The sequence below is a fragment of the Strigops habroptila genome, chromosome 11 (assembly GCF_004027225.2).
Source record: "Strigops habroptila isolate Jane chromosome 11, bStrHab1.2.pri, whole genome shotgun sequence".
Lineage (NCBI taxonomy): Eukaryota > Metazoa > Chordata > Aves > Psittaciformes > Psittacidae > Strigops > Strigops habroptila.
In genome coordinates this window covers 6,496,305-6,639,499 of record NC_046360.1, presented here as the reverse complement: position 1 = coordinate 6,639,499, position 143,195 = coordinate 6,496,305, and the positions used below count along the sequence as shown (strand labels likewise).

General features: G+C 41.7%; 4 protein-coding genes and 1 non-coding gene across 42 annotated transcripts; all 5 read right to left on the bottom strand.

Moving 5' to 3' along the window:
- Nucleotides 1-59,820: 59,820 nt before the first annotated feature.
- On the bottom strand, nucleotides 59,821-69,883 carry NOC4L (nucleolar complex associated 4 homolog). The gene is made up of 15 exons (XM_030501794.1): nucleotides 69,777-69,883; nucleotides 69,550-69,673; nucleotides 69,352-69,458; nucleotides 68,993-69,100; nucleotides 68,324-68,473; nucleotides 67,656-67,755; nucleotides 67,322-67,356; nucleotides 67,169-67,219; nucleotides 66,522-66,633; nucleotides 65,811-65,871; nucleotides 65,166-65,276; nucleotides 63,707-63,870; nucleotides 62,863-62,945; nucleotides 61,837-61,950; nucleotides 59,821-61,521 (listed from the first exon to the last, which is right to left on the bottom strand). The coding sequence occupies exons 1-15, from the start codon at nucleotides 69,870-69,872 to the stop codon at nucleotides 61,405-61,407; spliced, it is 1,533 nt and encodes a 510-aa protein (XP_030357654.1). The 5' UTR covers nucleotides 69,873-69,883; the 3' UTR covers nucleotides 59,821-61,404.
- A 146-nt stretch (nucleotides 69,884-70,029) lies between these two features.
- Nucleotides 70,030-120,113, bottom strand: LOC115614286 (E1A-binding protein p400-like). 24 transcript variants are annotated; one of them, XM_030500915.1, is made up of 55 exons: nucleotides 119,974-120,092; nucleotides 116,750-118,103; nucleotides 114,485-114,595; nucleotides 111,326-111,413; nucleotides 110,803-110,910; nucleotides 109,721-110,100; nucleotides 109,183-109,485; nucleotides 108,230-108,415; nucleotides 106,663-106,803; nucleotides 106,477-106,555; nucleotides 106,147-106,199; nucleotides 104,980-105,034; nucleotides 103,949-104,038; nucleotides 102,620-102,727; nucleotides 101,663-101,856; nucleotides 101,291-101,468; nucleotides 100,498-100,634; nucleotides 100,145-100,314; nucleotides 99,500-99,674; nucleotides 98,954-99,090; nucleotides 98,136-98,322; nucleotides 97,040-97,206; nucleotides 96,059-96,213; nucleotides 95,304-95,540; nucleotides 94,072-94,236; nucleotides 93,089-93,256; nucleotides 91,139-91,236; nucleotides 90,102-90,430; nucleotides 89,188-89,390; nucleotides 88,917-89,086; nucleotides 88,504-88,700; nucleotides 87,926-88,037; nucleotides 87,087-87,230; nucleotides 86,619-86,777; nucleotides 86,270-86,353; nucleotides 85,542-85,673; nucleotides 85,383-85,427; nucleotides 85,129-85,282; nucleotides 84,469-84,710; nucleotides 83,733-83,906; nucleotides 83,445-83,492; nucleotides 82,291-82,427; nucleotides 81,666-81,722; nucleotides 81,469-81,547; nucleotides 80,704-80,904; nucleotides 79,638-79,683; nucleotides 79,437-79,546; nucleotides 78,606-78,810; nucleotides 77,933-78,096; nucleotides 77,310-77,516; nucleotides 76,813-77,008; nucleotides 76,073-76,203; nucleotides 75,189-75,356; nucleotides 74,397-74,474; nucleotides 70,030-72,546 (listed from the first exon to the last, which is right to left on the bottom strand). In XM_030500915.1, exons 2-55 carry the CDS (start codon nucleotides 118,070-118,072, stop codon nucleotides 72,274-72,276), a joined length of 9,438 nt encoding a protein of 3,145 aa, XP_030356775.1. In that variant the 5' UTR covers nucleotides 118,073-118,103; nucleotides 119,974-120,092; the 3' UTR covers nucleotides 70,030-72,273. The 24 variants fall into 24 exon arrangements, with proteins under 24 accessions (XP_030356775.1, XP_030356777.1, XP_030356779.1 ...); XM_030500917.1 differs by having other exon boundaries at nucleotides 75,195-75,356; XM_030500919.1 differs by having other exon boundaries at nucleotides 76,813-76,987.
- Nucleotides 120,114-120,242: 129 nt separating this feature from the next.
- LOC115614687 (E1A-binding protein p400-like) lies at nucleotides 120,243-131,933 on the bottom strand. 11 transcript variants are annotated; one of them, XR_003993816.1, is made up of 11 exons: nucleotides 131,837-131,933; nucleotides 130,052-131,274; nucleotides 129,318-129,396; nucleotides 128,133-128,268; nucleotides 127,069-127,806; nucleotides 126,217-126,283; nucleotides 124,962-125,113; nucleotides 124,193-124,397; nucleotides 122,372-122,942; nucleotides 121,258-122,025; nucleotides 120,243-120,804 (listed from the first exon to the last, which is right to left on the bottom strand). XR_003993816.1 is itself a non-coding variant. In XM_030501895.1 (8 exons), exons 1-6 carry the CDS (start codon nucleotides 127,837-127,839, stop codon nucleotides 124,307-124,309), a joined length of 663 nt encoding a protein of 220 aa, XP_030357755.1. In that variant the 5' UTR covers nucleotides 127,840-128,124; the 3' UTR covers nucleotides 120,243-120,804; nucleotides 121,258-122,025; nucleotides 124,193-124,306. The 11 variants fall into 11 exon arrangements, 2 of the variants coding, with proteins under 2 accessions (XP_030357755.1, XP_030357756.1); XR_003993813.1 differs by having other exon boundaries at nucleotides 121,258-122,942; nucleotides 130,052-130,138; nucleotides 131,081-131,274; XR_003993818.1 differs by lacking the exon at nucleotides 122,372-122,942 and having other exon boundaries at nucleotides 127,069-127,205; nucleotides 127,294-128,268.
- On the bottom strand, nucleotides 123,634-123,772 carry LOC115614959. Its single transcript, XR_003993910.1, has one exon. It is a non-coding gene; the product is annotated as a small nucleolar RNA SNORA49 (small nucleolar RNA).
- Nucleotides 131,934-132,382: 449 nt separating the features above from the next.
- PUS1 (pseudouridine synthase 1) lies at nucleotides 132,383-140,629 on the bottom strand. Of its 5 annotated transcripts, none has more exons than XM_030501838.1 (6): nucleotides 140,552-140,629; nucleotides 139,876-140,100; nucleotides 138,381-138,518; nucleotides 137,563-137,665; nucleotides 136,603-137,300; nucleotides 132,383-134,248 (listed from the first exon to the last, which is right to left on the bottom strand). In XM_030501838.1, the coding sequence occupies exons 2-6, from the start codon at nucleotides 140,089-140,091 to the stop codon at nucleotides 134,198-134,200; spliced, it is 1,206 nt and encodes a 401-aa protein (XP_030357698.1). In that variant the 5' UTR covers nucleotides 140,092-140,100; nucleotides 140,552-140,629; the 3' UTR covers nucleotides 132,383-134,197. The 5 variants fall into 5 exon arrangements, with proteins under 5 accessions (XP_030357698.1, XP_030357696.1, XP_030357697.1 ...); XM_030501836.1 differs by having other exon boundaries at nucleotides 140,377-140,556; XM_030501837.1 differs by lacking the exon at nucleotides 140,552-140,629 and adding an exon at nucleotides 140,443-140,518.
- Nucleotides 140,630-143,195: the final 2,566 nt, after the last annotated feature.

The following is a 143,195-nucleotide window of genomic DNA, read 5'->3' as shown; positions in this document are numbered from 1 at the left end:
ATTTTAAAAGCACTTGCTAAAATTTTTAAGCCAGGAAAATAACAAGTAGATGATGGCTGACAGGAAGAACCAATGCCTTGATTTATTGAGGAAAAAGGAATTTAAGAACTTGGTGTGAAGAACTTCTTAGTTAAACTGACTGGTGATAGCTCTCTAACCGAATTGTTCATACTAGGTTATTGAATTTGAGAGTCTTTATAAAGGAGTTCCAGCCCAAGGTTGCAATCTGCGCCATCTGACCCTTGCAGATGTCATTCACTAGCAGAGAGGAGTCTAGAAAGGTTTGCAGGGCCGTCAGCAAGTTCACCCAAAATCAGCTTCTTGGCAAGAATGGATTAAGAGGATACTTTAATGTGCTAATGCTGCAACCTACCATCTCCTTCATTTTCTGCTGGGAGCGGAAGAGAGAAGTCAGGTTTCAGGCTAGTGAACTGTCAGGCTTCGAGTTCTCTATAAAAAAAGGAGTTCAGAACCTCTATTTCTGATTTACAGCTCTTCATTCACATGTGGGGTTTTATTTGTTTTCATTTCCTTTTTTTTTACAAGAAGGAGCCATCTGAAGGGCATCCTTACCCGGGAAGGAAAGAAAGAAGCAGCAAATGTACAGCTCTCATAAACAATCACTGTTTCTTGGCATTTGTGGGCTGCATAATTTTAACAGCTGGATATATGTTCCTTTATTTGCAGTTGATCTCTTAAAGTGGCAGTCGTTCTGTGACTTCTAGGAGCTTCAGACTTTAGATGTCTGTGCATATTTTGAACAAAAGGTGCAAGCTAATGAACTCTGACAGTCCTCCTTAGAAGTTTTCAAGCTTCCTAACTCTAAGTTTGTTTGCATTTCACAGCAGTAACTCCAAGGTTTTATTGGTGAAGGATGCTGTGGCTCTTCTGAAGGCATTGTGAAAAGAGCAGGTATTTTCTTCTGGTTTCTTATGCCATGTAGGCTAAACTAAGAGGTACACTAGTGATTTCTTGCCAGCAGTAGAGCTACTAATGAAGCTTGCTCTCGTTTCACCTTGCAACCCTAATGCTCACTGTGTGAGCACAGGGCACAGTTAACTCATTGCATCTGTGGCAGGGACTGAAAACCAATGAGACACAAATCTGAAACACTTCGCAAACTTAACTTTCCTCTTTGTACCCAGGGCAAGCTAGCAGATGCTATCTTAAAACAAACAAGTGCATTGAATCCTCCTGGGAGGGAAGGGTGTATCTGTTTGTCAGGAACCCTGAGGAGTAATCGGCTGGTTGGCTCTAAAACACTGGAACAGTTAGATTTAACCTACTCTTTACTGTTTAGCATCACATTGCAGCTGATGAGAAGGAGGTTTTAGTGCATTTGGGAATAATCCAGCAAAATTCAGGTCGGTTGTTTATGCTGCAATGTCAAGCTGCGTTTGGCATTGCATATGACATACATATGATCTTCCGTAGTCATATGTATTTGGAAGGAGAGAATAAATCAGATACGACATGGTATTTCTCAGGCAGCAGTTTTGTTTCTAATTGGCAAATTGTATTACCATGTGTTCACTTCAGGTACTTAGAAAAATCTCACTGTCAGGGTTATGAACAGTCCTCTTTTGCAGTGAGCCCCAGAAGTTGCTATGTTCATTACCCATTTCCCCATAAGGCATGCCTCCAGTAAACAAGCAAGTGGAGGAGCTCACGAAGCAAGAGCACACCACCTGAATGGTTTAATACTTGGGAGTTGTCAGCCCTGAATATCACTGGGTTTTCTTTTCAAGGGCACAACTGCACTAACCTTGCTGTGTCAGGAGACTGAGTCCAATCCTGTAATGCATAAAGATGTCCTGGCAGGTGAAAGGCAATGGAGTTTCTTTGCTGAACTCCAAGTACAGCCTGTCATTATTTATTAAAGAGCAAGTAGCTGAAAATTCACCCATTCTTGACAGTTCAACCTCTCCTAGCCTTATTTGTGCATGTGGTTAGCAGTCATTTGCAAAGAAAGACATCACCAGTCATTTCTGAGGGAGCTGAAATAATACCATTTTTCTGATTTAAGAAGCACATGTCTCTTTGTTCTTGTTTGGAAGGTGGGACAATGTGGTCAATTCCCCTAATGGTTGCGGGTCTCATTTCAGCATGCCTGAAAAGTGAGAGTCCCAGCAGAAATCTTGGGAGCAAGCTGTAATTAATTGAAGCAAGCAGATGGCTCTAACTTCTTGTGCCTTAGCAGTGTGACAGCATCTGATGGAGGAGCTGTGACAGCATAGGACGCCTGTAGGAGAGGGGGTGGGATGAAGGCTCTCGGTGTGCATCTGCAGCAGGCTCAAGCAGTGCCTTTATGCAAGCAAATGTTATCTCACCACTCATTAAATTATCTGTCTCAATTGGCCTTGGATAAGGGATAGTTGAAAGGGAAGGAGAAAGAGGTGAACCAATATTTACACTTACACTCAAGAAAGTGTAGAATAAGATGTGAAGTTTGAATGTCAAGCTATCTAACTGGTCCGAATTGGCCCTGTGGGTGGTTGCTCTTGTTTTGGAAGAGGAATTCCTTTTCTGAGTAAACGTCTCTTCTAAATGGATTAAGCAAATTCAATTAAAATTCTGAAAATGTTGTTAAAGGATGAGTGCAGTCACATATGGAATCCATGTCCAAAGCGACTTCTGGCATAAATATGACCTTACAAGAGCAAATGAGCAGTTGTTTCTCTGCTGTTTCACACAGTCATACCATTCCTGATATTAGAAGTCAAATCCTTTTGGTGATTTTGGTTACTCGTGTAGGAATTATTTCCTATTCTCTGAGAATTTTCCAGATCTTGAGATTGTCATGAAAAAAAATCAGAATTTTCTCATTTTTTCAAACAACCAAAATTAAGAGGGCAGGAAAGAGGAAGTTTGGGTCAACTAAAACATTTCTGTTTTTCATCTCTTGGTATAAAGTTCTTTTTAACAGACGTAATTTACACTTTGCTTTTAAATATAAAATCAGAATGTTTTTCACAACTTTGCAGCAGTGATACAGCAATGCCAGACCCTTCCTCATTACAAATTTGGTCTCTAAACAGCTACTTGTGTAATAAAATACAGCCAGGAAGTTGCCACTAAGTTCCACTCACACACCTGAAGTACCTAAAGCAGTGATTTGCTAAGTGTGGTTGTGCCTTAGGTTGACCGTCTGAACCTGTCAGCTTCCTTACTACAATACATTATTTATTTGTGAAAGACTGTCTGATTCCCCATATGAAACACCTTTCAGAAGCTTAAAGTCTTAGTCTCCTTTGAGACTAGAATGAGGTTAGAAATCACACTGAAATCCCTTGGGAAGTGCCTCTTCAGATAGCATCCTGCCTGAAGTGAATATTTAAAATACTGCACACACACACACACAAAAACCTGTTGAAAAATACAAAATTTTATTTTTAAGCTACAGGGTTTAATCAGTGGAAGAATAACATGAATTGGAGCCTCATCTGAAGGGTGTGTTGAGTATTTAAGTCAGGGCTAGCACTGTGGTTTTGAGCATAGAAATTCAAGAGTGTCTTTTCTTTAAGAGACTCTTTAAGGATACGTAAAGTGTGGCAGATGGAGAAACTTGCTGAATCTTGGATAAATTACTGAGACATTGCAGAGTTGCTGTAAATATTGTAGGACTTCATGACAGCCAAAGGAGAGGAAAAGAGACATCTACACAGAAGGCATGCAAAGTGTTTATAAACCTCCAGCTTTAAGAAGGAAAGAATATCTATCTGCCTACAGTTTTGAGTCCTTTGACCGCAGCTCTCTAAGGAGAGCCACAGTGAAATAGACCTACCCACACCTCATCAGTGTCTGCAGAAGGACACTCCAGTGGTTTATTATGTACAACATCATTTGCTGACTGTAGATTCATTGAAGCCATTTCCCAGGTGTTGTAAGTACCATGCTGTAAGTGTTTGCTTCTGAGGAAGAATCAAAGTCTGGCCTGATGTTACGACTGCAGGAGACAGTCATGGTTTGGTTTTCCCCTGCCTTATGTCCTCTGTTTGTTTCTTCTGTTTGTGCACGTCAAATTTGTGACATAAGCTTAGTGCAGTTTCTCACAAATAGTCTGAATCCACACTTAGGACAGACTTTTTAAGATCTCTATGCACTGCAGTCAGCAGAGTTCTCTTTAAATCCTAGTATCTTATTGAACCTTACTGGTTAAAAATATTTTATTCATTATCTTAAGTATTAATTATCTTATTATTTTATGATTAGGTACTCAAGAGTTTGATGTGCCAGCTTTTTTGCTGACATTTCAGGTTGTGAGGACAAGTTGTCACACGCGAAGACTATGCAGAGCAACTCCTTATTCTGGGTGGTTTTGAACAGCTTTCAGTCATGCAAACTCCCAAGATCAGACCTCCTATTCTGTGGATGCTGATTACTCCAGCTAGAGAATTCCATCAAAACTTTTTCCAAGTTCAGCATAAGCATAACTGATGTCAAAACCAGTTCCCTCCTAGTGCTAAATTCATCCTCGCCTTTTCTGACTTCAAAAAGATGGCTGGATGAACCTTTTATGTCCCTTGGTGCAAATATTTTCCTACTTTTCCTACGTATTTTCTATTTTTGTACATACATACACTTTTTAAGGAAAATCTTGCTTATGTGCCAAAAAGTCCTATTGCTGCTTTTCCTTTCTTCCGTGTTTTTGCCATGTAAATTGCCTCACAGCAGTTCCTTTTCATTCACATGTGTATCAACTTTTAACCATTTCCAGTTACCATATTCATCTCTAAAATTTGGAGAAGCAGTGCTACTGATAGAAATGTTCTATTTACTGCACTGCTTTGAGCCTACCTGAAAAAGAAAAACCCTGAAAACAAGTGTGCTACTTACAAAAATGTATTGCTTTGAGTCAACAGTGACCCAGACCCAATTGTTACACACTGACATCTTTGTGATCTGAAGGATTCTGAAGTGGTTTTCCCTTTGTAGACCTAAAGGTCGTTTCAGGGAAAGGTTAGTATCAAATACATGACAGAGCATATATTCTTAAGTGTGTTCTTAGCATCTCACCCATGTTCTGCATTCACAGTTATAAAACACAGTATCTCAAGCCATAGGAAATTATCTGAAATTGTAGAAAACTTGACCTGCATGTACTTTTCCTTTCAAACTCTCCTTTGATCTTAAAAAGGTCAAACTAGTTGGAACAGTAATTAGCAGAACAAACACTGTTGTCCTCAGAGGAGAGCTTGTCTGCCAAACTACTGACTCAAGAGAATGGTTACAGCTGAGTTACAGCCCAGACCTCCTTCCTGCTCTGAAAAACAGACCTGACTTAAACTGGGAAATGCTGACAGACCCTGAACTTCATGTGTGCAGGTGGGTATCACGCTATAATAAAGCACACCTCAGTCAAGCACATAAAACCAGGATTTAGTTCAGAATCTGATCCTTAACTCTGCATCATCAATCTTCCTTCTCTATATTAATTTACCAAAATACATACTGTTTGCATCTGTTAATACTCCAGAGCCTGTTTGACAACTGAATGCAGCTGAAAGCTCTTAATTCTTGATTTGTATTTTGGTTTTTGGGGGGTTTGGGCTTTTAACACAAGGCAGTTAACACAGCAAAGCTTGATGCTAAGTGCTGGCCTGTCTTGCACTGAAGTTTGCCCAAAACAGAAAACACATTTGGAAGAGCAGGCTCTGTTCAAGAGCTTATTAAATAGAATTTGAGTGGATTGACAATTATTTGAGGGTGGTGTCTATTAAAAAAAGTACCCTCAGTATTTAGGAAACACTAATTTTCAATGAACAAGGAAATTTGAAATATTACAGACATCCTAATGAATGGGACTTCAGCTCTGTCAGAATTAGTCCAATTCATCCCTTCTGTGTAATGCCTAATATCTTACAAAATAGTAACATCTTTGGAGCCTTCTGGATGAGAGATGAGTTGTGCAGAGCTCTGCAGCCCTGCTGGTTTTATTGGGGGTGTGCTGATTTACGTTGGCTCTGAGTCTTGTCCTGTCGTAATCCAGAAAGGGGAAGGTTGGTAGGAGGAAAAGTATGCAGTGAAGGTAGGGCTGAAGGTTCAAATCTGATCACAAAGCTAGGCAGCAAGTGCATGCGTTGGCCCAAAGCCAACCTTCGCATTGGTCTCCAGGTACCTTCATCCGGACTGTTATGTGCCAGGTCACCGAGAAACTGCAACCTTGTAAGCACTGTGGATGCTGACAGTGCAGTTCTGCTCTGTCTCCTTGTACCTTCTGCTTTTTTCTAGGCAGTGCTTGTCAAATGCCCCAGATTTTGCTAACATTGTAGAGCTCCAGGTGTCACGCTCTGCACTTCTCCGTGAATGGGCTCAGTGTTGCTGCAGCTGTGCTGGAGATGGGACTGCATCCTGAGATTTGAGCTGGGAGTGATGCTATAGGTCACCCAGCATGGCAAGCAGGGAATTTAGGAAGTGTCACCTGGGAAGAGAAACAAACTGAAGACACAGCAGGAAAGAGGGTTGGTTTGGCACAGCCACCACTGTAGCTGATTTCCATGGTTCTTCAGGCAAACGCAGAAACCCTTTGGACAATTAGGAAGCATGAGAGTGTTCTGTTTCCATAAAAAAAGATCTGACAGTTCTGCACAGCAGAGAAGGTTTTCTCAGCTGTAAAATTCCTTTGTTTCCCTTTCAGTTAGTTCCCTTCCAGCTGAATTCAATGGACAGACCAACCACTCTCCCTGTCTTTGGGGGTTCCTGTGCTTCACCTGATGCTAAATCGTAGCATTGTTTTTCAGACTGAAACACTGCAGCCTTCAGAAGAGAAGTGCTCATGGGTTGCTTCAGGAGGCATGACACCCGTCTAGACGGACTCATGGTGCAGCACAGGTCATCTCTTCCCTGGTAATGCCTACTCTGTTAAATGTAGCTGTAGCTGTGCCATTTGAGAACACAACTAGAGCATCTGTACACTGCAGGACCATGCAGTAGATGAGAAAATCTAGTTATGCTAAAATGTCTCTGTCTGTCTTTTGACCTTTTGCAGTATCTGCTAGCTCATTTGTCTTGCAGCACTAACAGAAAAATAAGTAAGGAAGCAAAAGAAAAGCTGAGCGCTCACAAAATTGAACATGGGTTCAGATGAGACTAGCAAACCTGCTTTTGCTGGTAAAGATGTCCCTTGTCACTTTTACTCAGTGAGGTAGGTCAAAACTTTGAAAAGTGGGAAAATGTTTTTTATTGTCTGTTGAACCCAATCAAGCCATGATTCAATTAGCTGGATTGAGAGAGATGCTAGTGAGTTGTTTGTGCACCTGGCAGTGTGTGCAGAATACTAATAGCCTGGGTAATGTTCTCCCAGTTCTTGATCAGCAGCTGCTGGAGCAGTTTTTTGCTTTGATGAGTAGGGGGAAAAAGAACAAATCTATTTCAGTGCAGCGACAGTAGTATATTTACATTACAAACACAGCAATTGCTAAGCATTTCTGGATTCAGCTGCCAGAATAAAGGCAGTGGCATTCATTTAGTTTCATTTCCAATTATAAGAGATCCTATTGGCTTTTTTTTTTCTCCAAAATAAAAGCATTGCAAACCTAGCTTAATTACAAAACTACATGGGACACTACCCGTCTTGTCTGACTGTGGATGTCATCATCTGTCATCCCAAGCATTTTGAACTCATTCAGCTTTGGGGAGAAGAAAAGCAGTCTTTGGTCCTCTGATTATTGTCAAACTTATTTTATTTCATAGCTGAGCATGGAAATGGGCAGCCTGGTGCTGTAAGGGATAGCTATCCATGGTAAATGGAGAACATCTCTCATCCTTTTGTTCATCATGGGAGCTGAATCTTTGGCAAGCAGCTCCTCTTACTGGAGTAAACAGTGATATTTGTTAAGTGCTTCCAAACTTGCACCTTGTGAATTTTTGATACATCTGCCTAGCTTCTGATCCAGTTGTCACTGAAGTCAGTGGGGTCTTTCTCCTAACTTCAGTGCCGCAAAGGAAGTCTCCTGCTGCATGGTTTGTACAAGCAGGGAAGGGTGCTTATATAATGTTCTGGTAGTTGGGGAATTGCTCACAGTGACAGCATTGCAGGGAAGGCTAATGAGGACAGAGGTTGTAAGACATCAGTGCCCTAAGACAGCAATTCAGTCTGGTCTGTACATTGCCTCCAGCTCTCATTTCAAGACAGGTGACCCAGTAATAAGCATTATTCAAGGAAGTTTCATGGGAACAGCTGTTTTAAAAAGTGCAGCATGTTGGAACAAATCCTGCTGTCAGCACAGGAGTGATTTTACTGAAAGAACAGGCTGGGCTGAATCCTTTAAAGTTCTGCTCCAGAATGGTTACTGAGTTTCTCCCTTTCCTTCCTCTCTGAGCAGCCATACCCCCAAACCCTGCCAGAGAGTCCAGCCCTTTGACCTACCTGTGGAGGTTTTGGGAAGCAAAAGAAACCCAGATTTGCATTAGGCAGTGTATAAAATCTCCTGCACAGGGCCTAAATAGCCTCTCCTCAGTTCGCAGCAGGAATCAAATGGAGCAATGCATGGATTTGGTCTGATTCATTAATAAACTTTTGTATGCAGTAACTCTGTTATTTCTTCAGGCTCTTTCTACCTACAGTGAAGTACATGATTAAAACCAGCAAATGTCAGCTCAGAATCAATGTGGTTTGAGTAGGTCCTTTTAAATACAAGTTACTTTAGTGGTGTTTTCAGTTGGAGTTGCCACTCGTTGAACATTTGGAGGGTATTGGTCATGTTACAATTCTCAGAAAGAAATAATTCTGTTTAGACCTAGTTCAAACAAATGTTATTGTGCATGCAGCTGCTCAAGATTAAGTAATTAAATGATGACCCTTTGGAGGCAATGAATTTTAGATGAAGCATGTACACATTTTTATTATGCATACATTTTTCTTGATCAGTTTTCTCTTCATTTGGTCACTCGTTTATGTGGAAGCAATGAACAAAATCTGCATATTTCACTCCTTAGAAAGAAAATTTCCATTTACATAGCTTTAATAATTTCAGCCCACACATCCTTCAGTGAATTTTCAAAACCCACTGATCTGTTACACTCCACAGAGCAACTTCAATAAACAGGTCATCTCAAAAAGACTAAGGTTAGACACTCAGCCGGGCTCGACACTTTTTCCTCTTTTGAGCGCTTTTCGAGCTCACCTAGAACCATTTCACCTTCAGTTGAGCAGGGGTGGATTGTAGGAGATCATGACCCAAGTCTCATCAGGGGATGTTCTACATGCTTTTTCATTGTTCAGAAAAGGTTACAAATCAAAAGTTCCTGCTTTTTATTTTGTTCTTTGCAGGCAGCTGAAAGTTCTCTCTGTTAAAACTGGTTTCTGAAAAACACCAAAAAAAAAAAACCAAAAGGGAAAAAAGCAATTCTGAAACAATGAGCAAAAGGGTATGTTTGTTTTCAAGAAGAGCAGCAAGGTGATTGTCTTTAAGGCTTTTAAATACTTCACAGTCCGTATTATCTAAAGAGATTCAACCTCTGCAAAGCCAGCAGCAACTTTGGGTTTTAGGCCAGATCCATTTTTAAGGGGGACACCATGATTTTGGCTCCAGATCATATAGAATAACTTTCTTGAGCACTCACTTGCCCCCCTGCTTAGACCAGAGGCTGCCCTGGGACAATATGTCCTGGAATTGTTCCAGCAAAGGCTGAAGACCTTATTCTCTGATCTTCCTACCAGATCCAGACACTTACCTCACCCTGAAGCTGTTTGGCTACATTGCTTGTAAGTCTATGTCTGAGAGCCATTTTCCTTCAAGCTGAGCTTCCGCAGCACAGTGCTATGATGTGGTACACAGAAATAGTTAGCACTGTCTATTAGTGCTAACTAATAGTGTAACTATTAGTTAGCTTGCTACATGAGGTGTGTAGCAAGAAAGAACAGTGTATCTTTATATAGGTATAGACAAGTACATATAGGTACAGGACCACAGATTAGAACCAAATGAGGCATGGACATGCAATTGTATCTCTAGTGAATTAGCCAAAACATAAGAAGCATATATTTGTTTTCTGGTAGCTGAGGATGGTATGGAATCTTAGAAAATGTTAAAGTGCTTCAGACAAATGGTACATGGTCCAGCATAAAACCTGCCAATAAAGTTAACCTGTCCATGTATTTTACTAACAAATCTGAATCAGCAGAGCAGATTTATACTGGATCAGTGCTTTGTGTCTCCCAGCTGCAGTAGATTTGATGTTTGATCTGAGATGGATTTATTACATCGTTGAACCATGGTGTGGGTGTGCAGAAGATGAGAATACAGCTGAGGGAACTGTATTTCTGTCAGGAAAACACGCCCTATGAGATACCTCACCCTGAAGCTGTTTGGCTACATTGCTTGTAAGTCTATGTCTGAGAGCCATTTTTCTTCAAGCTGAGCTTCCACAGCACAGTGCTGTGGTGTGGTACATAGAAATAGTTAGCACTGTCTATTAATAAGGTATGTGGCAAGAAAGAACAGTGTATCTTTATATAGGTATTTACAGACAAGTACATACAGGTACAAAGCTGTATAAAAGAGCTCTGCTGGTTTCTTTCACAATAGCCCACATGGTGCCAGCAACATCCAACTGTTGTGTTATACTAGCTGTCATTCCAAAGGGATACTCAGGACTTCAGGAACTGCCCACTTCTGTTTGTGTAAGTGCTTTTCTAATTGAAATTCCCTGGAAATTGGAGGGAGGGAGGAAATGGTAAGGTTACTTCCTTTATTTTAGCATTTACACACAACTTGGCTTGCAGCCTTACCCATTAACCAGAGTTGGCTCATTCACAAAAATAATAGTATGTGCTCTTTCATTTCAAGTATAGTTTTACTAGCCAAAGTCAATTCTAAAGCCGCTCTTCATGATGAAATCACATTTGTGAAGTTAGATAAGCAAATAGTAGCCCAGAGTTACCAGGATCACCTGAGCAGAAATCAGGTTACCTGACTCTGTTAGGGATAATTTGAAGAGCTGAAATCCCGGGAAGCCTTGTTAGGCATCTGGAATGGTACTGTTTCTTTGGTGTGGACTCTCACACATACAGAACATTACCTTGAATCATCAAATTATATGAAGGTTTGATCTTTACCCTCCCTGATTAAAGAGTAATAAAATGGATGCTGGCCCAGAAGCTGCATCTCTATTGTGGGATTAAAAACTGCTTTTCCGCTGTGTGTTTGGGCAAGGTGGAGCCGGGCTGCATGCAGTTCTTCTGCACACTCTGGTTTCAATGGGAAGGAAAGACTGGTGCCTGGGCTGGAAAGGAGTTGTAACACTGAGATTATCAGCAGACCAGTGCTGAGTGTGAGCTGCACTGAGCAGTTGCCCTGCTGCACAAAGTTGGCTTTGTTATCCCTTACTCCTGTCCGGTCAAATGCCAGAATATGCAATATGTTGCATAATAACATACAATAGGTGGCACATTTCAGCTTTACAAGGTCCAGCTGAAATTCAACCAGGGAGGATAAGTACTTTTTTGTAAATACCAGACAGGATTCCCATCACTGCAGGCCCTTTATCTGTTGGTGAATGAAGATGCCATAAACAGGTGCTGCCTAATGGTGTTATAAAGAAGTTCTGTGTGCTTAAAAGTACTTACCCATTTGTCAGGCAGGGATGAGGATGCTCCATAAGCACTTGCTATGAAGGAAAGGCCTGGTCTGCAGTGCAGGAGTTTCAACTCACTTTCTAGCTCCAATATGCTATATAGCAGAATACCAACAAGAAACAGGTGAGCACAATACATGCTACATTAATTTCATTGTAATGCTATTTTCTGTCAATAACTCCTAATAAAAAAGCTGATATTGTTCAAAACAAAGTTTATGGAAAGTGATGTGTCTTTGTGATCCCATGCACTTCAGTGTAGCATACTTGAAAAAGGATGGCTTTCTTTTAAGCTATATTTTATGTGACTTAGACTCTGTCTCGTCTATTCAAACCGATGCCTCTTGTTCTGTATTTTATCTAAATGTATGTTATAAACTGCCTCATATAAAGGCAAGAGCAGCAGTATGGTACCAAAGGAGCTTAGGAGCTTTGCTTAAATCAGTGCTTCATTGACTTTAGTGGAGTCAGGCATGACCGCCTTACAGGACTTTTGATAATACATCTACAGTCAGTATTTCTATTGCAGTTGCCGGTAAACGAAACCAGGAGATTCATTATCAAATGGACCTTCAGAAGTGAGATGAGGTTTGCCTGGATAAAGAGTGATGGAAAGAGAGGGTCCAAACTGTCCAAAGCTCAGCTGTACTCATTTTCTCTTGGTCTGTCACAGCCATGGGTAACAACTATTGCATCGCTTATTCCTCTTTCATGTGCATCAAAAACATCAATAGGTGGAGATGTATTTTTTTACTATTTGTAGCCATTGTAAAATGCGGAGGAGGGGGGGAGAGGAAAGGATGCTGGCTTTGTGAACGAGGATCATAAAAACTGAAACTGGAGAGAATGTCAGAAATCAAGACAAAAACATTTCACTTTAGCTTTTGTCATCTTGTAGAAAAACCTTTTAATGAAAAATCGTTCTGCATCAGGAAACAAACTATTGCAGTGAAATGTTTTGACTCCTTCTCATGGCTTTTTTAAATGGAGTTAAATAAAGTCCAAGAAGTTGTACAAAATAATACCATGGTGTCCCTATGTCAGTATTTCTCCTTCTGTGTGCTCCAAAAGCACAGGGAGGGTAGGGAGGGAATTATCTGGTGTTCCCCTGAGGTTTTCAAGTTCGGGACCAAATCACATGCTTCAGGTTTGTCTCAATTGCCTAGACTGGGGGGAGCTGCTGTTCTGTAGTCCTGACACACTGAATTTGTTCTCCCTAACACAGCCTTGAGCTGTGGGACAGTACTGACTGGCTGGATGCGTGGTATTTACAGAAATGCTGCTTTTCAGACCTAATGGTCAAGTGTGCTCATCAGCTACATGTGCAGCTGTAGTAGGGAAAGGCCATGTTTGCAGGGACTGGGGCAGTAAAAGTTTCAAGAGAGACATATCAAAGCTTTTGATTTATAATATTCAAACCTTCAATTTTTTTTCCAACAAAAACTCTGCTTTTGTCTATAAGGTGTGTGTGACAGAAAACTTTAGAACCATGAGTTTTATGGTATCTGCCAATATTTTCATTCTAGCTTAATGGGGGATTTAAATTATTATTGAGTCCTATTTTCTGAAAAGAGCAAATGCTCTCTTTAAGAAATCTGATTATATTGAGCCTCTAACTGCATAAACACAATACTAGCCCCAGTGGACTAATTTCATTAAGACTTGAACTATCCATCTTGGAAGTTGCTTATGAATACAAACTGCCAGAGCAGCTGCCATTGCTGGGTTTGCAAAATAACATGTACATTTTTGTGTCAGATAATAAAAGCCAGGTTTATTTAGGGAGATATTTAAATAAACAGGTTTAATAATGTATTTAAAAATTTCATTGTTACTCGTATGTTGTTTCTCTCTGCTTGAATAATATTCTTTATTACAGCTGCATATTACCTTCAATGCTTCTTGCTCTGAACCTTGCAAAGTGTTGAATCTGTAAATATATGATCTGTAGCATAGACAGGTGGAGAATGTTAATTCTTGCAGAAGAAAGGTCCATTTCAGTATTTTGTCTATCCAAACTGTGCTCTGGCTTGCCAGGTTTTTAATTCTACCTATCTTTCAGATGACTCTTTCCATCTAAATAACATATTACTGCTGAGCTTTGGGAGTCATTAGGGAAGATCTGCCCAATTAGCATGTTAATTAGGACCTACCCAATTCAGAGATGAGGAGGTGATTGTTTTATCAGCATTCTATGAGATGAAAGGAAGATTAATGGCTGTGCCTGCACCCCTTGAGGGGTAGAGAAGTAACACTTCGTATATGAGCTTATCGGCGTGTGAGAAGAGGTATTGGAAATGGCTGCGCTTACTGAGGGACTTGCCTGCTGATTAGTTATGCCTGGAGCAGAGAAAAGTATAATTGAGTTTGTTTCTTGATGAGAAGGAAATGATAGTACAAAGCAAACATAAAAGGGCAAGAACGTCTGCTGTTGTAAATAAGCGAAGTCCCGTTGATAGATTGATATCAACTGAAGCATGAATTGAGTGAGTTTTATCAGTGGGCTGGCAGGACAAGATTTGTGGCTGTTACATGTGCTTTGGCTATAAGTAAGTACTTAGGTGTCTCACTGCTCTGAATGGAAAAGGTTGGTTTATAACCAGCAAGATTGTACCTTTCTTCCAGGTGCTGCGCTTGCTCAGGGTCACATACTCCTGTACAGCCACAGAATCTGACCGTAGATATGTTGAACAGGTTGTGCTCTGGGCATTAAAATTCAAAGGGACTAAAATAAAGTCATCTGGGGAAGAAAGAATGAAATGTAGGCAGGAATCATATTGAAATGGAGAAAGAAATAATAATACTACTAAGCAAAAAAGAGCTCTGGGCAACATTATCTGAGACAAACCATGTAATCTTGCTCATAACTTTATGGTTGCTGTCCCTTCCCACAGCATTTCATGTTAAACTGATGAATTCTGCTACAAGAGAAAATACTATGTGCTTATAATATACTGAAGACAGAAGCAAAGGGGTGTCATCGTTGATCTTTCCATCAAACTGTTTAATCATTTGTCTTGTGCTTGATTTAAGACTTGTCCTCTCCGCTTTGGTCAGTGAGCTGAGTTCTGGAAGCCATATAGCAGTTGCATTCTGCCATTTGCACACTGCTTGGTGCTGCATGCAGAGGTAAGAGGGCTGAAAGCCCTGAAGAAAAACATGAGATCATGTAAACAGATGGGAAGAAGTGGTCTTTTTTCAATCCTGATAGTGTCTAATAATATCAGTGAATCCACAGGGAGAATTACTTCCCGGAATCTTATCTGGATAAATTGTTTTCCCTAGGTATGTACCACTAGTTGTGTTCGGTTATTGTTAAATCGGGAAAGTTTGGGGGTTTTTTAATTTAAAACAAAAAGTCAGATATTCTCTCACTGGATCCTATGGCTTGTAAGCTGAATCACCACCCATGAGGGAAGCCAATACCATGAAGCTGGACACCAGGAGCCTTGGAGGAGATGGTATCTTCTGAATGACAGTTGGTACCATACTGATTTGCTCGTCTTCTCCACATATGGCTATGAAACCAATGCATTCCAAGATTCTCTGGCAAACACAACTCATGTCTGTCATTTTGTTGCAAAACTCCAGTGCTAATTTATTCCAGGACTGTCAAATTCATGTACCCAAGGGAAACACCAGAATGTTGATTTCTTTGCTGCTTCTGAGTTCTTCATAGACGACAGCTATTTTGATATAGTTCGTTCTTGTATAAAGTCTTTGTTCCTCATTTCTTTTGTTAAATTCTTGAGTGAACAGTGTCAGCCTCTCAGACTTTAGAGGGTTGTCAATGTGGTCTTATCCACAAATGCACAGGAAGTTTTGTTCCTGGCATTGGGATTTGTGCAAATATTCCTGGTAAAGCAAATGATACCTCCTTCCCAAGATTATCCTCAACAGCATGGAGAAGACCAAGAAAGATCCCTGTGGACATTATTAGTTTACCATAGCTTGGTCTTGTTACAAATGCAGGCCATTCTTTAAACCTCTGTTCTGCAGTTTTGTCCAGTGCTCACACAGACATCTTGATTCATGTGTTACTCATGCCAGTCTTAAACTTTCTGTTATAAACTGAGGCAGTTCCGGGTAGACTTGCTAGAAATAATTCTATCATATTTCTCTACGTTGCTGTTGGCCCTGGATGTTTCTGTCATTAGATGACCATAAAGTACTGTTTGATACAGTAACTTCTTGATATGAGTTCCCATTGCACAAGCACAAACCTTATGCTTTCAGCAGTTTACTTTGCTTTAATGGTAGGATTTGTTCAATCAAGTAAATCTGTAAATTGCTTTATTCATAGATTTTTCTTTTGTGATGCTGTGTCATCCTTATCCATGTGAATGTTTCTGGGTCTGGATTGTAAATTAATCTCTTGCTGACTTTTAAATTGGAATACGAGCAGCTCATTCATCTCACTGAGAATGCAGAAAACTATGAGATACATGTCTCTGTGCCCATGTGAGTTACAGCAAGACTGGTCAATAAAAAGCTACATACAGCAAGAGCAAGCAATAGCAGTGGGGTTTTTTAAAGTCACCCTGAGATGGAGTTTGCTATTTGTCAAACAACAGCTTTTTGATACTGGCAAAACCTGCATACGTTATCTTTTGATACACCCAACAGGACCTGTGGGAGACCACAGTTCTGTATGAAACAATTGATTCTACCGATATAAGCAAATTAGGTTTTTGTGACACAGGGAGGAGTTTTCCTTTTAGTCTAAAATGCTCCCCATTGAGAACTCCCACCAGGTGTACTATGCTTTCTGAAGTCATTAATGTAGATCAAAGAATAATTAGGCTTTGGCAAGCATAAGGGGGTTTGATTAATCAGACTGAGCAGCATCCTTTTATCTCCTAATCCAAACTGCCTGTTGAACCGGCGTGCTGTGGCCAGGTTTTAAGAAAGTATTTTCATTATTTTCCTCTTGCACAAAAGCATGGCAAGCAGAATCATCCTTTTGTTTCTTACCTTTCCCAAAACTGAGGACTAGGAACAAGCGTTTATAGCAGATAGCAGATCCCGTGTGAAAACAGCAAAAGGCTGTCATGAATTTGAAGCTGGTTTTTACTGGTGGTTGACACATTGCTGTTCTTGAGGGGACAACAGGTTTTCTCTTTGTTTTGCAGAGGCTGGCAGCTGACTAGTGATAAAAGCTGAACAGTAGTGGAGTCACGTGCATGAATCTGGCAGGTGCCAAATCTTTGCACATACGGAATGGAATCACCAAGACTTTCACAATCATTATGTCCCCATTCCACACTGGGGTTCAGGTAACCAGAATATTTAAGAAGCTTTGTTTGGTTGGGTTTTTTTCATATAAACCAGTGCTTTAGGAGAAGGAAATCCAGTAAATCCTCTGAATTGTTCACTCCCTAGTGAGGTATTTCTTAGAATCTGCAGTTAGAGATCAGCTCCGTGACCTACCAGAAAAGAAATAGAGTAACGCGTGGGAGTTACCCTTCCATCAGATGAGTCGTATCAAATGTAAAAGTACCTGCATGCAAGGGATATTTTTGATGATTTTCTATGGTAAGATGTTAAAACATCTTGTGGAGCCCAAGTTGAACAATGATTCAGACACAGCACTGAACAGATACCAAACACCTAATTCTTTGTAAATGATAGAGACCATCCCACCACACAGATGTGGAAAATCCATGTAGTAGATTAGTTTCTTGAGGACAGTCCTGTGCAGAAGACTGGTTCTTACCCTGTATGTGTCAGAGAACAGACCAGCACTTTCTTGCTTGCTTACAGGAGTTTGCTTTATTTCTCGAAAGCTCTGTTTGCTATTCACAGTCCATTTTTTCCAAAGATTCCCATACTCCTTGCTGACACCTGTGCTTTGTAAAAAGGGCATGTCCTGCTACCTCTGCTTGCAGATGGCCTATCAGTTCCTGGGGTATAAAAGTTTATTTCAGATGGATGAAGAGGGGCAGAAAGTCAACGGTGTTAACATAATCTTGTGCCTGTAGAGCACTACTAAGACTGACTGGCATAAATCTGATCAGGGTTTGGCATACAGACACCTCCTCTGACTTAATCACCTGGCAAACCCCTGGAAAATTACTGTCAACATTTTAAAGTACATTGATTAAACCAGATTTTTTTAGAAGTGAGTTTGCATGCTTCTGTTAAATAAGAGCATACAGGGACAAGGCAGCTGCTGTGGTCTATTTTGTTGTTCAGCCCTGGAGAAAGAAGGGAAGAACAGGTTTTTTTGTTAAAATTTAAGTTGACTGTAATGGCCACTCTAAAGTTTCATTTGAAACAGGTCTCACAAGGAGTGGATAAGAAGTGAGTTTTGACAGAACAGCACTCTGTGTCCTGAGAACAGCCAACTGCCCAGGGTGCTTCTTTGCCCCTGTAAAGCATTTCTGCTTTACAGAAATTTTCCCTCTAAGACATTTCTGTTGTGCAGGTGTGTTATGGTGTCAGTGATCTCAAGAACAGCCAAATACCAGAGGGGAAAAGGGGGAGCAGAGCAGGGTTTCATGGATGGCATTTCAGTGGGTGCAGAAGCTGTGGCTGCTGGGTATAGTGAGGTAGAGCAGCTTTATGAGTTTTCAGCTTCTTCCCAGAAATTGTTCCCATCAGGTTGTAATATAAGAGTATGAAACACCAGTAATGGTCATTGCTGCATAAGAGCACATGCCTGGCAGGCGCCTGTAGCAGTTGCTGCACATGTCTAAGGTGTGCTAAGAAGAGTCCTGAGGAAATAATTTGATGAGAACACCCTGGGCCACATCCCTCACCAGGGATAAGGAATGCTGGCATGGCAAATGGGACTTGATAGAAGTCTGGTAATGAAATAATTAACTCTAGAGGTCAGACAGGAAATAGCACGGAAAGCTTCTCCATGTTATATTGCATTTCCATAGGAAATACAACTATGTTTTGCCTATTTGGGTGGGAAAACCAGAGAACTGTAAAATAAACTTTGCTGTTTTATGATGATGATACAATTTTCGGCTTCACTGGAAATGCGCTTTTCCCACTTTCTTTTTCCTCCAGTTGCCTTTTTGCAATTACATATAATGGAATTTACTTGAACTAAAAATTGTCAGATTATTTTTAAGGTTTGCAGAAGTTTCTAGTGGGTTTTGTGTCTGGTTTCCTTGGAAAAGGAAAGGATTTCCCATCAGCTGTGGAGTCCATGAGCTCAAGGAAGGTCAGAATTTGTACCCGGGCAAAGACTGACCTTACAGTACAGTCAGACGAAAAAAATACCAGAAATCTTTGTAAAGGGAATGTTCTTGGATTGGTCGCAGAAGAAAAACATCCACATTTGTTGCTTTCTCTACAAGGAGCCTCAATATTGTTTAATTTCCCACTGCTTTCCATCAGTCACAGTCCCCATGCAAGGCAAGTCAGTGTCACAGCACCCGTCCTACAGCGCACTGGCTTCCTACCAGCTCTTGGGGTTGTTTTGAGTTAAATGAAAGTGATAGGAATGATTCTTGCAAGTGTGAAGGTGCTTTACATAGGGAATAATGCCAAGTGATGTAGTTGGATGTGCACAGTTTGACTTGTTGGATGCGTCTGCAGGAATTCAGCTGCCTTCTGCAAAATGGAGGCTCTGGGCTGTTCTGGGGGGTATGCCTGGCCATGCACCCAGCAAGGAACAGAGCCAGGGGTGGGCAAGAGAGGCTCCTTTGGAAGTCTCTATCCCTTCTACATGCTAGGAGCAGAATTTGTCTTCAGAGACTGAACAAAGAGAAAAGGGAAAGATTCTTTTCTTTCTGCACTTTCTTCTGAAGTGGCTGCTACTGACAAAACAAGATCCAGGACTCGGGGACCGTGGAGCACCAGCTCCTGTACAGCACATCTCTGCCACCGCCGCTGTCAGAGCTCCTTCCTGAGATGCAAGAAAAGACAATGTTACAGCAAGTATGCAGCATTTTCCTAGCAATATTATATCGTTTGTCTTCTTCAGTTACATCAGTATTTCTGTGAGGAAACAACAAAGTGTTTCCTCCCACCAAAGAATGAAAGAGATCTCAAATAAAATAGGGGAAGTAATGCTTTTATTACCAAAGTATCTGTGGAACAAAGTGCTTCCCTTTTCCTATTTATTTCTAAATCATACTCACGTGAACTGTTGCATCCATTTTCAGCATCTCTGTCTGTGTGAAAGAAACTTGGGGAGAAATTACCTCAATAATGTCTTTCTAATCTTCCTTGTTTACAGCACACTTTTTATTCAAAGTCATTATGACAGTCATGGAAGATTCTGAGTGTGATGCAGTTATTGAATTTTAAATGAAAACTAAATTGGCTGTGGTAGAGGGGAAAAATATTTCATAACACAGTAATTTCTCCTCAGGGTACAGTTGCTACATTTTATTAGAAATAAGCAATTTTCACTGTGTCTCCAAAATGTATATTGCAGATAAACGTGAGAGATTAATCTAAGGAAAAAAGGCTTTTACAAGTATTTAACACCAAATGGTGGTTTAAAGTTTGCAAGTTTTCTACATCTTTTCTGCTGTGCTGGAGAAGCTATTTACTCATTTTGCTGAAGTAAAATATATCTTAGCTTTCTGCATTGGTCAAAAGCCTCCCATGGTGTCACTTAGGTGGGATTTAATTGAGCCATTTGAGGTGTTTTTCTGCTTGATTTGTGCATGTAGGGAGCGAGGAACATTACCTATATGTGAAAGGTACTAAGGTGCCCATGTGGCTGCTGAACAACACATTCTGTTGAATGGGCAGTGCTCAGCTCCTGTAGTGATCTCCAGGCATCTCCCACCTCTCTGTCCTCACAGCCCCACATGGAGAGGAACACCATGAGGTTGCCTCTGGGTGGTTCTGCTAGCAAGGCGAAGGGGAGGCATTATAGAAAATAAATATTGGGATAAAATGAATGCACCTTCATCCCAGTGTTGCAGTCAGCTGGCAGGCATTAATTTCATGGAATAGCTCTGTCAGCTGGCTGGTCTCCGCAGGGAATAGCACTCACGCACGGCACAGTTCAGAGGCTGCTGGGAGGGAGCCCAGAGCAGCCCCCTGAGCCCTGGCCATGGGGGCACCTCACCGGCAGGGCCTCTGGAGAACAGATTTCTGCAGCCGCTCAAGCTGCTCCAGCAGCATAATTCAGCCATTCCGTTCTAAGCAAGCAGCACTGATGGGCTGGTTTTATGTTCATTAGATCTGCTTCATTCCTTCAACAGCTCTCAAGCTCTGGTTAGGCTGCAAACGAGAGGAATATTCAAATCAGTGTTTAGTGAATTCTCATTAACCAGTATTAGTTCTTGTTCAGCTTCAGCTCCAATTACAGTTTGTCAAAATGGAAGTAGATATGAATTAATTGTAGCGGAGGAAGAGGTGTATTTGATGTATTTGCAAAGTATACAAATTACTATGGAAAATGCATCCACGGATGGTTAGTGGAGTCTGCAGGGTTATGGTTTCGCTCTGAGCTGGTTTCAGCTCAGAGCTGCAGCTGTTGCCAGCCTATAACATTGACATCCTTCCCATCCTTTGCATATGTATGCCTTTCGGCTACGGCTCTGCCACTGAAGAGCCAAACTCTGTGCATCCCTGTCATGTTAATGGACATGTAGGTTTTCTCTGGTAGCTCTTATCCACCAAAATACGGATGGGAAACAGCCTCTATACGCACTTACAGTCCTGAGCAACCCCACATAGTTCTGCCTTCCTGCTCCAAGCCATGGCATGTTTGTACATGTCCCTGTTGATGGCCTCCACTGGCTTTGGTGATGTTGGTCCCCTGCTTCTGTCTCTTGTTTGTTTCATGGCTGCATAACACATTGCAAATCTGAATGCCCAGGGTGCACAGAGTAGGATAAATGTGACAAGCAGGCAGGAAGAGGTTCAGTTTAAGCAAAGGCTGTAGGCTTGCAATGGGATGCAGTTGTGGAGATCTCATGGTTTACTTGGCCTGAGGTTGCTTTGTGCTTTGGGGAGTAAAACCTGCATATAAAATGCACATTAGAGGTACATTCAGAAAAGTGCTGCTTTTAGATCCTTACAAACTTTTAGATCCTTGCAAACAGGTGCCATTTTCAGAAAATCCGATCTGGGGTTGGATTTCTTATACTTTCACTAGGATGCCAAAATAGAAACTCGGGGGAGGTTTACAAACCATCTCCCAGCAAACCTCACGCTAAGTAAGCTAATTCAATTTATCAGTACTTACTGGATGCTGGGATGAGAGATCATTTAGAACTGAGTATGTTAATGTCTCTCCCCAGATTAATCACAAGCAGTTATATTTTTATGATTTAGCAGCATTGTTCATGACTAACATTTACATAAGATTACTAGTAGATTTTCAATAAAAGCTTTTCAGCTAAAACTAAGATTGTCACAGTTTTAGAGGTAATTGGGCAACCGTTGAATTCAAAAGCTGATAAATAGAGGAAATTTTGCAAAACTGTATAGTGCACGCTGGCATAATGGCAGGTTAGACTTCCAGATGCATTGCTATATGATGAATGTATAACTTGCTAAAAATAATGTTGTTTGTCAGTTGAAATATATTGCAGCCCATGAGCAAATGAAGGGGGTTCCCCCCCATTTCAAATTAAATCAGTTGTGACGAGCATTTTCTAGTTAGGAAGTCTCTTTATTTTAGAGCAAATAGCAGAATCCCTCAATAGTGTGTTTTTCCCCTCTTCTGTGTTTTTTGTCCTTGTAAATATGCCAGCATGTTGTTATCAGTTACTTTGCTTCCCCTGTAGTCTGTGTGGGCTTCCCAAACTGAAATGGGAGAGACACATGCATTAAGACAAATTAAGAAAACATGATTGCAAAGACTTGGAGTAAAACTTAAGATTCACATGTGATATCTGAAGATAACATTTGTTCCTTCTTTCATGCTAACATGTGATACACGGGTACTGGTGTCCCTTGGAGGCTTTGGACCCACAATTGGAAGTGATCAGATTATCTCAGCTAAATGAGTGGCTGGGTAGCAGCAAGGCTAAAGTAACCATGAGCTGGATTTACTCAACCATGTGGATAATTGTTTACCTCTTAGTGAATCTAGAGATGTGATCTGTGAGCTATCTACAAAGGCAGAAAAGAAAGGGAAGGTATAGTCATCACGCTTCCATAGTTTTACAGCAGTCTGCATCAGCCTTGAAAAAACTTTATAGGAAACAGGTAGAAAATCTCTAGTTTAGGGGAAAACTTTATCCCTTCTCCTTCCCAAACTGGAATTTTATGGTCTTTACATTTTGCTGTCAGATTTTGTGTAAAAGTGCTTGAATTTTAGTACAAGAGCTGTTCCCATTAACTTCACACAGAAACAACCTCTTCAGAATTTTTTACATGTATATGGGTGAATCTTTACTCAGCCAGTGTTGTGTAAGACTGTTCTCCATTTAATGATACTTTAATTAATTGTTTCCTGTTTTTCAGCTTTGTATTGGCTGCCACCCATTCAATCTTAGTTTTATATTTTGGACAAGCCATCCTGTAAATAGCATTTCAAAGTCTACACAAGGAATGTAAATGTTGTTCTAATTTCCAGCATCGTTCAAATGCCCACATAACAGTTATCCTTGTGAAAGCAAATTGAATCTGTCACGTCATCTTCTATGGAAGTCTAATTCTTGGTAACAAAAGATATTGCAGCTGACAGATGGAGCTGCACACTACATAATTAAGTCTCCAGAGTATGTCAACTGTAGCCTTTGAGACACAATTAGAGTCTGACCAGTTCACCCACTTAGGTACTTGAAAAAAAATATATCCCTTAGGTGGATGAGGAGGTTTCTGTGAAAAATGAACTCCAAAACATACTAAACAGAAGAAAATAGGATCACGTTCATTGCCAAAACGTCCACTGATAAAATTTGATACAGCTCTTTAAATCCTCGCTTTACCTCCTTTTCTTTTGCATTTATTATGTCCTGAGTGTAGCTAAGCATAAACTCTTCTCACTAGGGAGGCTTATGGAGGCAGTGGATGGAAAACACATTTTCTTTAGAAAACTAGCTTTGGGAACCCCCAACTGTGCAAGAGATACAATTGTGTTAGGTTTGTAACGGTAGATTGTAAAGCTTGGGGGAAACTACAAAACAACAGCAAATGTCAAGAAAAGAAAAAAGGTGCTTAGTGGCATGTGATGCATCCAGAATTAATGATGAGCCTGATGCACCACCCTGTGACCTGGGTCTCAGTATCTGCCATGCTCAGGGATCTCCGTGTTTTGGACTTCTCTTCATAGATCCACAAAGATCCACACAGAAGAGGTTTTAGGTAATCTGTTCCACTGCTCTCCTGATGGAGAGATGGAGACACATAAATGGTTAGACACCTCACAGTAATCACCTCTGAATACATGAGGTGATTACATGGTCTAGAAGAATACCTGCACAGTACCAGATCCCATGTTATTCCTGTTATAGCTGTGTTTTTAAGTTCCAAAGTTGATTCCATTATTTCTGATATACAGTCTTTTGTTCAGTCTTTCTTCCTTCACTAGAACACACACAGCAGTTGCCTAATAGTCATTATAACGCTGCACCAACAGCAGCAAAAGCAGCTCTCAGAATACAACTGTTTTTTCCGCATTCCTTTTCACTTTTTAGGTATGCTTTGTTTCATTAAAGACAAGTTTCATGCTGCTTTTATTACTGTGGCTACTAATGAAGGATAGGCTTATTAATTCAGGAGCTTTAATTAAATCACTTTCAGAGGGACCTGCTTGGCATGAAAATATATTCTGTGTCTGACTGTAAGGAGGCCCTGGTTGATACAGCTTTCCTTGCTGACCACTCACGTTGGAGACCTCTATTTCAAATCAGAAGGCAGGAGGCACCAGGACAGTGTGCACAGAGCAGCACTCCCCAAATGCAGGGCTGCAACCACCGAGCCTGTCTTTTAGCTGTCTGTAACTGTGTCAGCAGACATCTCAGGTATAAACACCCATTCAAAAATGGAACTGGACCGTGGCAAGCACTGCATATGTACTGCTGGTGCCTATCCCACAGCAGCGTGCAGGAGGTGAGGTGACCACATACATGGCAGCTTCCCTGGTCATGAGGGACAGTAGTCTGGAAGTCTGAACTAAATGGAGAAAAACAGGTTGCCAAGAAGCAAGTTTGTCAACTTTTTCTATATAACTAGCTTAAAATGGGAAGACGCTCATGGCTGACTTCATTGAATTATTAGTTCAGGCTGAGGAGTCACTTTTAGCAGTTTAACTTATGACTGGAGTGAGATTTATCCACTTTTCTTGAGAAAGAAATCTCCAGAAAGTATATATACTTCTGTAGCGGATCAGCATTTAGAGGAAAGGAAGCAAGGTCCCAGAACTTGGTTTAGCTCTATGGCTCATATCAGATTTGATTTTAAGGTTTTTAAGAAATAAACCTTTTCTTGAACAACAAAAAAAAAAAAGGAAAAAGGAATGAATCAGTCTAGTTCTGGGAGCTGTGTTTGATGGTGAATTTGCCCATTTGCCCTCTGACCTGCCTTGTTCATGCTGCCCACTCCAGTGTGGCATAGATCTCCGAAATTGATTTAAAGACTCAGCTTTCTCATCCCATTTCCCCATTTCCACGTTCTCCCCCAAGCTAACCAAGTTACAGTGCTTTCCTCAGGCAAAATGCATTATTGAGAATGCCATTACTCCCATTACTCAGTACACCACAGGTGGGGTCAGGCAGGAGATGTTTTTCCTTGCAGTCATCTAAAGAATAGGAAAAGATGGAGAAAGTGTCTTGATTTCATCTGCCAGGCTACAACCTCATCAGTCCCTTTCTAACCAGTGCCTCTCAGATCTGCACTTGCATCTGATGTGGTTTGAGCCACTAAAGTTCTGGGCCTGATGGGGCTGTAGTGCTGGGAAGGTCTGATTCAGATCTTTCTTACACACTGGTGTAAAGCAGGAGAAATCCCACAGACAAGACCTCACCACTGCGAATCCAACTAAAAGCCATAATAGCCATGATACATCAGGAAGAAGACCTACCTGAAGAGGGCAAATGCTTTTATCTCAAACACTGAATTTACAGTAATTAACAGTTGTAAATGCAATTGCAATATTTTAATAGGCTGGCCTTCCTATGACTGGAGAATGGAAGTTAATGGAAATACACGTGATAATGCTTGCTGGCTGAAGGGCTTACATTAGCTGATCTAGTACCTCCAAATGCACACTTAGGTAATAATACAGTAGATGGATCAGGGAGGAATGAGGTTATTTTTTCTGAGAGATAATAAACACGTTTCTCCCTAGGCTCAGCTGGAATATTACTGCTCTTCATATAGCCAAGTGTTTTGTTGGAGAGATGAAGTGCTGCGTATAAACTTGTTCATTACCAGAAATGTGACAAATACTGAGCTAATACCATGTCAACAATAAGATGGGGATAATGCATTTCCTCTCTTCCTAATAGATTTTTTCTTTACATATAATCATAAGCAGTACTAAAAAAATACAACAGGAAAAAAAAACGGCCACTGGAAGATGTGTGTTCTTTGGGATACGCTGTTCTTTCGATTTGAAGTATCAGGGGCAGAGAGGATGAAAATAATTTGTTCGGGGATTATCTACCTGCAGAAAGAAACTTGATAATCACTCAAGTGAGTAGCTGCTGCATTTGTTTGCTGCACTCTTGCCTAGTGATCATTGTTCAGTTCAGTGAAATTATTGTTTCCAGGGGTGGGGAGTGAAGGAGAGTTCGTTAAAGTGCCTTTGCTTCTCTGTCACAAAAGTGATAGCAGTCACTTAGCAGGGCTTGTACGCTGGAGGTGAGTTAGTTGGATCAACAATATTCACTGACCAATTAACTGTGGGTTTTTTTCCTTAGGGGAACACAAACACATTAACACAAACAGGAAGGTGTAGTACGCAGGTTAGCTTAGTCCTCAGAAAAGGCTTAGCAGATCTTCAGCACAACATAACTCTTAATAGCAAATGTATAATTGCATTTTATAAAGATTTTATAAGAATGGCCAGAATAATATTAATGATGTGTGAGCATAGGTGGCAAGACTAGATTTATGTTTCAGGCTATTACATTTTACAAGCTGGAGCAGAGAACAGAGGTAATTAACAAGAATAATGAAAGCACTACCTTGCCATAAATCACTGTTAAAAAAGAGTAAATAATAGAAGACAAAGGGATTATGAGTCAAGTTCAGTCGTTATTCATCAATTTTAGAGCAGGAGGGTGGGTTTAATTAGTGAGATGGCATAGCACTTGTTTGGTGCTCTTCTATCAGGGGGAACAAACATCTGATTGAATGCAAATGACAGTGATTGCCTTCCCCACGTTTCTAATCAGGGCAGGAAATTTCATTCTGCCCTCCTCTTAATGAAGCAAAGGGAGTGATTAGCAGGCATGCTGGACTGGGGTATTTTGCAGTCCTGATTGCAGATGAGGGTAGCAGTCTCCCTAATCTGTGAAGGAAAAAAGCACCCACTTCTGCAGCCGTCTCAGTTTTCTATGAATTGTTTAGTTCCAGTTTTTAATCTGCAGTGCTTTGTGGATCAGAAAGCAAATCAGCCTCCACTGGGAAGACCCTTATCTATTAATTACTTTTTCCTCTTATCCTAGGAGAAGACATTTCTCATGCTGAGCCACAGGAAGTTGATGCTGAATTTCAGTAACAGCAGATGTTACTAGGATGCTATCAAAATTCTGAGGCAAATGGGCTCTTCGTGACGAGCTCCCGGCAGAAGCCCAGCGTCTTCTCCATGTGTTTTCTTTGCATGTCTCAAGGCAGCAGCTCATCTTCAGCTGAGTTTACCCTTTCTCCTTGTTCTGCTTAATCTTGTGAGGGGAGTAGCTGTATCTCTGCCCTCCAGCTGGCTTTTACAGAGCAGAAATATTTGACCTTTGCAATGCACGAGATCACAGAGACAGCACATGCTTTAAGATACCCCTCTAGTCTGCTCTGCATGGGCTTGAATTCACTACTGCCCTTTGTGTGAATTGCCTAGTTCAGTCCTGGCAGCAGTGAATTCTGCAGGATCCTCAAAGGTTGCCAAAACCTAGGACTGGCTCTGTGCTGTGTTCCTGGCTCTCAGAGTTGTATCATGATAGTTTTTCTTCTTTCTTTATATATGGGATTCATCCTCAGCACCTGCAGGAGGGAGGTGTAAGGTTCTTCTTTTGCTGTTGTTTGTAGCTTATACTTGCATACAGTGTTCTTTGGACAGATCAGTGTTAACTTGCTATTAGAAGTCTCTGTTGTATGAAAATCTTGTGATTCACGCACTGCTGTGAGCTGCTGGCTGTGAACATGTGGGCACCAATGCGGATAAGCATGGTGGGACTACTCAGAAAGCAGGGCATTACAGCTGTCACAGGCTGGGAGTGGGGCCACCATTTAACACAGGCACACAGCATAAAGGGAGGGGCTCATCCATCCTGATAAGGGATAGATCATTCCCGAACTAGGATATGCTACTGACTTCTAATATCATCTACCCTGCTGAATAACAAAATTGTAAGGGGTGATGTCAGTCATCCCACAGAAAGTTCTCCTTCACCTCCAGTGTTACAGGAGAGACAAGGCACCACTTCCCTCTTAACCTTTATGGTATAGATGGTGGTGAAAAAAGGAAATAACATGGCAGATATTTGCTCAGCCTGGAGAGGATGGAGAGGACTATGTCTATCCCATCATCACCTGAGTCAAAAATTAACAGTGTGTTATTTGGGGCTAAACCCTCCTCTCCCTGAAATGTGAAGCTTAATAAAAAGATCCCAAATATGGGATCTCTTCACAATGTAAATATGTATTTTACCATGGATAAACAAAATATTTAGCAAAGTTTCTAAGCATCTTGTCTTAATACTTATTATTTTAGCTGATACAAGGACTTTTTCTTTGGAAGTTGTTTTGTAATCTGTCTATTCCTCTCAGGGATGAGCAAATATGGGCTGAAAACATGACTGACTGGAGAGAGGGCTCTTTCATCCTGATCGGCTTGGGCTGTGATTTTGACTGACTTTACAGACTAAGGGATAAGATAGTTACTACTTGTAGACAAATTTGATCTTTCATTGCCAAGAGGACGTGCTGCCATTCTGATAAGGAAAAGTAATGCCAAGTTACTTCGCCATTCACACAACACAAATCTGTTTCTGCAAGCAGTTTGCCAGATTGTGATATAAATCAATATAGCCTCTTTACTAATCCCTAGCTGAGGGCCGTTTCATTTGCACTTGGTGCCTCTGTAGTCTGAGGTGAGTGGGAGGTTTCTTTGCACGGCTGAAGATTTGCTACAAGGCATCATGAAAGATGGCTGTTGCACTGCTGGATAAAAAATCCTAAACATATGCAGTGTGTTGTAGAGCATTAAGGCATCCCTTGAAAAGCAATGAAAAATGGACTATTAATTATTATTCATTATTGCATATGCAAAGCTTGTGAGCCAAGTTTAATTAAATACAATGAAGAGTTGTCCAATTTCAATGACAGATATTTTTCCTTGATTGAAACACAATGTTTCAGTTGTCTGAAAATATTTGTAGCTTCAGGAGATATCTTCATAGGAAAAACACTCATGCAAAACTGATATTGCATTCCTATGTCTAAAGATCTGAATCTCTGGATATAAGTGCATTGACTACTTCGAGTTTCAGACCTAATGGATAAAGGCACAAGAACAGTTTTCCTAGAAATCCTTGAAGTTTTCAGTTTGTTGGGGGACTCTTCTTACTCTTTATGTTCATCTCCCTGTCTTTATATCTAGGTTTGGTGAGTAAAGCAGAACTACCTTTGAAGTATGCCATTGAAAATCAGAGGAGGAGAAAAGAATCTTCAGGGGCTAGTTGTGGGCGTGTGGAGGGAGGGGGGATTTTTAATGGGATTTAATGGAGCTGGGAGCTGGGTTATTTAAGACTGGTGCAAAGATCCTTTGTATTGACAATTCACTGTATAAGCCATAAACTCTTCACTCTGTGCGTATAAAAGATGAAAGGACCAATTACTTATTGAGGCATTAAACACCCAGGGGACATTAATGCCTGTCTAGCAATAGTAAACATATTGACTGAAAGCTATTTTGAATTTCAAATTGCCAAATGTCCCAATTTTTGAAAAGCTTCCTATGATAACCAAGGTCTGGAAAGTCAATTGAAACTTAATTCTCCTGGATATCTCATGGGGGGAAAGTACATGAATCCGGACAGATTCAATTATTTAATTTTAATGAAAAAAAGATAGCTGCTCTATCATTTCCTTATAGAGTAGTAGATGGGAATACAGCTGCTTTTTCTAAGATGTTATCCTAGGATAAATGACAATAGAGGTCTGTCTGCTAAACACAGGTTACCAAGAGATTGATGACCAAGGATTTTCTGCTTCCTCTTGTCCCTAGATCTTCTCTTTCCTCCAGCTGGGACCTGGTCTTTCTGACATGCCAGCCCGGTCCAGACTATCATTTTCTTCTCTGTCCACAAATAGTGCAGATGGTATTTATAAAGCAGTACATAGGGGATCTGTTAGGGGGTGCTTTACATCCACACATTGCAAAAGGACATGTTTACTGCCTCATCTATTAGAAAGATTTTTGCGGAGCAAATCACCCACAGGTCAGTGCTGCTGCTAACAGCATTGTGTCAGTAAGATATCCTCAGAGTGCTGAGAGGACAAAATGAGTCCTGAGATCAACTGGGGGAAAAAGCCACTCCAGTCTGCCCAGTACCTTCACTCTGACCATCTTTTGGGGATGTTTGAAATCCCCTCCGCGTCAGATGCTCCTGGGACAAGCCAGGGACCCGCCATGGTCTCAGGACCCATCAGTTGTTTGCTGATGTTTACAGAGCTCCAGTTGAATGAAAAGTTATAACTAACTCTCCCTGACTTGCACTACTCTCACCACATTCGTTAGTAGAAGAGTTCATTGTGATTAATGCCATTACTCTGAATACCAATGGAATTAATTACTTCCTTTGTCTTGAACACCATTGCCCAAAAGGTTGGCTCCACATAAAGCCACAAAAACAATTAGTGCAGTGTAATCATGGGTATTTATTGCTGAGTTCATTTTCTTTTTGTTTTTATTGTAATGTCATATATAGAGCAAAGGTACACAGCAGCAGCAGAGTTGTTATCAAAACCTCAGAGGAGTTTATCCTCCCCTTTATATGCTCTGCACACATGGAGTGAACATCCATAATCATAACAGTTGGCTGTGTGTGTCTTGCTGGGCGGAAGAGACACCTACTACTTACTGTATGACTGTCCTTGACCTTGGCATAGTAAGGCTTTTATCAGATACAGTAAACAAGAACACCACTCAGTGCTTCTGTCTGAGTGAAACTGATATTTGTTGTTGCTTTTGTTCTAATAGATCCTTGTTAAAGGAGGACAAGTTGCTGCATATCAGCTACATTCAGCTGATTATGAAAGAGATTTCATATCTCTGCCTTTGTTTCCGGTGGTTTCTGTTGGGATTCCCATCATGCAGTCACTTTTCTGTATTCCATTTTCTCTCTGTCTCGGTGTACAGTCGTAACTGAAGGCAAACATTTATCACCACAACAGCTTTAAATATCAAATGCTTGATGAATTTACTCTCAGCTGGCCGGAAGCAATACTGTGATTGCAGCATTTTATAATCATCAAGACTTGTTTCTTTAAGCTGAATTCATTTGCATGAGCAATGCGTTATTAGAAAAAGTTGCTGGTAACTAGCATGTACAAGCAAATTGTGGGAGAAGGCTCCTGCTGTTTGTGCTTTCCTTGGGGAAGCTCGACTTTGTGAGATGTTTTAAATGGATGAGTGAAGAATTGTATCCGAGAGCAAAGGGCTAAAGTAGGGGCAAGGAATATGACTCCATGATTCCCATGGTCTTACCTCGGGAGTACTTATCCCCAGCCATGGTCTTACAGTACAGTTAATTGAGAACGAGGGTTTGTAATGTCAAGTCAAAGATACAAAAAGAAATACTTTTCTTGTATAAACTCAACCCATCATTCAGGTGTGCTCAAGAATTCTTCATGAGTTAGCTGTGTACCAGCAGATCAGGTATCACTTTTCCTCCTTTATGCAGCTAGAATAAAGCTAACTGATGCTCTATGTCGTGCATGCTGGCTAAATCAACCATGTTTACCCTTCTCTAAACCTGGTATTAACAACTAGGTGGGCTGGTAGCATACGGATCTGGAGGTATGATTGGGATAGCATTCCCTCAGATGACTGCTTTTTAAGATGGTGGAATGTTTCTCTATCATGGCTGGGGATTAACTTTTGTGTCTGAAGCAGGAGCTTCAGCTGTTCAGCTGTTTCTTTCCGTGAAGCTTCTTAAATGCTTCTGACAATTGTTTTAAGTGGAACGCTGTGTTTACACTTCCCAACCTCAATGAGGTTTCTCCAGCTCATTGTGGTATTTATTGCTGTATTAATTGCTCAGGTACAAAAGCTTGTGGTGGTGTGCAAAATGCTAATAAGAGATTCTAATGACTGCAAACCTCCCTCTCCTTCTCCAGCCTGTGCTTTATTGATGTTTTCATTAGACTGTCCAAACAGCGAGGCTGGCGCACATACCAAAATATTTCCTTTTCATCAGAGAAAAAGACAGATCCTGAAAGAAATTGGTGCCAGACAAGCAGCTCTGAAGGAAGAACAAAAACATTCTGAATAATCATGTAAGAACTGACAGTTGACAGAGGGAGAGGCTGGGCCTCCACAGAGCTCACAGAAGGGCAGGTGATGGTAGGATGTTAAAAGGCAGTTTCTGCGTTTTTGAGAAACTTGCCTAAAAATGGGTCCTGATCTCACAGGAGGTATTCAGATGGCAATGGAGTATACAAGGCTTGGGAACGAATGCATATGGAAAAATTTAGGGGTTTAGATGCTTGCGTGCAATTGTAAAGGACTGAGATGCGCAGAAACTCATTTACCAACACTGAAGTACATCTCTTAGGAGAGTCCCCCGTTGCCTGGCGGTGGAGGCAATGGACAATGAGAGACACTACTAGAATTTCCACGAAATTCTTCCATACGTATGCTGGGAGGAAGGTAATGAGGAAGTCCTCTGGGCATCTTTTGGGTGCACCCTTGCAAGATAATGGGAAGACTTGTTAGATTGAAGGCTCTTGTAGCCTTTCTAAAATCATTTAGAAGTCCCATTTTGCCACATCCACTGCTGCAGGGATCTTAAATGATTTTGAAGAGGGGGAAAAAGCTCTGAGAGAGGGTGGGGGGGTCAAAGACCAGAAGCTTTTGTGGCAAGATAGAATCATACGAAAAGACATGTAGCATATGCATCTGAGACAGGTGAAACTTCCCACAGCCCCGACTGAGTTGCTTTTACTCCAGTATCTGATAGATGGCTTTCTGGTAACTACTGCTACTGCTTCTTCAGACGGGGGGGATGTTGCAAGAGGTTGGTGAGACCTTGATGTAGTCATGGCTGATGTACAAGGACTTTCAGCCTGTACGTGCTTGCAAATGGCAGAATTTTGTGGTTCCACATGGAGAAAGCTGATAGCTCAAGGGCTGATCGAGGCACACAAAGTAACTAGTGGAGAATGGAGATTTAAAGACGTTGAAGTCAGAAGTACAATCAACCTCATTATCTATCACAATGGGAAGAGCTTATGCCAATCATAGATCTGCTGACAATAGAGCAAAACCACTTTATTTCATCAGAGGATTAGACTAGGAATTGAATACCACTGAGAACAAAGCCAAGCCTTTCAGTGAGATGTAGAGAACTGGCTGCAGCTTCTCAAAGTCAAAGTTGCTAAAGTCTTAAATTGCAAACATAGAATAAAGCTATCTTAGGTCAATTTTAGTGGTTCCTAAAAGGCTTTTTTTTTTGCTAGCTCTCTGAATTTTTTTTTGTCTTGCCAAGGGAACTTGGCTCTATTGGTGGAAAGATATGAGAAATAGTGCCATTTGACCCTGATTTACATCTGAAGTATTCAGAATAGAGGGACAGTGTGGTGGACATGCATAACTTGCAATGCCTTCATCCAAAATTTGTGTTATTCTCACAGCTTTATCACATACCTATCATCTTCTCTTTCTCCTTCTGGGTAGATGTCTTCATTCATCTAGATGTTTGTATACATGTTCATTTATCTTTGGTTAATGCTTCCTTTTAGAAAATAGCATCGTTCCTTTGTCTCCTGAACAGAGGACTCCTCCATCCCAGTTTTTATTCCCTCTTGGAGCTCTGGGAATGGTGTATGTAAATGCTTTTCTCACCTTACGAATTTTGTCAGATACTAGCTCAGATGTGTCTCTTTTATTGAATTCATAAATTACATTCAACCTTTATTTGTCTGTTCATCAGATCACCCATTATTTTGTTACTCCTTTGAGAAGAATCCAGTGTGAATTTGAATATATGCACGGTGTCGCCCATGCTGACTGAATGTTCTAGGTGTTCATGCATTTAAGTATTTTCTGCAGTTTGATCTTGATGTAGTGATCAGAAATTGCTTCTTTCTTTCAGGCAGAGTATCTGAGATGTTTCTTTTGCAACTTGTCTGAAGTCTGTGTTACAAAGCCCCCTCGCTGGCTGTATGGGATTTCACCAAACCTGATGGAAATGCATGAGTAATAACTTGTCATTTTGTAGAGCTTTTCATCAGAGACATTTCAAAGCTCCTTACAATGCAAGGATCATAACCTCCATGTACCAAAGGAGAAATCAAGGCACAAAAGCTATTCAGGAGATGGGAAAACACATCCAGGCCTCCCCAGACTTCCCTTCAGTACTTTGTCAACCTATCTTCACGTTGACCTTAACCTGTGTCTTGCTGTTAATCCACCTTTCTCTCTTCAGTCTATGAGGTATTGGGAAGAAATAATGTCACATCTTCATCAGTGTCCTAAAACAAAGAGCAGACCAAACATTATAAAAGAACAGGGTTTTTTTCCTTAATTCCTAATATGAGTTTACATTAAAGCTCTGTAGAAATGATTAAGTTTCAATTTATACTCAGAATAATAACTGACATGGTAGTAAATGTGTTCATTGATATCTAATTTGGTGTGGCTAATTTCCTCAGTGCCAGCTAAATGCCTGGGTATTCCTTATCGCGTTAATGAATTAGCTGAATCTTGTTGCGCATTTGTTCGCTGCATGTGTAACTATGACTTAATTACATGGCAACTGAGTCTATACCCTGGTATGGAAGGATTCCTGCTCAGTTTCCCCGATAAACAATAGATAATTGCCATGTTCCTGCTTTAATTAATGTGCATTATAAGATCATTTGAATGATCTTGGGTCCAGCCTTGATAAGGCACAGATCACTTCTCAAGTCATGCTGAGCTCCCACACTGAGGTCAGTACTGTTCATCAGCACATGCTTTCATCAGCTGCACAGGAATTAAAACTTTTGCATATGAAAATCCTGTCTCTCAGTGTGAGAGAATGACACATACATAACAACATTCAAAGTTTTGCTTATAGTGGCAAGAATTGCCTACCCCACACCTCAGAGAAGGATGCGCAACATGTTCTCATGCTGTGTGACCTACTTAAAGCAAGTGGGAGTCAATATCTATTAACTTCTCTGTTATATCAGTCAATACTTTGTCCTTAAAGTAGTTGTTTTCCTCTCCCTGCTGCACAGTTCATGATGACAGAGAAAAAGAGACTTTTCTCATCTCCATTCCCCAGCACTTTTTCCTGTGAATACAGTCAAGTGAGTGCTGATTTCCAAACCACACTTGAAATGAGACAGACAAGTGCCGGAGGGGGACACTGCAGCTTCCTCTGTCCTCTCACCTGCTGGATGAACAACTCCAAGTTTCACAGGTTTCTTATCTCCTCCTCTTCTGGTAGGGTGGACAGGGAGTGCAGATAGGATCAGTGTCGGGATTTCAGTCTATAGGTGTGTAGTACAGCCTGTGAGCACCAAGAGGGATGGAAGGTGCCGCTGTGCAGCACAGACCCTGAAACAACAGAGGGAACGAATCGGAGATGCTGGGGAAAAAAACATGAGTGATCCTTCAAGGTACTTAAATAATGTTTCATGACTCAAGTGAAATGCTCTCGTTAGGCCCTCTGGAGGAGAATTTGACATTTTCTGTGCCACCTGCAAGATTAAAAGAAAATGCTGTTGGCTTCTGCATTGTCTCCTGAAAGGCACAGGGGCTGACAGAAATGTAATTAAATTACCTGCAGCATTCATCTGTTGTCATGGCAGCCCTTGCAATGAATATAACAATAATTTCATATACACCTTAGCTTAATGCAGCTTTGCCTACACCAGCCAGAAAGCAATTTTCTGTCCTGTATCTGACAGTGAGAGAGTTCATGAGTTCCCATTTCAGTTTCACCAACAGCAGTCTACAACAAGGTAAAATCACAGATTATGCCTTTGCTGCATTCCTCCAACATCAGGCAGCACCCGATACCTGTGGGTGATACCTGCGATTCAGGAGGACGGATCAGATGATTACATTTTCTTCTAGCTTTAAAAATCCCTGAATCACTGCATCAACTTACATACAGGTAATAAAGGCACAATGTAGTGGTTTCCCATCTAGATTAAGTCCAGTAAGAAGATCTGGCTGTGCTGTAAACATATGCCCTTCGTTTTCCTGGAGCTGTGTTTGAGTTTGGATGTGTACAGCACAGTAAGGACACAGCAGTTTTGGCACTGATAGAGGGCACAGCAGAGTGGGTAGAATTTGTCTGTCTTTTTTTTTCCACAGCTTGCCAAGTAGTATGTTTCAAACTTAGATGTTATTGATGGACCCAGGTGGCTCCAAGCATCTCATGACTGTCCTTTGGTAAATGTGGAATGAGCTCCCTGGCTCAGTTCAGTATCCCGGAGGTAAGTGGTACCTATCACTGTGCTTGGCAGAGGGGGGCCAGCAGACTCTCTCTGTGGAAAGGGTAAAGGATTGAATGATCCTGAACACCTGGATGGTGTCTAATACCTAAAGGTGGAACGTCCTTTAAGTCCAAGAAAGGGTAAGAGGCTACTTCTGATTTTCATGACTTACCCTTCTTTGGAGATGGAGGACATTGAGTTATTACTGTAAGAAATTTCAACAGAACTCATTTCACTTGCTGATATTCATTTTGTTTTTATGATTTATTTAATACTTGCTTCTAGAAATGACTGTTATTTACCATCTTTCCCAGCCACACAATTCAGGTATGTAGGAGTAACATTTCAAGAGAACAATTAAAAACTAGTCAAGAATAGAAGAATATGATAAATGAGACATACGGCATCTGCAAGAAATCTGTGGCTCCACCTAATGCAGCTGGGAAATACTTCCTTCTTTTTGCTTCTACCCACTCCATTCCTGTTTCAGAGCTTTAGGGAGCTGAGGTTCATCCTACAATTACTTGGTTTTATCTCACATATTCAGGAATTCACAAGTTGAAGAGTGTTTAAATACCATGTGAAGAAAGACTAACTTGTGCATAGCCAAGATAAGCAGATTTGTAAGCTGAGGCTTCCCTGAGCCTGATGTATGGAATATTCTTCCTTCGGGCATGCTCTGCTCAAAGCATTGAAGCTTTCTCTGGAGCAACTCCGCATAATGACCTTCCCAGGCTGAACAGTGCTAAAATGAATTGTTGCAAATTGCTTACATGTTGTCATTTTACTTTTCTTTGTATGAATAGACCTAAAAATATAGCCACATGCACAGTACCTTTCCTGTGATGCTCTCAAATGCTTTACAAGGTGCATGAATAGCATTTATTCCTATTTTACAAGTGAGGTAAGGGGGATGGCAGTAACAGAAGAGCAGAGCTGAGTCTTGAGCAGGGGTAGCAAGAATTAGATGTGCCTTTGCCATGCTGGATCACACCAAGCAGTATTTTCTTAGAGTTTGGTTAAGTGTCAAATAAGCATCAAAGGCAGGTCTTGTATCAGATTGTGTATCTGGACATGTATGTTCATCTCCAGATAGAGAACAGCCGTATTCCTTGAGTGGGAGAACAAGGGAGAAATGTTTTTCCCTACCTCTGCTGCACCCCCATGTCCCACTGAAAAAGGGCTGAAGTATCTTTAAGGAAGACATCAGGAGGTGAAGAATCCATCATTTTCCTTGGTGCTGCTCCTTCCTTCATTTCTTTCTGGTTTGAAATCTGGGGAGCACACAATCATCCAGTGTGGGGCTGCAACCCATTCGAGCATCACTCGCTGCCACATCAGGGATTGTGGGGAAAGGAAGGAGCCAGCCTCCCACATCTCCTTCCCGGTCCCCGGACTCCTTGGCTGTTTGGTTTATAATCTGTTAGGGAGCATCAGAAATGGACAGAGTGTTTTAGGATTTAATGAGAGGAGCCAGTGATGAAAATTGGGACCTGAAAAAGGATTGAATGGGACTGGTATTTCTGGTCTGACACAGAAACGAAGTCAGTTGTGAAGGAGTAAATTAAAGAAAGACAGAAGTTTAAAGATCCAACAGTAAATATGCTGAAGGTCATGGGACGTAACAAGTTAATAAACTCAACTGGGTAATTTAATTTGACAAAAAGAATGCATCTATGTGCACTGAATAGTAGGTAAGAATTTGACATGACAAGATGGGAAGGCTTTGTTATCCTCTTGTCTTGCCAGGATTTCCTTCAATTATGCCAAAGAATGTTACTTCATTCTTGCCCTAATAACACTGTAGAGGAAATTAAATTACTCATATATAACAAAAGTGAACTGATTTTGACATCTTTTCTAGGCAAACTTCCCACTGTATTAGTTCCTAAGTGCATTCTGCCTCGCTTAAGGTCTCATGCATATGTATGATTATCACTCATAGTAAATATAAGCACTTTACAAGAACACAAATTAACTGCAGGATGTAATGGAGGTTGCCAAGGGTATTTTTTTATTGTTGACTGTAACATGAAATCTACAATATGGGTACAATAATGAATGGATTGTGAGGCATGGAGAAATAATCCCATCAAAGGTTGCTCTGACATCAGAAACCACAAAAGCAAAACTGATGTCACTAGAACGTTGAGCTGCTTTTATTGTGCTTTTATTGCATTTCATTTTGAAAGCAGCTTTGATTTAGCCTGATATTTTTCTTTATATTTTTATACATTTTCAATTGGTGAAAACAGTTAAAGACTGCAGAGCTAAAAAAGAATTAATTTTATTTTTTTAAGGCTGACAGACCTTAGCCTTTGGTTTTAGCTCTGTTAATAATGGTGAGTTGTCTCTGATGCCATGGCTATTTCTTGAAGTTTGATTGCTTTTTCATTACATTAGCTAGGGTTTGGAAAGCTTTTATAGTAAATTTATCCTTCAGAAATAAACCTAACAACCTTGAAAGTACGGTTGAACCCTGCAAGGCACAGACTATTGCATCAGTGATCTGCTCTTGCAGGCTTTTATTAGGGGGAAACTAACACATTCCAAACAATGCTGCATTTAGAACAATGGAGCTTTATTTTTAAAACCCATTACGTTTCTCAGCCTATTCTAACCGCAGCTCTCAACCTTTGTTCTTTCAGTAAAACAGCCTTTTATTTGACCTCTTATTCAGCTCCATCCCCCAGCCCAGCAGTACCTCTGTACCTGCCTGTGCCAAGGGCTGTGCCAGGAGGGGTTTCTGCTGCAGCCAGGGTTTGGGGGTAGATGCACGTGGCTTTCATCACCCATAAATCGGTGTCCTGGAGAGTGAGAGCTGGTTTTGAGATGGACATTCCTGCAGCATTGTCTGTATTACCTTGAGCCCAGGGTTCTTCCTCTGAAGTGGGGATGGAGTTTTAGGAGCATTGCTGGGCTTTTTGCTTTAAACTCAGTAAAAGAAACGAGAAAGGCTATGAGAAGAGTGGGGGCAGGCGTGAAAGAGGCCAGTAATTACCTGCATGCAGCAGAGGGGAGTGGGAACAGCTCTGCCTGCCTTTCTCTAAGGATTGAAGCACTGCTGTCCTAGGGAGCAAGAGACAATTCGTCTTCTAGTCATCCCTGTGCACAGGGATATTCTGCCATTGTCAGGCATGTCATCGTTATAAAGGAACACATCAGAGAAAGGCAGGCAGCATATACATATTGCAGGCACAGGAAGAAGAGGAAGGGACTTGAACTTTCATTGAAAATGGCAACGTCCTTTCCATCCATGATTGAGTAGATGAGAAAAATGGATGAAGAATGGAGACAGATGTCCCTGGGTTAACTGTAACCTTGCTTTACTGTGGTTCAGCATCACGGGCTTCTCTGCAGAGCACATGGTGCGGGTCAGCTCTCTTGGCGCTGAGCAATTGCATGCAGAGCGAGGCACTGAGAGTGATCATCAGGCACGGGTCAGACTGCTGCACCTGGAGCATCACACATCCAAGAGCTAAATCGTTCTGATGCAGCCTTCAAAGAATAATTCCAAATGCCAAACATTCTGTAAGACATTTACAAAATAAATGAAATATAGAAGCTAATAGAGAATTAAATTTCTGCTTAATTTACCCGTCATCATTTTTGTTTCTAAGGCAAAATGAGTCTGGCACGCTGACAATGGGAAACACAGTGTTTTAATGACACTGCATCCCAGAGGACCATTCAAAGCAACAAAAAACCTGGTCGTGTCCTTAAAGACAGCAGATGGTTTCTTCAAGGTGAATAATTTTATTGTTTATTGCTGGCTCTGTATACTGCAAGTGATGACATTTAAAACTGCTCAAAGATGTTTTTTTTAAAGCACAAAGAAAACATTTAGGAGCCAAATTATCTATACCAGTGACTGTGTCATCACCAGAGCTTGGAGTCTTGATGAGAGGCACATAACAGATTTGGGACAGTGGATGTGCAGAAAACGTGGAATAAAGGTCAGGTTTTTGTCGACCAACTTCACCATCTTTGCAAGGACCTCCAGAATGGGCTCGAAATCTGGAGAGGAGGGGAATAGTACAATAGTTATATAGTTATATATATGTAATAGTTGTAATAGTTATATACAAAGAGCTATATATATGTATAAAATAGCATATATATAATAGTTATATATATAATAGTTATAACAGTTATATAGTTATATATAATAGTTGTATAATAGTTATCCTGCTGTAGTTCGGCTGCTGCAGTGCTGTCAGTCACTTTGGTGTCACCGTGCTGCAGCCATGGTGCTATTCTAAACAAGATGGCATGCAGCTTAGCCAAAGAAATAAAAAGCATGTTAAATACCACACACAAGGTCTCTTGTGTTTCATGGCTCATGAAACACAAGAGGTTTTTGTGACAATGTCTTTGTCAATGGAGGGGCTGGACTGATTTATATGTGACAGTGGCCTCTGTTGGGACACATGTAATGGGCTTATTGGGGAGGGATGCTGGAACATGGTGGAGTCCTCCAAAATGCAGCCAAGTCCTTCATGTGAATTTAGGTGGAAACAGGCTCTGAGGTTCTGGCAGTGATAAAAGAAGCCAAGGTTTCAGAGCTCAGAACTGGAATGCTTTTATATGACATAAGAAAATACAGCCTGTGAGAAAAAAGTGTTGTAAAAGCAGGTGATCTTACGAAGCTTTTATTATATAGCTTTTTCATTTTTCCAGGAGAATGAAATACCATTCAAAAGCTTTCCTTTTCCAAGATATTTCAAAGTTTCCAGGTCTGGGGAAAAAAAATAGCATATAGTGCAATAACACCTGGAAAGCATCCTTAAATCTCCTGTAAGCTTGTGTTCCAAATTTCATCTGTACTGAAGATTTTAATGCATTCATATTTGGCCAAACCTTCCACTTCAGGGTGGTTTCTTTTCATCTTTTCTTTTCATTTTCCCTATTCATATTCTCCCTTCAATTCCTGTCCCAACAGATACCTGTCACTTCTCCAGGGAAGTGTTAACTCCAAATAGAAATTCAAGTGTGACCTTTTCCACAGGTAGAAAACTTATTGCTCACTAGTGCAAACTGTTTTGAGACTGTACTTCCCGAATGCTCTGTCCAAAGCTGCCTGCTGCCAATGGCTTTGACCATTTTGCTCTTTCTGCAGTTGGGTTTGAAGCCTGTAAAGGAGGCACATGCTTTTGCACGTTAAAAAACACTCTCTGAAGGTAGAAGAAAGAAAGTATCTGTTTGTAACCTTTTTGTTTGGCTTTGTTTTGGTCTTTTTTTCTTTTTTTCAGAGTTGCTTCTGGAAGGATGGTGAAAAGGTCACAGCAGAACTACAGGAGAAAGCGTCCATAGGTCAGCCATTCAACCTGCTTCCAAAGCAGAACAAAAGATAAAACATAATCAAAGATAATAACTTTTTTTCCTTTTACATGAAAGGCCGTGTAGAATTCCAGCCTTGAGAAGGATGGAGGGAGAGAGATACAGCCTCTTAGACCAGAGCATCACTCACCAGCTGCCTGTGGCAACTCAGGCTCCACATGGCTCCATACTCCTCCTTTCTTATACAGTCAGGGTGATGCACCTCAGGAGAGCGAGTGTATTTATTACATTTGGATATATATTTTTATATTTTTATTATTAAATCCCTCAGGGAGCCCATCCCACATGGGTGTCAGGGGCTATTACAAGAATCTAGATCTGTCTTTTTGTTTTTCTGACACAAAGATAAAGCCTCTCTTGGAGCAGAAAGTCTGGGGCAAATTAATGGGGGTGTGCAGAGAGAAACCTGTGAGTTGTTAAATGGAAAAGGAGCAGCAGGAGGGCAGAGAAAACGTGGGCCTTGGGTTATTGCTTTCATTTTTCCTACTTCTGCAGTTGGCCCAGAGGAGGGGGTTAGCAACTGGAAATGAGTAAAGCAGAAGCCAGCCCTATACAGCTTGCTAGTGAGAATGAGATGGGGAAACACTCTCTTAAATCCTATAGGCATACACATGAAATCTGAACTAGAATATCTCACCTTAAGAGTTATGTGCAAATTAAATGATAGCGAAGAGAGGGAGCTTTGTACTCAAAGTCCAGAGACAGGGTTAGGAGTGGTGTGTGCTCTGCTGCAAGGGTGGGTTTGGCTCATGCTGCAGATGAATACTGTCCTGCTTTTGCATCTTAGCGGAGTGCGTGACCAAACCTGCACTGTTTTGTTATGTGATCGGGGGGGGGTTTTGTTTGTTTGGGGTTTTTTTCCCTCAAAATTATGAATTTTGTGGCTTTAGAAGTGAGAAAAAAAGTAGCTGGAAACACTGTTTAGAAATACTAAATGCCAAATGAGAGAAATATTGTTTAGAAATATTAAATGCCACAGAGAGAGAAAACTCTCTTTGCATGGTAAGAAGCTGTTATAACTAGGACTTGTGAGATAGCTAAGGATGAGAAGATTTTGGGTTGAGTATCTAACTGATGTCATTTTACAGGGTGCAGAAAAAGTAGCCATGGAAGATAGTAGAATCCCATTAGATTATAGTGGAATCCCATTGGATTATAGTGGAATCTCATTGGATTATAGTGGAATTGGGGTGATGGTATTGTCATCTCTCATCTGTCTCACAGGGGAGGGAAGGCAGCAGCTTTCTCTTGCAGGTCGTCTTTGAGATTTAGATGATGTTCCTTAGCAGACCTGCTAAACCAGAGCTTAATTGTGTGGCTCTGGTTTAGGTAGTAATAAAGAATAAAGAAAGGTGGTAAATAACAGTCATTTTGAGAAGCAAGTAATAAATAAATAGCAGCAAAAAATAAAATAAACTTGAATAGCAGCAAGTGAAGTGAGTTCTATTGAGATTTCTTACAGTGATAATCAATGACAAAGTCCTCCATAGCCAAAGAAAGGTAAGTCATGAAAATGAGAAGTGAGCCTGAACACGTGTAGTCTCGAAAAGCACAGATTGCCTTTACCTTCTTTAAACTGTGAAAGCCATTCTCCTAATTGACTTACAGCTGTTGTAATGTAAGAGTTTTAACGCTGTGAATAAAGATTACATACGATTACATAAGCAGATTAAAAGCTCAGCTGAATCGTTGCATTTATTGATGGTGGTCACTCATTTATCGTTGTGCTTTATTTATGATACAGTCCCTGAAACCTTAATAAAATTGAGTGTCAGAGAAAAACTCATTACTTTGAAAACAGAACACAGTGTGCATCACATTTTCAATAAGCTCAGTTTATGCGACCCTGAACAGAGGGCTCTTGCTCTAACTCAGGTGTGTGCACTGAAGACTGCAGGGTTGAGACCCTCTGTATGAAGCAGACCCGTCTTCTCCCTCTGACAGCTCTTCTCAGAGGGGATCACAGGTACAACTGGATAATTTAAACTGGTAATTTAAACCATTAAGTCTGATTGATTTATTTTTTAGACCAGATTCTAGTCTAAACCCACTAAAACCTACTAGTCTAAAGCAGGAGCACAGCAGTCTGCCTTTAAATGCAAGGCTAAATCTTAATGTCCTTCCTCTGTTTGAAGGGAAGGGTGAGGGTTTATGCTTTGTTTTGCTCCCTTGACTGAGAAGAAATCACACCAAGCTGTAAAGAAGGACTCAAGTTTTAGCCTTGTGTATACATTTATTTTAAACAAGTGGTAAATTAGAAGTAATGACTTGGGCATTGCGTGTTTGCACCCTCAGCTGGCCATAATAAATCTTTACACTGAACTGTCGGAAGTATTGAATCACTACAAAGGGGCTTGTCCTTGTTCTTCTCTGCAGAGACAATAGGATTTTAATAAACGATATCTTTGATTAGATTCAGCAGAAAAGCCAAGGATAACTGAGAATTTGTATCTGTCAGGGATTCAGCAAGAATCCTTGTAATTCACCTTGACTGCAAAAGCTCTTACAAACACACTTGAGACTTGGGCTTGGGTGTTAGGAAGAGCGAGTTTCTCTGAGTCTCCACACTTCTACTGCTGGAAACTTCCCTGTGTAATGACAAAGCCTTGTTTGATTTTCCCTCGAACATTGTAGAAGATACAGAAACATTTAATACCTCACCCAAAGTTTGTGATCTGTAAAATGAAAGTGTCTTTCTAAAAATAATGGCAGCCCAACATCAGCCCATTAAAGCAGAAGCAGTGTAAGTGATGCCCATAATTCACAGGGTCACCTAGAGAGCTGTTATCTGCCAGGGAAAGGCTGTTGGAGGACTCTGATTCCTTCCTTGCTGAACTCAAGGCCTCAGTGTTTGCTCCCACAACACAAACCCCACCAGGACCTCATGCTAATGTCATGTAATGACAAAGAGTTGGTGGATACACGACAGACGGCACCGAAGTCATTACCCTGCTTTCTAATACAGTAATGTTGTCCTGACCAGGGATGCAGAACAGCACTAATCCGCTGCCCAGGAGTTGCTGCTGCTGAAGCAGAAATGCCTCCTGACTTGCCCAAGCAAGTGCAAACATGACACTGCTGTTAAAAATTGGGACTATATGGGCCAGTTGCCACAGAGTTTGCTCGGTTTGAGGCTGGCTTCCCACTGGGTACTAAGATGGCAAAAGCCTCAAGTTGATGTATGTCCGTCTGCATCCTGTAAAGCATTCGGCTTGTGGGAGTGCAGGCTGGATTCAGGCTGTGGAGTTCTGTCCCAGCCATGTGAGAGAGCACACTATGCAACGCAGGGTGCTCACAACACACTGGTTTCCCTTGCCGGGCCAGCCCTGCCATGGCCCTGCTTGTTCCTCTGTACCCTCATACAAGTGTGGAAGTTAGCTGGGGATTTAAGCCATAGATGTCATGTGTTGTATTCAAAGCCTCTCTAGAGTCTGACTTCCAAGGCTTGTGCTCATGTGTTAAATACTGGAGAAGCCCTTGTACAGCAGTGCCATCCCCTTCTGAAAAAAGGAATCTCAAACTAAACACAATGGCATAAGCCTGGGTAGAGAATATGATGGTGATAAATGCTTATTATGATAAATGGAGTCAAGGTCCTCAAAGAAGAAGAAAAAGTAACTCATGAAAAACTAACCAAGGAGAATGAGACTTGACAGGCTGAACTGGTTTGATGACCAGTAATGATATATAGCCCCCAAAGCAGATCTGCAGAATGCACTTTGACTTTTAATTTTAAAGTTATTTAATATTCTCAAGATATCTGTAAAAGGTTCCAAGACTGCTTTAAACATATTATTATTTATGTCCTAGACACAAAGGGCTGGACTATGTGGCCAGTACTTAAAATGGAAGAAATGCTCCAAATGAAAGTGAACAAAGAAAACTGAGCGCTTTTGTTTCCAAATAATGACTGTCCCAATGGGATAATTAATTTCCCTTAGAGCAGCTTGTTATTTTACAAAGATATTATACTTACGCAGATTTAACTATAGCAACATTATATTGTTGTCGTTTCTCCAGCGTGATGCAGCTCTAATTACTCGCTGCTTAAAGCAGGAAAAGGAGCAAAAATATGGACAGCAAGTTGATTTTTGTTTTTAAAACAAGAAAAGTTTTAAAAGAAGAAAAACAGATCATTGTGTATCAGACTGGGAGCACGGATACATTTAATGGATAAAGGAGCTGCACTAATTCAGCTGTTCCCAGGAAGATGTTGCGAAAGATGAGCTACGATCTGGAAAGAGGGTTGCAGTTATTTATACCAGCTACAGCAGGATGAAAGAAGCACACCCTGAAGTACATGCCAGCATGTACAGCTAATGCCCTGTGCTGCTGTTAACCTTCCTTTGGATTTACCCTTAATCTGGCTGTATGTGCCAGTTTCGACAAATCTGCTCCAAAACTAAGGATGCTGTAGTGCCTATGGGGAGGTTTGGTCTAAGGCTGTGGATCAAATGTGCTCTCAGACCAACATCTCTCAGTCACCAGACAACAAACCCACGTTCACAGGCTGCTGTATCGATGTCTTGCACCTCTGCTTTGTGTTTAGGGCTTATGCTATAAGTACCTTTTAAGTAATCCAATAATCTTTCCCCAGCCATGAAACCCCTTTTCTGCCTCATTTTTGCTTGCCTTTCCAAGGCTTTACGATAAAGTGCAGAGCACTGTCAGTACCTGCGGACATACAGAGCTCCTGATCCCTCTGCAGGTTGGAGCAATAGTGCTCAGTACAAACAAATTCTTGAGAGCTTCAATACATCTGGTGATCAGCTCAGATGCTGCTTCCTGCCAAAAGCATCAGCCTTAATGAACATGTGTGAACATGGAGCAGCAACGAGAGCTCCATATCTTCCACATGATGCTGGAGCCAGTTTGCCGTGTGGTTTTTCCCGTGGGGATTGCTTGTGTCCCTACAGCAAACCCCAGGATAGTGGAAGGAGCAAATCCAGCACGTCTCACCCTGTGGAAAAGGCTTGCAATGACTGCAGTCTGACTCGGCTCTGAAGCATCCGTCACACATGGCAGTGCTGGCTGCTGCTGAGGTAGCAATTAAGGAGGGTAATTAGAGCACTAGCCATCAAGGTGCCACGGGACACTGACAGTTCCCTGCTTTTGATGGGAAGTTACAGCATCTGCTTGTCAGGATCTTGGAAATGAGGTGCACTTGGTGCCAGGGTTTCCAGACCTGCCAGATTGCTGTCACGTAATGGTCATCAAATGACTCTTTCTCTCTCAACCACACAGCCCTTAAAAAACACTCTTGGTGCCAGTGGAGCTTTGCTAGGAATTTGCACGTTTTCCCCTCCCTGTCTTCCTGTCTTCTCCTGCACGTAGATCTTGGGTGTAGGTATTGATGAAGTTGGACTGAATGACAACAGACCAGCAAGCTCTCCCACCCACTAACTTCATTTCTGACCAGTCACTGCTATGCCCTTCCACCACCAAAAAGGAAGATTTAATTGCTGCCCAGTTTCTCTTCCAGGTGTCTTACAATACCCACCACCAACCATCACAAGCCCCTGTTACTTCCATCACCTGCTTGAGCTTTAGAGTCAAACTCCTCCAACTCCGTGGAGCAGAAGAGGCAGCTTAGTCAAGAACAAGCATTGCCTGTGTCTGCAGAGAGCTGAAAGAGATTTCATTAAGCATTTTATGCACAATTTCAAGATTTAAGAGTTTGATTCAAAACGTTATTGTTTCCATAAATAAACCTCAGCTGCCACACGACAGGAAAAAGCCTTTATCAGAAACCCGAAAGCTGATAGCACACAAGCATCTTTTCCTTCTTCCTTCCTCTGGCAGATAGGTCATCTTTAGGAAAAACAATTCATTTTAATTAAGTTGAGAAATATACCTTTAAACTGGGCGTGAGAACTGAAACTTATTATTGCTGATGTGCAAGACATCAAGGTTATGGTCACACTGGAATTTAACTCATTGTTCATCCACATAACATACCATGAAGCAGGGGAAAAGCCTGTAAGAATACATAGATTTGACATTTAAAGCCACCAAAAAGCCCACATGGAAGTTGTTAATCACAGTGTAGAGTATCCCAGCTGTGCCTGATACAATCTGCAAGCCATGCTGGACGCAGCAGCCCTCTCCAGCAGCCCCAAATGATGCTCCACATTGCCCCACAGTGCTCGGTGGCCACCTCACTGTCACCAGTCATACAGCCCCACCGGGGTCCCGCGTGGTCTGCTGCTGCCTGGGTCAGGATTATGGAGCAATGAGTTTCCTGCAGCTCTGCTTGCTCAGCTCGTGGATTCAGAGGATGCAGCCAGGAGGAGGTGTGATTGCTGTGTGCCAGCTCTTCTGAATCAGCCAGTGCCTCTTGGGCCCCGAGTGCACAGCCACATTCAGGCTCTCACCGCCTGGCAAATGACTGAGCTATTGGCCAGAAGAGCCCTGCAGAGCTGAACCTGCCAATGCTGCGTGCTGTGAAAGGCAGGTTTCCCAGGGAACTGCTGCACAGAGCTTGTTTATTGAGGTGCCACAAACAGGTCAAGGATGTGGCCCCTGTGCAAAGGCAGCTAATTAAATGTACAAATCCAATACAAATAAATATGTCACTTTAATACGCAGGTCCTGCTGTTGCCAAAGATAATGGGATGTGAGTTGATTGCTGTAGCTACAACGCTAATGGCAAAGAAACCCAGGCTCGCCTGAGGAAGAAATAACATTGCCACCTAGTCCTGCTTCAACCCATGCTGCAAGGCGGCTTCCCCAGGCTGCTGCCTTGGCTCTGGGGTTATGGGTTCAGTGAGGACAGGCAGCACTTTCCTTGACCATTAGTTCCTTTGCCTTATTGCTTTGCCTTCGGTACCATTAAGTACTATTACTATTGCTCAAGGAAAAGAGCAAAAGCCTCATCCTGATGACAAAGCCAGGGATGCAGTAGCAAGGATCAGAGCTCTGACGAAGTGCATCCTCAATGACCAAAGCAACACGTGCTGCAAACACACGTCCTGCTTCTGGTCTCTGAATTCCAAGGTTGGGTGGATTGACACAAAACACTGCCCCCAGCTTTGTATTTCAAATAAACACAGTTTCTGTCAGTGACCTTTTGTTATTGGACAGCAAAGCCCGGACTCGCCAGGCAGCAGCCTAGGTGTCGTGCAGAGCTGGCAGTGCAGCTCCAGGTGCTCTGGCATTGATCATGGTCACTTGGACTCTTCTGAGCCAAGAATAGCCCCAGCACTTGTCAGCAGGCTCACAAAGGCTCCTCTGCCCTGTCAAATGGTCACAACGAAGCCTCAGACACAATTCAAATAAATAAATAAGCAAACACTTCTAAAAAGGAGTCAAGTACAGAGGTGCCCGTGGGAAATGATGATGCTACAGAGCATTAGTGCTGACTCACGGGCGTGTTGGCACAAACCAAAGGTCTCTGCCATTCCTCCTGAGTCAGCTCAGGCATCGTGCTTCCAGCTACAGGGTTAGTTGGCACAATTACAGCACCGTGACCTTGAACAAAGCCCCTCTGGAGAGCACCACAAGGTCATTTTGGCTTTGAGCTGCAGCCACACTCCTGCTCCAGCAACGTCTGTGTGATTTTCCCAGGCTGAATGAGTGCATGCCGGGGGACCAGGGTTATGTTACCATCAACCTTCTTAAATGCCAGGCACAGCCTGCACTTAATTCTGGCTCCTGGACAGACACCAACACTTCTGCCTGCTCTTTTCACAGTGTGACCTGCTCCTGCAGCATCCACGCTGCTGTCAGCACCCACCTTCATCACAACCCCCCAGAGATGATCACTCCCATGTGTATTTATTCACTTTTCCATAGCCAAAGCTGGTGCCGTGGGAGAGGGTGGGATGGCGCTGAGCTGATACATCAGTTGGGCACATCTGGGGGATATTGATGCTACAGACTGGTGGCCTCACCCCTCAGATCTTCTCTCTGCCTCTTGCATGTAATTAAACATAAAATAAAGCCACTGGAGTTTTTCACCCAAACTAACGCAAGTGGCCAATAAACACGTAAATGCCTGAGCAGTTTGTAAAACCCCTTCACGGGCTCCCTGCTCCAGCTGAACTGTAAATCAGCAGCGCTGCTGAGGCTGCTGTTGGCTGTGGGATCTCACGTACATAGTTTTGGGGCAGGGTTCACAGGGGATGCTGTACCCTGACCCTTCCCACAGCTCCAGCGGCACCCTTCGGCCCCACAGACAGAGCTGGCTGCAGTTGCTGTTTGAACCCCCTCACACATCAGGCGTGCTGCTGTTCTGCAGCTGGTGGTGGAAGGTGCATTAAAAGCTCATTTATGGTTCTCAAAATGAAGTACCTGAATCCACCAGTTGTTCCCTTTGTCATCACGGTGATGCCACCAAATCCAGCAGGAACAGGGAAAAACCCCACCAAAACCAACCAACCAAAGGCAAAATAATACAGACTGCCCTCCCAAACTGTTCGGAAAAACCTGGGAAGACACAATAAGATGCCAGGTATTCGTGTTTACAGCGACTGTATCAAGTGCAGGGCATGAAATCGAGCACATCCGCAGCACAGACAAGAATTAAACAGTAAATTGAATGCCGTGATTCAATTCTCACCCAACAGCACTGGTAACAAGGGCAGGAAATGGAATTCCTTGACTCAGTTGTCATGACAATACTCCTGAAAAGTATCTGCCACAGGATAAACTCTCAGTGCCTGCTGTGACTGGAGAGTGCTGGGTTCTGCTGCCTGTGCCCCATCAGTGCAGCACTTCCTTCCAGATCAGGTCCAGGACCCAACACTTGCTTACACTTCAGCTGCTGGATGCAAAGGCAGCAGATGCCAATGGTGCAGTTTGTAATGCAGTTGCTATAATGAGTTTTTGAAGCTAGCTCTGCGTCAGGAACTCCTCAAGCTGTATCATTACACATATAATGGGCTAATTGCAACGTGGCCACATCGTATTTCCATTTTACTCCCATTTTTCATTGCTAATGTGCTTGTTGAATAGTGACAAGTACAAATATTCATAGCAGAAAAATGGATGCAAATGCTATTGCCGTGGTAGAAAAGAGAAATAACAAACCCAACAACAACAAACCCCAACCTAGTGTATGGTTTTTTTTCCTGCTACCACCTACTTCTGTGCTGGTCATTGGAATTATACTTCTAGGATGAAAATGCAGCATATTCATAGAATCATAGAATAGGTGGGGTTGGAAAGGACCTTAAAATCATCTAGCTCCAACCCCCAATTCCTTGGAATTCATATTCATTGGAATATGACCTGTGATTAGAGTAAGACAATAGTTTTGGCCTTATTCTTTGAGCTTGTACTATACATTAGTATGTATAGTATATATTATATAAAATTATATATTATGTTATCTATAGATTTCATTTTAATATGTGTATAATAAAAGGAAGGGGAAAAGAAAGAAACTGGGTGTCTCTGCTGATCAGTGTCAGCTTTATTTTAGAGACATGTAGGAGGTAACTGGGCAGCAAGGCTAAAACATACACACTTTCATCCAGGAGCTATCCTGCTGATTTACTTCCCCTCACTCACTTAGTAGCAAAAATACATTAATAATATCTCTTCCAAAATACTGATAAATGTTACTGGGGTGTTATTTAGCAATTACTGCTATATTTATTCGTGAAAACAAACAGAGGGAGGGAAAAGGAGGAAAAAAGTGAACCAGAAACATGAGAAAGGGCCCCAGTGGGTGATGGACAGCTTGCCTCAGAAGAAAGAATAGGAATGAGGAGTTGCCAAGAGCAGAGTTTGTCCCAAAGCATGTAGAACAGGCACTGTATCTCCTTGAATCAGTGCTCCAAGGGCAAAATGAGGCAGAAGGCCTTGCTCAGTTCAGTTCTGCAGGCACAATTCAAATTAATCTGAGGCAAAACAGTGGCTTTAACATATAAATCTCCAAATTGTGCTCGCAATAGTCCATTACCCTCTGCAATAGGTGCCCTCGCCCCTTCCATAGGCCTTTATGAGGTGCTCTGCAAACGCCCAGCCCAGGGGCACCTCTGCTGTTGTAACCTCATGCAGCAAACAAACTGCTTTAGCAAAGAGGGGGCTGCACAGAGCCTGCGCAGAGGGGGCTGTGCTCAGCCTCTGCACAGAGCCTACGGGCTGCACAAAGCTTTATGCAGAGAACTTGTGCAATGGGCCCAGGATAAAGCAGGGCAAGGACCAGCCTGGCCAGGCACAACCCGGAGCATGACACAGCTCCAGTGGTGCTGGATGCAAAGAACACACAATAGGACAAATGGGCTCAGCTGGGACACCAGGCACGTGCGCCAGCATTGCCTTTGGTGAGTCCACTTTCAAGGTCACCAGCATCATGTTCAGACAGAGCATGAGCTGGCCCAGGACTCTTGCTGTTAAAAGGAAACAATCCATTAAATGTGCCTCTTGACGTCCTCTCATCGTCGCTGGTGACCCGAGCCCAGCGCAGGGAGTTAGTCATTGGAGTGGCCTAATGTGACCTACGAGTCATCAGCAGGGATAGCAGATACCTGCAAGCCTGCAATTTGCTAGCCATCAAATGGATGAGGATGGCCTGGCAGATCCAAAATTACAGTGCAAGCAGGAACTGAAGGCTTTACAGGGGAAATTATTATTTTCAGGGTTTTATGGAGAAAATAACCCCGTAGAATGTATTTTAAGGTAGTAGTTTAGACAGGAGCATGATAACATCATAAACCATGAGAGGAAAACTTGAGGCATTTAAAAACATCAGAGGAGAAACAAGAGTGAATTATTACTGTCTCATCTTTCCTAGTTATTTGTTGTCTTAAGTGATATGTGTGTGCCTGTGTGTGCATTTGTAAATATATTCCTTTAATTCCTGTTAGACAGGTTTTACAGATGGACGAGCTCACAGTGTTGCTGTATTAAAGCACAGAAATAGAAACCTGTGAGTGTTTACAAGCACCAGCTGGAGAGCTCAGGTAAGTAACCGCATCGCAACAGAAGATGAAGGTGCTATCACACAACAGCCCATCCATCTGATTGCACCCACCAGGGCAGCAGCATTCCCTTTGAAACCTCCCACGGCTCCTGCCTTGCGTTTCGGAAGCCACCAGAGCCCTTCCAGAGCACGCATGTGCCCCCATCAGTAGGTTTGATTTGTTACAGGACCTTCTCAATGGTCCTTTATGCATCAAACATATAAAAGCAGCGCCAGTGCTGGTTCAAGAGTGAGGTTCAGGCACCTGGTTACAGCTATGGGCATGTGGCGAGGTCAGGAGGATGCACCAGCGTGGTGGCCTTCTGCTATCCCCATGCAGCAATCAAAGTCCTCAGGGGTGCGTGTAGGCACAGCCTGAAATTCACCTTAAATTGCACTGCCCAGTGTCACCTGCATGGGGACGAGCCTTTGCTCCAACACAGCACTGCCTGTATCTCCTTCTCAGATCAGTTTTCCTAGAGAGTGGATGAGGCAATAACCAGGGCTGTAAGAAGACATTCTTCCATGTGCATTTCAGCACTGAGGCATCCATGTGCTCTACAGAGCTGATGTGGATTGCACTCCATAGGTCTTCCATGTATTGTAATTGAATGTCACAAACAAGTGCCCTCCAACCAACCTGGGAATGGAACTAAACCATCAGCGCTTCCTGAGCCTCCTTCACCAGACACTCACCCTGCGACAAGGACTCCTAAAGGAAAGCAGCAGGTCTAACAGCATGGGGAAAGACAATGGGAACCACTTCATCTTTTGGAGGTGGGAGGCTGAAGGTGGTTTATTTTGGGAGCTATCAGCTCAGCTCCCTGCTCTGCATCCTGGCACATCACCATAGTTGTGTCTGATAAAAGGAGACATGAATGAAAGTCTAAAATATATTTCAGTGATTTTTTTAGGAAGGGGTTTGAGTCGTTAGTCCAGCATCCTCACTGCAAATCACTAAGAGGGAAGCTGATGAAGGGAAGTGTCTGGTTGACAGAGAGAGGCAACTTCCCAAGGTTTCTGTCTCAAAGTCCAACTTTGTAAATAAATACAGCACAAGCACGCTGTAAGAACAGGCATTTCTAGGTGTAAGGGCAAAATAGTTGCTCCCCCAGTGAACAGACCGCTGGGTGGTGTAAACCAGCCAGGATGCGGATGTCAATGGGGCAATGCTGGTTTCTATCATATAAAGATCTGGACCAGCCTATTTAGAACCTAAGTCTCTGTTAGAGCAACTCCCAGGGTATCTCCATGGCAGAACATCCCCTTGCTAGGAAACTGTCAGCCTGTAGCATGAGTTATTTCAATGGCTACATCACTTCAGACAAACCCTCACCATCTGCTTCACCCTATAATTACAAATGCAGAAAACATAATTCACAATCAAATCACATAAAAAAAAGGAAAGAAAATGAGCAATTAAAATGCACATTCTGCCAGGCAAATCATCCTCCCCTTCCCAGCCACGCTGCACCCGCCACGGCTCTTGCCTGTTACAAACAGGAGCAGAATTAGTCCCAGGCCACTGGAGACTTCAGTCCTGCTGGTTTCTCTGACAGCAGCTTTCCAGGTTGGATCTTATGTACCAAGGACTCTTCAGCTCCATTCTGCTGTTGTATTTGCTGGTGACTTGCTAACCCTCAGGATCATGTTTTCTGAGGGAGCAATTTACCCTCCCATTGTACAGATGGATCTTGGCTATTTCCCACTCCCTGCCTCCCTTCTGGGGTCCTCCTGGCTCAGAAGCCAACAACAACTCGAGGGTTTGGGGGGGAATACACAGGGATTTGATGATGATGTGTTTCCCAGGAAACACCCCAGCCTGAATTCATCTTTGGTGCAATGTCACTGACTTAGTGAAGTTATCATCCACTCCATAATGCATGTGCTGAAAAGGTACATTAACATTGAGGCATCATTTATACTCTAAGTAATTCAAGCCTACAGGGGCAATTTCTTACATGTTCAACATTCAAAGTCTCCTTCTCTAACTGTCCATCACCTATGCAGAGGCTTTTGGGAGCAGCCCCAATGCCCATCAGGTTCATCCCAGAGGATCAGGGTCAGTGTTCTGCAGCGGTGCAGAGCAGGGAGGGGAAAACTCAGCTCTATTAATGTCACTCAAGGAATTCAAAGCTCTGCATCTGATGTGTCTGCAGAGCCCTTTCTCACGGCACATACACCAGCTCCCACACGGGTGGAGAAACCCCCTTTGTGAGCCAGGGGACAGCCTGACTGTCCTTCCCTCCCATCCCTGCAAAAGGCTCGTGCTCTTTCTTTGGCAATGCTCAGGTTTCCGTGCTGGGCCTCAAGGAATACATAGCAGATGGTCCCCACTGTCCCTTCAATGTGTCTATGTGCTCTATGGCACGGCCACAGGACAGGGAAGGGATCAGGCTTAGCACAAGGGACATGCTGCTGACATTGCCAACCCTGCTTTCAGGTGGGAGACCCCTATAACAATGGCACTCTGTCATTGCAGGAGCTTCACCTCACAGAGCAAGACCCCAGCAACAAGTGGGCTGCCACGGATCCAGGCCGAGGGAGTCCTTGGCTGGATCACGTTGCTAAATAACTTCTAATTCTCCCTTTGAAAACCTGCTTCAGTCACCTTCCTCCCCTGCCCACCTTCAGAGCTGCTCCTCAAGATGCTCATTGGCAAAGAGAGCACGAGGCTCTGATACCATTTCAGAAATGTCTCAAGGTTTCACAGCAGTTTTACAGTATCTTGCAGCAAAGCGGCAGATGGGATTATGGACTAATCAATACATTAAGCACAGCCAAGCACTGGATCACTGATCTGAACTGAAAGAATAAATAGTGAATCAAAAGAATACAGAGGTACCATCAGTTCCGTAAAGCGAGATCTGTAACTTGTTCTGTGAGCAACTCGGCTCCCGGCTTTGCAAGCCCATACCATGAGCTCAGCATGATAAAAGGAGAAAGCCTTTCTCTTCCTGCACTAGACACTGTGCCCAAGGAGGAAGCGCTGACTGCTGCTGCAGGTAATCACAGCTCTTGCTTAGTGCCTCCCCAGCCAATTCCCAGCTCTGTGATCCCCTTCCCTGGCCCAAATCAGCTCCTCATGAGCCAACACTATATGATGCTACATGAGAAGTGCTGGATGCAAGCAGCAACCCAAGGTCCCTGCAGCTGGCCAGCACATCACTTCATCGGCAGCTCCACAGCTTCCTCCCTCAGGAAGCAGCATTTGCCATCAGACTTCTCCAGCAATTAGCAAATGAGGCTGAGATGATTCACGGCTCTCAAGTGCCATCAGAGCCATGACAAGGCCTCAACCAAAAGCCAAGGGTCACGTCATTGCTGATGGCAGATGGGAACTGGTGGCCAGGAGGTTGATTGGGCCATCAGGCAGTTTGCCACCAAGGGATGAGTGACCAGCTGCCTGGCTGTAAGACCCATGGTATGCAGGGTCAACACCTATCACCTATTATCACACTTTCCTATTTGGAGATTATAAAAGCCAAAGAGAACACAGGCAACAAGTTATAAATTCAAAGGAGATCTCTTTAAGTGCCAAACTGCAGCTGAACTGTAGTTACGGTTATTACACAGAAATAGACATAAAGCTATAATGAGGATCAACACATTTAATCACAGTCATTCAGCAAAACACTGAGTCCATGCAGTTTAGCTATTACCTTTCCACAGCTCTGAAAGATTTACCATAATTTCAGCTTAATCTGGATTTTATTATGTAGTTATTTTAATTTCACTTTATTTTATCACTGCCTGGAGCCCTATTATCAAGGTAGGATCAGGTTTAGACACAGCAATGATGAATAGTTAGAAACAGCTAAAACAGAAACAGAATCCTGCTCTATTTTGCTATACACAGTAGAAAACCATCAAGAGAGCCTTTTTGATGTATTATGGAGTGTTAAAGAGGTGGTTCCTACTGGGTGGCTGGGATGAGGGTTTAATTGGATGCTCCCTCTCTTCATTATTTATCTGTATGAGCATCTCGCACCCATCGTCAGATAGAAAGCCAGAAGACACCATGATACTATCTTCTCTGAGCCCATGGCTGAGCATCAGGCCCGATTTTTACATGCCCTCACACATGTTTTGCTGAGGTAAAGTACTTGTTCAGGCAGAAGGACAGACCTGCACCAGCAGATGCCTCTCCTCTCATTTTCTCCCTAACACCAAGGTAAGGCTGAGACCCTGCACCTGCAGCCAGTGACTTTCACAAAGGACACAAGACCAACAGCGTGGCACATTAACCATACCCTGTGCTCAGGGCTGACCATGTAGGCAGGGTCCCAGAGGCCCAAAACCAGCCCGGTCCCCAGGGGCAGCACAGGGGGAGGAAGAGCTGGTCCACAAGAGCCTCCCTGCTGTGAGCAATGCAGGTTTCCTGCATGACTGCATCAAGTGCTCCGTCTGGCCATAAGGTTTTTGGAGATGGAATTGTTGCTTAGGTTGAAGGGGGCCCTGAGAGCAAGGCTGGCACTTGGGGCTGCAGTCTTTCCCCTGCTAGTATATGCTTTGCCACCCCAGGTCCTCAGTAAGGAACCTTGGGGATCATTAAAGACAGTCAAGTGCTCTAAAGCACAAATCTACATCTCATCTGCCATGACATTTAAAGCATATATTTAATGCTATCCTGAATCAGAATGTATTTCTAAATTGGGACTGAAAATCTTTAGGACATGCTTTAAAACCATAAGGATGAAATACCACATGTGGCTACTTTGGGAAGAACCAGGGGAAGGCTGTTCATGCAGAGCGATGAAGCATCAGCAAGCAAAGCACTCATTGACCCAGGCTCAGCCATTGCAACTGGTGACACACAAGTGCCATGGCACAACAGGGTCATGGCAAGGCAATTTCCTAGGCAGGTCCACCACACAGCTGGGATTTACACTTGCTGGGATTTACTCTCCTACGTGGTTACACATCAGCGATGCTGGCACTGATGCTCCAGCCCGGGTGGGTACGCCTGTTCCCATGGGAGCTGCAGGAATCAAGGCTTCGGTTTGATCCCTAGCAAACGGGCTGCTCGCTACCTTCCCTACACAGCCAGACGCGTGCTGCGGGAGCCGTTCTCCGAGCAGAGCCGCCTGGCCCGGTCTGCACCGTCCTCTAGCGGCCACCAGCCCCGACTCGCTGGCCCCGAGGGCAGGGGGAGCGGGCAGAGCCGCGGGGCAGCTCCGGCCTGCCTGCAGCCCCATCCCACAGCCTTGGCTTGCTCCATCCCTCATCCGTCTCTGCATCGAAGTGGTGTGACACGAAATTGACGTTACAAACAGGCTGTGTTTTTCCCTCTGATTCCTTTTAGTTTCAAACCAGAGGTTTTCAATAGCTGCTTTTCTCCATGATCATGCACGCTGACAGCTTCTAAAAGCAGAGTCTTGTAACAAGGAGATAAGCTACCAGCAGTGGATGAAACTCCCGAATAGCGATTGCCTGTTGCCCAGCTCTGTACAGAACCCCCAGGGCAGCATTTTCCTCCACACACGCAGGAGGGCAGCTTGGAGAACCCCCCCAGCTGCTCTCCATGGCCTGGGTACTGCAGAGGACCACGCAGGATGGCTCCCAGCTCCTCTGGCCTGTGGGGGACAGCCTGGCAGGCTCCACATCAGCAACTCAGACTAGCAAGACCAAAGCCCCCATGCAAAAGTTGCCAGTGACAGCAATGCCCGCCCCCCTCAGGAGGAAAACAGCCCCCCCCCAGGGGGCTCCAGCCTTCTTGGGCACAGAGAACAGGGAAGATTGCTGCTGGGAAAACAATCTCTGCTGCCAAGTATGAAATCAAGAGAAAGTTTGAAGTAAATAAGGCCATAAATCTCTGATAAGCTGGAAGAGAATAAAAGCTCTCATCAATATTTATACATAGCTCCTCAAAGATAACAGGAGTTCATTTACTAAATACCCTTGAAAAACTAAGCCTTCGGGCAGAAATGGTCCAGAGGAAACATTTCAGCCAGGCAGGATACTTCAGGACTCATTCTAACCAGGAAAAGCTTCACAGAAGAGGACCATATCTCTGGAAGCAGCCACACACTATAGCTTTAGACATGACGCACTGAGTGCAGAAAGCCAAGCCCTGGGACGGGATGCAAAAGTGGATCTGTTCCAGCTCCCTTTGGCTCCACTGAGGCATGGAGCCACCCGTGGGGTGCGTGAGGCTGGTGAGTTGTCACGCCCTCAGGCACACACCAAACAAGATCACCATGTGCTGGCCCACACAGGCCCAGCCAAGCTCTGGGCACACGCTGGGTAACAGCAGCAGCAGTGATGGTCACTGCAGACATCCCTGCTGCCAGCACACAGCCCCAAGGGCTGGCACAGCGGTGGGATCCCACTTTCTGCCTGCACCCCTTGCCCTGGCTTCCCCTTGTGGGACACAGCAGCAACTTTCACCTACAGCTTCTCTCAAGGCTTACTGAACGCCAGGAGCCATTGCTTAGGTTGCAGGAGGACCTTATCTGGGCAGAGCAGCACATCCAGCAGAGACCCATCTTCTCACTAGCAGGTGAGGCTGAAGGCCTTCCACTTAGGAACTGCGGCTCTTGGTCATGAAGCCTCTGTTTCCAATACCACACCACATGGTATCTCCAGCAGAGATAACTAGAATGTAAATCCTCAACCTCCCAATCTGCAGGAAACTGATATATGCAGAGATGTGATGATTCATTCGTCTCGTATCTGAGCCCAACACTCTTTCCCCAGGATCCATGGCTGGTGAAACACTGAAGATGCTGGTGCCTTCCTGGTCCTCCTCCTGGGAAAAAGCAAACCCCCCACTTCCAGTAGCAATCCCTTTTCAAGGTGTATTGATAAGATTTGGCCCCAGAGATACAGGGCTCTGTCCACAAGGCAGCAGCAGGCCATATCAGAAGGCAGAAGCTGCTACTTTCCACCATTCCCCTCCAACTCCATTTGCCCCATGTCTGGGGTATCCTTGTTTGGTGCCAGGAGACCCCAGGACAAAAGAGGGAGGCCCACACTTACACAGCCCTTTGGATGCCTTGTTGACAGACTGACTTTGCTGACTCTCTGTCCAGCTACAGGAACCCAACCAAACCCCCTCATTTTCAACACCACAAGACCTGGACTTGCCCCATGTGCAAATGGTTTAATATTCGTGCATTAAAAAAGAATCCTAACCATCCTGAGTGTCAATATTATGAGAGCTATGAATGACACTGCCCAGCAGTAACTTCAGACAGATATAACTGGGCCAACCTGGGTAAAATGAAAAGATGCAGAAAAAGGTATTCAAAATATATGCTCATTCTTTTCAATATTCAATATATTCATTCATTTCATCTGAAAGATGATACACTTACACACTTCTTTCAAAAGCAGCCTGGTGGTCCTCATTATTATAGCATCAGAGCACTTCAAAATGTTTACCAAACACATAGATACAACATACATATGACATAGGGAGATGATACATTTTAGAGCTGAAACACAAGGCTTGGGTGAACCTGAACAGAGGACTCTCAAGTTGTAAGTTACCATGTCAGCCATTCTGCCTTCTTACCACAAAAACCAGAAGTCAAAGGAAAAAGAAAAGCAGGCTGGCCAGGGAGGAGACAGGGCTGCAAGCTCTATACTCTGAGGACATGTCCACTGTCTGGAACGCATGAAGAAAACTGGATGAAGAAAACATAACACTTGGTATCTCCAGGACAGCTGCAGCTCTCCTTGACTTAAACAGACTTAGATTAGATTTCTTGGCCTCTGCTTTCTTGACTGTGTTTTTCTCCTCCACAAAATATGATTTCAAAATATGCAGAGTTAAAGCCTAACAAGAGAACATTGTTGAAAATAAGTAGACAAAAAAAACCAAAAAACCAAAACCCTGAGTTTATCTGCTCAAACTTAAAACCTTGGGGAAAAACCAAAACCAAAAACGCTATCAGAAAGAGTTTCTGCATGACTTATGGAACCATATGAGAAAACCAAATTAACAAAAGCACCTACTATCAATGGACTTGTTAAAACTTCATTAGCACCTGGATACACACTGGCAGGAGCTCCTACAACACTTGCAGGCTGCAAGCAAAACTACATCAAGCTGCTTATCAATCCAAAGCAAAAATCTAGGATTAGACACACCTCCCAGTGCACATCAGTTGGTCTCCCCGCTACAGGAGGCACCAGGATTTCCAAAGCTCATGAGCATTTTGAACTAAGCAACTTTACAGCATGAGATGGATGTACACGAAAGAACATCAGCAACACTCCAGTTGGAATTACTGATCATCATCCATGAGTTGTTTTTGACAAACCAGAGCTTTCAGTGCCTCAAACATGGGAGTGTTTGGACGAGTACAGAGGAAACTAAATATTTCTCTGAATACATGAGTTTTAAAGTGTATATAAAAAACATACTGTGTTTACAGCTGTATGTTGAAGTCTCTTGCTACAAACAGGTTGTCAGCGCTAGTATAAAAATAACACATCTGAAAAGTAAAAGGAGCAGTCAGAGACCTCAAATACCCTCAGTCCCATCAAATGGCAGCAAGATGGTCTGTTGGCGCAGTCACTGACCACAGCCAGCACCAGCAGCTCTGGAGTAAAGGGCTGGAATCCCAGCAATGGACAAGTCCAGAAAACCTTGCTCTGAGTTGAAATCCAAGTATCAGGTGGCAGTACAAAAGCATGTGAAACAAAGGGAAGTCCATCCATGGGTAGTGGCAAAGGTCTCTGAAGGAGGTTGCACCTTTCTCAAGCAGTCCAGCTCTCCTCACATGGAAATACTTCAAAGGCAGAATTGCTGCGCACAATGTGAGCTTTGTGCATGTCCCTACGATCCGTCAGCTGTGCAGATGTGTTTGTAAGAGATCGCATCAATCTAAAGAAAAGTGCTCTGCAAAAATATCATTCTTCTTCCCAAACAAGCCTCGTACTTGCTCAAACTCCAGGGGCACATCAGTCGCCTTTTTCTTTACTTCTTTATCAAAAAGCTACAAATTAAAAGTAGAAGATATTGGTAAAACTCAGTACAAGCTCTTCACCCTGACTGATAACATTGCTCACTCTAACCTCTTAGAAGATCCAGCAAATACACCTTTTATATAAAAGCCATCCCTGTCACCACTGCTGCTCATGCTCCGTTATTTAACAGACATTTTCCTGTTTGTCCCTGGCTCTAAGTAACCAAAAGTCAATCTAGCTCCCTCCCCAGCAGCAAGGTTGATGAACAGAACACGGCTACGGCATTCAGGAGCCAGTCTCCTTTCCTCTGGTTTCAATCATTCACAAAGGCACAGCAACACTACCTCATAAGCTGAGAGCTCCAGGAGTCCTGATATGTCATCCTCTATTTCAGACAGTGACTGGTTCAGGATAGCAGCTGCCTTGGCCACCTCTGGGTGATAATGGCTTTGTAGGGTCTGCAAAAGCAAGACAAACAGGAGATGGTCTAGTAAATAGAGGGTAACACACATCCATCTGGATTCCCACAAAGGTATCTGCCCCTTTGCTGGTCTGATCTTCAGTGAACATCAAATTCTGGCAGGGGCAAGTTTGCTGTACTGTGCTACTACAGAGCTTTGAGAAATCCTGATTTCAGCCATCTTTCAAACACACCAAAGGCTCCTCTCACCCCATCCAAATCCAGCTCAAGATAGATGGGACTCCTCCACGGGGTGTGCCTAAAATGCATAACCCAACTCTGCTACCTCCCATTGACCTGATGCCACATCCAAGCTCCAGCTCTCTGGACTTCCTGCTCCTGCACAACATTCTTGTTGCTGTTTCAGCCTCTTACACAAAACGTTTGTAGCATTTAAATGAAAGTGATAATCTTGGCATTAGGGTTTCAGAACCATCAGGAGTAATTTAACCAACTTCAACCTTCATACACCATCTTACAAACGATCCAGGTGAAAGGTGAACTTTACAATCTTCTCTAGCATTTTTAAACCCATTTCTACAGGATGACCTAGCTGTACCCAATTAATTTCCACCAGTGCTCAGCAAGTTCCTCTCTCCCCTCCACAGCAAATAAAAAGCCTCATAGATTTTCAGCTATTTAGTCTGTTTCAGCAGTTAACTGCACACTTTTTAGCTGCACAGTCAGCTGTGTGCTCACAAGTCCCTAATCGACACGTACATGAAATCCTCTGCCTCTTATGCTAGGGATAGAAAAGGGTGCAGAGTAAAAGATCAGCCAGAAGCTCATTGCATTTGCAGGACATACATCAGCAAGTTCATGTAAACGGGACTGCCAACATCTGTCAAGGAAGCAGCAAAGGTGGAAGAAACCCACATCAGATGCAGAAGTTCCTTTTTAGCTGACATACCTGAATCTCCCAGAGAGAGCTTTCCAAAGCCCTGCTTTTGGATGGCTCCTCCTCCTCCATAATATATGGATCTTCTGAAATATCTAAGGAAGTAGAGAGAGTAAATACCTCCTGCATGATGCGTGTAACCCCAAAGAGAACACAGAGACCCAGAGTGGTGCTGCAGCCAGAGTTGCTCCTTCCCAAGATATTTAGGGCCCAGGAACAAGCTGACAGATCCCAGCACAACCCAAGAGTCACTGTTTGGCAGCACTACAGAATCATATTACTTTTAAGGAGCAGAGGAAGTGGGACACAAAGAACTGGGGTAGTCTGATGCAAAGGGCATCCCAGGCAACTTTGAACAGTCACTACTGATGTTCAACACTGGTCAGCTGAATTACAGAGAGATGAAGTAAAAACTGAGGAGACTGCTGAGGCCCTAGTGGGGCCATCTACACAAAAACACTACAGACAAATTGAGTAGGTCTCTGTTTTCTGCATGTGGTTTCTTTTCTATTTTAGTCTTGTTCAGCTCAAGACAAGCTCAGTGTCTGGTACAGCTCCCCCAGTCCTTTAGCACTTGGAAGTAGCCTGGGTCAGTGTGCCAGGCTCAAAACAACCTTCACCCAGGAAACCACAACAGCAGGGAAACCAACTGTGAGGCCCGAGGTCAGAGGATCAATGCAGGCGGGTCTTCTCAGTCAGAGAACTGGCAGGAGCAGCCTGCTGGCTTTCCACAAACTCAAGGGACAGAAGGATCCTCTAAACCTCAGAACTGGGATCTCCCCTCCTCCTTCACAGGAATCCTGCTCTTTATGATGTCTCAAGGTATAAAATTCCCCTGCCCACCTCCCCTCATTACCTTCTGGCCCATTAGGTCTGTGTACTAGCACTTTGCATGAGGGGTGCCTCCGAAAGAGGTTACAGATGAAGGGAATGACCATGAGCAGAGCCTCAGGAGGAGCAGTGAGGGCCAGCCGGGAGAGGCGCTTTATAAACGCTGCCACCAGGTACGCTGGCAGGTGACTGTTGGAAAGGAGACAGAAGAAACCAGCATGTAAAAGTCCTATCAAGTGAGCCAGCATCCTCACCAATCCAAACAGCAGGTCAGGGTAAAGATCTATGGGGCTCTTCAGGTTTTTTGGGCTATGGAGTAAAGAGAAGCTATAAGAATCCTGTTTTCAAGCAGCAATATAGGGTCTTGCGTGTTCTCTTGAACAAATATGGGGGCATTTCCATTCAGTGCATGAATAATCTCAAATCAATTCAATCCAGATGCATGGCACCACTCCAGGCACTCGTCAAGCACAGCTCTGGTACATGGTCATTCACATGGCAGTCTTTATTCAGTCCTTTTACAAACTTCTGGGTTTATACATTTGGCCAGGCAAGCACTTCTCATGTCATTTTTTGGGTTTAATTAATACACAGGCCATGATGTTAAATTTACATAATACTTCCAGGACTAAAGCAAGCACTGCAGCTGTTAATGGGAACATTAGGCTGCTGTAATCTAAATGTGCAGGGTAAGGGGTTTTTTTAATGGTAAAAATGTAAATTTCTAACAGCAATCAGCTCATCCAGGCACTTTTTTCAGGTCAGAAGAACCAGGATGAAAAATGACAATTTTCAGCCACTCAGCCATCAGCCCTAGGGCTTGTTACACTTGCAAGGCTCAGCAGAGCCGCCCCACAGGACACCATCTGTCAGACCTTGTTACTCTCTCCAAGGTACACTATGAATACAAGCAGTTTGATATTAAATGCTCAGCGCTGAACTGTAAAGCGTTACTCTTGGTTTATTTTCTAACATATGATGGCAACTATATGACCAGCTGCTTATCTACTTTCTTCCCTGTGTACAATGATTTGACAGGATCAAGACAGACTGCCAAACACTTCATATTTCAATGTTGTATGTCTGCAAAAGGTCATCAATTTATCAACAGCTTTATCTTCTATAAAAAGCCTGTGAATGTTACTTTTCCATATTCATAAAGACTGACAGACAACATCATCACCTTCAGCCAAATGGAATACAGATCAAAATACATCCATAATCACTTGCAGATCAAACTCAGATCACTAACTGCATTTTCACTTCCTGAAACTAGATGGCTGTGTGGCAAATCCTCAAAAATAGCACATGAAAAATTACACAACACTACAATAACACCCTCAGATTCCGTTCTCTCAGTAAAAATGAGTCTAATCCAGTAGGCACACTGAATACATTATATCCAGACATGTGGGGGACTGCTCAGGAATAACAGAAAAGCAGGAGGAAAATATGTGAACATCTATAATAAACATGGTACTTACGATGAAGATAAAAACAGGTCAAGCAAATGGAAGAAGCGGGCTCGGTACTTCACGTGATACACAGAAGGGTCTAAAAGACTGTACAGCTTTTTGTAGAAGTCAGGATATTCCCTATTAAAAAACAGGAAAAATACAATACCCGTTATTGGTGTACAGTGGGACTACACTGTGTCTAAATGCTTCTGTGCTTTCATTACAGACCACTGCTGTGCTCTGTTTAGCTTTCTTAGGCTTCTCTCTACAGCCACCACTTGAAAACAAGCTGTAAGGTGAATTTATGGCTCTTGCAGTACCTAGCCATTTTCCAGGATGTGAAGCTATGTCCACTGACTGCAAATGGTACAGGATCCAGTGAAAGGCACACCAAAGACTATGGCTTCACTATGTAATCAGATCAATGGGAATTGATTTTCAAGTGCTGAGCAACCACAGTCTGCAGAAGAGGGTATTTAGGTGCAGCTGAAAAGAAAGTCAGACTACCAGAAGAGGTCAGCATCCAAACAGCTGAGCCTCTTGTGCAGAATTTGGCTTTCTCATGGGAGAATTTAAAGCCTGCAGGTGTGGAGAATCCATTTCCATTCTTTTACATAAAGATATAAACGCAAAACCCCATGTTCCTTTAAACAACATGCTCTTTTTACTTACAGATTATGCTGATGAATCAGAATAAATAATCCATTTAAGGCTAAAAGACTAATTGCTCCACCTGTAAGAAAGCAGGCAGGAATCAACACAGTAAAAATGAAACCAAAACCAAACCCAAAAACCAATCAGCTTCAACTTGTTTCTATTATTAAACCTCCCCAGAAGGAACACAAAACTAAGAGTACCTGAAATTAGAGCCAGCATGATGGCTGTAAGGTGACACAATTTCATCTAAAACCTTCCAGAGGGTTACAAGTTCCTTACAAAGATTAAACTGTAGTTTAAAGGAACAGACTCTGAAGGACAGAGACACAAAAACTTGATGCTCTAATCCCCCAAGGAAGCCACACTGGGCAGGAAAAGGTCTCAGAAAGGAAATGTCTGTAGGAACCTGTGTCCCGATGCAGCACAGGTATCAGCAGTGCTGGCTGAACTCTATTTAAAAGAAATCAATCCAGTATACTACTCTTCCTAAGGCCTTAAATATTATTTTCCTTACACACAAGGAGCAACAACACTGACAAACAGAGGTAAAAACATCTCATTTTTAGTGACACTGGAGTTCACCCTTGTTCCTTAGCTTCATCCCAGCCAAAAGCACATCTATTTCATCATCTATGCCATGGTGCTGCATCTAGCAGACCTTCCAAGTCCATATGTACCATGCTGCAGGTACGTATCACAAAGGATAAAGAGCCTGTTTTCACTCACCTATGCCATAGGCCAGTGTTAAGAAATCTATCATGAGAGTGGGTTCATTCATGTAAGGCAGGATGGAGTCATGCAGAATAACAAGAACTTTTTTGTAGAGGCCAGCGGGTAGCTGTGAAGGATGAAACCATATGGTCAAACAGACATTGTGAGAGAACTCGGAGAGAAACAGCAACCCATGGTTCAAAAAGACAAAGTACAAACAAAAGGGAATGTGCCAGGACAATACAGCTTGCAGCAACAGTTCCCAAATATGAGACCTTACAAGTGACATATGACCATCGAGTTCATTCAAAGTAGCAAGTGCTCACAACTAAAAGTGTCATCACAGATAGAGGGGAAAGTCACCAGCAATAAAGCTTGGTAACCTTTGACATGTGAACGGAGGTTGTTATTGCTGCAGGTCACTCCTTAGGGTCAGACTTGTTTAAGGTGGAGAAAAGGAGGCTGAGAGTAAGGGGAAGAAACAGACCATACAGGAGGTCATGTTTCTTGGCAGAACCATCCAGCAGAAGTGGTGACTGGGCTGTTCTCATCCAACACTGAAATAGTGGGGTCCTACCAGGAGCTCCATGCAAGGACAGCCACAGCCTCTGGAGATTAGCAGCTGAAGAGTGGTACAGATCAGTGGCAGAAGTAACACTCACCTTGTGCTTCAAGAAACTGAGCCACATTTTTTCAAAGGCCTGCTTGTGTGCCTTAAAACAGAATTGCAAACGCAAGTTAAACACACTGGCGTAGGTAAAGCTCTACTATAAGTAGGCAAAATTTCAACTCTGAAGCATCAAATGAACACTTACCTGCAGCTTTGACACTTTCAATTCCTCCCAGTTTTCTAAGAAGGGGAAACAGATGTTGAACTTGAAATGGATGTTTAAAGAAATTAAGATGACCCTTTTTTACTTAGTCCTTTGATACCCTGAAAATTTGGGCTGAATTCCTTGTCTTCATACACAAGCATGACAAACCGCACTGCAGACTGAGGAATGCGGATTTTGAACTACTGTTTAGAATCACTGTGATCACAGCAGCAGACATTTCTCATAAGCAAACAATAATGAAGTCTTTACACAATAGAAGTCTTAAACCTGATTTTCCTTTCCATACACAGTTCATCACATGGAGCTTACTAACCTTGCTTCACCATAAACTTGACCATGTCACACTCTTTGTTCGGCATGTTAATGGGTGAAATGAGGGAAAATACATTCTGCTGGTAAAATGGCAGCGGCCTCTGAGAAAAAAGCACATAATTAAACATGAAGCAAATTCCACAAGAGATAGCAAGATGCTGGCTTCAATATTGCCCTATCTCCCAGGCACTGAATATATCTAGGAAAGAAAAAGGAAAGGAAAAATGCTGATGGCTGAACTACATACTGGTATATTCTCCATTGCTGCCTTGTCCTGGAGCATTATTTGTTTGCACAACACAAAACCTATCTCTGAACTAATTCTGGTTTAACAAAATTGGTGGATCCAGTTAAAGAAAACAGACTCTTCTGCACCAGAGGGAACAGAGTAAAAGTTCTCTGTGTGCCACCCAAGCTGCAGAGACCTGAGTAAACCAGAGCCCAGGCCAGAAGCATTTGCAAGAACAACAGTGTGTCTTGAACTACTTTCAATTTGAGACTGAAGAGTCATTAAAGGAAAACCTAACTCCCAATGCCTTCAGGTAGACACACTCATTTCTCTTGCTTCCAAATCTTTCCATATACCACTAGTTGCTCCCTTCTTCACACACAAGACACACTGTTTCAGAGCAGTTTATCCAGATCCATCCCTACAATAACATTTGTTACCTCTTTTGTCTTCTGCATGACTTGTCCAATACTCTCGGTGACTGCCTTTATGACAAAGTACCGAATGTCATCATACTCCATGTATTCTTGAAAGCGAGAGATGAGCAGTGAAGCGTCCTCATCTAAGGGCAGTAAGCCATCAACAACTACCTAACGAAAGGTTTGTAAAGGAAAGCAACAAGTCACTCTCTTACATTACGGGAGCGGACAGCGAGCTGTGTTGGCTGAGGGCACCCTCCTGTCCTTCTGAAAGGCAGCTAGGACACAGTTAATTGCGTGCTGCTTGCCCCAGAGCAACAGTCACAAGCCATTCTGATAGGTCCTCCCCAAGCTCCACAACGGGCCCCTTCCATCAAAGACAATGTCATTTAGAAATGACACAGCGGCTGAACCAGGGGCAGCACCTTCCCTCTCATCTGCCAGTCCCTGCAAGTGAGGCCAGGGACTCCAAAAAAGCACTCCAGCACTGGTACTTCATAAACCCTCAGGAATCCTGCTCAAACCTGCCACCTCACTAGGGACAGAAGGTCTTAGTGTTCTCTCTAGACCACCACCTTCCCTTGGCACCAAGAACCTCCTAGAATGATGTTTTAGTCCTGGAGAAGGTGTGCCGTGAGGTCATGTGTGCCACCAGGTAAGTACCAAGAAGAACTTAGTTCTGCAGCTCACCTTAAGAAGGTCACGAGGAAAAGTTAAACTCCCCTTCCACTCTACTTTGATCAGTGGGTATCGTGCCTCCAACTCAACAAACTTCATAAGGGTGCAGAGTGACAATTCCTTTAAGAAAAACAAGACAAAACCCCATCTCAACAAGGACACGAGGGCTCAGACCCAAAGGAGGAAGAATGAATTATGTTCCTCACTAAGTAAGCTGCAAGCCTGGTGAGCAGGGGTGAGCCAGAGCACCAGCAACATCTCACAGCACTGCCGGCCCTCCCGCACTGAAATGTCAGAGCGGTAAATGCTTCTGCCCCGCAAGGGACCCCCACGATGTGAACTCGTGTCTCAGCAGCACGCTCGGGCCCTACCTTGACCTGGAAGGCATCGTGCCCCATCAGCTCCGCCAAGCAATCCACGCACTCCTTGTAGCGGTGCCTCATCCATATCTTGTACTTGTCCTCAGCGCTGTAGTTACCTGAGGGGTCAAACACACAAGTCTGAAAGCTCGGAGCGGCCGGGCGAGCCCCAGCCAGGCGCGACACAGCTCAGGGCCGCTCTCGACTCACCGGCCAGAGAAGCCTCCTCGGCGGGCAGCGGGCCCACGAACAGCTCCCTGCGCTCCAGCAGCGCCCCGAAGAGCCGGCTGCAGGTCCTGCCGGCGCACAGGATGTCCTCCTCCTCCTCCTGGCCCTGTGAAGAGCGCGTCCATGAGGGCAGGCCGGGCGAGCCGCGGCCCTCACCCCCCGCGCCGCCCCGCAGGCCGCCCGCTCCCGCCCCGCTCCCCGTCCCGCACCGCCAGCAGCTCCAGGATCTCGAAGACGCGGTTGGCATTGCTGCGGCTGCCCAGCACGGCCTCCAGGCAGGCGGCGAGCGCGGCGGACCGCGCCATGCTGCCGGCGGAAGGGCGGAGCAGGAGCCGCGGCCGCTCCGCCCAAAGGCGGGGCCGGTCCCGCAGCCGCCGCCGCACCGAGCCGGGCACCGCAGCGCTGAGGACGAGCCGCCCGGTCCCTCATCCCGCGCGTTACAGACGGCAGAGCACGGCGGCGTTATAAAAATGTACACTTTATTACACCTTCAGGTAGGATACATCGCTATTCCTTATAATCCTACGGCATCAAGTACAAATGCTTATGTTCATCAGCTATTTACAGGTTGACTTCCTAACACGCTCCTGGGAGAAAAGACACATCAAAAGGAAAAAAAGAAGAAATAATGAAAAAAGAAAAAAAAAGGTGATTTTTATCTTCATTAACTGACCTAAACAAGAAACAATCGCCTCTTTAGACACCAAATCAGACCAGCACAATGATGCAGCCAACAGCTTTCCCACTGTTGGAAGTGTGTTCCCCCCCCCCATGCACATAATAAGAGCTAAACACTTAAAAGTAAAACTGGGGCTAACTAAGCAGTATTTTTGGATGAGCAACACGATACTGTACACAGCGTCAGTTATCCGCTACCATCGCATTCGCTTTGTGTTTCCAACTATTCCACTGCCAACACCACCAGCTTTGCGGCTAGAAACGACATTTAAGTGATGGCACAAACCCCAAAGAGGGTCGAGGGAATGCTGCCACATGCACAAACAGCTTAAAAAAAACAACAACACTGCCCCTGTAATTGCAGAGCTGAGGGTCCAAGAGGCTGTGGGAGAAAAGAGGTACAAAATTAACACACATAAATTGGGAAGGCTGCCTGACCCGGTGTTTGCATTTGTGATCTTAACAGAATGGGCTGTCCTTATCCTACTTAGAACAGAGGAGCAGATGGGTATTCTTTCTTGTTTAAGCCATTTGGGTTGCTGGGTACCAATAGGTGTGTACATACAGAGGTTAAGAACAAAAGATACGCTTTCCTTGCCTTTAAACAGGCTCCCCTCCGAAGAGTAAAAAGATCACAGAATGGAAAAATAATCTTAAAACCATCTCAGAGAAGGAATGTGAGAATTTTGTCTGGATTTGACACGTCATGCAGTTTTATGGCCAAAGGAAAACAAATCCATTGAAGCCACCAAGAGCTTTTTGATTCCTCACTCAGTGCTGTTTGCAAACAGAGTCTGCTTTTCATTTTATGCAAGAAAAGTAAAGAAAACCCCCACAGTTCTATGCAGCTTTTTGCTAAGGTTTTTTTTTTCTTCATAACAATAAGGCAAACTGATTTGGAGGAAGAGGCCACGCTCTATTCACATCCAAAATACCCACCTGAAGATACATTCATCATTAGCTTTAGTAAAAGAATAGTACAAAAGTTAGATCTTATTCTTTACACAGTTGAAGAATTAAGTCTTAGATTTAATTTCACTATTCTCCCTTCCCTAGCCCCCCACCCGCCCCGAGCTGAAAGCTGAGTAGAAAGTACTGAACATTTAAACATGTTGCAAGAGCAGAATGAAACTGAGAGATTAAATTTTATCAGTTGGAGATTTTCCTTGATGGAAGTCCCATGAGGAACAGCTATGGATCATTTGTTTAGCTGTATCCACCAAACATCTTTTACCAAAAAAAGAAAGGGCTACACTTTAATACACATCTACTATCAACACAGTATTTACTCAGTTCATGCCTAAAATATCCATTATCTTAAAGTGAAATATGAGAATGAGGGCACAGATTGGGTGATTCAGTAAACTGTACACAAAACTACTAACAAACATTTTAAAAGACTTACAAAAATGGAGAGTGAATTTTTTCTTTCCTTTTTTAATTACATATACTTACAGGTTTTCACATTTATTGGCTAAACTTCGCAGGGAGCACTTCAAATATGTTAAGATCTTCCAGAGGTGTTTACCTCAAGCAAGAACAACACGCAGCTTTTATACAGATGGAAAATACTGTAACAGCCACACTTGGTTCTTTGAATAGCTTCACCGTGGATATTCAGCACACATCTGAACTATAGCAAAGAACTGCATATTCCCACGGGCATGTATTTGTGGTATACTACCACAGATGAATTTTATTGACATGTATGGCATATTACCATGTGACTTTTGTGAAGCTGGGCAGGATTTAAACGTAACTAATGTTTGCTTTATCTGGTCTGAATGAGCACAGAGAACACTGGTAGAATGCATTTTGTACAGATTTTGAGTGCTAAACAGTTGCTAATATGCTGAAGCTATATGAGAGTTTCCATGTTTAAATGTTCACCAGCAAAAAACCTTCTGCTAAAAAAAAAAGAGAAAATAGAGGTCGTTTGTCTTCATTTGGGTGTTTGGAGTAACTTCTCACTTGGCTTAGCAACTAAGAAACACTGTGTTTCCCTGTTATTGCATTTTAACCATTAGTTCAACTTGGTTTAGTAGGTGCCTTTAATCTGACAGTAGGCGTCCTCATTTGTACTTTTGCTTGCTGATTCTGGGCTTCAGATGTTGCTGGTGTCTGGGCTGGATTCTGTACACCCGGAGCCTGAATCTGGGGAGATGCTGTTGTCACGACTTGCTGTTGTATCAGTTTCTGCTGGACGACCTGAGCAGTAGCAGTTGTTGCAGGAATCACCTGAACCTGCTGTTGACCTGCTGTCGTCTGAGAAAGTGTCACAGTTTGGGGTTGAGCTTGTACCTAAACATCAGGATGACGAAGCAATTAGAGAAGAATAGTTTGGCACTAAACTGAGCATTCATTACATTTCTGCTCTACAGAAGGCATCTTTCTCGTATAGGCATTTGGTCTCTTGACTGACAAACATCTTGGACAAAGTAGGAAGACTGGAAAGGATTCTGGGAGCACAGGCTCTGCGGTTTCACTGAGAAACACCATTCTGTCACATCTTCCAGAGCCTTATAATTCAGAACTAAGAGCCGAGATGCCTTAACTTTCATCTCTGCAGTGCAAATCAAACAACATGCCCCCAGATCCTTTACAGAAGATAGATGAAAGGTATAGAAATCCCACTGGATAAACAGGAAGATTCCTGTACTGCTGAAGCAGAAGTGAAGGAACAGGGAAAAGAACAGAGGGATAGAGGGAGGATCAAAGAGATTCAAATGCCAACTCTGCAGCCATATTGTGACAATACAGCCACCAAAGCTTCCTATCAGTCTCTGACATTACCCTTTCAGACTACAGCTGCCAGTTTCTATTGCCAATTTAGGGTAGAATAGTTTGAACTCTACCCAGAAATCTAATTTTCGTATCTCTACCCAGAGCAAGGGAGAAGAAAATTCAGCATCTCTTTGTTCAGGTGACAAGGTAGTGAAAACTGAGCAGCTTCAACTGCCTTTGTCAGAGGCACAAGCCAAATGAAGCTGCAAGAGCCTCTCCAGGAGAAAGCTCTTGACCAATCCAAGAGGAATCCTCTGGCAAGCACTAAAAATTGAGGTAAAAAGAATACCACATACACATAAAGATTGCAGTTTTAAAAATACTTAGCATGGCCTGATCCTACTGCCACTGACATCGGTGACTTGTGTGGGAGGGGAGCTGGTTATCTGTCTTTTTACCATGGACTTCAGCATTCCTGGAGTTACGCCAACGTCAGTGACTTCTGGAAATCTAGCTTTTAATGTCCCTTGAAAAATTATCCAGGAACTCCTGCTGACTGCAGAGGACAACTCAACATGTGTTGACTGATGAGGTTTCTACGCCCTGCTGTCTACCTTGCCCTTGAACATTCACATCTGCAGTGGTTATCAGTCAGCTTACACCTCATCATCATCGTTTGGAGATAAAAAGTCACAGATTTTATTCTGCACTAAAACACCACACTATAAATTGTGACAGATCAAGAGCTGACCAGCTCAGATTTTTGTGCACCAAAGGCAGTAACTTCATCCACTGTTCAAAGTTAAATCATTCCTGCCAATCTACTGTGTAACTTATGCCTGTCGCTAATGGTCTGAATGACATTGTTCTAAACAGTCTTAAATAAACGGCCTGGTAGTTAGGGGAGGGGTAACCGAATCGTACCACCTTCTCTTGCCCTAGTCCTGTCCATACAACACTTAGAACAGATACCAAACCATTCTGACTTTTACAAAGTGCTTGGCACAGCTTTGTGAACTGGAACAAAACAACATGTAACCCTCAATTTGTCCTAATTCTTGTAGAACAAACTCAGCTGTACACACTCAGATGGTGCTCATTAGTTCAGTTATTTGCTATCTTGACAACACATCACAAGAAACCAATTTTTATAAATTCTTTCAGCTCTACAAAATATTTTTTTAAATCTGTTTTTCCACTTATCTACAATGATGGACAAACATTGGTCCATCTACCAAAGTTACAGACTACAGAATATATAGCAGCTGACTCAGTATTCACGTTTCATTTCTATAGAAGGCATTTGCTATATCCTTCAAAAATACCAGCTATGCCACACATGAGGTGAAAATCACACATATTCAAAACAAATGAGCTTTCACTAGGCTCATGTTTCTAGTGCTAAATTTGACAAGCACAAACCCTACCTGCTGGGAAACTGAAACCATCTGTTGAATGTTGGCAACAGTAGCCTGTTGCTGGACCACTTGTGGAAGTTTTGCAACCTGTAGTGAGATGAAATAAAGAAAGATTTGGTCAAAATAAAAAGCTGCTAATAGCAGCAAAACATTATACCTATCAACACTGCTACCAGGTGAAAACCTTTCCAAGATCCTGCTCACAGTAAGTTGCAGCTTGGTATTCTTAGTGATACTGAACTTTAGTAAAGCTTTTTAGATCAGCGTATTAAAGAACTTAGCTAGGAGAGGAAAAGTATTTTTCAATTTTAACTGCAACATACTTGTTTCCTCCTAACTATATATAAAATTGAAGGAAGCACGTAAGTTCTAATGGGCCACATTATCTTATATGTACTTGAAAGAGTAAGGCTTCCAATTCCTAACCCCCTTCTTTTTCCATGGTTAGACTGATCCAGTTATACAGAAAAGAAAATAACTGTCGCCTACTCTTGGCTGCCAGAGATAAGGCTGGCAGGCAGCACCAGACATTTTCCTTAGTACATACAAGTATGAAATCCCTTGCTTAATAAAAAGGACTGACTCAATTTGATTATTTCAGAGAGTAAAGGCAAACTTATAGCTCAGATAGTTCCTCTAACCTGCTATAAGGCCACATATTCAGCATCAGTGAATGTTATTATAAACTCCATTTAAAGAAATGTGTGACTAGAATATGAGTGGGTGCTAAAATGCTACCTCACCTCTCATCTTTACAATTCTCCAGTCACAGTAGAGTTTAAAGGTTTAAACCTGTGTTACCTGTACCTGAATCTGGGCCTGGACTTGCTGGGTTCCACCTGGTTTCTGGGTTTGGGAAATTGGAGTTGTTAAGAACTGTGTTTTAATGGCAGGCTGTGTAGTATAAGTTACTTTTTGTTGCTGTGAAGTCTGCTGTTGGGTTTGGACCGTAACCTGTTGAGCATTGATCTGCAGAAAAGAAAAAAAGCATCAATGACTACAAAATACATGTGTGTTTTAAAGAATAGGTATGTAGCTAATAAGATTAATTACATTTCATTATTGAAACAAAATCCTCCCAGGATTAGTAATAGCAAAATGAGCACCAGTGGAAAGCTTTCATGCACTTATACAAATATTCTGAATCACTCTAAGTATTTATTCCCTGCCTGTGGCAGGGGCTTGGAACTAGGAGATCTTTAAGGTCCCTTCCAGCCCAAACCATTCTGTGATTCTATTTACTGAAAAGGTTCTCTCTTGCACACAAATGCACATTTCATATGATAATGCACTTCCAAAAAAACCACACTGGTGGCTGACTGACAGCAAAGCCCATGAGAAGATGACATTTCAGGAAAAAAAGTGTATTTTGCACAAATTATATTGTAAAACAGTGAAAATCTTTGGGGATTTCCCACATTTGGCTATGTTAGAAATGACTAACGAGAATCTTTGCCACTTAAGAAAGAAAATCTAATCTGGGCCTGAGAAATCACATCAAACAGCCACATTATTGAAAAAATTACTGAGCATCTGAAAAGGCACATGAGAAACAGTTCTCTCTAGGTGCACTTAAGGTTCACACTAGAAGTACTGACTGACTCTCTAGGAGTGTCCTCGTAACTCAGAGCTGGAGCTTTACAATCACAAAAGCATAACTCAACAGGAGAGCAAACACCCAGTACCTTTTGCTGCACAGTAGCCTGACCCTGAGCAACCTGAGGCTGGATAGCTTTCTGTTGCTGTGCTGCTTGATGATGCTTGAGTTTTAGAAGCTGCTGGACATGCAGTGGCTGTGCAACTACCGTCTGGCCTCCTGAAAATTACAATAATAATTAGAACTGTAAGAGTCTTCATTTTATTGCTTTGTCCCAGTAATCACAGCTTGCAACCACAGATTGTGCTTTTTATAGACTTATACATCTGCATAGCTTTGAGCACTAACAGCCCACTGATTTTAATGGGAATAAGACATATGATTTTGACAGTGGAAGAAAAAAACATTCTAAGGGCATGAGTAAACTAACTATGTGCTAAAACAATAATCTTCCTACAAGAAAAATTCTGCCCATACTACAGGAGGCTGTTACAAAATACAAGTCTTCCTATGTCCATTTTGAATTTAAAAGAAATTATGAAATTATTATGTCTTTATTTGTAAAACTAAACCTGCTCACCTACTGTCATGCACAGGTTAAAAACCGAACAAATAAAACCCCACCACATCTGGCTAAAGAATGATGCAAACCTCTGGATTAGATGGAGTAAGTATAATTTACCTCATTTTTGAAACAAACAGGAATGCAACCTCTATCACTTCACCTTTTAAAAAGCGTGTCCCACAGAAGACATTACTTAATATGTTCTACCTTTAAAAAAGTGGGTTGTAAAATTTTATTATGTTTTAGCAAGTCTGTTGACATACCTGCTGCTTTCTGTGGCTGCCCAATGGCAACACTAATACCAGCCACAGTGACGGGGAGTGTAGTGACTCCTGCAGATGACACAACAGCAGCTGGAACAGACACCACTGGAGGCTTTGCCAAAGCAACCTGTGCTGCTTGTGGAGTTTGGGCCTGGATCTGTCCTTGTGCTTGAAGCTGGGAAGCAGGAACACGAGTCTAAGCAGTAAGGAATGAAGATTATTGTACTGGCACAAAAAATATTGCTGCATATAACAGGTTATTATAACGTGACAGTTGTAAATGTTTCTAAATATAATTGCTCTTTTACAGTAACACAGTTCAGAGATAGTATTGGTAGGTAAGTGCAATTTAAAGCTATTTACGTCCCAGTTATATCTTTCGTACTAAGTAATGCAAAGGGCACTTGCATGCACGAATGACCAGTATCCAGTTCATTTAAACCCACAAAAAGAATAACGTGTTTAAGGCTGTTTTTACAAAGTTAAAGACAACTTACAAGGCGAGCAACTTGCAGGTTTGTCACAGTAGTGCCTGTGAGAACTGCACCAGGACGAGGTGCTGTAACTGCAGTGAGCTGCTGAGTTTGCTGTTGCTGCTGTACTTGCACTTGCGCTGTTTGCTGTTGTGCCCCTTGCTGTGTCTGCTGCGCTGCCTGCTGCTGGGGAAGCTGCAGTTTCTGCTTCTGCAGCTTGATCAGCTGCTCCTGCAAAAATCAAACACTTCCATCAGGTTGGACTGGATGACCTCTGAAATTCCAAACTATTCTATGATTTTATGATAATTTCCAATCTTTTACATGACTACTGGAAAAAAATGGAGATGAATCTGGAGCTTTAAAGGAGAAACATTCTATGCCAGACTTTAGCCAAGATCAAAGAGCTAAGAATGCAACTCCTTTATGTAAGGGGTTGCCAGTGAGTAAGCAACAGTGAGTGCTTTACATCCTGACCTACTGCAGTAGTATCAGACTTGTCTTCACAAACTTTTAGTAGGACTGAATTACAGGAAGAGCTGCATTTCACTCTAGCCCAAGAAAACAGGATAAAACACACACTACTAATGATGCTTACAATAACAGTGAGAGTAACATGACACGTTACTTCAGAAGCATTTCCTCACCTGTGACAATTTCCCTACAGTTTTTATTTGAGCTGGAGACTGGGCTTGTGCCTGAGCCTGAATCTGTGGGACCTGCACCTGAGCAGCCTGCTGCTGCTGTTGCCTTAGAAGCTGGAAGTGAGCAGGGGTGATTGTTTTGCCAGAGAGCTGGACTGTTGGTGTAGCTGTGAATAAAGAAAAACCAAAATGCTCTGAAGAAAGATTTTCAACATTCAGTTTAATTCATTGATTTCACTTAAAAAATCAAGCTGTTAAGTGCCTATTTTTGTTCCAGCACAGTTTGCGGACTAACTACAAATAACACATAACTACAAATAACAACACATTAGCATAAACATGATGTAAAAGCAGAGTAAATAAAATATGTGCTTCTTTCTTCATAATAATTTTTAGTCCAAACAGTCAACTCTAATGTCTTACTGCTAGATTATTACTAATCTATTTTTAATTATAATGCCTAGAGGCCAAGCTGCTCTCTACTTCAACACTTTATCCAGAAATACTGAAGAAAAGTGTAATCTGAGCACCAACGATAAAGCAAGTTAAAAATCACACCACTGATTAATTGTGCTGCCAATGAACCCAGATTTTCAATACTGTGGGGCTACGGTGGTCAAGCAACCTATAGAAGTTCTGGGGCCCTTTATGTAATCCCTGAACACATGATTATTACCTGGTGTAACTTGAGTCACCAAAGATCTTGTCTGGGTCTGCACGGGTGTTAAGTTTGTAGTTACTACTGCTGATGCTGTCACTGATGTCACTGCACGGACTCCCTGGGTAGATGCAATGGTCACCAGCTCTGTGGAAGCAGCAGGCGCTGCCGCAGTTCGCTGCTGGGTATGGACCACTTGCGCAGTTGCAGTGCCTCCCGAAGTCTGAAAAGGAACACAGTCATTATTTCTCACAGTTTCCATATCTCATATAAAGCTATGGAACCTTCTGGAAGTGGACTGGACAGTTTTAGAAACAAACATGAAAAATGCAGAAGTATTGCAAAGGCAAAGCAGGTCCAAATCTTTCTAACACATCTGTCTGTTTGGATATGTTTCAATCAGCATCTGGTTAAATCTTTTTCAAACAGGCTGATCACCAAACCCTTAACTACATCATAGAAATTTGATTTCACTATCCTTCACTTATTTTGCTTTATCTCCCATAGTCTTAAACCAACAAAATAATAATAAAGATCATAATTAACAAAGCACAAAACAGTTACAGGCTGGAAATGACAGCGACATAATACATTGCCTATAACAGCACAGATTTACAAACTATTTTTAACAGTAGTATCTATTAGGCACTTTTGTCTGATAAATTGCTCCAGCGTGTTGTGATATTTTGGTAAAGGAGAGGGGTTTGATACAGAAGTATAATGCACGTGAAATTTGCAAGAAGCAGAGTTCCTGATAACATGGAAAGCTAAAGAAGGAAACAGATACACTGATAAAACATGCAGCCAAAGGTCAGTCCAGGGACACAACTAGTGATGTGATCTACTTACAGTCAACGTTCCAGGTATAACAGGAGAAGCCAGACGTTTATTGATGGGCTGAAAGGTAGCAGCAGGGACTCCAGCAACTGTATTCACTATGACATTTCCACTCACTGTGGCTGAAAGCAAGCCAGGATTAAATGTGAGATTCTAAAAGTGAAAATCTGAGTGTCCTATCATCTCCAATGCCCAATTATAAAGTCTTCTTACCAGTCTGTATACTTGTCCCCGTAACTGCTGTTTTGATTGTGCCAGCCTATTTAGAAGACAATTGAGGTAACAGTTCAGAAAAGCAATAAAAGAAAACTGAATACAGCTCTTTCTCCACTATGCTGTTTAACACAATGCTGCATTCCAGAAGTGACAAAATAAGAAAAATGCAATAAAATGCCCAGATACTTCTGCAAGTTGCTAATTCATGCTATATATCAACAACTGATGTATATATATCCGGATTCTGCCACTCTAATGAGCAAATGTTTGATAAATACTGGTCATTTGATATCCTTGTTAGCAGAAGAAGGGAGCAGTATCTTACTCTAGCACTCCACAGACAACCACTCACACATGAACATCACTGAGCAGTAGATATAGAGCAATACTTATGGGCCAGAACCCATCCCCTGTGTCTTTCTGTAAAAGCTGTAGTATTCTTGCCCTTCAACAAGCAAAATAAAATCACCACTGCTTGCAGACATTAGTATGCAAACTGGAGTGGCTCTGAAACCAAAAGCCTCAGACCTGTCATCAGGTTCATTAAAACAGACTCTAGATTTAAGGAAGCCATGAAAACTTTGCACAGTTTGCAGTAACACAACTGTGGTAGGTCCTGCAGGATGCAACGTTCCACTTGCTTTGCCAAGGTTAATAAAGCTTTGGGGCTTTAGCTACTAACAGAGTAGCTCTTATAGCTACATTCTCTTTATGCTCCAAATTCTCTGCATAAACACTGTTCACTGACTGTGAAAATGTACTTGCTCAGACTTGATTAAGTTAAAGTCTAAACTGAAAAAGGCAAAAAATCTTTGAAAAGGATATTGTACTTTTCCACCTCAAAATGCCAAGAGCTATTGCTATAATGGTATGAACAGTCTTAATAAATGAGGAAAAAAGAAGATACCCAGCATACTCAGGAAAAAAAAAGAAAAGAAAGAGCTTTTATCTCACTACACTGACCTAAAATTCTCACTTTCCAGAGAAAATAAAACACACAATATGGTACACACAGAAGAACTGAAGTTACTGCATCAAAGGCACCAAGCTCTCCCTTTCTTACCAATACTGCTGTGTTGGCCACAGTAGTTACTGCAGTCTGCACTACTGCCTGTGGCTGCTGAACTACCTGTGCCTGAGCCTGTGGCTGAGGTTGGGCTTGTGCTTGCTGTACAGCTGGTTGCTGAGCTTGCTGCTGGCCAGCTTGCTGCTGCTGAGGCTGTGGACCTGTCTGCTGCTGTGCCCTCTGCTGTTCAGCCAAAGCCTAGGAAATCAAAGTGTGAGCTTCATAGTCTTCAAAACAGTGCATGTAACAATCAGGATGTATTATTTAAAAACAAAACAACAAACAAAACCCCTTTAATTCAAAGTATGTACTATGTGTGTGCAGAGACAGCATACAAATCTGTCTTCATTGTAACTCTATAGCTCCCAGTTACCTGACCTAACCAGTTTCAAACTACAAGCTATATTCATGGTTATATGGCTTAGTGCATAGCACAACAAGCAATTTACCATAAACAAGCAAGGACAAGTATCTCTTTCTGAATAACGTAAGAAAGGAGGCTACAGAATGTTCAAGAATAAACCAAGATTTTTATGTTTTTAATCTATTTCCCTAAAGAATGCTTCTATACAAGTATGGGCGTGACATACAGGCCCAAGGAAAGGTCCCACTTTGGACCCTGGATATCTAAACCCTAGTACGTGAACAATGTGCAGCTGCTCATAACATCTACTGTAGCAAAGTTCTCCCAGGAGGCAGCTTTTCTCATACTTCCTCTGTTGTCTAATTTTTTAGCAGTCATATGTATAGCTGAGACCATACCTTTTTCTCTTTTGCAATACGTTCTGCTCGGAGGGATGCAACTTGAATTGGAGGAAGTGGCTTGTCATAGTTGATTCCACTAGAAACAATGATATGACAAAGCACATAATTGTTAAAAGTAAGAAACTGAAAGTTAAAAGAAGGAAAAAAAGCACTTTTATGCAATTCTTAACTCCTTTCAGACATAGAGTGCCCACCTTTCTGCAAGCACTGATGCATGCTTTGGATTCTTCTGGAAAGGATTCATGCCAAGTCTGCAATAGAGCAAAACTGTATTACTGGACACAGAAAAAACTTAAAACCAATACTTAATTTCACATGTTTTAGCAGATGACACTGCAGTTTTGGTGAAGTTTTCATGATATTCCCACCAGTACTGGAGCCTGTGTATCGACAGACATTTTAAGAAAGACTCAGAGTAAATAGTAAACAAATACAGAAGTTACTGCAGATATGTACATAGAAAACAATGTACTACTCATCAGCATAGACATAAAATGTTTACAGTTCAGGCAAATGGAAAGTGTAGTTTATAACATAAAATTGAAAAACCCAACTAAAAACAACTGAGTGCTCTTCTGCACTTAATCACACAAAACAAATTCATGCAGTGAGTAAAAGCTAACCCAAACACATGGAATATGAAGATGTTCCAATAACACAAGGCCAGAATGCAAGGGAAGAGATCATGAACACAGGAACAGAACAGCAGTTTGAAACAGAATATAAAATAACTCTTGGTCGTGAAAGCAATTCAAAACAGTTTCCAGGAGATCTGTGGTGACAGGGTGACTGGGATCAAATGATCCCAGTTAAACTTACAGAGGTTTGATAGGTGGACTTCTTTTCCCTGCAATCATTTTCATCATCTCAAAATGATTAGTATAAAGTTGCGTGTGGGTTGCACCCTCATCTTGAGCATAGATCTGATTGGTACGAAGTGGGCGACTGTTTTTAGTCTAAAAAATGAAAAGACACCAGCTTTCAATTGCAAACACACCCACATGGCTTTTTGTCTACGTATAAACACATGGTGCGCTTGTAGGTTATTTAAAAACGTACTCCAACATATCTATCACAGACTGGTTTCTGCCTCGTGTCACTGATAACTTACTGTTACACAAAACTATATGGGAAATATATAAAGAAAGAGCAAAATAAGGAGCAGTTCTCACGATCACACTGGCATCAGCACTTGGGGACATACAAAATGGCAAACTCTAATTTGAAAAAGAATCTGTGCTTTAGTTTAGATTTTGGAAGTTTAATTCAGTACCCAAACCAAGAGCCCATTAGTTTATAGTTACACATAGCGCACACATAATATAATAAAACCATCACTGCACTGCTCTCCCAACAAAGCTATGTTAACATCCAACACACCATGCCATTCTAACATTTGGCTTCTCCTAAGCAGAAACTGCCAGTCAGGGACAAACCTGCTTATTAGTCAGAGAATGGGACTACAGTCAGAAGTTCTGGGTTCTCTACCCAGTTCTGCCACTAAATTGCTGTATGGTTTGGAAGAAGTTGTTTACAATCATGGAATTTATTTCTGTTTCTGTAACATACTATCATCCTCATTTACTAAAAGGTGATTCGAGCATTAAATTCACTAGATATTTGTAATCCACTTAGACTCTAGCATGAAGTGCATTCTTACAGATCTTAAGTACAATCATAATAATCAGGATAAGTTACATGGTGGTTGTTAGGTGGAAAAATACCCACTACAGTTTAAGTGAAATCACAAACTTCTTGCATGATTTAAAATTTATCTATCAAATCCAAAAGCTGAAGGCTGGTGTCAATCCACTGTATCAACAAAGAAAGGAAAAATACATTTGGAATTTTAATTGATGTTTCAGCACTCAAGTAACACTCAACATGGATCTCATATGAATTATCTGCCCACCTCCATTGCTGCTAAATACCACAGTGTCTAGATTTGATTTGGAAAGAATACCAATGCACACCTTATAAATACTTTTTGTCTTCTTTTTAGGATTAGCTTCGTACATTAGCTGTAAAATAAGAAGGAAAGTTAGATGATCTTTTGTGGAAGATTTTGTTCAGGTGCTTTTTCTTTTCAAAGAAATCACATAAAATAAGTGGAAATCCTGATGAGGATAATTTTATAATCTTTTAAAAGTTATTTATTTACACTGTTGAAACGTTTAACAAAAAACGTGTTTATGGAGATAAGGAAAAAAAACTCTACAAACTTAAGGTAAAACAAGACGCATCATTCTATGTAAACTCACCTTTCCTTCTTCCCTTGGGATAATGACATTTTCGTATCTGTTTCGGCATTGTTTTGGTGAGCGATAGACTCTGCTGCAGGAGTTAACAACATCACTAACAAGGTCCCAATTGGGAGTGTGTGCTGGTGATACAACAGCAAGATTTAAAGGAAGCTCCAGCAGCTGCTTCACTGCCTACAATAGATAAAGGTACAAAAGCTTCAGATGACAAATCATTCCAGTCTTCCAAACCTACCCTTATCTGCATGTGTCCACACACTATTACTACAATGATACAGATAGCTTAGGGCTCAGGCTATGGGCTCACCTACGTTCACAGAGAATAAATAAGCATAAAATGCTATTATGCAGACTGACGTGCAAGAAAACACTTGGAGATTGCTAGAAGAGGAAAAGAGAGCTGCCATTCAAGTGCTGCTCTCTTCCCAAAGGTGGGGAGAACCTTAGCTCCATTATCCAATGTCCAGCCAGCACAACTAATCTTGAACATAACAGGAAGCAGTCTCTACAATAAAAGTAGGACTTAATCATACATTTTGCAGTTTAACCTTTAATTTAGCTTTAGAAGAACACAAAGGATAGGCAATCTGTTCTAAGTTATGTCAGCAAAATGCCAAACTAGCCATTAAGAATTAGAAATAACCTTGGAGAGATAAAGTGCACAAAGAGCCATTTCTGAAACCAGAAGCAAAAATACAATAAATAATAACAGCAGAAAGCGCAGGTATCATCTGACCTGCAGAAGTGCCCAGTCTTCACTGATCAACCACTCTGGATTATCCTGTCCAGCCTCAGCAGCTGGTTTGACAAGAGTTGGCAAAGGCTTTGCAAACTGTGTTTGTTGTTTCAACAAGATGTTTTTCTTTTGCTCTTTGCCCTCTCGGCGCATTTTCAACATTCCTGGAGTAGCTCGATCAAAAAGGGAACGAGGTGGAATAACTGTCTCTCCATGACGTTGCTTTTTCTTCCTACCTGCAGCTAAAACAAAAACCCCCCAACATTCTTGGTAAATAGTTATCACCATTCTTTGATTCCTCTGGTACTTAAGAGCTGCAAAATGCTCCTATACGTGTAGACAGTAATCCCCACTGCCTTTGAAAAGCATACTGTAAGTAAGTAAACAGAGCCTGGTATAACGTAAGGTCAGCCTTGTCCTAACTCATATAATAGAATGCCTATTTTTTCTTCTATGTCTAAATAGAAAGACACACTGTAAGAACTGGGGTTTTCAGTAATTTTATTGTTTCAAAACCACGGTGAGACAAGAATTTTCACCTCTTCAAACCTGTAAATTTGATCTTTTCTGGACCAAATGTGTAGGAGGTATGAAAAATGCCCTGATTTTTTTTTTAGCTTTCAGCAATAAATCTCAGAACAGCTTTAACCAAATACTTACCAGATGGATCTGTTTTGTGTCGTTTACGTTCCTTCCTGACATACACTGGAGGCAACTTCGATTCTGGAATAGGGGTAGTATCATACATCAGGCACATAACAGAATCTATGTAGATATCATTGTCATCCTGAGGTGGAGTGGGAGGAGTCCAAAGCTACAGAACAAAATGAGTAGTTACTGCAATGTTAACACTGATCATTACGTTTCAAAAACCAAAAAGCCTGTTTAGGCTGCCTGGTGTTACTTTTACTTACTGGCATTATTTCAGTTTGTCCATCTGGACCTTCATAGACATATTCCTACAAAGCAAAAAGAGAATACAATTCAAATGATCCAACTGAACCCTGAAGGAAAAGGTATTCTCAGAATAACTGCTAAGAAATACACTATTAACAAGACTAATCAGGACTTACTTTGTTGTACGCATCCTCCCGAGTATAGGTTAGAAGTTCCTCTTCATCCTCCCAAAGCATTTTTTGCTCTTTTTCCTTTAACTCCTTCATATGTTGGACTTCCCATGCTTTCTTTGCAGTTTTCAATTCCATCTGCATGAAAGTCAGACATCTTATAAACTTTATGCAGTAACGGGCACTGACTAAAATTTACCAGTTTGTATTTTTATGGACAAACTCCTTCAACTTTGACATTTTCAGTCACAGAAATCTTACAGAAATTTCTTAATACTTTCACAATCATTTAGAAGAGACTGGTTTTGGTCTCTGTTGAAGGTCTTTAAACCCTCAAAATAAAGCACTAAGAATTTCAGTTGAACAACTGCAAAAACCAGAACACAGCTCCCTTTACCCAAATAAGCAGGTTCACTGAAGTTAATTAAACTCTCTGTCCCCCACAGCTATCAATGGAGTACAACAAATATTTGCTGAGCTGTGCTGAAGCATATTGTTCTCATTCTATAGAAAAGAAATTAAGAATTGACACCCTCTTAAACCAAGAGAATCTCAAAATAATTAGCTCTCTGTAAGGCTTTCCAGTGTTCATAAAGTATAGCAAGAGAAGATCACAGAAGCGCCTACAATATATTCCACATCACTGGAGTAACTTCCACTTCACATAGAAAATATAACCCTGCTTGTACCTACTGTGACAGAACAATATGGAAAAGAAAGATGTGTTGTTTTACCTCATTCAGACGTGGCTCATTCTCATCAACTGAAACATGGAAGAGCTCTAAATAATTCAAAGCATACTTCTCAATTGGAGTCAGCTGAGAGAACGTATCAAGGAAAAAGAAAAGTTAGTATTGAGGATAATAAAAGGAATGTTAACTGAAGGAGAGTGTATCAAAGCTCTCTTTAAAACTAATCTCCCTCTCTGATGGCTTAACATCTTCAGTCAGTAGGAGATGTTCCATCCATTTAATGGGAGTATCAATCCCATAGACAAGTTGCTTTAAGCCAGACTGCAAAGAAATTGAAATACTCAAACTAAACATTACTTTTTAACCAAATATTTGTGGAAAGTCATGGTACCTGATCCACAACAGCAACTAACTCCTGCAGCTGTGAGGGCTCTTCATTGTATTTTGTCTCACAGAGCTCTGAGATTAACGGTTCAATGCTTGAGCCACGTCCTATTTCTTGTACACGATCATTTGACTCCTCATCCTCTTGTTCGATACTGTTGAGGGCCTTTCAAAAAGACATATTTTAAAAATAATTAAGACTTAAAAAATATGTAGAGAAACTCCATAAGAAATTCACTGAAATCCAACATAAGTTTGTGGGATAGGTCTCTGCTGAGGCAAGAGACACAGTCCCCAGGATGTACACAACTTAACTGTGGGCTTTTGGAAGTTTTGTTACAAGGAAAATGACAAAACAACATAAAACTACCGGAGAAAGAGATTGGCAGAATTTACCCAAATAAAAAAAAGATAAGGCAACTGTTTAATACTAATGTTGCACAGCTGTATTTTTAATGTATGTGTTCATAATTACCTCTATGAATGGTCTTGCAACTTTAGGTGAAATATTTTCTGCTGGAGATGGCTCTTGAGAAAGCACTACAAATTCTTCTGCTTTCACTCTAAATCCAGAATCCTCCATAGGAGAATGAACCTCAAACAATTCCTGAATTGTTTGCTTTGTAAGTAGAAGGAAAGAAAAAAGAAAAGAAGTAAATCACCTGTCAGGACCACTCTATGTTTTTATATAACTTTGAATTAGCTCAGGTTCAAGTGACCTTATAAACTATGGACTAACTAAAGAAAAAAAAAAAACTTCTATCTACTATTTCTGGAAAATTGGCTGTTTTCTCTTCTGTAACTTTCTCCTGTAGGGCTACAGAGTAGAATAAAGTGTTAAGTTTGTTTATAGGGAAGTCATAAACACAGTGTTTCATCCTACACCACTGTATTGGGAATGCCAGGAGGGGATGGCCTAGCTTCATCACTGCACTCATTGTTTTCTGCATCTTCAGAGCAGCAACTGACAGCCTATCTCACTAAATACCCGAACTTTGTAGGTCACATTTTTAAAGTTGTTGAAACCTTCATCCTTACAAACTCTGCAGAGTTTTGCAGCAGGGCACAAGAAACCAGAATATATTATCACAGACGTGATACCTGCGCATCACTATGCAAGTAACGGGACAAAAGCAGATGAATGGTATTTGAGAGAACCTAGAGTTCAAGCAATCATGAAATCTAATATGATTACCTATCCATTCTAGCCCAAACAGATTTCTACTGAACTGTTACTGAACACTCCAAACAGATGCTTGAATTTGTTACACACTGCAACACAGGTGTTTCAATGTATTTTGAATATTAACTTACCTGTGTTAAAAAGGCCATTGAATAGTCATTTCCCTGAGCAGCTACTTCTCTGATCAAGTCCTTTGTGCCATTTTTCAAAAGCTTTTCTTCTACTGAATTACCACTGACAAGCCTAAATTAAAAGGAAAAAGAAATCTAATTAGTCATTTCCAAAACAGCTTTCAGAAACAAAAAGAGAAACTTCCCTTAGAGAATAACACCAAACTCTAAGCATGTGGTGGTTTGTGGGGTTTTTGTAGTTCTGGTACATGCCCAGAACAAAACTACCACCTCTGCTTTAAAGCCTTCTTTTAACAACTAGTGTAATTAAAAAAAAATCAAGAAAAAAGATCAAAGAACACCTCATTTGAAAAACTCCATGTAAACTAACTGTCAAAAAACAAGTATGGAAGATTCATTCATTACACTTGGTGTTAAGACCGACCGCATTTTCATGATACCTGGCATCTTTTTTTTTGAAGTGAGATGAAGTTTTCAGCACTGTTTCCACTTTATTTCAGATCACACAGAGCAGCACTGTCTGAATTAACCTTACATTAAAGCATGCTAAAAAGTGGTCGTTGATCTGTAACCATCACCTGTATATATGGATATCTTTACATCTCCCAATTCTGTCACACCATTCCTGAGCTTTTGCATCCATCACGGGGTTTAGATCATTGTCATAGAACACAACTGTGTCTGCCTCAACAAGATTGACTCCAGTGGAACGACTGTGAGAGGAAAGGATGGCACAGAAAATGCGCTTGTCTCTGTTGAAAATTTTCATCAGCTCCTACACAAATAGAGTAAAAGCAAGGAGCAAATAAACCATACACAGAAATAAAATACCAAACCAAATTCACTATAGCATAATAAAAACACAGATAAAATAAGTCAAGTGTTTCAAAATGAGTAAGAAACAAGGGCAATTTCCCTCCCTGCTGTAGCATATAAAAGCCTGAGCAGCACATACTGCTGTTCCAGTGGACAGCTATTAAGGCAAACTTACCTGCCGTTGTTCATGGTTAGCATATTCATCAATCCTCACAAACGTGAGGAAATGGAAATTCAGGAACAGTTCCAGTATGTCCAACATCAGAATCATCTGTGATAAGATCAGCACACGGCGCCCTTCAGATTTCAACTTTTGAAGCAGGACAGCAAGAGCTTCTAATTTTCCTATATTTCAAACAAGAAAACCAATAATGGTTTTATATAGAAATTCTGTTCCAGTGAGACAGGAAATTATTGAAACATTATCACCAAGTGCCATCATTTACCTGAGTCATACTGCACCAGCCGGAGGTCAGGGAACTGCAGCAAGTGAGGGGTGGTAATCCGTTGCAACTGATGCAAGTGTGGAGCTGCCTTCTGCTTAAGACTGTGCTTAAGGAGTTTCAGTCTATGACTATATGAAGGGGGAGGATTTGCTACATACATACATGGGGGAGCAGCAACTGCAGCTGGCAAGACGAGGAGAGCCCTGTGAGAAGCATCAAAACAAGGGAATACCAGTTTAAAAATTTATATACAAAATGATCATCAGCAATAATTTTCAGCCTGTCAACCATGTAATTTTACACTATTATCTAACCACTTTGTTAAAGTGACTTAGCAAGTGCTGCATACCTTCAAAGTGTTAATATTCTCTCTTTATACTTTTGTTTTGTCTGCTTTGATGATAGCTTCTGTTGAGGCGTTTGCACTGTGACCACTGTATTCAGTCACTGGAGCTCAAACGCAAGAAACACCCGTCATACCAAACTTACTAAAAGCAATTAAAAAAAGTCTGAGTTCTTCTAATTGTGTTTCATGTTTCTAAAAAACTGCAGCTATTGCTCTGCATGCAATCCACTAAATGTCAGCTTCTGCCTACGTCTCTGCATCTCAGCTCTTGTTGGTTGACTCAGAACTAGCCAGAAATAAATGCAAAGCATAACGATGTAAGCTGAGGTAGAGTCAGCTGAATTTGAGCTTGAAATCAGGAATGAGGAATGAAAACTCTTACTATAAAGATGCTAAAGGAAACAGAAGTGACTGTTATTTTTATGTTCATACTGCACATCATTTATTGCTAAATATATCAGTCCAAACCAAACATGAACGGAAACAAGGTTTTACAGCTTTTTTGAAAAGGAGTGTTTAAGAAATAACTAAATGTGGTAAAGGCTTACAAGGCAGAGTCACATCTTACCTGTTAACAACATCCTTTAGAGATTCTTGTTGCTGACCCAAAGTCAGGATCATTTCTTGCAGTGGGCTGCTTGGGCCTCCAGAGGCACTTGAAGAAAGGCAACAGTTCACAAAGCCAGCCCACCTCCAGCTGTTGTCTTGACTGGAAGGCTGAGGGGGCTTTCTTTCACCAGCCAAAGAACAAACACTCAGCAAGTCTCTGCCATACATTGGGGCCCGTGAACAACGGCGCTCATTCCCAGAAAATATTCTGTCCAGACGCTCCTTCAAAAGCCGGTTCTTCTCTTCATATGTTTCCTTTGCCAAGGAAAGTTGAAAAAGAACCATTTGCTGCTCATCATAAACACACAGGAATTTGAGTTTCTTTAGAATGCAGCTATCAGGATCAGAGTACTGTGTGCTTTATACCACCAACATCCTAGATTGTAAGAACTACGTAAACCAATCACTAAAGGTGTAAATTTTGGATAAAATTTGAATTCATATTAAATTCAATTCATATTAAAAGAGTCTATGATATCTTATTTTAATATGTACTTGCTTTTTTTAAAGTACATTTTCATAGTTTTGTAAATAAACCAAAACTATTAATTTATATTTGGGACATTTCAATTAACACATTAATATTTATAAGGTAGCAGGTTCTTGCACAGTTTAACATATACTTGATGTTTCCCTATGGTTTACAGGTTGCTTGAGTATCTTTTCTAAAAACTTGTGAAAATCTTATGATTCCTTTATTTATGCATTACTACATAATTACAATATATTACAGTGACAAGAACCTGCCTGCTACCACAGCACAAGAAAGCTGATAGCTGCTTTTATACACCAGAATTTATTTTAAACTATGGATTACAGATGAAAATGCATCAGATCTGTCAACCTGAAACACTGACAGAAGTTGGTTTACCTACTCTGTAGCCATCAAAGTTCCTAATTAACCCCAGCTTTGTAAATTAAGGCTTCCAACTATTGCATGGACTTAGTATCAATCCTGAAAAGTTTTGTTTCCTGAAGAAAACAAAAATTAAGTACCTGCAATTGTCCATGTGTTAAACCAGGTGCTGGTTTTAACGCTGCTCCCATGTCACCAGATGACAAATTAGTAATTGCAGTTCTACCTGGAATACAAACTGAGGATAAACGTTGTGTTTATACGTTTATTCTTCTTAAGATCGGTTTCATTTATTATTTTCAATAAACAGACATTTCAGAGCTGTAACACATCATTACTGCAGACAAATTTTTACTCTACATGTCCACTGGGTATTGCAAATTTGTACTTGGTTACATATCACATACCTGACAGATGTTTACACCAAATGTTTTTACAAAAGTCCAAGACAGATCAATGGAATTTTACTTTGCTTTGCGCAAAGACGTGCTGCATTCGTAGCTTATTCAAAATGTCATGTGAAGTGCAATAGGTATTAAAATTTAGAAGTTACACTCTAAATCAGGAAAAGATTGTTCTGATTCATCTTAAACCAGTCATCTACGATTTTTCAGAAAACACATGAATTCAGTATATCTACAAACTGATGAAACTATGTGATGGAATTTCATGGTGGCGTTCTTGTGAATTCAACTGCTAGCAAATGTTTTCCCGGACAGCTAACTAAACTATAAGAACATTACACGCAAGTAAACTAATCGAAACTACTGATCATGTACTAGCAGACTACAGATGCTGTGTAGCAGTTATTTTCTTGATAGGATATATAGGTTTCTATCTCAGCCAGAATACATTGCTCATCAGCACTGATTATTTGTACTAGAAAAGCAGCACAACCGTCCACTGGTCACTGTGAGTCTGTATTTAGTGGTGAGTCAATACACCCACGAAGAACTGCATTCAAGTTAACAAGCAGATGCTAGCCCTTACATTAAGAATAATAGACTCCGAGGAGTATGCAGAGGTTTAAGCTTTGCCTTTCCAACAAACAAGCAAACAGAGATAGCCAATATAAACCAAATTTTACTACACAGCTACATGTGAGCCCAGCAATTACAGTTTCCAACCACCCAAAGCAATGGAATTTATTTAGCATTTTATCCAAACTTCAGAAAGTCAAAGTAAGTATTTTCAATAGGCTTCTACATCTTCCTCCAATGATGAACAGCAATAATAACAATGTTTTCTTTTATCAATTGGAAATAGTACTTCAGTTATTATTGCTTTTAACAGAGGCCTCTTTTTACCATCATGAGAGTAGTAAGATGCGTGAGTTTTTGTAAAACTCTTACATCAATGCTCATTCTGAACTGTGGCCGTTATCAGGAGTACCTGTAGTGTATTCAGAGCTGGAGGGTGAAACATTTGAGCCACAGATCTTCCAAACTATAACAGAAATCCTTTACCTCCCAACAACAGGGAGGCTGTTGAAGCTTCCTCTCCCCTTTTTATGATGACATGTTTACTTTTCAGAAAGTCAAAATATGAACTTCAATGGCACATTAATACATCAAAAAGGAGCAGTAAACAGTCTGCTTTGAGGGAATGGTTTATATCCGGAGAAAATCATAGCAGACGGCCACTTCTAGGGAACAAACTCCTAGCATTGCATTTATCATCATTTAACAATCTGATGTTTTGTTGTAAATGCATCCTAGACAGCAATTTCTCTATTGTTTTTCAATCAATATCTTGATCCGTGTTTTTAAGCAATGAACGGATCACATTTGCAGCAAGGCACCAAACACCTAAGCAGTATCTGCAGAGGGAAAACAGTAGCTTGATTAGATGGAGAAGCAAAGAAAATTAGACAAAAGCAAAAACAATGTGGAAGAATGAAGAGAATTGCTGGACATTCTCTGTCAGTACAAAAAAATAATCACCCTGATCTTTCCTTGATGTGCCTCATAATTTACCTGCTTCTGAACTCATCTTACAGAACTGTCATCTATAACAATTGGGAGTTATCTGTCAATGAGATTTTAGGAATTGAATGTTTAGACACAGACATTTTAGACTAGAAAACCTACCTTGCTGTGCCACTGCTGTGGAAGTTGCGACTCCAGCTTGATGCTGGTTTCCTAAAGCATTCAGAGCGTTCTGAACAGCTCCTGCTTGGGAAACCGTCTGCATGACAACCGGGCCCTGAGGTCTCAAATACTGCTGACCAGGTGCTGAAACAATCTGAAGAACACTTCCTGCAATGGAGGATTTGAAAAAAATTAGGCTGGATAGAGTGGAAAAGAATAAATAGTGTTCTCTGGCAAAAGATACTACTGTTACAAACTGATCATTACTGCTTCAAACTGTTAAATTTTGCCAGACAAGTTCATTACACCAATTTGATTTAAAGTACCATAATATCTGGTAAGAGGGAAATGCCTATATCTTCATAGTCGAAGAAGAGTTTCACATTGTAGGGGTATCACTCTAAATCTAGGTATTTTATATTGAATTCAGACAAAACCAAATCAACAAAGAAATCCTCAGTGTTCCTTCTATCTATTTTGTTGGCCACAGAGAATCAGGATTTCCAGGTTCTCCTGAATTTCGCAACACACATACCACCAGCAAGGGAAATTTGAGGGCAAAATAATTAAGAGCATTCAGGTCAAGGTAATAGCTGGGTCAAAATCCAGAGGCACAACAATCCTCAATTATTATTTACACCATTTCAGAACAAAGAACATCCTCAGTTTTGTCTGTTTCTGCTCATCAGGGAGTTCATCTGAAATAATGCCTCACCTGACTTTACCTGTATTGCATACATGTGCAAACAAATTCAATAATAAAATCTTGAAATACATTACAGAACAAGAAAGTAACCATGTCTTTTACTTGACAGGCATTTAGTTTTCAAAGCAGAGCTACCTTGTCTCATAGAAAACAGGTAGAGCAGAACAGTGTAAGCAGTGGGGATGGAAAAACCTCTTCAACATACAGCAACAAGGAATGTCCTGCCCATAACAAAGCATTCTGAATAATGGAAAACTCCCTGTTTTGAAATAAGTACCTTGTAACTGCAAGGGTTGCCCTGCAGTGAGCTGGCGAAGTTGACTATGTGATAAAGTGAACTTGTTCCCTTGGAACTGCAGTGTTACAGGGGTCTCTGGCTGAGCGATCCTGCCTTGAGCTCCTGCTATAGAAGCCAGCTGGGCTATTTTTACTACCTCACCACCTGTTAAAGAGGGAAACAGGCATTAAAAAAGACCGAAGTGGGAGGCAGGTTGTTCAATATTCACAATTCTAAGTTTTGGTTAGTAAACTGGTGCTGAAGCGCCTTCCATGCATAATTATACTTAAGAGTGCATCAAAAGTGTCATATAAAAGTTAAGCAGGTATCACTTTCTATATTTGTTGGGCAAACTGGAAAAAAGCTGATTGTTTAAAGGGTAAGAACATCAACATTTTAGGAGTTATCACTTTCATTAGCAAAAAAGTTAAGAGCTACCTGAAAACTCATGTGACACTTTGTAACAGGACGAGTAGAGACATTAAAGTGATTTTCACTGCCTTTTCAAGAGCACAAAGGAAGGTTTAAGGAAGAGACAAAAATATTTATACATGTGGTAATGCAAATACACATTAGAAATGGCTTGAAATTTGCTGATGAAACATGATTTATATTAAGCGATCTGCACTTACACAAATCAAAAAGCTTTAAAAGTGACAAGGACCAAGCTTTTTGTAATTTAAATGCAGAAAGGTTAGAGGCATTTAAGCATTAAGTTTTATGGTATCGAGAAAATACTGGCGTGAAAATTTAGCTTTTGTAAAGGCAGTGCGTTACCCCAGAGATAAAATTAATACATCAGTGCTCAGTACTCTATACACATGCTAATAGGCAGTGCACATACAACCTTAAAGCAAAGCCTCATCGCTTTTCTCTGCCTAACAGTTGCGACGTTCCTCTCTGTGAGAGGCCTTTAGCAGACGGATTAGTGTTTAATATGAAAGGAATAATTAGGACAGAGCTAAAACATTTGGTCTGAAGGAAGTCTTGCCAGCAGAAGAAACATGCAGAAATAGGAGATTAAGTTGACACCGCTAATGTATGTCCACAGCAATTCTATTGTTTCTTATCCAATTTTCGATTTTCCTTGGTCATAAAGCAACATACTGAGCAAGGCTAATCAGAAGAGTGAAAAAAAAACAACGATTCTGTACACATTTTTAGGGTGCCTAGTAACTTAACCTCATTGTAGTACAAAGGTGGGAGAAACCTGGAAAGGGGAGGCCACTTACTAGGCAACCGTGCCTGGGCCTGAGAGGTCAGTACCAGCCTCTGAGGCAGCACACTCTGTTGGATGGTGTGCGAGGGGGCCTGTGGCTGGGCCTGGCCTAGCTGAGAGGCCGGCGCAGAGGTCTGGCCCCGCGGTTTCACAGGGTTGGCTGTGCTAGTTGCTGTGGTGAAGGTCGCTGCGGGCTGGTGTCTTGGAGCACTGGTGGAAGCCTGAGTTGTCTGAAACTGTGCTGCTGCGGCTGCAATCAATAAGGGTTGTTTGGGCAAGCTGTTAGAGGTTTTAACTCCGCTCTTTTAAACAACCTGCATTAAAAAGAAACCTTCCAACAGGATATTAAAATGGCTACAGGAACGGCTTGTCCTTACAGAAGGGGATTTCTAGCCACACCTTCTACTCCATCCTCTTTTTACAACATTATGTATTTGGAAAGCATTGTTTAAAGCTTAAATAAATACACGAACGCACTGTAAATTCCCATCTTTGACAGAACATTACAGATGATCAGGGTTTAAATACCAACTGTGCCATATTTATTTCATACACTAACAGTTAGATTACACGAAGCTTAGTTTTGCATTATATTGGCAGATCATACTGTAGAAACTAGTGGGGAAATTTACTGGCAATTAGTCTGTTGGTATTTTTAAGCCATTAGTATTCTAGACCATTAAGCTAGAGGGGAAAGGAGTTCTATGAACAGACTTTTATCTGACTACGCAGAGGCTCAGGTAACCAACCTAGCACTAAGTTTCCTACCTTGATTTGAAGACACCGTAGCTATGGGTGATCTTCCTCGTACTTGTGCCTGTTGAGTTACAGTTGCTGTGGTCACTGTGCGTTGTACTTGAGTGCTTGGGAAGACTACAGTCCTGCCCTCGGGTTTCTGACCATACTGAACTGGTTGAAACAACCTGAAAAGAATATAAAAATTCAAAGTCTATAGGAAGATCACAGTTCAGCCTTTAAAGATTAGCTCTACAGTCCAGAAAAGTATAAACCAATCATATCAGATGCTCATGTCTTTCTTGCAGATGACTGAAACTGGCATGACTCATCACTTCAGCAAATGTGAAGTGTGGACATCTTATAAAGTCATTTTGCTAAGACCAAGAAGAAAGAAGAAACCTTTCATTGCCATGCATCCAGTTTAATGCGGGATGCATCAGAATTACAGCAAACAGCTTAAAAGAGCCTAGCCCGATACCTGGAAAAAGAATGGGGATCTCATATCATTTCCAGAGAGACATCAGCATGCCAACAGGTCATCAGGCAGCTCTTTTGCATGAGAAAAAACAGGTCCATCTTACTTTGAGATCACTGCTTCACTAGCGGAGAAATACGCTTAAAAATTCACTGCTGTAAAACTTCATGTGTCTCTTATAACACTGCAAGCACAGCTAACACTGTAGGTCCAATATAGTCTTCTAGTTGCAAAACACCCCCCACTTGCCATAAACAAGGACCCCAAGAAGAAAATCCACCTGCTGCTGAAGTAAAAACTATGGGAAATCCATAAACAAACTTCAAATGGAACCGCATGCCTCAAAAAACTATTAAAATAGAATCCCTGTTTTCAAGGGTAAACAAGAAAGCAACAGAACAATAAAATGCAAAGTCGAGTCTGAGGTTTTATGTGAATCACATTACTAGAGATGCAGACAGAACTCTGCAAACATAGCAACAGAACTACATTTCCCTCCTGTAATTCTAGCTTAAAAAGAGGGTGGTTGTACATACCTGCTTGGTTTGAGCTTCACTGGGTTGGGCCTAGCTGGTGGTGGAGGGGAGCTGTAGATTTCTTCAATTAACTTTCTAGTAATCTTTTGTTTTGGCAACATTTGTGCTTCATAATGAGTCATTTTGTTTTCCATTCCAATGAGATCAAAAAGAGACAGGTCTGATTCCTGTCAGGGATATTGTAAAATGAAGTTTATTTTATGTGATAACCCAAACTGTTAAGTCCTCTCCATGTTCTATGCTGAATTCGCTTCCTACATTTTTAGAAATAAATGCTGTAAATTAAAAAAGTAAACTATTAATTATTAGCCAAAACTGTTTAGAAACCTTGGAAATATATCTTAAACTGATAATCCCATTTTAAGCATCAGCATTGGAAGAAAAAGAACTTAAATCATTAGCTAGTTATGGAAATCAAAGCAAGACACATTTAACAATTCTTCATACACCACAATTTCCAAAGAACTAAGTAGAATTCCTAGAAGGTGTATATTAACTCTCAAGTTAAAATGCCAAACTACAAAGGCACACATATAATTTAGGAGTAGAAAAATGTGAAGGATGGAAATAAGGTTAATCAAAAAGATCACCTCATCTACTCATACTTCTCTATAATGCAATTATTTCCTTTGATTATCCTGAAGAGGGAATCACTTCTGTAAGGATAACACAAACAGTGGTACTTCAAATGGATTGACAGAAGTGTAGTAATTTAGTCACTGAATCAGTGTTTACTCTTAGGTGAAAAAGAGTAAGTCTTGCTCTCCTTTAGCTACTGAAAGCAGAAGGAAAATTAAAGAATGCCATCAGACATTTTCTGACACATTTTAGTGCCAGAAAATTCCTGCAAACATGAGTACAATGAAAGCAAAGTTTATTTCTCTTCGACCAAGTAGCTCATGAAAAATTACTGATTACAAACTACTTGAAAAGCTCTAACTACAAAGAAGAGAGGCAATAAGTATGCACTTTGTAGGCACAGCTATGGAATTGTGAATTCCTTCTTTTTATAAACTTCAGGTAGACTTAAGATGTATAAGAAGACAATATTAAGTACTTAAATTCTACAAGAGGACTCAGAGAGGAAAAACCTCACCTTCCAAATATCCTTTTCCAGGGCACTCAGTACCAGAGACGCAGTTCTGTATTCCAGTGTTTCTGATACATAAGAGGTACTTGAAAGCCGAGGGTTTATCAGATCAGGGTGATTACAAATCCGCTGCAGCCGCATCAGGACATGCAGGACACTGATGAAGTGTCCGCTTTTGAGTGCTTCTTGGGTTCTACCAAATAATTTATACAGAAATACATTAATTCAAGTACAGCTTTTATGGAGATGTCCCTAAATCAGCAAGGTGAGAATGTAAAACAGCAGCTAGTTACGCAGAAGTCTTAAAACCCACTTAACTTATACCTAGGTTTTTCTAGAGCATTTTAAGTAGCACTGAACCAAATGTAAATGTGGAAACATGAAACTTAAGGAGCAGTGCTACCTTACAGTAAAGTACAACCTAACTACCTGCCTAAGCTCTACGCGCTTTGCTTCTGTTTCATCCCTGTGCCTATCAATAACCACTTAATATCACAGCACAGGTAAATGGGTGGGTACGAGGAGAAACACTTTGACTTCAAGAAATAATGAACCACTCATTAGAGACAAATCTTAAAGCACAAGAGCAGCAAACCTGACCACTACAACTTGATTTTTAGGTTCCTGAGGTTAGATGCGTGTTTTTCATTAGGCCCAGAGCATCATTTGCCTGTAATTTTAGTTTACAATGTAATCACATTCAATCCACTGGTCATAATGGAAAATATCAGAAAATCACTAAAACACTTCCAACCATGACAATGAATTATCATCTTGCTTAAGCACCAAAAATGACAGCATTATTTACTGTTTTAACTCCTTACCCTGGTTGTAAAATGACATCTTCATACATAGCTTTTTGTCGACTAGAAAGGCGACACTTTAGCACATGTTCATATTTCTTTGTTAGCTGCTTTTCAACATCTCTCTTTGATCTTCGCAAAATAAATGGCTGAATCATCTGAAACATTTCAGAATTGAGGGGAAAAAAGTCTCACTTCAAACATTCAGTTTTACAACAGGAAACTAAACCTATTCACACCTAGCACATCTGATATGATAAGCCTCATATGCCATATATATATCATATTGCTATGCACACAGTTGTACAGGCTTTAATTTGTTCTTTAATTTCTGCATGTTATGCTTCAAATCGGACTCTTACATTATTTTCTTAAGAAATCTCCATACTACTCTGGTAGCAGAAACTTCTGCTTTCAACAGGACTGTGTCTGAACTGAACAAAGTGTTAAAAAAGGTCAGAAATTTCAAGCTGAACCCCATCTTTTCATTTCTTCTTTCTTCCCCCTTTTTTTGTCCCCAACATCTAACTACTGTAGTAGGATAGATGAGAAAAAATGAAAACATACTCTGTGTAACCTGATGACCAGTTTATGGCAATAATCCTGGTTCTCCTCATTAGGTGCTTTTACTGGAAAATCTAGGTAAGGTCTGGAAATTCCCGGAATCAGAAAATGTACCATGGTCCACAACTCCATCAATGTGTTATGCAAAGGAGTGTCTATCAGAAGTAAACGATGCTGGCTGTGAACAGTAAAAGAAGATTTTAAAACAATACAGCATTTAGCTAGTATCATTATGGAAAGGACACCAATATCTGAACACTGTTTACTGTAGTTTAGGTTTGTCAGATACATGGAAGAACTAAGCAGTGCTCATAAAAGTAAATCTAGGATAAATTATCTTTTTACTCTTGAATATATCACTGAAATAAATTCTTCATTGCAGAGTATCAGAACATACAGGGGGGTCTGTTTGGGAGCATGGAGTATCAGTGAAGAAGAATTATAGTTATGATAGTGGCAACAGAAAGATCCTGAGCATGTCTCTGAATCCTGACTTTTTCACTGGAGACACCTCTGTAGGCACATGTTGCACAGGAAATTGGACAGATCAAACCAAGAGGGTTTTCATCAGTTTTCTGTTAAGAGAACTGTGTAACATGAAGAGACAAAAACCCACTGCCAGCAGGAGAACAATTCCCTGCTCCATACCTGCGGAGACTGAAAAGTGCCTCCCAGTGCTTCTCAGTCATGTTCTTTATCTGTTGCATCTCATCTACTATTAAGTATTTCCATCGCATTTTCATAAATGCTGGGTGGCCTTTGAACAGCTGTTTGTAGGAAGTGATACACACATTGAAGCTGTTGGGTTCTGTCCATTCCTACAGAAAAGGAGAGGATGCGACAAAAAAGTTAAGACAGAACCCTCAAGTATCTTACAACCAGCTATTTCTTTGCTAAGAACAGAAAGATGCTATGACCCAAATAAATGCATAAGCGCAGGTTAAAGGTCTTGCCATCTAAAATGCTAAATACAAGAGTGTAAGAGTCGCAAAACACAGTACCTGTCTTTTTGCCCTCAGCTCCCTCTGGCTGCCAAAGTAGAGGAGTATTTTCAACCCCGGGCACCAGCGTTTCAATTCCAGCTCCCATTTCAGTATGTTACAGCTCCGTACAACAACAAGGTGAGGGCCCCAATTACCTATGGAAGGAAAAACAGCAGTTAACTATAGAGACTCCTGAGAACTCATGTGTCTTATATTCTCCCCTGACTTTTTAAGTGCAGTGCACTAAATTCATCATTAAAAGTGAGATCCAATAACAACAGAGGTATTTTAATGACTAATCTATTCTTTATTGTTTTTTAGACTTGGAAGTACCCTTTGTGCACTTATTATCTATTTTTCCCTCAACTACATCAACTGCTTGAATAAGAGATACTACCTCCACAAGCTTTGCCTTACTAATATTCTTCAACCATCCTCAGTACGACAGCACTATTAGTAATATCTGAGATGATATACAAGATACTCGTTCAATGGTTCGTACTTACTCCTTCAATTTAACTATCAGGGGCCATTTGGTCATTACACAACTTTTAAGGCTTTTTTATACTAATGAACTAGGCTTCAGAAGAATTTTGTCACCTAGAAGGTAACAGCAGATCGATCAAACAATATACTTGATAAGACACCCCTATGTCACACAATCTAAGAAAGTTTTTCTGATATAATCTTACTCTGTGCATTAGCTAAAGTCTGATATGCTTTAGCAGAAAAAAATGTGACCCTAGGCTACAATTCACAAAGATAATGTTGGCCCAGCAACTCTCTAAAATTGTTGGACAAATGAACTTACCTTCATTACAAGCCAAGTGGGCAAAAAAGGCAATAATTTGTACTGTTTTTCCAAGACCAGCTTCATCTGCTAGAATGCCGTTGAGATTCTTCCTGTACAGCTTTGCTAGCCAGTCCAGCCCAATCTTTTGATATTCTCTGAGAGGCCCATACAGCAGCGATGGAGTATTGTATTTTATCTGTAATGTGAATAATTTCATACTTTTTTCACCAAGTTAAATTCACAGAGCATGTCATAAAACATAACCATTCTATAGTTCAATAACTAGAAAATATTTAACGTAATTTGTTGCTAAAATCTGCAAAATCATTAAAAAAAACATTCTTTATGTAAAAGTGAGCATACACAGTAGCAGAAAATAGGGAGTCTTACTGCTGTAGTTATCCGGGAGCTGCCTTTAGGTAACAGCATTTCTGCTGCAGCAGCAACTTCTGCTATGTCTCGCATATGCTTCTTTGGAGGACTTGATCTGTCTATACCCTTGTACTGGTCAATGCTGAGGAGGGAGTCGATGAGGACAACTTCTTTCTGAGGACTTTCCCTATCAGAGATATGGTCTTCCATTTCTATGAGAGAGAATAATTACATTAGCATTTAAAATAAACTTCAGTAGCAGATACACAAATGAACTGAGATGGCTAGAACTCAGACAGGCGTGTAAAAGGAGGCAGCTAACTTAAAAACAACTCTATGATTTCCAGGATATTTAAGCTAAAATGAAAACAGCCTAAGCTCCGGATCATGTACATGTTCTGAACATTCACACTACCTAGGCTAACATGACCATTAGCTTTTCACAACTTCTAGGGAGGTCCTCTCATAGTACTTAAAACCTATCCTCAAACATGTAATTCTATCATCATGTGAGTACAGAACAGATGGCAACTGCATAATAACAGCTAGCTATGAAAGCGAACTGTTTAATTCAGTGTAGGGAGGTTCTTCTATGGCTTGCTATTGTTCCTGAGCATCTCACACATCTTGATTTAAGACAGGCAAATGCTACCCTCTTTTCCTAAACTGAGAAATCAAAAAAAAAGGAAGACATTCTTCAAAGAGCATTATCCAAAAATATTTAGTAATAAAAGGAACAAATATAATTTTCCTAATGACCATTCCAAATGCTTAGCAAGTAAGCCACTGTACTTTCCATTCATTCTTGTAGATAACATTCTTCCTCACTCAAAAATAAAAAACATTTTAAATGTGATTCATTCAATATTTGTTTTCCCCTAGTGCAAAATGTCTTTTAACAGAGACCTGAAGAGCCAATTAACCTACTTCACCTTGTAAGTTAGCACAACTTCTTCTAAACAAAAAGTAACTTACCTTCCTCACTGCTATCCTCTTCACTGTCAGGCTTTGGCTGGGGCCAGTGAAAACTTTCTGCAAAGGCACCTTCATACATCTTTAGTAAATCTTCCAAAGGCAATTCAGCTGAAGGTCATTAAAAGATTAAGTTTAAAAATACGAAATCTTGAACAATCAGTACCATTGTCTTTAATCTCTTTACATTCTTCACAACCGTATAAAGCCAGTCCTCTAATCAGAAGTTAATGGAAGAGGTAATTATTAGGTGGATGATGGCAATATTTATTTAATGACCTTGATTACAGAGAACACTTGGCAATACACCAAGCAGTCTGCTCACCCAGCTTGCTTTTTACTATATTATAAACACACCATACAAACTGACAGTAAACCACTGGTTGGGGAAGTAGGGGCACCAAATCCAGCCAAGTGGCTGGAAGACAACTCAGGACTTCCAAGTTCCAAAATTGAGCTGTACCTCAACCCTGCTAAACAGTATCTCCATGATTCCTTGCCTGATGTGTTGAAGCAAGAATGTGCTTCATTGATTGGCAGTGGCAAATCAATCAGGAAACATCCTCATTAGGAACTTGGCTGACAAGCCAAGAGTTATAATACCTCCAACTGGCCAGCTGGCTGCAGCCACTAAGCTGCCAAACAGACCAAACAAGCTGATTTGGAAACTGCATATTAATCACCAGACAGACTTTGCTTAATAGGAAGCTTGCCTCTAAAAATCAGCAAGGTTTTTACCATGGTAAGTGAAGTGATCCCCATGGGATACTTTGCATATATCAAGCTCAGCATAGCAGTTGCTACATTGTTAATGAAAGTGAGCTGCTAGCCAGAGCATTGTTCCTAAAAGGCCCTTATCTCCAAGTATTTATACCCCCACACCCGAGGTTGGCACTACAGAGCCCTTTCGGATCTAGCAGGTGGGTCACAAAACCCTTCTGAGATACTCAAGACAGTTGATGATAAAATGGTCATGTTTAATCCAATACACTTCTGGTTTTACTTATTTATCATCCTCTCTTAGAACTTAGGTTGAGAGCTTGAGGTGTGAGTTTTTAAACAAATGCAGTGCTTCAATAGAGAATACCTTTTCTCAAGCCACCTTGTTTGATAACTAGGTAAGCACACGGACTGCTTTATAAAGTACATCCTATATGTCCATCATCATCCCACAAACTAACTGCTACAGCTTTCGAAACAGGAAAAAATATGACTGAACATCTGAATGCATTCAACTTCTCATCTATAACCCTATTTACAAATATAACAGCTGTGTGTTCTCACTTGTTCTTTCAGGGCCTACCACAGAGAAGAATCAAGCTACATGCCTACCTTCTTTGGCTAGATTAGACAATTCGGTTTGATGGTTTATGTTTCCCTCTTTAGCTTCTTGTTCTTCAATTGTTTCTTCTTCATCTTCAACTAAAATAAAAACAAATGCTAACTTTGGCATTCAAATTACACAATAACTCAGGAAGCTTGTAATTATATACCCCTGAAGTGTACTGGCACAGAATATTATATATAAGTTATCAGGATTCAAAAAGAATGAGATGTGTATGGAAAACATGAAAATCTGAAAGCAACTATATGTAGAACTTATAAGTGAAAAGGAGAGGAGCACTTCTGCCTCAGGACAGAAGGCAGCCTTGAACTGTGAAAAGTTGGCCGACAATGGTCACCAGAGAGATGTCATTCTGTAGCTTTGAAATCGAAATTTTTTTGTTGGAATCATGACACAGATGTCATCACAAGAAAGGAACTAAAATAGATCGGTAAAGGGCAGGTAGCAATAAGAAAAGGTGGAATGGCTTTAAAGTGAAAGAGAGTAGATTTAGATTAACTATTAGGAAGAACTTTGCTTTGAGAGTGCTGAGGCGCTGGCACAGCGTGCCCAGAGAATCTGTGGCTGCCCCATCCCTGGCAGTGTTCAAGGCCAGGTTGGACACAGGGGCTTGGAGCAACATGCTCTAGTGGAAGGTGTCCCTGCCCGTGGCAGGGGGTTGGAACAGGATGAGCTTTAAGGTCCTTTCAACCCAAACCATTCTACAATTCAGTCTCAAATTCTCAAAAGAACTTTAAGACCACTTTAAGTAAGGTTTGATAAACAAATGAATAAGGACAGAAAGAATTACAATCCACCAACAATGATGGCAATGTGCTTTCAGGGAAAATTTTATTTTCAAACTTTCACTGAAGCTCTTTTAAGGAAAACTGACTGTCTAATTGACTAATCAAAGAAATGGATGAAGGTTGTTGTTTGGTTTGTGAAGAGCTAACAGACCAAAAACCTGTGGGTTTAGGGTTTTGATATACAACTTACGTACTACACTATAGGTGCACAGTTTTGAAAAGTGACTTACCTTCCTCATCAGTCAAAGACGTGCTTGCCTTTCTTTTCCTTCCAGATGATGAACCCTAGCATTAAATAATGAGAATATTTAAAATCATAGAAAACAAATTTAGAGAGGCTTTTTGTTTGGGTTTTTTTTTTTTTTTTTTTTTTTTTAAGAAAGCAAAAAGTGCCTTGCAATCACAACAGCACTTGCTAATAGCCACTTAACACCTATTAGTACTTTCGTGGTCATACAAAAACAGATACCCTGCTTCTGCACTTCTGGTGTTTGTGATTCAAATTACTCAGGTGCAGCTGTGGCACAAAGCCATAGTACGCTCCTTCCCTTAGAGACATTATTGAGGCACAAAACTTTTTGCTCAGGTTGGAATTGAGGACTGAATTTTCACTAGTCAATAAAAAAGGGATATGGCACAGGCCTACAATTGTTCAGTCTCAGCTGTCCAGCCATGGTTTAGCCTGTGCAAATTAACACTCGCAGACAGTGCTAGGCCACAGTTTGGCTGATAACACATGGTAAAGCTTGTTCCTAACAAGAAATTCAGATGCAAGCATTCTGCTTGGTGAAAGGGGAGCATTTCAGCACGTGGGCACCAGCTGTGCCATGCCAGATGGCTCAGGGCCTCAAAACAATCCCTCATCCGTTTTTTTCCAATTGCACAGATGTAGCCAAGGAGTCCTCGCATGCATTTTGCCCAGGACAAAAGATATTTAAGGTTCATTCAGTTTCACCAATTCTGTAACATATACCTACATCTCCCAGCAGATAAATCACCACTGAACAGATGAAAACATGCTTTCATAACCCACGAAGTTTAACCCTGATTACAGTAGATGAAACTCCTGCCCAAAATGAAGTCTGGCAATTAATTTGTACATCTTTTTGGACTTGCAACCTTAAAATGAATGATTCAAAGCCACCGAGTAGGTATGAATTCTTCCTTTAAAAGACATGTATCAATCGTAATCCACCTACCCATTAAAAGTTGTGGTTTGTAACCAGAAAAAAAATGGTATTTGTTCTTATGACTATATGACCAACTGTCAGCAACTACACAGAAATCTGCCTGTCATCACCATGTATTTAAGGAAAACATTTCATGTTTATCAAGATTTTTCACACAATTAATCATATTTCAATGAATTTGATGATTTTAAGGAACAGAAGACTTACCATTTCACTTTCTTTTTCCAATAAAAGGTCTTCTGCAGTTCTTGTATCCCTACCTGGAAAATTATTATACTTGATGTATGCATTAGTCGCTTAGCAATTTTATGTTTCTTATGTGAACTTTTAAATGCATTCAACATAAAAACATAAGAAATATTAACAAAATCTAGCAGAAAACCATAAAAACCCCCTCATAGTTCAGATCTGTTCACAACCTGTTATTAGCATCTCGCAATTCTATCACCAACAAGATGAAACTCCACTGAGTGAAATTCTCTAAAGCAATAGCAACAGAATTAATACAGGATTTCTTATGAAATGGAATACAATTACCTTTCCTTGAAATTCTCTTTAAATTCAAAGCTTTTTTCCTTTTCTCTTGAAATTCAATTTGCAGTTTTATTTCAACCACCTGAAATATAAATCAAGTCTAATAAACCACTTACATTTTATAAATTAATTACTGAAGGTGGAAAAAAACCCCCATAAGACTTGCACAACTATTAATATTAATTTTACCTGTTCAATGTTAGACCAGAAGTATTCTATTTCTCTAGCAATCGATGCAGCGATTCGCCTTAGTTTGTTTTGTTCTTCCCTCTTAGCTCGCTCTTCATTAAGTTTCTTTTCTTCATGATACCGAGCTACAGTTCTTACCATCTGAAATATCATGAGAGATACTGAATTAGATTACCTCAGAATACACATAATTGTGTTTCTTGAGGTTATAATGGTTAGCAGCAGCCAGATTTTGACTATAGCTTTACACACCTAGCACTTACCTCCAATATTTCTAATTCCTACCACGCCAGTAAAACAACAGACATGAAACTCAATGGAAAAAAGAAAACACAAGAACTGTAACTAAACAATCTAGTAGGAAACTCTTAATTCACTACTTTCAACAGGAATTAGAAAAAATCTACTGAAATTAGCAGCAAACATGCAAAAGAAAACCTTTTTTCAGACAGCACATATGAAGTCATAGAAATCACACCACAAAATGTCAGAGACCAAAGGTAAAATGTGTTCAAAAAGAGTGTACATACATGAATGAAAGATTAGTCAATGGCTGTTAAAGACTGACTTGATTGCAACCTCAGGAGGTTGCTCTGGAAGTCCCTAAAACATGGACTTCCAGATGTTTGAAGCATCCTGCCAGTGGAAGGATCACTTCAGATTTGCCCTTCCTGTTTCTCCTGCTCTTAAAAAGCTAACATTGGACACAAATGGAACAAGTGCTTCAAAACCAGATTTAAATTATATTCAAAACAAGTATATTCATTTTACAAAATGATATACTTATTTCAATACTTTGCTTCTAAGGAAGAGAATTCTGAGTTTCCACTATTTCAGAATACATACAACAAAAACCAGCATGGCAATCTGAACTTCAGTTTAACCTTCAGCTGCTCTCTTCCTTATACCAAACCGGTCATAAACGTATCAAAAGAAGATGCAACATTGCAAGAATCCATAGAAAACTCTTGCTTATTGTAAATAAATTGATTTTACATATTATCTCACACCACCCCAATTTTCATTCCATCACTGACATAATTATCTCCTCTGTGCTGCTCTCTAGCGAAAGTGTTACGGAAACAGTTCTCTACCATGTTTCCACTGCTGTCCTTAGAACACCAGGGTTTCTGCACCTTTTTCTGAGATTAAGAAAGAAGGATTACAACAGACAACCGCACCCAATAGAAGTTACTTACAAAATTCTGTATTTACTCTTCGTGGAGAGGGAATAACTGATTTGTCAGACACGCACAATAGCTGTACTTTTAATATGACACAGTCAACACATTGACTGGGTCCCCTAAACATGCTGTTTGATTTCCAGAGGAATAAAATCCACAAAATCCAAAACTATTCATTCCATCCACAACCAATAAAATTATCTAGTCTGTTTCAAATGCTAGAATATCCAAAGCTGACACACGACTTCTCATTTAATTTAAAAATCAGTGCCTTGTATTTCTGTCACTTCTATCTGTAGAAAAAGATGGTTTAAATAGCTTTGCTACCAAGCTGAGTGATACCAAGACTGATTGTTCTGAGTCAAAAAATGTTTTTCATGTACCTTCTTAGCAGTTGCCATCTTCCACTTTCTCTCTTGGGCAAAATCAGTCGCCATCCACTGCATTTCTTCCAGCAAATAATCCCAGTGAGATTTTGGTCTTGGAGCCTCTTGGAGTTTAGGCAGTCGCCTCGGGGACCATAAACCTTCCTTTCTCAGTTCTGCTATTCGCTGATGGATTTGATTTTCCTTAGAAAGAAGTACATATAGTTACAATGAAGCTGTAGAATGCACTTAAAACAGTAGCTGAACAAATAATTGCTTCCACTTCACCAAAATAAGTGACAGCAAAAAAAGGTGTAACAGCATGAACAGCATGACACATGCATTACAAACATCAAGTCTGAACACTGCGTCAAGATAAAAAGTACTGGACTAAATTCAACCTAAATGTAAAGAGAATCACAGTACTTCAACCTGTATTGTAAGAGGTACTTTGTTAAATAACAGGATAACAAAGGTTCACTGACAGCACACAAAAAACCCAAGTTACAAGACAGATGCAAACTGCAATCAAATAATCCCTTTTTTCATAAAATGAAATTGCAGATGCATTTATCCACAGAAGACAAATATATCTTCATTATTAATACTGCTGGATTTTGTGAAAACGGAAGTTCTCTATGATGTTCGTGTTAAATAAGCAAAACAACACCTCTAGTTAGCTACAAAAAAAAGTAAGGTTGCAGTTACCTCGAGTGAGTAGACAGAATCAACATAACAGAAATAGAAAGAATGCAACAATAGTATGAGGACCAGTGAGTCTTCTTCAACTTCTCTGACTGCCCACAAAAGCAAAACTCAGTATGTGAAGCAGACTGAAAAAAAAACCCCAAAACCAAACACCCCATGCCTCCAAAACCCAGCCCATTTTCATAACTCAAACACATTGCTCATGTTAATAGTTATCTGTGTGTTAACTGTTCACAAGTTTGAGGAAAAACCAAAAATCTTACCAGCTTTACTTGCTCAGCAAGCTTGTCTTGAGAGTTGTCCTGTGGTAATACTGCTGCATTCTGAGCTGGACTTTGTGTTTTTGGTGCTGATGCTACTGCTAAGCCTGGGGGTTTTGACGCAATAGGAGACAGGGACTTGTTAGTTGCTGGAGAGCTCCTGTTTGTTTGTACTGGATATGTAGAAGGCGGTGTTGTGCCTGAGATAGTTGCTGGCGCAACAGATGAGGTAGGTGGTAGTGTGTTTGCTGTAAGACGCTGAGAAGTCTGAGCAGGATCTACAGATGGTCGTGTCAGAGTCACAGTCTGCCCAAGAAACACATTCGTTAGTGCTAAGTTCAGGCTTCAGTACAGTCTACACTACAGCAAACATAACGAGGTCTTTAACAAAAAACATACCCCGGTATTTTTATAAGGAAAGAATTAAAGTGTCCAGTGGAATTAAAACCCCTTAGTTTTTAATATATTTCCAGGAAGATAACATTCTTGGATTTTACTGGGCATTGAAACAAACATTTTCGCCCCAATAAAGTTCACATACCTGTTGCTGTATTGTAGCTTGTGGCTGTGACACTTGGTTTGGTGTCTGTCCTTGCACATGGATTGCTGGTGGCACCTGCTGTTGAAGTGGTGCTGGAAGTGGAGCGGAAGTCAGGGGTACACTTTGAGGCTGGATCTTCACCTGAATCTGAGGCTGAGCTGGAGATTCCACTATCTGTGGCTGCTGCTGTGACAACTGCAGAGCAGCTGGAAGAGATGTCATGGGGACGTTTGCAGGTTGCAGTCTCCCTGGCAGCTGTGGTGGAGGTGTATGCAGACTGGCTGCGTTCTGCACAGGAGGGCCTTTAGATGGGTCATACTGCTGTTGACTCTGTTTCTGTCCAGTCAGCTGTACAGTTTGAGGAGTGGGAGGCATTCCACCTACAAAGGAAGAAGAAGCACAGCACAAATGAAATCAAAACGTCCAATGCTCTTAAGTGATATAAAGAGGAAACCAACTGCAAATGGACTAATTTGTTACTTACTTTGCCACAAGACACCATCACTTGAAAATACCACATCACAATCACAAAATAAATGACCATTACGATAAACAACAAAGTATTTCATGCATAGGACTGCAACTAAAATATGGAGCATGGCAACTATAAAAAAACATGTCATTATGTGTCTTCTGAATTTCTTACATTAAAAAAAAGGAAAGGACTGGTGAGCTACTGGAATTTAACCTAAAAAACTAGTTTTCAGACTAAAGAACACTTAGTTCTCAGCACATTCACTCTAACACATACTCTAAAGCTTGGCACGACTAATGAATCAAGATTTGTCATGATGCTGCAAATTAGGAGGTTTCTTTTTCATAAATCATTGGCTCAGTTCCAGAATTCTCAAACTAACCATTTTGCATCAGCACCTGTGACGTTCTTCCATGCCCACATGCACCTTTGGAGCCCGTCACTCAGCTCCTTAAACAAACCAGGCATTGCATACCAAGTATTAATTTACATGGAGAAGTGTGTGGTGGGACTAGGATCTTGGCAGGCCAGAAGCCCAAGTTTCTAGTCCCATCACTAACATCTCCTTGTTAAATTAATGTGCAATTGGCATGTGGTGACACAGTACCTTGTGCCGTTGGCATTAGCTGTTGAAGAGGAACTCCTGAAGCCACACCCGGGTGCTGAAAAACCATCCCATGACGGCCCACTTCAATTCGTGGTCTCTTAGACGAATCTGTGATATTCAAATTCCATTTATGGCATGGTATAATGGAATGGGTTCAGTTTTACACAGCAAACTACTACACATGATTCCAACATCAGCTCAGAAAGCTACGACTACTATACATGTGTAGCATTTATGAAGAACATGCTCCAAGGGCAGAGTCCCTCTAACTTCAAGTTGGCCATCTCCAATCTTCTTAGCCAGAACAATCAACCTAACAATGTCTCCATGCCTGCCAAATCCAGTCCTATATATTGTGAGTGGAGCACACTCTTCACACAGCACCATTCACAATAGATAGTCCTAAGGATTTGGCAATTCCCGAGGTGAGGCAAAACTGTATTTCAAGGGTTACAGAACAGTGAGCTCCATTCACTGTTTGGGAAAAAGAGAACCAAAGTGAAATTCTGTCTGCAGAACATACCTGCTGGTGCAAGTGCCTGCTGTCTCTTAAAAGCTTCAATTTCTATGGTGTTCACAGTCCCCGTTACTGGAGTCCCTGTATGCGTTTGCTATTGGAAAAAGAAAACAAATCACAAAAGTTCAATCTGTAGACAGTCTAACACCAAGATGTAATTTACAGAGCTAGAGGCCAGCACAGAACAAGTCCTTCAGAACAGCTGTATGACAAAGAAAACAAGACTCATTCAATACCTGCTCTAAAGTTCCAGGTGTCCATAATGCACAGATACTCTTCGTTGAGTTTAAATTTTAAAACAATAATTAATTTGATGATGATATTGAGATGCAACAGAAATCACCAAGTTGATTCATTAAGTTGGAGTTTAGGTTCAGTAAGATTACACAGGGCATGAAAACTTCATAATGACTACATTTAATATTTAATCCTTTCAGCATCAAACTCTGGTGGCAGACTCATGTATAGGATTATTGAAGCAAACAAGTTTGGGTATATAACAATTCCCATGCTCTTTGGGCCCTCAGCACAACCGGCAAGTACTTACTAACATCCATCAGTGTCTGTGCAAGCCCAATTTCTTTCAGTGAGTTTCCAAGTCATAATTTTAAATTCTCTTTGATATTTGGCCACATTATACCCAATATTCTACTATGAAACTTAATACAAAAGAAATAAGGGCTATCCCAAGAATGGTCTTAAGAGATTATATCCAAAAGTGCAAACAGGGACTTTATGTATGGCACCCTCTATGTCCTAAAAAATGAGCTAATTTAGCACTCAAGTTCTCAAAGTGTCATTTTCTTGGTGACAGCAATATACATACATATTGATGTACTGCATGGGCTTGCAAATGTTGTGAAAATTTATTATGACAACATAGCAGAGACAGCAATTTCCCAAAAGAATCTTCTAGTTTATTCACAGGTCTTCTCTGATTTTTAACAGAAATTCTACCATGTAAATTAAACACCAGTCTCTGTTGAAATAAACCACAGCGGTCACAACCCTGCATCTTCAGTGCTTCATCGGATGGTATTAATAAATGTAGCCAATGTCACCTTAAAATGACTGGGTTTCAAACACTCCTTTTTGAGCTGAATATATCTCATGCCACTCAGATTCTATCAATAGCTACGAATTAATAACATCTAATCTCTTTGCTGCTGGGAAGGCGTTTGTGGCCACTCCAGTGGTACAGCTATAGCCTTAAGACGTGAATTTTGCACTTAAGAATGACTCGTATTCATCCCTAATGGTCATGGGATGCCATTTCACACCCATTTCACACCCAATATGGATTAAGTTTTCAAGTGTTTTTCTTCTCACAAGGCAGACATGCAGCATGCTTCAAATCCAACAGCCAGTGTCTGACTGAGCATCGTACATACTGAATTTTCAGTATTAGTCACAAAAACTTACTTTGTACAATGCTGTTGAGTTAGTTAACAAATTCAGCCTGTGTCCTGTTTGCATGAAATACTTCCTGGGACATGAGTTTAAGAAAATATTTCCTCCAAACTCTGTTTCAAATGCCATTTATTTGCACTCCTAGCCTGGATGATCACATACAGCTTCAGGCTGCATCTCTACTGTAGGACTTCTGACTGACATTTCCTTAAGAGTATGCCTCCCAGCTGTCTGCATTATCACCGTGTAATTTAGGCCAGACACTTCAAAGAGCAAAGATGTTATGTCTTTATAATTTGCAGCCACATACCACTAATGTTAGACTAAAACTGTCCTAACTTTAATTAAAATAATGTTCTCTGGAGGTCATGATTATTATGCAGCACACCCACAATAATCATTCTGAGTGCTGCACTTACGCACTAAAATTTGAATGATGATGCTGATCAGGACACATTATTTCTCTATAAACAGTCACAAAGAAAAAGACTGATGGAAAGAGATGCTAATTTCTGTTAACAGAGCTAAAAGGTATTATCACTGTTATACAGTTTTGTAGGTTTTTAGCATGTACCTGCTAGTTTCTCTGAAATGGGTCTGAAATGGTATAATACTTTCAAAAGCATTTCATCACAGCTGTAGCTTGATGATAATCCTAATCACTATAATAAATAACTTGATATAATATTACATATTTTAAACTGCTTAGATGAAGCCTGACTACCTATGGAGACTTCCAAGATACATCAGTACTGACCATAGCGAAGAGCTCTCAGTGCAAGCCCCTTTACTATGCAACTTGTTTGTAAAGTACCACAGTGAGCATCCCATTTGTTACACATGGAATACAATCCATTTTGCATCTCATTTAACTCTCTCTTTTCCAAAACTTAAATAAAGGCAGTACAGACTGTACAGATTCCACGGTGCAGCAGAATAATTCACCCTGTAACACCTGTTAATTTACATATAATTGAGCTAAAAGGTAAATCTTTTAGTTGCAGAGGATTTGGCATATATTACTTCTCAGGGTGTCTGCTAACAAAGAGTCGAAGGTAGCTGCATAAACCCATGCTACCCTCAATTTAAAAGTTGCATCACCGTTGATCTACAAAAATTTTAACTGATTATCACATTTATTTCTTTATTTTGTTCAGTATTCCCTCATTAAAAAAAAAAGGAAAGGAAAAAACTGTTTAAAAGTACTTATATAACAAAAATAAGCACTTTAGTGTCTTCTTCCCAACATTTATGGTAGAGCTACTGGAGAGCTGTTAGGTATTAAAAGAAAAAGTGCCAGAGGGTTATTATTATTGTTTAAAACATTTCAGGGAAGGCAAATCCAAAACCTTCTGTAGCCATACTCAAAACTTTTAACAGATAAGGAAAAAAAATAGAAAAGAAATTAAGAAGAAATCCACAATTACAATGCCACAGATAAAAGAATCAGTATTACCACTACACAGAATGCACAAATGAACCAAATGCATTAGGGAAACAAAAGACAAACAAACCAAAGTGAAAACATTCAAGCTGAAAGTTAATGAAATAAGCCAGCAACCTGGAGACAAAGATTTAACTTCCTCAAGGCTTCATTAGTACTGATGCATTTAAAGATTGCAAAGGTTTCTTTGTTTTCTTTAGATGATACAGGATGGGCTCTTGGGAAAATTCTAATTCATCTAAGAAATATCAAATCTGAATGAAGAAAAAAAATCTGGGATGAAACTACATTTTAGAACCATTGAAAAGTACCTGAAATGGTTGCTGCTGGGATGAAAAAGCAGCAGAAACATTTGGAGGAAGCTGGGTTGCTATAGCGACAGGAGTACCAGTCTGCCCATCCTTTCCTGTCACAACCTTTACCTGAGAGAAATATTTGGGGAAAACAAAAAAACAAAAGAAGGGAGAATCATTTTCTTTTTAAAAGTTTTTCTTCTTTTTTTCCAACACACTCATTTTGAACTGATGGCACCTCACTGAAGAGGGGTTTATAACTACACCACCATCAGTGCAGCTTGGTTTGAGCACAGACCGTTTTTAAGGGTTCTGTCTCACTTTTAGTAGCAGAACAGAGTACAGCCTTGACTATTCACAGTGACTTCTCACCACTGGAAATGTTTTCTTAAATCCAGTTAACATAAAAGTGTGTTTTGAATTTAGTGATTGCTGCTCCTAACAGACAACAAATTAGCATGACAGACAGTTTGAACTAAAGAGAGCTCCAACATTTATTTAAGCAATGAGCACAGGCACCATTCGCTTGCCCCTTGAATTCCCAAAGCGCTCAACCTTTCCAGGCAAGGGATGAAGTGCATTGCTTTAGCGGAAAGTGATAAAGAGGGGGGAAGGGGAAATAAAAGAGAAGACAACAAAAAATACAAAGAAAGAACATACGCAGAAGATGTCTTAATCTTTCAACAGGATTCATCATTTGAAAACACATAAAGACTTTTGCTGTTGCACTTGGCAATGTTCTCCAACAGCCAGACGGACAAGCAGCTTTCACAAACAAAAAACCCATCACAAGAAGGCAGTGAAGTACAAAAACTCCAAACCCAGAAGACCAAAGGTAAAGCCTCAACTGATGTAAATCATAGTAGCGCTGCTGACTTCAATGAACCTAGACAATATACACCCGCTAAAGAGCTCTCAGTTAAAAATACCTGGTATTTCAGCTGACAAACATGCAACCCAACAAGAACACCTGAACAATTAGACGAAATACAAACCAGGTGAAACAAAAAAATTACTATCCGTTGCCAATAAATCACACTAACAGGCTGTTATGTTACTACAGAGAGAAACAATTCCTTCAAAATTATCAATACCTATCACAAGCAGAAATTTCCTAGTCAAGTAGCTTAGACCACGAAGCTATGAACAAATTAAACTTCACCTGTTATACTGTTAAAATTTCCCACAAGTTCCAACTGAAGGTATGATCACTAATGATTCACACCTAAGAGAGTCATCAATTTCCCCTGAAGACACTCATTTCTATCAAGTCTCTCCAAGCAGCATGAGTTTCTCTACATAACAGGTTTGGTTCTTTACAAACTGACATCTATATATCCATACATATTTTTACAGATCTTAAAAGGTATTTATGAGTGCCAAGTGATGCCGAGGCATCAGTTATATTCACCCTGTTGCAACCACTTGCCATATAGGCTTGCAGGTAGGCTCTGCACAAGACAGGCACCTCTCCAGCACCCACGGGGTGCTGCAAGTCAAGAGCTACACGAATGGGTACAAACGTGCAGGAAAAGTTGCACAGCATGTGTCTGTGGCAAGCTTATTTCAAGTCCTTTGCTATTAATAAACAGTGAATTCAAGTTAATAATTTTAAACCTCTGCATAAATAACAAAGTTAACTTGTTAATGTCCAGTCCAGTCTATAAATGCTGTTTAATCATTTAGACAGCAATACATGCACAGAGCTCTAAGACAGCCAAAGCAACCTGATTCATCACTACGAATCTATATACATCATGATTCACATGTTCTCTCTGTGTAATTAGATTAATTCAGGTCTTTATTGGCTATAGCAACACTGAACTTCAGTAACATCTATGGTTACAAGTCACACGACTCAAAGGTTAACCTCTTACAAGACTTCTTTGCTCATTCTTTTTTGGTTTATGCAAGTCAAGTAAGTAAAATTCAATCTATGACTCCTACTCATATTCATTCTGATCGCTTGAAACAGCTTCCACACCAATGTCATATTTATTTATGTGGTAGTTTACCTACTAACTAGGAGAGTGAAAGCTCCTTTCACCTCTCTCTTCTTTTCTTTTAAATACATGCATCTAACAGCACACTCAAACCGACCCGTTGATTCACACTACCCAGCAGAACTGCATCCTCTCACACCAACTATTTAAAGAAAAACTGCCGTACTTCTTCAAGTACAAATGACTTTTCAGGTACTGACACGTTCTCTAGAACTTCACAATCCTGGTGCACAACTTCATCTATCATTTTATTCCAAAAAATGAACAACAGATTTCTTACCTCATCATTGATGACCTCAGATTGTTCTTCCTCTTCTTCCTCCTCCAGATCCAAGTCATTTTGCCTCAGGTATGCTTGCAGTGGAACACAATGTTTCTTCTTAAAGGCCAAAAAGTCCATCATATTCCCTTGAAGATGTTGCAGGAAAAACAGTTCAATCAAACATTCCTTAAAAGTTTCCTTAAGAATTTCCATCTGCTTGTGGTGATGATCCAAACATTGTTTTCTCATTTGAGCAGTCTCTTGGTTGGCAGGAGGAATCTCCTCTAATTTTTTGGGTTGTTTTTTCACTGCCGTATTAACTGTAGGAGTAAGAGGAAGACTTGACAGCCCCTGTGGTACAGTGGCCCGTGAAGGACTTGTGGGAGGAGGTGGTGATGTCATTCCAAATGCACTAGGTCCTCCAACCCCTGCTATTAATCCGCTAGAAGTCCTGTCATATCCAATGGGTCTACCCAGCTGCTGTCCTTGAAGCACTTGCTGCTGCTGCTGCATCAGTTGCCCTTGGATAATATTGCTGATTTGGGGTGGCAAGCTGGTCGTCGTAATATGGCCTGGGCTAGTCAAAGATTGCATATTTGTTCCGCTAGCTACAGGGCTTTGAGGACCCAGATGATGGATGGTGCCACCAGACTGCGAATGAGGCTGCGAAAGCCTTCGTTCCCTTACCGTAGCGGGTGTCCCAGAAGATGGAAGCTGTACTTGTGCAGCAGCTCCTTGAGCAATCTGTGCAATTCCTGGTCCTTCTTGATACACAAAGTGTCCACCATTTGAAGGACTCAAGCTGATTTGTCTCACGAGCACACTAGCATCCACAAATCCTCTCGTGGGGCTCTGGCTGCACATTCCCAAGCCAGGGCCTGGAGTGCCTGCCCGAACACTTGGTAAGGTTTGCACTGGCACAGGGTTAGGCTGTGTAGGGCTTTGAGACTGAACTTGTTGAGGCAGCGGTGAAGTAACTTGAATGTAGGAGGGGGACCCATGCTCAAACCGCCTCTGCTGAGGGCTGAACTGGAAACTGGGCGACGTTGGGTTTGGAATTGGCAATGGGGTGAGCGTTATCTGCTGGTTTCCTGAAGCCACTGGTCCAACGTTCTGCAGCGTGATGTTCACATTCTGCCCAGCCACTGGACTTCGACTCATTATAAACTGCTGTATTTGGTAACTGGGGGACTGGGGTGCAGATGGACTTGCAGAAGGTGCAAAAGAAGCTGCAGGGGACTGGGGTAGGTTTGCCTGCTGCTCTTCTCCCTCACTGCCTGTGAAGGACCGGGACCTCTGGAGCTGGCGCTGGGCATTCTGAGGGCCATTACCATGGTGCATTCTCACTGCTCTAGCTTTTCTACAGTATACTCTAAAGAAATACAACAAAAACAGAAATTTAGGGAAGGTAAAAATATTTCTGCAGCTGAAACCATGTAGTTACTATTTAAAGACTACCTTATTGTAAGAATTTGGTTATCTTATCATGACAGTTGCTTAAGTACATACTCCTCCAAAACCCTCAGCACCACAAAAGCTCCCTTAAATCCCTCAGACGTATCTTTAGCTAACAAAGAGCTATTGAAGAGTTTTATAAATTATATGTTCTGTGGAACTTGAAAAAGCGACAGTCTCCAGCATCAAAAGTATCTTTTTATGTTTATTACTCCCAATGTTTCAATGCTTTTAACACGTAATACAATGTTTCTGAAAACACAACAGTTGCTTAAAATGTACAACACGTGTCTTCAACAATAACTAAAAATATGATTAAAATGGACATAGACTATTCAACTTTACTGCTTTAGCTACTGAAGAAAAAATGCATCATGAAAAATTTCCCAAACCATCTAGATGTTTGAAAAAGTATTGTACTTGATATTTAAATCAGCCTTCTCTTTTCTTCAGATCACTAACTCCTTAAACAGATGAAAATTAATGCAAATCTGCATTTCATTTAGAACACTGTTTATTAATCAGAATATTAATAAACAGAATACTGTTTATTATCCACAAATCAAAAAACGTTCTGTTTTCTTATTTCAATCGTTGACAAACAAAAACTCCACTGACACGAGCTGACAGGTAGATTCAGTGCTGGGTGTCACGCAGCAGGGGCAGCAAAGGGAAAATGAAACCTGATTTTTGTTTGTTCAAAATCTCTCGTATTTTGAAAACAAGGGTTTCACTTTCGGTACTTCAGGCCGCACACACACACAAGTACGCTGCCATTCGTCTGTGCTCCTAACTCCAAGTCGGTTACAAGTGGCAACAGGCAGCAGCAGCAGGGCTGGGAAGGGACGCGGTGCAGCAGTGACTGCCCCACTCCTCGGCTGCTGCTGCGGCAGCGAACACACGCAACTCCTCCGCTTCCCTGTCCAGGGCTATACGCAGGACTCAAGCCCTAAGGATGGAGAGATTCCCTTCCTTGCCCACGGAAAAGAGTGGAAGCGGAGCAGCGCTGTCATACACGTGCTAGCGAAGAGGGAAGCCCCCACACGGGTACCAGGGAGCGCAGCCTGCACCGGGACGAACACATAGCTCCGGGCGGGCTTTGCCGCTCCCGCTCCTCGGAGCTCCAACCTGAGCGAGATCCCTCTGCAGAGCGGGATGGGAAAAAGAGATTCCGCTCCTCACAGGCACCTTTTCCAAGAGATTTAATAACACTGCAATACTTCGTGGTATTGTGACTCTTTCACGGCACTAATACCAAATAATTAAGATTCAAACGATACCAGCTATCACCGGTAACAAGGTCTTATTATTTTAATTACCTATACCTCGCTAACGTTTACTGCCCGGGTGAAAACACTTAATTAATTACACGCCGATAAGGAAGCTCCACCAGCGCGCTGCCAGCCCAGGGAGCAGGGATCGCCTTTTGTGTGCCACAACCGAACTAAGCGAACGGCCCGGGGCCCGGCCGGGCCCAGCGCAGCGCAGCCCGGCCCAGCGCACACGGCCCCGCTCCCCAAGTTGGCTCGGGGCTTCTCCCGCCGAGCGAGGCCCCCCTCAGCGCCCCGGGCGGCACCACCGCCCCCCCGCCAGGACGCGGCCGGCCCTGCCCGCTCACCCCAGCGGCGGCGCGGGGAAGGCCCGTTCCTCCGCGGCCGCCCCCCCGCCGCCGGGACCGGTGCCCGCCGGGCCTCGGCCCGAGGCCTGTGCGGGGCCGGGGTGTGTGTGAGAGCAGCGGGGCCTGGCCGCCCCCCCCTGCCCCTCCGCGCCCGGCGGGCCCCACTTACCGCGGGCGCCGGGGCCAGACTTTCCATTCGCTCCTGGCAGGAAGCGGGGGCGGGGGGCGGCCGGAGCCGCAGCCGCTACCAGCGCCGGCAGGAGACAAACCGCGCCTCCTGCGCCCCGCTCCCGCACGGCGCCTGCGCCGCCTCCCGCCCGCCGCGCTCCGCGCCTGCGCCGAGCACAGCGCCTGCGCGCAGCGGGACACCGGTGGTTGTGTCGGCGACGGGGTATGTCGCGACATACCTCAGCGGGAACGCAGGAAGGAGGCTTGGGGACGAGGGCGGAAAGCAAAGTTTTATTGCGGTGCGGATACGGGAGTGTAATGACCGTTCAGAGACTCAGGTAACAATGCTAAGTCTTCAAGTAACTAAATCTTCAAGATTTAGTGTAAAAAAATACACAAAGAAAATCTGCCTACTTAAAAGATGAAGGATAGGCTGCTCACCTGGAGCACGGGCAGTGAAATCCTCATACTGTGCAAAGGGAGGAAGGCAGAAAGGAGAAAAAAGTAGCTTAGAGTTGATCGTGATTACAATAAAATACTAGAAAAACCCCATAACCAAATAATTATGGAGTAGTTCACCAATAAAGAAAACACAACTTCCACCTGCTCAGTAGTGACACTCCGCTCTCATTTAGAAGCAGACATCTCACTGTTCTTAACACCACAACTGGTGTAGGCTGAATCCAGGCTGTACACAAGCTTTGCTTTCCAGGTGTTGACATACACCAGCAGCCGGGCACCAGGGTAACTTCTGCATTGAGTTCATCCATGCCAAAGAAGCCGCTGTGGTCTGAGGATCAGGACTGGTCCCTGGAACTGGTGGTGACTAAATCTAAAATGAAATTTTAGGTGAATATTCGTTACTAGCTCAAAGGACAGAGATCAAACTAGAATAAAACTGAAAGTAGGTGACAGTATACAGGGATGAGAGTGTTTATAATTTTATGTAATTAAAATCAATTACACTTAAATAATACAGCATCTAGGTATATACTATAAGTGTAATCTAGGTATATACTATTTATATATGTATATAGGATCTAGGTATATACTATATATATAAGTGTAATATATATAAAAATGTAATTTTAATTACATAAAATTATAAGCACTTATATATATATATACACTATATATAAGAGTAAAGGACTTAGTGAAAGACTATTTCCCCATCGTTTTCACTTATTGTCAATAAATTTTAAAGTAAGCAATACTATTTAATAAAGATTAGAGGATTTATTTTCAATAGCAAAATGTGAACAGAAAACTACAAGTAAAATGTTACCTGATCTAAGTGGAGTCACCAGAAGCATCTGCACAGTTGTCCTCGGATCAATGGTTACAAGTGGTGCTGTCAACTGCTGCTGCTTGAAGAAACAGGCCAGGGGTTGCAGGCTGCAGCTGTGCTGGAACCAGAGACAGTAGTGGTAAAACAGGTACGGCTGGAGACACTGTATGTCCCAAGGCCTGGAAGTGTCATAAAATATATTGTATTTTTAACATTTACGTGTGTTCCAAAGTGCTCACAAAAGAGGGTGTGAAGTTTTAAAAAATTCTTCCAATGAGTGAGATAAACACACTGAAAAAGTACCATTATATTAGTACCATAAAATTACATTTGTTCCAGTCTATATATGGAATGCCTTTTTCAGCATCATTAAATCCACTCTGGGATGAAGCCCAAAATCCTATATCCGTAAGAAAGAGCTTGTCTGTAATTAACTTCTGAGTAGTATTCTTCTATCCATGAACAAGAGTCTATTTTTTAAGTAACATTTAATTCCATCACCTCAGCTCAGATAAAAGAAAATGCTCCCGATACTCAGTGTCCCAGTTCTCCAGATTTGCTGAGAGTCGTACACACAGCCTCAGCAAAGTCAAAACAGATGCTGTAAGTGCACATGAATCCAGGCTTACAGATTCATTTAGCTGTGAGGAACATATTTCTCTGCCTACTGTGTTTTCCCCTGTGGTTGACACTGGGTTGGGATTTGCTCCACTGTTCCTCTTGCTTCTGACCAGGCTGTTGCTCCAGTTTTTCTTCAGTCAATGCCTATGACAACAGAAACAGATGGAAGGCGGGCTAAATAGGCTTATTTCGAATTATTTTAATTCGGAGTACATAAAAAATACGACCATGAAGTCACGTAAAGATCCATTCCTGAAATTTTTTCCTAATTATCTGTACCAATAATTGTGACAGAAAAGTCCGACTTGACAAAAAATTGTTACGTATCAGGGTTGCTTCTGACATTGCTAAAATGCCAAAAAATGAGACAACCACAGAAGTGTCATTACTAAACACTAACAGCAATGAGGAATTTAAAATAAAGGAAATAAACCCCAAAACAAACAGAAACGCCCAAGTCTTCACAATGTAATGCACATCTCAAATTCACCTTTCCTCCTGGACCTGCAAGTGCTTTTATGTAACGATTTTGGCATTGCTTTGGGGAGTGATAAACAGTTCCAAGAGTTAAGGACATCGCTGACCAAGTCCCAGTTTGCTGTCTGTGCCCGTGACACAATAGCAAGGTTTAAAGGAAGCGTCTGTAACTGTTTTCACAGCCTAGGAGGCAGAGAGAAAGCAAACCCGTGTAATGTTTCAATTAAATGCTTTTCTTGTGTGCAAGAGCATGTGTAATCCTTAATTGAGGTCTAACCATGCTGTAATAAACTTCGAAGTGAAAAGTTTTTGAAGTCAATAAAAACAAAGCGCCATCCTACTTTGAACAGTGCCAAGTCTTCAGCAATTAGCCATGCTGACTCTCTTGGCCAGTGTCAGCAGCTGACTTGATGACAGCTGACAAAGGTCTCAAAATACATTTTCTGTTTTACCCGGAGGAGTGTCTTCTGAGCTTTGCTCTTCTGTCTTGTTTTCAATATTCCTGGAGTCATCTGGCCAAGAAGGGAAGGTGGAAGAACAATTCTCCTTGTATGGCAATGGTGCTTTCTCTCAACTGAAGCTAACTGGCAGGACAAAGTTATTATGTCTGTCATAAAAGCAAGGACTTGGAGATCCCTTATGTTACTGTGTTACAGACAAGCATCTTGTCTGGTATATGTTAAGAGTTCCTCTTTCACTTCCTTCTGAAGCCTTTTGCAGCTAGCTCCTTGGCATGCTGATATTCCCATTTTATATTTGTGGGGTTTAACTCCTTTTAGGAAGAAAACTTGTACACTTAAAATATTAGTACTTTTCACAATAAATATGCTAACAGTACATTGCCACTGATTTGAGTCCCACCTTTTACAGGCTAACAGGCATAGTAAAGTTAGTTAAACTGAGTTTGAATTTCTTTTGGTGGCAAATAATGGCACGATAATTAAGACATAAAAGAGATCTAAGGACCAAAAATCTGACATTCCACTCATGTCACACCAATATCACTGAGAATAGGCTCCAACTGTTGCCTTCCATTTTCCTAACTGGAAAACAAGAGAATCCCATTGCAGTTACTATGCACACTGACTCGGTTATTATGCTCTGTGTGCTTCGTCATTTTTCTTGTCTATTGACTAAATTGAATCCCTTCTATTGTGCTGCCTTGTGTTGCTTTAAGGCATAGTATTCCATCATGTTTTATACTCCATCTGGCAGAAATTGTAACAATGCAGTTGGAAATAAAAAATAGAAAAAGAATGACTTAACTATATTGTTAATGTTTGCTCAAATTGTAGGCCCCAGAGGATACTGAGAATCTTACTGGGGAGGGAAATAAGCATGCTTTCAATTTATCCTCAGGCAATGCCAGGGCACTCTACAAAAAGCAAAAGCCCCTGGAGTAAGGCTGAGGAAGTGCCAACATAAAAACAGCAACTGCACTTAAAGTACTAACAATGTAGATAGTTACAGATAATGAAAGCCAAAGCAATTATGAAATTGTGAAATATTGTGAAATAAAACATCTGTATTTCAAGCACCAACTACTCATAAATGGAGGACAACTAGTGGCATGCCTCTTGGAAACACCCCGGGTGTCTCATCAAATAGTAATATGACTGACATATTTCATATATAATTACATATTTGTGTGACAGCTACATACATAATTTGCTTAAATAACTAAAAAATTATGCAAATTAATTTTGCAAATATATTAGACTTCCCTTTACCATTTTCCCTCCCGCTATGAGCATACATTAACTATTAGCTTGAGCAAGAGGTCCTCTTACCAGATAATGCCAACTGTGAGCACCACTCATTAGCTCTTACATACCTGAGAAAATGGATGTTCAAGAAAAGCTCCAGTATAGTCCCTGCCCATGGCAGGGGGGTTGGAACTAGGTGATCTTAAGGTCCTTGCCAACCCTAACTATTCTATGATTCTATATCAAGCATTGGAATCATCTGCATCAAAATTAACACACGATGTCCTCTTGCTTTCAGCTTCCAAAGCAGGGCAGCCAGAGCTTCCATTTTGCCTGTTTATGAAATAAGAACTTAAAGGTTCTGCAGATAGATAGCATTCGACAATCAGAGAAAGCACATTCACACAGTTACAGCAGGTGGTGGGGTTTTTTATACCTGAATTTGCAGGTATAAAATAATCAGGTATAAAAACACTGCACCAATCAGGGATCTGGAAACTGTAGAAAATGAGGCCTGGCTAGCTGTTGCATTGAATGGAGTAGGGAAGTATCTGTTCCTTTAGGTTAAACTTCAAGACCTTTTCCTTCAAGACTTTTACATATAACCATTTCATGGGTATATGTACAAGGAGGATTTGCTACATACAAATATGGAGGAGCAACAGCCACTGCTGGCAATACTCACAGATCTCTATAAAACAAACCAAAACTTTAATATATTAATTTTTAACAGCTTGGGCTATTAGCTACTCAAAAACAGAAATAAAGAAGATCTCTGCATGGAAGCATAAAGGACCTGGTTAAAGGTAATTGAAAGTAAACCAGTAGATGAAGTTTACAAATATTACTTGCTCTCACCTGTTACTTAAAAAAATCAATCACTGGAACATTGCATACCTGTTTGGTTTGAGCTTCACTGGGGTTGAAGGAGAACAGTCGGTCTCTTCAATAAGCTTCCTAGTTATCTTCAGTTTTGGCAGAATTTGTGCTTCATAAGAAGTAGTTTGGTGTTCCATCCCGATCACATCAAAGAGAGACCAGTCTGCATGCTTAAGTTATAAAAAACAAACAAACAAACAAACCCCTCAACCTAAACAAATATTCTCCTACCATTCAGTTGCAGTAAAAAGAGGTAACAATACCACATTATCTGAGAATGATTAAAAAGCTCACAGTTGATGCCAGAATCAAACCAAAACATGGAAGAGCGTTGTGAAGTGTCAGTGATTTTGCAGAGAGCAGCTGCCGTTACTTTAAAAGGTTTCAGCAACCTACACCATGAAATTAGAGCATTATGCTCAGGTTACCAAGAGAGTCTGCGCCTCAAGTTACAAGCTGTGCAGTTAATTCAATGTTTGTAATTGAAGTATTTGTCTTTGTAGAACAGGCATTCCAACTCTTCCATTTCCACCTTGATACATCATCATTACTTCCTTCACAAGCCTTGGACACTCACCCTGTCCACCCACCCCCAAATGATTTTTCCAACTGGCTCAAAGGGGTAACTATTTGAAGTTCCCAGGACATGCAATGCTACTGTTAAAGCTTTGTCCAGTTTTTCTTAAACATGTAGTATTGCTGAAATCACTAGGAAAAAACGGATTAAATCCCTTGCAATGTAACTTTAATAGGCTATAGTTGAAACTGAATTGTGGAATCTGACACAGCTCCTCATCTCCAGAGCTGTACACAGCAGTAAGTGCCCTTACTACTCCTCAGGACAGGACAAGAATGACATCTGTCCCTTGCTTTCAAGACCCATCAGTTTAGGTTAATTGGGAACTGAAAGCAAAACCAGAAAATGTTGCAAAACAGTCTGACCTTGTTTGAGAAGTATAGCAAATTCCCAGCATACCTACTAAATTCAGTGCTACCAGAAAGTCAATAGTTATACATAATCTTAGCAGTTGCTTCTAAAAATACATGAATTGGCATTTCAGAGTTTGAAATTTAATTAGAATCTGAATTATGTGTAAGAAATTTTATGTCCTAAACCCCCCACTCTCCCAGTCAATTCAAGTCAAGCACAAGAGAATTACTCCCTTACTCCTAATGTGTTCAGCACTAGAGAAGCAGTTGTAAACTCCAGCGTGTCTAACGCACAGGAAGAACTTGGAAAGCAAGGACTTAACGGATCAAGATGATTACATACCCTGAGCACCTGCGTCAGAACAGGGAGGATGCTGACAAAGTGCCCACTTCTGAGACATTCTTGAATTCTGTTATTTAAAATGAAAATATAATTTATCTTTAAAAAAAAAACAGTGGTTTTTTAGGTATTTCTGCACACTCAGTTTGTTTTTCTGAATAAATCTGGTAACACCAAGCTAACAACATAGAAAAGTATGTTTAAAAATGCAGTTTTCCACTCCTCCAGCTTCTCTCACATTCACACAAACATTTCATAATTTATAGAATATATTCTGATTTTAAATCTCACATTTCTCAAGTAGCTCTATTTCAAATGGAAATTACATCAGATGGTATATGAAACACATATTGACAATATTAAGGTCTTTTTCAAAATGCCTGAATAAATACCTCCTTAAAATATCAATTTCACTGGAAAATACAAACTAGACATATCAGAAAAGCAATGTAACCATACAACCTGGGATATTCAGTTCCTAAATAACTGAAGAACTAAATTTAGACAAAAACTGTGACGCATGGTCAATTGCCCAAGTTATAAATACTTTGTCCCATATATAGCCCATAATCTCCAATTGCTGTTTATTTATGCTTCTTTTCACCTTGTAAAACAACTAGATACAAATAAACAAACACAAGATGAAGAAATTGCTGAATGCAATAGCCACTTAGTGTAGAACACGATTAGCCTGCACAGCACTATGATTATGCCAATGAGCTTTAATGTGGGCTTTAGGAGTGCCCATGACTCACTTTGAAATAACACACGAGCAAACAAGCTCTCTTAATGGAACTGGAACAGTTCCCAACTTTAACGAAAAATGACCAATTAGGAACTACTCAACAGATGGACCTTGGTTGAGACAAGATGTCTTCATACATTGACTTCTGCTCATTAGAAAGAGTACATGTAAGCGTGTGGTCGTATTTCCTTGGTAACTGCTTCTCAACGTGAATTTTGGACCCCCGCAAAAGGAATGACTGCACTACCTGAAAGAATACAAAGCAATGATTTCCTAGTTGTATTTCCTCAAAGAAAGATACTAAAGTTAAGACACTATCCTCAAGGAAGACGTACTCTCTGCAGTTTTACTGCAACTCTCTGGTGATGACCTTTATTCCCCTCCACAGATGCTACTTTCATATATCCAGATAAATTTGGGAAATCCCTGGAATGAGGAAACAGGCAATGGCCCACAGATCTTTTAAGGCAGTAGGCAGAAGCATATCCATCAAGAGTAAACAGTGATGACTGCAGACAAGGAAGATAATAATTAAGATCTATTTCATAAATTAATTAGATCACAGCAAAAAAAAAATTAAACCCTGCAGTTTTAACCACTGAAGTTAGTTCAGAAAGTAACTGATGGACAAAAGCAACAAGAAAAATTGGAATGAATGCTTCAGACCTCTGGAGATTGAATATTGCATTGAATATTGCATCCCAGTGCTTCTGTGTCAGATTATTACCATTCTGCCTCTCCTCTAAAACTAGGTACCTCCATTGTACTTTCATGAGCGCTTCATAATCTTTAACGAATTGCTTGCAGAAGGAAATATATACATTAAAGATGTTAGGGTCAGTCCATTCCTGCAATGTAAAACCACAAAATCCTGAAGGCATTTTGGATGGCTTTAATAGCAAAGATTATTAAGCGTTTCCTTCTCTAGGATTAAACTGGTAATTGCTGGTCAGCAAAGCAAACTTTATTGGTAAATATCAAACTTTGCTAATGAACTAGTATTCATGAAATGAGAAAATAGCTTAATTCTTTCAGTATGTTCAGAACAAAAGAGAAAAGAACCAGGTTGTGATATGAACTATACTGAAGTTTTTAACCACAATGGTATAACCATAACTCTGATACTTTCCTTCTGTGTAATACTAACGTTACCCAGTACAACATTCCACAATACCTGTCTTTTTTAAAAAGGTTCTCGTTGGTTTCCAAGATACCGAAGAATTTTTCAAAGCAGGACACGAGCATTTCAGTTCATATCTCCCACTTCACATTCAAGTCTTGTGAAACAACAAGAATAGGACCCCAGTTACCTACAGAGATAAAAGGTACAGCATGATGGGAAATGACTGCACAACACTTCAAAGCTTACGATAAAAGGCAATTGTGTGTATCTCAACAACATGCACTAACAATGAAAGGAATTGCTTATCCGTTTTTATAAAATTAATTCCAGATATATTTCTTTAAATTATACATGTTAAAAGCAATTATTTTTTTCCTGTTACAGAAAACACATTCACTAATGAACTGTTAAAAATATAGATTTATAAAAGAGCTACACTATTTCATAGCTTCATTACATGCAAGGTGTGCAAAAAAAAAGCAACAACCTGCACTATTTTTCCAAGTCCAGGTTCATCAGCCAGAATGCCATTGAGATTCATCTTACACGGCTTTGCCAACCACTCCAGTCCACTCTTTTCATAGTCTCTTAAGACTGCCACACAATAAGGATGGAGTATCACTATTTACTACTGGTGTGATTTGAGCACTGCTTTTGGGTAACAAAGCTTCTGCAGCAGCAGCAGCAACATCTGCTAAATCTGGCATGTTTTTCTCTATAGTAATGTGAGAAGTTCTGGAAGTACCACTTCCTTCTGAAGGCTCTCTTTCTTAATCAAAGGGTCTCTTATTTCTGCACAAAACAATAAAAATCATGGTGCTGTCATATCCAAAATGAATCATTCATTCACAGATTTGATGCTATTTACAGCTAATCCAGGGTCTAAAAACCACAAAAATTCTACCCTACAAGAATACTGTAATTTTGCCAAACCTCACAGTAAAAAGGGCGAAAACCTACATAAAAAGGGCAAACTGCAGTGGGACACAGGTGCACACATGAATTCAGTGTCATGTATGGCTCACAAGGGACGTAAAAATAACCCTGATACAAACAAGAGCTCAGCAACAAAAAGTCTTTATCAAAGCTTTAGTAAGCTACAGGAAGTTAGCAAGCTAGAGAAAGGAGATATTTGTGACTCAAATCTAAGATCAAAATACCAGTTCCTAAACATTTATTTTGGCAAGCTTATACTACCAGTATGCAAAAGGAAAAAAAAGTCAAAGTCCTTATTACCTGTTTTTGACATGTTCTGTGAGTTTCATGCTTTCTTCCTCCTTTCTTCTAACTCTACTTGCAGTTTTAAATCTACCACCTAAAATGGAGAGAGGGGTGGGGGAAGAGCAGAGGGAAATGACAAACATGAACATACTTAGCTTCAAACACAGCTATGAATTATTTCGTTCTTCAACAGTAAGTCAGACATCAGGTATGCCTGCAATGCAAAGCACTCAAAGAAAAACACAGTGTGTACAAAACTGACCATGAATAGAAATCATCAGGTAACAACTGAGAGCTGCCTAAGAATACCTCAAATACATCAAATACAAATACCTCAATACATCAAAACTCACACGTCCGCAGCGAGCCAGCTGCACCGACTAGGATTAGTAAAGCACTCTCCTTCATGACATATAAGGCCTGAAATTATTCATGCAACCATAACATGAAGCTATATTTACCACCAGATAACATTCACCCCGTGAGCTGAGCAAATGACATAAATGAACAGATACGTTGTTCACAGAAGTAAAATTTCAAGGGAAAGTAGAGGCAATAGTGCCAAAAATTAATCTTGTCTGGACTTTCTTAAAGAGACAGATGTTACTGTTTCTGAGAATATTCTGACTGATGTTCTGTTTCTTGCCAGTATTCAGACAGACTATTTAATGGTGCAGGATAGACGACAACAGCAATGACAACACACAAAAACCAGCTATGCAAAGCCAAATACAGTATAGTATACAAACCTGATACCTGTTGTTTTACAGGAACTGGAGTTGGGACCAAAATCGCAGCCTGCTGGTTGTACCTGCTGAAGAAAAGCTGGGTTCTCGCTGTGTGGAGCAAGTAAGGAATTATGCAAACTTGACAAGTTTGGTCCATTTTGTTGTTGGTTTTGCTCCTAATCTATTGAGCCACTTGAGGAACAGAACGCATTCCACCCGCAGAGAAACTTTTAACAATTACAATTTCAATAATTAAAATAGTGGAATATCGAAAAGAACCAAAGAAAGTGGCAATGCAGACTGTTACATAGCTGGTCAAATCAACTTTCTACCATACTACAATAAAACCGCACTCCTAAAAGCTATGAAGATGCAAATCAATCAGCATGCTGATTGTCTAGAATGTACTTACCAGCTCTTTAACCTAACAACACAAAGATCATTTTTAACAACATCCTACAGAGGTGCCAGCTGGGCAACCAATCCCTATCAGGGTATCAAATGACCAAAAAGGAAAAGTTTCATGAAACAACATTAATTAAACAACAAATTAGGCAAGAGGGTACAAACTTAAGCACAGTGCATGAAAACGAGATGTGCAGTGCTCCCTAAGATTTCTAATATTTTCTCCACAGGGTTTTTAAATGATGTAATAATTGGTATTAGATATAATGTTATAGAAAATCTCATTAAAACAATTATCTTTAATTACAAAGCTTAAAACTTACATTTAATCATAAATGTTTTATCATAAATCATTAAGGTAAGTACCGGATGTCCCAGCATTACTTTAAAGGTTGTGACAACTTTTTTAAAGCTGTTATCAAGACTAATTATGAGTCTCTATGTGAAGTACTATTTTGGAACTAAAATAAAGTTAACCTAATAAAGTATCTTGTTATCAATAAAATAGTGCATCAGTCTACCACTTCCAAAGCTCTATCCACATCTACCTTTTAACCACAGAGAGCTCATCTTAACGGTCATGAACCTTTTAACTCAGTTTAACCACTTGAATTCTTTATCATTCCAGTAGATTTATCCAGTTACTTTGCTTCTAGCAGTTGGAGACAGAGGATTCCTGGAGCACATACTGAGCCTTGGCTGGGCACATTGCACTTCAAAGGGACAGTCAATAGGCGCTTCGGGCTGTCTCCAGCCCATGGACTCACGGTGTGGAGACTGAGGGAGACCGAGGGACACCGATGCTCTCACACGCAGCCATACGCTGGAGGTGATGGAAGCTGGAACAACAGGGTGATGCCTGGCACGACTCATGCAATTCCCTGACCTCTCGTTTCATAAAGCGCTGTCGTTTGAGGGGCAGAGTGATTTATAAGTACGTTACAGCCGTGTAAGCTATTAATACAAACCCAGGCGGGTTTAAACGCTGCCTTGAGAACAAGGTAACGCCTGCAGCGCGCCAGGCCGGGCTGCGAAGACTCTCCAGCGCAAAGATAAAGTTATCAGCATGTACAAGGACAACGCGTTACCAAACCTCCTGTGCTCGATACCGCAGACGCGGCCGGTGAGCGCGGGCAGCGCTCCCTGCACCATTCCTGTCAGGAACTTCCCGCCGGCGGCACCGCGGCGGCTCCGGACTGACCCTGCACCCGCCACGGGAGCTGCGGTACCCAGGGCGGGAGGAGGCGGTTCGCTTACCGCCTCCCATCCGCCGGGAGGAGCAGGCTCCAGCACCCGGCTCGGCATCCCTGCACGGCCCCGCCGGGAAGAGCCCTCCCTCAGCGGCCTCCCCGCGCCCGCCCCTCACTGCTCCCAGTGCCCCGGTCCCGCCCCGGCGCTCACCTGGTCCGGTCCCGTCCCGCAGCGCCCCCTCACGGCCGCGGCCCCGTCTCACCTGCGGGAGGCGGGGGACACATCCCGCCCGGCGGTCCCGCCCGCAGCGGGGTGCGGCGCCGCCCTCGGCGCATGCGCGAAGCCGGGTGTTGCGGGGCAAGTCCCTTCCACATCGCGGCGTCAAGTGGGGTTCGGGCGGCGGCGAACCCCGATTCCCCTTGAAACAGCGGCTCTTCCCCTCGGGAGGCGCCGAGGCCGCACCTCGGAGCCCCATGCAGGGGTACCAGTGGGGAAGGTCCATGTGCAAGCACCTGAGGCACCCAGGCCCTTCAGGTCTCTGCCCACCACAGCGGGGTGCAGAGTCCAGCACAGCGCTCAGTGTTCTCTGCCCCTGAACACTGCCCATGCCCTGAGCTTTCAAAGGGTCCCCTTTAGAATTTAGACCATCTCTATACGTTGGTGGTGGTGGTTCAATATTTTATTGAGCTCCTGGACCGAAACTGGAGTTGAAATACCAAATAATCCCCTTGAAATAAAACAGCACATGCCAAGAGGTAAGAAATACCCTTTTTAATTATTATTATTATTGTCTTTTCTCCAAAGGCTATGAATAGAAGTTTTTGTTGATTTCATCTGAGATACATGTCAGTTTGGGGGCCTTTATTATAAGCAAATAAGAGTGGGGGTTTTTATCAGATTGAAAGGGGTACAAAGAGCTTTGGATAGAAGACTAATGCCAGATTAGGTCAAGAGTATGAAGCAGCAAGGGATACAGATGAAAATCTAGGTAGAGTCCCTCTCCAGAGCACTTCTACACACTGCTCTTATAAAATAGAGATAGGCCTTCAAGATAAAATAAAAAGCTCTAATTAAAACCCAGATAAAATAAACAAGTGAATCCCTTTCTAAAGGTCAGCTGTGCCTTGACAGGTCAAAAAATTAATTCCAGAATGAGCCATAAATTTAGAGGCTTTGGCTAGAAACCACTGAATGACCACTCATTTTCAGTAACTATACAGACCCAGCTAGGGAAGTGTATCAAGCACTTGTAGTAATAGCTAAATGCTTAAAGACTCTTGTTCTACCCCTTCCAAAAGTGTTCTATAGGCAGGGAGGGCAGGAGGGCTGCTGCCTTTACTTGTTTTCTCTTGCGCTACCTCCACAGAGAGCTGGAAACAAGCACCACAAGTCAAACCACAGTTGGGGACAGGAAAGCAAGAACTCCAGAGCACACAGAACCCCAAAACACATAAAATTACAGTTGATTCCCAAAGGAAGACAGTCCTCAGACATGTGCTTCCCATATCATTGCACACATTCCTCTATTCTGAGCAGCTTGATGGGAATTAAGAGTTCACACACACAAACTGAATGCAGTCAGCACCATTCTTTTCACGCATACCAAGTTGATTCAATCCCAAATCTAGCAGATGACTAGATAAGTTTCCACTAAAACCAGAAATACTAAACCAGCAGCAACACACTTAGTGATCCACCACAGGCAACACGGCTGCACACTCTGAACTGCAGTCTGAACAATTAATGTACATCATCTCCTCACGTCTCAACTACAGGTTTGTGAAACACCACCTCAGGCAGTAAAAGCCTAACTACACACACAGCTGTGGATCTATATTCTCGAGTCTGCCCAAGCACATGGGCAACACTGGGAGGATCTCCCAAGGAAAAGGTCTCACCTTGAAATACATGGTTCAATCCACGTTCCAAAATTAAGACCTCTCACTAAGGAATTATTTCTTTTAGACTTGCAAAGCTTTAGAAAACACAGAAACTTTGTTTCAATACTAACAGAACTCACAGCAGTTAGCATGACAATGAGTTTCTAACCATGCGTGTTATTCCACAGGAAAGTAATGGAGGACATGGAAAATAAAAGCTTAATGGTGCTTAGAGATGATGTTAAGTAAAGGTCAAGAAAATAATAAAAAATAAGCAAAGGTTCATGGAGCCATAACTTCATAATAATAACAACAATTAAAAAAAGAGTATTTTAAAATTAGTTGCCCCATTTTTATGTAGAGATTATACATATTTAAAATACTATCTTCCAGGTAAACATATAATAAAAACATTATTTAAACAGCAATTAAGATATCCTGCAGTACAAGATTCTTTTAGAAAGCTGCTTTCTCTTTATACTATTTTCAAGTATATCAGTCAGTGGTATAAAAAGCTTCTTTTACTTTTCCTACTGTACTGTCTTCCCCACCCGGTTTCCCTGGGGCATGCGGTTCTCGTTCTGCAATACACAAACCCCTGCTTGACTGGATTCTTGGATTTGGAAAGGCCACTTTTTGTAGACACAGGGAACAGCAAGCAGCAAGGTCCCACGTCCAGCAACTTACTGGCTCAGTCAGAATCACCATCAGAACCATCACTGCCTTCAAGATCGCTGCTATTCTGTAAAGTAAAATTGAAAATAGTTTGTTAGTATTTCATGTACATCTAGAGACTGATTAAACAAAAGACACTGACTTTGGGTCTAGACCCCAGCTTCATGTCTTAGACTCATCTATTGTAACAAACTTCTGTGACGGTAAATGATGTTTCTTGTAGCAAAACACTTGCATGTTGGATTACGCTCACCATCAGAAGAAATTTCTTCTCATTTATATTTAAAACTACACAATTACAATGTGCCATATTTAGGAAACTTCAGTGTGGGATAATAGTATGAATGCTGATGGTTAAAATAAATGCAAGTGAGACAAGTTAACAAGTGCTTTTTTCATGCATGTCCCTCAAAAGCTGTTTGTTACATTTTCTAAAGCCAGATTTGAGAATTTGGCTTGCCTGCTGCAGAGACGTTAAGTCCAAACTGTATTAGAGATACAAGGGCACACTAATACTTGTTTTAAAATGAAGTCAGTTGTACAAAGTAGTATTAGAGAAATACTACAAGTGTCAGCAACTTAAAAGGAAACTGAAGTCTGAGTTCTTAACTGGCAGCCAATCCTTCAAAAGTAAGCTAACGAACTTGGTGACGTAATTTTTTGAAGCAACTATTTTGACTGCAATGATTGGCACCAAAGGATTTTATAAAGAAAGGCTAACATGACAATATGCCTGTAGTTCTTCCTTTTTTTCCTCACCACCACTTGCTGAAAACATACAAACCTCCAAATCCCATGAATTTAACATTGACAGTTTAATATCCTACTACAAAACAAATTCTGAGGGACCTAGACAGCTGCCTTCGTAACAGCAAGCACAGCTCACTGAAGTGCAAGCAGCCTGCAAAATCTCAAAGGAGTCTGTCATAAAATCCCTTATTTATCCTCCTCCAGACAGCAAACTATGATGCCAAAACTGTATTTGCTCAAGTTTATCTAAAGAAGCAGACCTGCCTCCTGCCAGCAATACATCAGTGATTTGGAACCTGCCAGCAGTGAATCCTGTCAACATTATCATCACGACCCCTGAGCCAGGTAAAGACTGTCCACACCACATGGTCTCTTCGGGTCCCATTTAACCAAACTAATGTGGCATTTGTCATAACCTCCTGTCACAGATGTCCTCATACAGCCCTATACTTCAGAAGAACAATTACCTCAAGTACAGAAATAACCCTGAGAATTTCTGTTATCTTGTTTGTACTATTCGAGAAGGCTGTAAATTTTGGTTTATATATCGAAACTCTCAAACAAAAAAAAATGGCAAAGACAAGATTAAACCTAATGTTCCTCAGAGCAGGGTCATCATCTGTACAAAATAAAGACAATTAAGGACTCCATTAAGTAAAGAAAGGTCATTATTTTCTTCTGAGTTGCACTACACAGATGTTTTAGCCCTGCCCATTATTTGTCCTTCAAGGATTTGCCAATCCCCTGGCCAAGAAAATCTGAATTACATACAGATCTGTGAAGTATCTTTAGGTCATCAAGTCCAACCCCGCACTCAAGCAAGGCTTGCTTCAAAGTTAGATCAGGTTAACCAGGGACATGACCAATCAAGCACTGTTGTATTTTAAGTCACTCCAGTAGCTGTCAATTTAAAGCCATACTTCGAGCTTGGCTCAAGATTCCTCATGTGGTTTTCAACCTACTTCTGGCATGCCCCAAACATCCTTCCAGTCTTTTCTTGTGAGGCTATTCCACATCTCAACCAGAAAACCAAACATTCAACACCCCCCATACACTAAAACTGACATTTTGTCTTCATTAAAAAATGTACTCTACACTTTTATTGCAACTTAGAGCTGACAGCAATTCCTGTTGTCAGAAATCAGCTCTCACAATATCCCATTTTATTCAGTAGTTGTTGTTCTGATGACCCATTTTGAGCTTATGGCAGATTTACTTAAAAAACCCGGTCCTAAATTTCCCCCTAGTTCCAAACCTTACTGAGTGAACAGTCAGGATCAGCCCAAAATTAGAGAATACAAAAAGCCAGCAGGTATTTAAAAGAGAAACTGTCAACCTGAAAACTAATCTCTCAAACAGCTTCACAAAGGCTGGTAATGTGTCTACAATTTCTGTTGCCATTTTTATGACTCTGTGAATTGGCCCGTGCTTTAGAGCATTCCTTCTTCCCTCCTTCAACTGCCCCAAGCAAAACCCTGCAAAAAATAACACTTTGTATAGTTCATTCCACTATCATCAAGCGCACAAAGATGGAGAAGATAACACACATTTCATACTCCAGATGACTGTCATCTTCCATGGCACATTAATGGAAAACAAAAATGTTGCTAAGGGAAGAGCCACTTCAACTTGACAGCTTCCACTTGCTAAAATAATGGCTTCAATCATTACCTTTGAGGTTTTGTTGTTAGCTTGCATCTCAACAGCAGAAGAGTTGAAGTCATGAATGGAGAGGGTGTTTAGCCAGTTTGCCATGGACTTCTCCTCTCTTTCTGTGTTGATAATGGTAGGGTAGATATACTGCTCTTTGAAAACAGCAATCTTCTCCTCCTCCTCTGTCCACTCCAGTGGCTCGTGCAGCCCATCGTTTCCAAACCGTCTGTTGTATTTTTCGAAGTGTACTCTTTCCAACACCAGCCCAAGTCCTGGGGCTTTGGGGACATCTACCTTCTCCTCTCCCCAGCTGCGCTCGATGATAGACTCGGCAGCATAACCTTTCACAATAGCTATCACCAGCCCAATCATCTTCCTTATCTGGTGCATCATGAAACTCTGGCCTTTCACTTTGATCACTGCAAATTCTATGTTTTCCCTCACAAATGGCTCCCCACAGTACATCTCCATTATGTACCGCTTGGCACTGGGGTCCCTGGGTCCCTTCTGAGATGTGAAGTTGTGGAAGTTGTGTGTTCCTTTATAGCACGCAAGCAGTTTATTGACTCTTTCAAGAGTCTCTTTGTCCAGTCGATAAACCTCTTCTTGCACATCATGGTCTTTATGGGCGAAGGCAAACGTTGGCAGCATGTAGGAGTAGGTTCTGGCATCACACTTGTTCTTGGAGTTGAATCCCCCAGTGACTCTCTTCAGACCTTGTTTTAAAAGTGACATTAGGTTTTTGAATCAGTAGGTTACAACCTGATTGTCATCTTGTTCCTACCAACAAGAATATTTTTCAAAATGAAATACAATAAAATTTATTTTCTAGGACCCCAATTTCAAGCTTACAGAAACACAGGTATCTAAGTTAAAACTAAACTGCTTATTAAGTAAAATTGTAATAGTAAGAGAGAGACCTTCTGCAGGAGAGCTCCTCTTTGATAACATTTTATCTGCCCATCCCAGTATCCTTACCCAGAATTCTGATGTGAGAAGGAAGATGGTTATTGATCTTTTCTAAGATGTCATCTATTAGCCTGACCTTTAGCGACACAATCTGTCCAGCTGCAGATACACCCTATAAAAACCATAAAACACAAAACCACATAATTGTGTACCTTAGAACCTCTGGGAAAGCACTTTCAGAACTGAAATAGCTGAAGAACAAGTTTTTTCCTTTTTCTCACTGGTCATTTCAGGCTGAAGCGAGGCAAAGGCAAGGCCACAGGCAGAAATCCAAGTCAGAGCACTCGTGGAAGACCTGCTGGTGCTGTACAGCCATACCACACCTCAGTAATCTCAGCAGAACATTGCACTCCCCTCCATGACATCTCACTATATTTGACTGCTCTTAAGTAAATCACTAACTGAAAAGAAATTACTTATATGTAAGATCAGCTCTAAACTCCAGTTCAGACTTTAGAACCTCATCATGGCAGGCTTAAAACCAACTGAGATGCAGCTAAACTCTCAAGCACCACATCAACCATGCAGCAGCAACAAGAGTGGAGCCGCAGCAGCGGGTTGAGAGGCTGAAGCAGATGAATGTGACAAACACAAAGTTCAGGCATGAAGCACCAGTTTTACAAACACCATCTAATCATAATGTGCTCTTTCTAAATACTTGCTTGTACTTAAGTTTAGCAGTGGATGAAAGGAGAATTTTCAAGCAACAGTCACTGTGAATAGTATCTGCTCTTGGATCTGACTCTAGGCAACGCTTTACCAGTCAATCCCAGTAGCACGGTTAGGGGTACACCAGAGTTTGAGAGCACAGGTCCTAACCAACATACCTTGTCTGTTCGAGCACACCGCTGAAAAGACATTTTCTTCATGTCTTCCCCGTGGTTTTCTGGGATGCAGCCTGACTGAACAAGGGCAGATACTAAGTCATCTTCAATCGTCTTGAACTGTGAAGATCCCACATTTCTCTAGAAGAGAAAAATAAGAAATAGAACAAACAGTAATAATTGGATAACTGAAAAGTTTTGTTAATCATTGTTGTGAAATTCTTTGAAAGTCTTCCCTTCACTGCCCTAAAAACACTGCCATTCTCTAACAAAGCTAATTATACTTTACCAGAGAGCGTTAATAGAAGATCTACGTCCTGATTTACTGTTATTGCAAGTGAAGGATCATTTCTAACTTCATTGTGCAGTGCTTCTGCAGCAGTTTTTTTGGTGATTCCTTCAATTGCATGAAATGGTAGTTAGTTAGCGCTAACTGCAAGTTAGCAGCTGCTGCTCCAAAACCAGCCTCTACCAATTCTGCTTGTAGAAAATGGGTTGGATTCTTTTGCTCAGTTCACCTGAGCTCTTGTGCAACGCAGACGACAGTGTTCTCCAGTGACTTCTGCATTCAACTCACAGATGAACAGATGCACAACTCCACCGGTGTGTAAGGCTGCGAAGCACACCCCCTTGACACATACCACTCAATTAGCAGTAAAGCTAATAGGCACTTATACGGATGTGCCCAGAAGCATAAGGCTTACTGCTGTTGAACAGATCTATGTTATTGCATAAGCATGAAAGACTCCCCTCCCTGTCTCTGTGCATCTTATCAATTATCCTGTGGAGCTTTTAAAGTACTCCTCGATTGCGTGTGGAGCCTGCAGTGCACCGAGAGGAGCAGCAGATGGAGCAACATCATCCTCTGTGTGCCACAAGACCATCCCTGCAGGGCAGGCCTGGTGCTGGGGCTGTAACAAAGCAACATCCCTTTTCTTCCACAGGCAAACACAGATGTCTTGCAACAGTCTTCCTGTTTTTAAACTGCTACAAGCCACGCTGTTAGAGTGCATCAGAGAATGGACAATTTAAAGTATCTTCAAGTATCTTTGAAAGTACAAGAGATGGCAAAACAGATGCAAATTTGTTTAACTCATTATGCAGCTTAGTCCTCCAAAATGTGCGTGTGAGACAACCTGAGGTCTAACCTATAAGAAGTTTAGCCCAACTGCTTTGAAATGCAAAGCTTCAACCAGAAGCTTTGGAGCACTGGTCAGAAGCTTGTTTTGGACAAGACAGCTTGTTTTGGCAGAACAATGCTTTCAGTCTCCTCAAGAGCCTTCTCTGCAGCAGTCTTTGAGAGATTTCTGCTGATGCTCTGCTCTAAAGGCAGACTCAAAGACTCTGAGCTGTACTGCTGTCTTTTTTATTCCAGTTACTATTGAGCCGTTTGAACCCAGGCATGCACTGCTCCTGCCCCAGCTTCTCAAGCTGCAGTTATAACCCTAACAGACTGCATAAAAAAACCCAACCCACATTGCTTTGCCAAACCACATACTTGCATCCCATGGTAGCCTTTCCCTGAATACGCCATCAGCAATACAATCTTCCTTTTGGGTGACCTTTTACTCTGATCCTCCCCATCTTCCTCATCCGCATCTCTCTTCAACCTTTTATTCTGATGCCCGTTTTCTTCTATCCTCTCCACCACCTCACTGCTGCTGCTCAGTCTCTTCGGCTGGCTGGCAACCGCCGCTCTCAGATCCTCAGCCATTGCAAGCACCTGCAAGGGACACAGCAGCAGAAGGGACTCAGCAAGAAACGGGGCAAGACGCGGTTTAGTGCCCGGAGCAGCTCGGGGTGGACACAGGGCTGCTGAAGAAGCCGGAGGGGCGCCCGCTGCCCCCATGCCGCCACCACCCCCTGAATGAGGAGGGGGCACGGCCGGCGCACCCCGGGACCACCGGCGGGGCGACGAGAGCCCGAGCCGAGGCGGTTCCCCCTCCGCGGCCCACCCGGCCCCTCCCCGGTCCGTAACTGAGGGCCCGGCGGTACGCACGCTGCGCAGCCGGCGCCAGGGCCCGCCGCACGCCGCGCTCCCCGGGGCCGCGAGGCCGCAGCTCACAGCGCTCAGCCCCCACCGCAGCCGCAGCATCGCCCCCGAGCGCAGCCCGCCGCGAGCGGGAAAACCACGGCCTCAACCCCGGCTTCCCGCCGCCGCCGCCGCCACTTACACGGAGCGATGCCACCGCGCAGCCGCGGCCCGGCACAACCACGCGAGAAGTACGGGGGCCGCGCGGGGCGGCGCTGAGGGGAGCGGCGCCGGGCTTGGGGTCCCAGCCGGTCGTTGCTGTGAGCGCTGGGAGGGGGAGCCCTGTTGGGGTATCCGCGGTCTGCAGGACCCAACACACGCCCAGAGACCGTCAGATCATCAAAATAGGCCGGAGCAGGGGAAGGGCGAACGCGTTGCTGCGGTAAATACCAGCTGTATGGGCGCACCAGTCCGTTTGCCTTGGACAGACCCACGCGAGGAAACCAGCCCTACCGGCAGCACAGCGAGAGGACAGCCAGTGGGGGCCAGGGCTTGCCATGGCGCACGGCTCTGGCCTTGCTAGCTCGAGGTTCCATCCCCCCTCTTCAGCCTTTCCCACTCAGCTTCTGCTTGTGCCTGTACCCAGCACAGCACCCACAGCTTCGTTTTAGAATCACAGAATGGTTTGGGTTGGAAAGGACTTTAAGATCGTCTAGTTCCAACCCCCTGCCATGGGCAGGGACACGTCGCACTAAGTCATGTCGCCCAAGGCTCTGTCCAGCCTGGCCTTGAACACCGCCAGGGATGGAGCATCCACAACCTCCCTGGGCAACCCATTCCAGTGCTTCACCACCCTCACTGTAAAGAACTTCTTCCTTATATCTAATCTAAACTTCCCCTGTTTAAGTTTGAAACCATCACCCCTTGTCCTATCGCTACAGTCCCTGATGAAGAGTCCACAGTCCCTAATGAAAAGTCCTATTGGTTTCTGGACTACCTAAAACCCAATTTCCACCAGCTTTCTTGAGCAATCACTGTGCTCATGTCTTCTGCAACAGGTTTTATCTGCAGTGATGCACTTAGCGGGAAAGCTGAGTACAACAGACACCCTTATCAGGCATCAGCATGTACCTCCCGAAAGCCAAAGGCGCCTGGAAGATGTTTTGTTATGCTTCAAGCTTTTTAGGAGGGAGATACCCAGAGGCATGGGTTCCCTGGCACGCTGCGAGGTTAGTGTGAGAGCTCCATTTACTCATTCAGATGGAAAATGGAAGGAATGATATTTCCAAACAAGCCAAGTTATCAAACATGGACTTGTTATTCCTGCTAATAAGGGGAAGAAGTGCAGCACGTCCTTTTTGAACTGACACCTCTGAGTTATTTCAGTAGCAGGATGGGGTGAGGGGAAGATTTATCACACAGTCCCGGATGCGCTTTGTTTCAAGAAGTGGTAAAAGATTGCCTGTCACAGCACTGCTGCCAAGGGAAGCGGGAATACAGTTCCTCTATCGCTTCAGCCAGGGCGCCTGAAGCCTTTTTTTGCCTCATTTCCTTAGGAAGTGAAGCTTGTGCAATACCTGTCTGTCTGTCTGTCCATTAACCACCATTGCTTCCTCCTCCCTCCCCACCGTGATTTCTGAATTTGACTTCTTTCAGCTAAATTTGAGGAAGGGAAGGAGGCCCCAGCTGGAGTGGAAAAACAGTGGTGGGACAGGAGAAAGACTTGCATGGATATCCCATGAGGGAAAAAGCTTTGGTATCCCAGCCCCTTACCCGTTCTAAGAGCAGCAAAGGAGCTTCGAAACAGTCAGCACAAGCTTTGCTCTCGACATGCCACAGCACATGCTGCCTTTTCATTTTAATTTCTCTCTTCTGTCTTTGAACAGGTAGCTACCAAAGGCAAGGAGGAATCAAAGTGACCTGCCAGAGTTGCTGCTGTGGGTCAGTTCTGTGGGAGGCAGCACTGGGAAGCAGAGCCACAGGGATGCAGAGCTCGAGTGAAAAGGCAGCAGAAGCGGTGTCTGCAGTGTGGAGCAGAAGGTCCAATTGCAGATCCCTGTGTGGGGTCTGTGATGCCAGCAGAGTGGCTTGGATTTGATTTGCAAGGCACAGCCAGCACCCAGCGTCTTCAGGAACTAAACTAACAAGGGGTTTCATTCCTCTCACACGCATCGAATTGGATTGAATGGGAATTGGTGCAAACAACCCACGAAGTCCCCTGCTGTTTATGTGAGGAGCAGAACATTTCATATGTGTTTAATAGGACTGATAAAATTGAAGCACTTTGAATGGTACATCTGCTTGGCCCTAAGTGAGGGCGCTGCCATTAAGTTTACTCAGCAGTGAAATCAGCCTCGTAAAACCTTTCTGGGTACCAGTGCATGGGGAGGCTCATGGATGATTACACCTTTATGGAACAGCTGCCCCGCACAGGAATGAGATAGCTGCGGGGGAGCGGCAGAGACATGTTTTGGGGCATATTACTTGTTTTTCATCATGACATTTGTATCAATCCTTGCTCAAAATTGGTTTATAAGAGGGCTCACAGGGGTCCTTCAAAACAGCCGCAGAAGTGGGCTGGAGCACCTCTACTGTGGAGACAGACAGAGAGCTGTGGTGCTTCAACATGGAGAAGAGAACGCTCCAGGGAGACCTTAGAGCAGCTTCCAGTGCTTAAAGGGGCTGACAAGAAAGCTGGAGAGGGACCTTTTACAAAGGCCTGTAGGGACAGGACAAGGGGCATGGCTTTAACCTGCCAGAGGGGAGATTGAGATGAGCTCTTAGGCAGAAGTTCCTCCCTGTGGGGGTGCTGAGGTGCTGGCACAGGGTGCCCAGAGAAGCTGTGG

Excerpts from the sequence above, each read along its gene's own strand:
- PUS1 (XM_030501836.1), bottom strand. The coding sequence starts at position 140,472 with ATGCTGCGGCTGCGGTGGGGGCTGAGCGCTGTGAGCTGCGGCCTCGCG. Across the intron at positions 137,666-138,380 it reads GGTGTGCTCGAACAGACAAG|GGTGTATCTGCAGCTGGACA; the intron begins GTATGTTGGTTA and ends TGGTTTTTATAG. Across the intron at positions 137,301-137,562 it reads TTCTCACATCAGAATTCTGG|GTCTGAAGAGAGTCACTGGG; the intron begins GTAAGGATACTG and ends TTTTAAAACAAG.
- LOC115614687 (XM_030501895.1), bottom strand. The coding sequence starts at position 127,839 with ATGCCTTCAGGATTTTGTGGTTTTACATTGCAGGAATGGACTGACCCT. Across the intron at positions 127,206-127,293 it reads TTGCAGTAAAACTGCAGAGA|GTAGTGCAGTCATTCCTTTT; the intron begins GTACGTCTTCCT and ends GTATTCTTTCAG. Across the intron at positions 126,284-127,068 it reads GACATCTTGTCTCAACCAAG|AATTCAAGAATGTCTCAGAA; the intron begins GTCCATCTGTTG and ends TTTAAATAACAG.
- NOC4L (XM_030501794.1), bottom strand. The coding sequence starts at position 69,872 with ATGGCGCGGTCCGCCGCGCTCGCCGCCTGCCTGGAGGCCGTGCTGGGC. Across the intron at positions 65,277-65,810 it reads CTGATTCATCAGCATAATCT|GGAATATCCTGACTTCTACA; the intron begins GTAAGTAAAAAG and ends GTTTTTTAATAG. Across the intron at positions 61,522-61,836 it reads TGGAGCTCTCAGCTTATGAG|CTTTTTGATAAAGAAGTAAA; the intron begins GTAGTGTTGCTG and ends TTTAATTTGTAG.
- LOC115614286 (XM_030500915.1), bottom strand. The coding sequence starts at position 118,072 with ATGCACCATGGTAATGGCCCTCAGAATGCCCAGCGCCAGCTCCAGAGG. Across the intron at positions 94,237-95,303 it reads GGCCCAGGCACGGTTGCCTA|GTGGTGAGGTAGTAAAAATA; the intron begins GTAAGTGGCCTC and ends CCTCTTTAACAG. Across the intron at positions 85,283-85,382 it reads GACAAACTGAAATAATGCCA|CTTTGGACTCCTCCCACTCC; the intron begins GTAAGTAAAAGT and ends TTTGTTCTGTAG.